Here is a 136597-nt window from a genome sequence, read left to right as displayed (position 1 = left end):
GGTTAACAGAAAGGACAGTAAGAAGTCTCACAACACCAGGTTAAAGTCCAACAGGTTTATTTGGTAGCAAATACCATAAGCTTTCGGAGCGCTGCCCCTTCGTCAGATGGAGTGAAAATCTGTTCTCCAACAGTGCATACAGACACAGAAATCAAGTTACAGAATACTAATTAGAATGCAAATCTCTACAGCCAGCCAGGTCTTAAAGGTACAGATTATGTGGGTGGAGGGAACATTAAACACAGGTTAAAGAGATGTGTATTGTCTCCAGACAGAACAGCTAGTAAGATCTTGCAGAACAGCTAGTAAGGTCTTGCAGAATCTTACTAGCTGTTCTGTCTGGAGACAATACACATCTCTTTAACCTGTGTTTAATGTTCCCTCCACCCACATAATCTGTACCTTTAAGACCTAGCTGGCTGTAGAGATTTGCATTCTAATTAGTATTCTGTAACTTGATTTCTGTGTCTCTATGCACTGTTGGAGAACAGATTTTCACTCCATCTGACGAAGGGGCAGCGCTCTGAAAGCTTATGGTATTTGCTACCAAATAAACCTGTTGGACTTTAACCTGGTGTTGTGAGACTTCTTACTGTGCTTACCCCAGTCCAACGCCGGCATCTCCACATCATAACAGAAAGGAAGCAGAGAGAATGGGGCATTTTCAAGTTGGCAAGCAGTGAACAGTGGAATGCTGCAAAGATCAGTGCCGAGGACTCCACTATTTACAATCTATATTAATGGTTCAGATGAAAAGACTGAGGGTAATGTATCCAAGTTTGCAGATGATATAAAGCTCAGTGGAAATGTAAACTTGAGGAGGACACAAAGAGACTGCATAGAGATTATAGATGGTTACATGACTGGGCAGCAAGTTGGCAGATGGAGTATAATGTGGCAATATGACAGCTTATCCACACTGGTAGTGAGAATTGAAAGGCAGAATATTTTTTAAAGGTGTGACATTTAAACACTGATATTCCAAGAGACTTGGAAGTACTCATACCAGGAACACAGCAAGTAATTAGGAAGGGAAATGGCATGTTGGCCTTCATTGCAGGGAAGTAAAGCACAAGAATAAATAAGTATTACTACAATTGTATCAGGCTTGGTGAGACCACGCCTGGAGTACTGTGTGCAGTTTTGGACTCCTTGGACTAAGAAAGAATATGCCTGCCTTGAAGGCTGTACAACAAAGGTTCACTCCATTGATTCCTGGAATGAGAGGTTTTCCTAAGGTGAGAAGCTGATTAAATTGGGGCTATATTCTCTGGAGTTTAGAAGAATGAGAGATGGTTCTATTGAAATATACAAAATTCTTAAGACTTTGATAGGGTAGAAGACACAGAGAGGTTGTTTCCCTGGGCTGAGAATCTGGAACACATGGAGGACGGTCTCAGGAGAAGGGGTCAAGCATTTAGGACTGACATGAAGAGAAATTTCTTACTTAAAGAAATGATAATCTCTGGAATTCTCCAGTTAAGAATGCTTCATCATTAAATATATTTAAGACAAGAGTTGTCTTCCTTCAGAAAATAATGGATCTGGGAAACATGCAGGGAAGTTGAATTGAGATGGTAGATCAGACATAATTATATTATATTCTTTTCTTATGTTCTTAACCCATCTGCTGCCTCCTATCCCACCTGCAGTTCGTCAAAATTGACAGGACTTGCGAGCAACCTGTACTTCTTGATTTTATGGCCCTAAACCTTTCCCTACTTAATAGACGGTTATGTGACTGGGCAGCAAGTTGGCAGATGGAGTATAATGTGGCAATATGACAGCTTATCCACACTAGTAGTGAGAATTGAAAGGCAGAATATTTTTTTAAAGGTGTGACATTTAAACACTGATATTCCAAGAGACTTGGAAGTACTCATACCAGGAACACAGCAAGTAATTCGGAAGAGAAATGGCATGTTGGCCTTCATTGCAGGGAAGTAGAGCACAAGAATAAATAAGTATTACTACAATTGTATCAGGCTTTGGTGAGACCACGCCTGGAGTACTGTGTGCAGTTTTGGACTCCTTGGACTAAAAATGTCATACTGCCATTAGTGGGACCATTGTCTCTCTCTCCTCATTAATCTTTGTTCTTGGTCCCTTTGACCTCCACCACAAGAATCTGCCCATGGCACCACTCCTCTCTCACACAAACGTTGTGCATCATTTTCTAGCCACCATAGTGGATTCTCCAAGGTCATTGCCAACAATACGCTGCAACTGACAGTTAGGAAATGTACAAGGCTGAAGACTTTGAGGTGTTATGCATGTGTGTGGGAGTAACCTCATCTGGTGAAGGACATCGCTACATCAGTTTGTACCAATGGCAATGATTGCCAACTTAAATGGTGGTGGACAATTGTTTCTGATGGAGAAACTTCCATAAAGATCACCACAGGGAGCCCAGCACGTCATCTAAAAGACAAGCCTGAAGCATTTGTAGCCATCATCAGCTAGAAGTGCCCAGTGGATGATCCATCTCAGCCAATTCACTTCACATGATATCAAGAAGATGCTGAAGGTACTGGATAAATCAAAGGCTGTGGACCATGACAAAATCCTGCCTGTGGGAAAACAAGTGCTCGAGAATTAGCTGCACCCCAGCCAAGCTGTTCCAGTAAAGCGAAAACATTGGCATGTATCCAGATATGTGTAAATTTGCCCAGGTATGTCCCATTCACAAAAAGCTGGACAAATCCAATTCAAAGCGATGGAAGGTGTCAACCTCAGTCCCTTCATGTGGCATATACTCAGTAATGACCTGCTCACTGATGCTCAGTTTGGGTTTTGACCAGGGCCAATCAATATCTGACCTCATTACAGTCTTAGCCCAAACATGGATCAAGGAGCTGAATGCCAGCGGTGAAGTGAGAGTGACTGCCACTTAACTAAGTGTGGCATCAAGATGCCCGAGTAAAATTGAAGCCAATGGGAATCAGGGGGAAAGAAATGTCCACGAACTGGAGTCGTATCTCGCACAAAGGCTGATGCTTGTGATTGTTGGAATCTCAATCTCAGCATTCACACTGCAGGAGTTCCTCAGGATAGTGTCCAAGGCCCAACCATCTTCAGCTGCTTCATCAATGACCTTCCCTTCATCATAAGGTCAAAAGTGGGGATGTTCACCGATGATTGCACAATGTTGAGTCCAATTCACAACTCCTCAGTCTGTGTCCATGTGCAGCAAGACCTGGACAACATTCAGGCTTGGGTTAATAAATGGTTAGTGACATTTGCACCACACAAATGCCAGGTAATAGACATCTCCAACAAGATAGAATTGGCCATCTCCCCTTAATGGACATCCAACGACATTACCATCACTGAATCCCCCACCATCAATGTCCTGAAGGTCACCATTGACCAAAAACTGAACTGGACTCGCCATATAAATACTGTGGTTACAAGATCAGGTCAGAGGCTGGGAATTCCAGGCATGTAACTCACCTCCTGACTCCCCAAAGTCTGTCCACCATCGACAAGGCACAAGTCAGGAGTGTGATGGAATGCTCACCACTTGCCTGGATGAGTGCAGCTCCAACAACACTCAGGAAGCTCAACACCATTGAGGACAAAGCAGCCCCGCTTAATTGGCAGCCCATCCACCATTTTAAACATTCATTCCACCCCTCAACTGATGCACAGGGGCAGCAGTGTTTACACTCTTTACACAAAAAATTACAGCAACTCACCAAGGCTCCCCCTGTTGCTACACCTTCCAAACCCATGACCTCTACTGCCTAGAAGAACAAGGGCAGCAGAAGCATGGGAACACCATCTTCTGTAAGTTCACCTTCAAGTCACTTAGGGTCTTGAGTTGGAAATATATCACCATTCCTTCACTGTCACTGGATCAATCCTGGAAATCCCTCAAAACAGCACTGTGGGTGTACCCATACCACAGGGATTGCAGCAATTCAAGAAGGCAGCTCACAACCACCTTTGTAAGGGCAACTAGGGATGGGCAATAAATGCTGGTGATACTCACATCCTGTGAACAAATATAAAAAGAAATATTATTTATTTTCAGTCAATCTATAAACCTAAAGCACCTCATCTAGAGGAAGAACTCTCAACATGGGAGCATAGGAATGTAGGAGCAACAGTAGGCCATTCAGCCCATCAAGTCTGCTCCGTCATTCAATATGATATTGGGTGATAATCCACTTCAATGCCTTTTTCCTACATTATCCCCATATTCCTTCCCGTCTTGGCATTTAGAAATCTGTCAATCTCTACTTTAAACATACTCAATGACTGAGCTTCCAAGCCCTTTGGGGTAGAGAATTCCAAAAATTCCCAACAATCTGAGGAATAAAGCTCCTTCTCATCTCGGTCCTAAGTGGCTTCCCCCTTATTTTGAAATAGTGCCCTCTGGTTCTAAACTCCTCTGTGTCTCTGTGCCCTGTTTGAGAGCAGATTTCCACTCCATCTGACGAAGGAGCAGCGCTCCGAAAGCTAATGGTATTTGCTACCAAATAAACCTGTTGGACTTTAACCTGGCGTTGTTAAAACTCTTACTGTGTTTGCCCCAGTCCAACGCTGGCATCTCCACATCTAAACTCCTCAACCAGGGGAACATCTTACCTGTCCATCCCTTTAGGTTTTTTGTAGTTTTTCAATAAGTTCACCTCATTCTTCGAAACTCCAGAGAATACAGCCCAATTCTCTTCATGAGACTGTCCCATCCCAAGAACAAGGCTGGTGAACCTTCTTTGTACTCTTTCTATGACAATAACTTCCTTCCGAAGGTAAGAGGACCAAAACTGAACACAGTGAAGTCGCCACAATCCCAGATGACTATAGGCTGTGATTAGTGGTGATTTAACCTGAGGATCACCACACCTCAGGCAAAGGGCAAGGTTGAGAAGGCGGGGCCTTTGTGAATAACCTCGGCTGGTATGGGAATTGAACCCACGCTGGTGGCATCGCTTTGCATCACTAACCAGCCGTCCAGCCAACTGAGCAATACCGACCCCCACAGTAACTCTAGGTACGTTCTAACCATGGCGGCATGGTGGCACAGTGGTTAGCACTGCGCCAGGGACCTGGATTCAATTCCTGGCTTGGGTCACTGTCTGTGCAGAGTCTGTACATTCTCCCCGTGTCTGCATGGGTTTCGTCCGGGTGCTCCGGTTCCCTCCCACAATACGAAAAACATACTGGCTAGGTGCATTAGCCGTACTAAATTCTCTCTCAGTGTACCCAAACAATCACCAGAGTGTGGCGATTCGGAGATTTCCACAGTAACTTCATTGCAGTGTTAACGTAAGCCTACTTGTGACACTACTAAATAAACTTTTAAACTTTAACTTCTATACAACTAACTCAGGACTTCACCCCTCCTGTATTTGAACCCTCTTGCAATAAAGACCAACATACCATTACCCTTCCTAATTGCCTGCTGCACCGGCAGGTTAACCTTCAGTGACTTATTGACAATGACACCCAGGTCCCTTTGCACATCTACACTTTCCTATCTGTTGCCATTTAAGAAATACTCCGTGCATCTGTTCCTCCCACCAAAATGGATAACCTCACATTATTCCACATTATATTCTATCTGCCATGTTCTTGCCTACTCACTGAGTCAGTCCATCTCCTCTTGAAGCCACTTTACATCTTCCTCACAACACACATTCCCACCTGGCTTTGTGCCATCTGCAAACCTGGAAGTATTACATTTGGTCCCTACATCCAAAGAGTTGATATCTCAGCCCTTTATTTCCTCATTAAAGTCATCCACCCTTACCTTGTTAGTTGACCACAAGTGTGTAATTTTAATTCGAAGCCTTGGTGTAATCCAAAAGGTTTTTTTTGCCTCCGTGGAGAAAGTGTCACGGTTGAGTAGTTGTGATGAAAACATGGTGGACCCTGTACGATGGCTGCAATTGTTCCATCAGTGCCCCAGCCCACAGGACAGGGGGCGGCACTGATCAGGGTGGCTGCTAAACTGCCCCAGCAGAAGCCAGTAGCAATTGATTTGATTTATGATTGGGACACAATGAAAAGTATTCTTTCTCGTGCGCGAGACAGACAAAGCATACCATTCATAAAGTGGACAGGGGAGAAGGAAAGGAGAGGGTGCAGAATATAGTGTTGCTGTTATAGGATGTAGAGAAAGATCAACTTAATATATGATAGGTCCATTCAGGTCTGATGGCAGCAGGGAAGAAGCAGTTCTTGAGTCGGTTGGTACGTGATCTCAGACTTTTGTATCTTTTTCCCAACGGTAGAAGGTGGAAGAGAAAATGTCTGGGGTCCTTAATTATGCTGGCTGCTTTTCTGAGGCAGTGGGAAGTGTAGATGGAGTCAGTGGATGAGAGGCTGGTTTGTGTGATGGACTGGGTTACGTTCTGAATACTTTGTAGTTTCTTGCGGTTTTGGTCAGAGCAGGAGCCATACCAAGCTGTGATAAATGTTAAATGTTTCTATCAGATGCATAGTGAATCTCTTTGTCAATTAATTTGTGCATGTAAGTATTGGCAATGTCCTGATATTGAAAATCTGGTGACTGCCATTCAAAACCTCTTGTTACAGCCGCTCTTTAGATGTATCATCACAATGTAACACCCCGTGTAATTCAAGTCCGTCAGTAACATGCGGAACCATTTTCATTGCATTAAGCAGACGGTTCAATAATGAATTTTTAATCGTGAAACTAATGATTCTATAATAGCAATTCCCTCTTGATAAGATGAGCTGTTGCAACAGGTTTTCACTACAGGCAAGTCTGTCTCAGAAATGTTAGTAGCTCTCTGTATTATTTGGTAATACGCTAGGAATTTCTTAGTCTGGTACATATTTGACATCTGCTGGTGACACATTGAAATGCAGCTCCTTACAAATAGGTCGACAAATCTTCCAGGAAGTTAAGCATGTGTGAATGAGGTTCCACATTACCCGACTGACTCAATGTCCCAAGGAACGTGTGGGATCAGTGCATGAGGAGTTAAAACAGCTTTCTGCTGATCATGGGATTATAAACTATGCACTGTGTAAAGGCACTTAGGGCAAGCTTATCTGCGCAGATAAGGGAGTGATGAAATATGTGAATGTTGGTTCAGTCGTATCGGTGATGGTCTGGAATGTATCAGCTTAGTCACTTGAGCTTATGGGGAATTGAACTGACTTAAAGAGAGCAACATAACCAGAGTTGTAAGTGGGGGTGGGGGCATAGTGGCACAGTGGTTAGCATTGCTGCCTCACAGCGCCAGGGACCCGGGTTTGATTCCCAGCTTGGGTCGCTGTCTGTGTGGAGTCTGCACCTTTTCCCCGTGTCCACGTGAGTTTCCTCCGGGTGCTCCGTTTCCTCCCACAATCTGAAAGACGTGCTGGTTAGGTGCATCGGCCATGCTAAATTCTCCCTCAGTGTACCTGAACAGGCGCCCGAGTGTGGCGACGAGGGGATTTTCACAGTAACTTCACTGCGGTGTTAATGTAAGCCTACTTGTGACACTAATGAATAAACTTAAATTTAAATTGATTGGGAGATTAAGAAGGGCTAAGTGCATTAGACTAGGATTATGATTTTATTTTGCTGTATATATTTTTATTTCAGGAGGGGTCAGTCAGCTCAGTTGGCTTGATGGTTATTAGCATGTGATACTGAGTGCTGCCACAGGTTTGATTCCTATTCCAGCTGAGGTAGATAGACCCTCATCTCACCTTTGAGAATGGAAAGTAATGACAAAGCATTGAATGAAACAATGAGGAAACAACTCAGGCAGAAGCCTCAGTCAATGATGAGCTAAGAATCTGCCTTCAGGCAGAGCCCACATAAATGAATGAATCCTTACCTCACTATCATTTATTAATGATATGCATGGAATATGATAGCCAGAGGTAAATAATGGTATATAAGTGAGTGAACCAAGATATAGTACTCATACTGAAATCATGAGAATGAGATCTCACTAAAGGCCTGATCCAGCATTGTTACAGCCAAGTGTGCACATGTAATCTGTTATTTAAGATTAACAAGATGCATCAAAGAACAAAGAAAAAAGAAGAGTACAGCACAGGACCAGGCCCTTCAGCCCTCCAAGCCTGCACCGATCACGTTGCCTTATCTAGACCAACTGCCTGTGTCCCTCTATTCCTCATCTGTTCATATGTCAATCCAGATAAGTCTTAAATGTCGCTAACGTGTCTGCCTCAACCACTTCACTTGGCAGTGCATTCCAGGCCCCCATCACCCTCTGTGTAAAAAACATCCTCCGCACATGTCCGCTGAACCCTTCCCCCCGACCTTGAACTTGTGCCCCCTTGTAATTGTCATTTCTGCCCTGGGAAAAAGCTTCCAACTGTTCACCCCATCTATACTGCTCATAATTTTATACAGTAAGAGTTTTAACAACACCAGGTTAAAGTCCAACAGGTTTATTTGGTAGCAAACACCATTAGCTTTCGGAGCCCTGCTCCTTCGTCAGATGGAGTGGAAATGTTTTCACTGAAAGGATTAATAGTCACAAAAGTTTAAGAATCACACAAGCTGCTTTGAAAAACAAAGGTCTTCTAATAAGAGCCCTCACAGACAGGCACCAAGGTCATGAGTCTGGGCATAGCTCGTTAAATCAGACATCTGTAACTGGAGGAAAGGGAGTGATCCACAAGCTAGACTATGATCATTTGTAGCAATGATGTATTAAGTTTTCACGCCGATTGGATATTATAATGGAGCAAGCGTAAAGTGATTGTGATTGGTATAGGCTTGTAATCGAATTTGAAAACTATAATAAAAGCGAATTACTGCGGATGCTGGAACCTGAAACCAAAAGGGAAAATGCTGGAAAATCTCAGCAGGTCTGGCAGCATCTGTAAGGAGTCAAAGACGAAGGGTCATCTGGACTCGAAACGTCAGCTCTTTTCTCTCCTTACAGATGCTGCCAGACCTGCTGAGATTTTCCAGCATTTTCTCCTTTGAAAGCTATAATTGCTAACGTATCTTAGGATACGCCACTCTGGCTAGCTACAGAGATGTGCGCTGTAATTTTCCAGCATCCTTGCTATAGCTTGCATTAAAACAGTTGTTTAAGAGAACTCCTTGACTTGGTCTGGTTACCTGAAGGGCACAGTTGTGACCAATTAAAAGGCTGACATCAAAGCCTGCAACAAGGAGTTAGATATAGCACTTGGGGCGAAGGGGATCAAAGGATATGTGGGGGAAGCGGGGGGGGGGGGTTCAGGCTATTGAGTTGGATGATCAGCCATGGTCATAATGAATGATGGAACAGGCTTGAAGGGCCGAATGGCCTTCTCCTGCTCCTTTTTCCTATGTTTCCCTGTTGCAATAGATCAAAGCTCACCCATTATTCTATCTCGCCGCATTTTGAATGGTTAAGTTCCTTCGATTCCAGGCAGCAGATTATTCCAACTGTTTAATATTTTACAAAGTCTCACACATTCATGCTTATTATAAATGATAAAATCTGTAGAAAATTGGGAATGCAATTTATAGCTGACTTCCTTTCGAACACATTAATTATTGTGAAATTATTTTACATTTTTTAACCACAAGGCTCATTATAACTTCGCCCAACTATGAGGTAGAAAGGAACCAAAGATTTGAAACATCTGCCCCAGATCATCAAAAAAACCGATTAGTTTGCAATCTGTTACGTGCTGAAACTTTGAAAAGGAATTACACGAAGGCAGATTCAATTATCTCCGGCAGTGTCCCTCAGGGCAAAGAGAGATGAAAAGCAGCGACACCTTCACTGGCTTCGTGGAATATTCATCGTAGAAAATATATCACCATTCTTTAAGGATAACAAGGGTCTTTCTAAGATGCAATATTCCAATGCTTCCTGCAAATATAACACTTCAGCAAAATAGAAAGATGCACCCCAAACTAACCCAGTAACTGGTGAAAACTTGGAGCTGGGTCACATTAACTGCCCACTTTGCTGCATCACTGGATGCCTGGGTCGTGCTGTGTGTGTAGAGTGGGTTTTGTTGAAGTTTGAATCATTCGTGTAAAGCTCAACAGTGGGATGAAGAGAAACCTCTTCACTCAGAGGATTGTGAATTTTTGGAACTCTCCACCACCCAGGGTTGTGGATGCTCCATCATTGAACACATGTTTAAAGTTTATTAATTAGTGTCACAAGTAAGCTTACTTGTGACACTAATAAATAAACTTTAAGTGAGGCAGCACGGTGGTACAGTGGTTAGCGCTGTTGCCTCACAGCGCCAGGGATCCAGGTTCGATTCCCAGCCTCGGGTCACTGTCTGTGTGGAGTTTGTATATTCTCCCCATGTCTGCGTGGGTTTCCTCCGGGTGCTCCGGTTTCCTCCCACAGCCCAAAGATGTGCGGATTAGGTGGATTGACCACGCTAAATTGAGCCTCAGTCTCAGGGGGATTAACAGGGTAAATATGGCGTTATGGGGATAGGGCCTGGGTGGGATTGTTGTCGGTGTAGGTTCGATGAGCCAAATGGTCTCCTTCTGCACTGTAAGGTTTCTATGATGAACATAAAATTGCTGTGAAAATCCCCTAGTCGCCACACTCCGGCACCTGTTCGAGTACACTGAGGGAGAATTTACCACGGCCAATGCATCTAACCAGCATGTCTTTTGGACAGTGGGAGGAAACCGGAGCACCCAGAGGAAATTCACGCAGACACAAGAGAATGTGCAAACTCCTCACCGACAATGACCCATGCCGGGAATCAAACCCGGGTCCTTGATGCTGTGAGGCAGCAATGCTAACCACTGTGCCACCATGCTGCCCACATATAAGGCTGAGGTAGGTGGTTTTTTGGCCTGTCAGGGAATCGAGGGATAAGCGGACCACACAGGAAAATGGGGTTTAGGCAGAATATCTACCATGATCTTACTGAATTATGGAGCAGACTTGAGGGCCCAGTTAGTCTATTCCTGCTCCTATTTCTGATACTTTATAATCTTTGAACACAAGATGGAGATTAATGAGGCGCCCAACCTATCTGGCTAGGTATGATTAAGATCACTGATTTCTGTTTTCTCATTTGAAAAAAGTGAACGGAATCACAAAACCTGCCGTTTAAAAATACCCGTGCAAATCACAGGACACTGTGCAATAAAAACAGAATTTGATTTTCTCCTTCACAGTAATCAGGTAATAAAAAACAATTCTCATACATTTTCATAAAACAGAATTCATAATACATTTCACACATTGTAATCACCGTAGTACTGAGCTGTAGCAGATCCAAAATGGGGGCTTTACCTCAGGGACTTTACAAAGGTCTGGCTGGACTACAACTAGAGTATTGGACCCAGTTCTGGTCACCACACTTTCGGGAGGACCAACATCTCTACTTTCTCAGAAGACTAAGGAAATTTGGCATGTCAGCTACGACTATCACCAACTTTTACAGATGCACCATAGAAAGCATTCTTTCTGGTTGTATCACAGCTTGGTATGACTCCTGCTCTGCCCAAGATCACAAGGAACTACAAAGGGTCGTGAATGTAGACCAATCCATCACGCAAACCAGCCTCCCACCCATTGACTCTGTCTACACTTCCCGCTGCCTCGGCAAAACAGCCAGCATAATTAAGGACCCCACGCATCCGGGACATTCGCTCTTCCACCTTCTTCCATCGGGAAAATGATACAAAAGTCTGAGGTCACGTACCAACCGACTCAAGAACAGTTTCTTCCCTGCTGCTGTCAGACTTTTGAATGGACTTACCTTGCATTAAGTTGATCTTTCTCTACACCCTAGCTATGACTGTAACACTACATTCTGTACTCTCGTTTCCTTCTCTATGTCTGCACAGCACGCAAGGAACAATAATTTTCACTGTATGTTAATACATGTGACAATAATAAATCAAATCAAATCAGGATGTAAAGGTGCTTGAAGATATTTACCAGAATGGTTCCAGAGAACAAGAGATTTCAGCTCCAATGTTAAGTTGGAGAATCCTTACAGCAAAGGAAATTGAGGGAAGCTTTGATAGAGCTTACAGAATTATAACAAAGAAAAGGTGTTTCCAAGATGCGATGCTACAGAGTCTAGGGGACAGAGATTTAAGGTTATGGACCAGGGATGCAAGGGGAATGTGTGGAATTTTATGACATGCAACTTGATGCCTAAGAGGTTGGTAGAAGCGGACACAATCAATGGTTTCAACAGGAAATTTGATAGGCATTTGCATGAAATAACTTTGGAGGTCTGCAATTTTAGAACAGTTGAGTGGGACTGACTGGGTTGTTCCAGAGGGAACCGGCAGGGACTCCACCTGCATCGTTATGGCTCTATCAGCTGAGTTCCACTCTGACCCAGCAGACAAAGCAGAATATTTCTTGGCTGTTTATTGCAAGATTCACTGGGGAGCATGTTTCGTCAGGCTGCATCAGCTGAAACTACTCGGTACATGAGGGACTCACAGAGTCTCAAGTGTTTAATCTCTCATAAAAATAAGCACATTTCTACTCATACCTCACATCAAAGACAGCTAATCATTTAATAGCCTCTGTCAAACTGTGAGCTCAGAACCTCCCATTGTCACTTTTGGAGAGATAATTGTAGCTTTTGGATATCAGGCAAGCATTCGGAAAATGACAGGAAACAATGACTAAAACTGTTAGAAACAAGTTTTTTAAAACTCTTAGTGATACCTGCAGCCTTTTTTTAAATTTCAATTTAAAGAGCTTAGGATTTAAATAACTTAGAATAGAATCCTATAATGCAGAAGGAGGCTATCTGGCCCATCAAGCCCGCACCAATCACAATCCAACCTGGGCCCGATCCCTGTAACCCCACATATTTACCCTGCTAATCCCCCTGACACTAAGCGTTAATTTAGCATGGCCAATCAACCTAACCTGCACATCTTTGATCTGTGGGAGGAGACCGGAGCACCCGGAGGAAACCCACGCAGACACGGGGAGAACGTGCAGACTCCATACAGACAGTGACCCAAGGCCGGAATCGAACCCAGGTCCCTGGCGCTGTGCGGGAGCAGTGCTAATCACTGTGCTGCCCCCTTCAAAACATGCCAGGTCAAACATACCTTATTGGCCTTTCAAGAGTCCTTGTGTCTGTCCATAAATTCGTCATTCCCACACTATGAGCGGGATTTTACGGCCTCACTCATCCTGAAACCATAAAATCCCACCTGAGGTCAACGGACCTTTCCACGATCCGCCCCCACCTGCTCCGATTCCCATGGTGGGCAGGACGGTAAAATTCCGGCCGATGGACTGATTCCCTTCCAGCTACCAAAATGCAGAATGTTTGAGCTCAGCACTGAGTTGCAATGACACTGCTGAGTTCCGGTGTCCCTCCCCTCCTTCCTCTATTGGTATAAATTGGATCTGTGGTCCGGAATTTTACATCCAGGTTGTGCCTGCCATTTTGGAAGCTCTGTGGGGTCTCCACCACTCCGTAAAAATCCAGGCCTTAATGTTTACTCTAACTAGAGACAAATTGCTCCCCAGTTAAACTAAACCAACCATAATAGAGTCATATTTACAGCACAGAATGAGACTCTTTGGCCCAAAGTGTCTGTGCCAGCCATCAAATAGCTAACAATTCCAGTCCCATTTTCCAGCACTTGGTCCGTAGCCTTGTCTGCTACGGTGTTTCAAGTGCTCATCTAAATGCTTCTTAAATGTTCTGCGGGTTCCTGCCTCTACCAGCCCTTCAGGCAGTGAGATTCCCCTTAACTAATATCTATGCTCTCTGGTTATTCGTCTGTCTACCAAGGGGAAAGGTTTCTTCCTATCCCTGGTCCCTCATAATTTTATGCGCATCAAACAGGACCCACCTCAGCCTTCTCTAAGAACAACCCCAGCCTCTCTCCATAGCTGAAACGCTCCAGCCCAGGCAGCATCCTGGTGAATCTCATCTGTACCCTTTCTAGTGCGGTCACATCCTTCCTATAGTGTGGCAACCAGGACTGCACACAGTATCTAAGCTGTGACTGAGGGTTTTCTATGAAATTCTGTAAATTCCTCACTAAACATGATCCATTATTTGGACACACACACCTTACACTTCTGGGAATTCTCTGGGACAACATTTCCATTTGAAAGGCACTTAGAAATGGAAGCTGCTATAGGATCATCAATAAAAAAAACTATTAGGACTCCTTGTGCTGCTAGGATATGGAAAATCTCCTGCTGAACGCACCTGACCTGGTTGAACAAAGTAAATTCTTTTCATCTGATTAAATGTGCAAAAAAGTTGTTTCTTCTTCGAGCTTTTCCTGCCCTTATTTCCCACCTTCAAGATTGCTGACTGCATCTGGTGAAGCAAGTTGGTTAAACAATCCACATGGGCTGTCCTTAGCAATTGCTTCTCCTTTTTCATCATTCCCAAGGTCACAAAACATTTTGGGTTTATTATACCATTCAGAACTTTCTTGGCAATCCAGCGTAAAGATCGTGAAGGTGAACGGAAATAAAATAATCGGTTTATAGAAACAGGTTTAAAAATCGAATCCTGAAATTAAGCTTGCAGTCAGCTCCCCTATTCCCACTTATTGATTAGGTTACAGTGTTTGGGAGGAAAATAAATGAAAAGCCCACATTTATATAGCGCTGTTCACAACCTTCGGATGTCCCAAAGCACTTTACAGCCATTGAAGCACTTTTTGCAATACAATCACTGTTAGGAAACATCATCCTCTTCGTGTACTTTTATCCTACATTTATACAACATATACTCCAAGTCCTTTAAAAGTACCCACATTATCATCATTTTCTAGTGGAAAAAAAATAAACAGCTGCTGTTATCTACTCTTGACATTACCAAACAGCTCCCAGATCTAAACAATATACACACACACTTGGGAAACATTCATCCGTGCTACTTCATCGCTCTATCAAGAACAAATAGGCAGTATTTATACAATTGCAATGGTTTTGTTTCACAATATATTGCTGCCTAAATATGGAATCAAGGTCCAAGCTGAGACGAGCATGAAGCGAGTCTCATTGAAGTGGTTCCCAAATGTCACTTTGCTTTTGGAGTCTCTGTTGTACAATTTTACCTCAAATAGTAATGTGGTAGTGCAGAACTTGAGTATTGCTGAAACTATTTGGTGAAGCCTTAATGCCTTGCACTCATCAGGACATTCGTAAGAATACAATGCAAGGGAAATCAACACATTTATACTGGGCGAGGAGAGAGTGCTGATTGGTTGACAAGTGGACTCTGAGTGGTAGAGGCGTCGCCATGGAGAATACACCAGGTGTTGGTGACTGACAAGCATTGTTTGAAATGCAAGCCAGGCAGCTTGACTCTGATTGGTCAAGCCGTTGCCCTGAGGAATGAACCAGCGAATGGCTGTAACCTAAGTGGTTCATTCCTCAGGGCAATGCCTTGACCAGAGTCAAGCTGTCTGGTTTAAATTTCAAAGAATGCTTGTCAGTTAACTGTCAGTCATCATCAACTGGTGCATTCTCCATAACACCTCTACCAATCAGTGCCCACTTGCTAACCAATCAATACTCTCTTCTCATATAGTATAAATTTGTTGATTTCCTTTGCATTGTACTCTTAAGAATGTCCTGATGAGTGCATGACAAAAAAAGTCTCTTTTCAGCAATACTCAAATTTTACCATCAGTGCAAAGACTAAAATGTTTCACCCAGACACTAAAGTTGTAGTATAAATTGGAAGATAGGACCAGAAGGTGGTCATTCAACCTTTTGAGCCTGTTCCACCATTCAATTGGATCATGCGCGATCTGTAGCCTAACTTCTTTCACCTGAATTGGTTCTGTAACTTTACTATCCTTACCTAGCAAAACACTCTCAACCTCAGTTTTGAAATTTTCATTGATCCTCATCTGCAACAACGTTTCGGGAAGAGAGTCCCACATATCCACTACCGTTTGTATGAAGAAGTGCTTCCTCAATTGCCAAGCTATATTTTTAAGGCTATTCCACCTTGTTTCGTACATTCCCACCAGAGGAAATAGAAGCTGTTTACCCTAACAATTCCTCATATCATCTTAACACAATTAGATCACACTTTAATCTGCTATGTTTATGGGAATACAACCTGAGTCTATGCAATCAGTCCCTATAAACTTAAGCCCTGCTGTTATTCCAGTGAATCTGTGCTGAACCCTCTCAAAGGCCAACATATAACTTTCCTGAGATACATCGAATCATAGAATCATAGAAACCCTACAGTACAGAAAGAGGCCATTCGGCCCATCGAGTCTGCACCTACCACAATCTCACCCATGCCCTACCCTCATATCCTGACATATTTACCCACTAATCCCTCTAACCTACACATCTCAGGACACTAAGGGCAATTTTTCGCATGGCCAATCAACCTAACCCGCACATCTTTGGACACATCGAGCAGCACTAAGCACAGTTCTTTGGGTGGGGTCTAACTAGGGCTGGATATAACTAACAGAGCCTCCTTCAATTCCTCTTTCAATTCCAGCAGCCTTGGGATAAAGGCCAACATTCAATTATCCTTTTGAATTTCTTTTGTACCCAATCACTCGTCATAGAACCATGGCTGTTACAGCTCAGAATGAGGACGTTCGGCCCAACATGTCTGCGCCAGCTCTTTGAATGGGCCTCATGCCATTCTTCACCTTTCCCCCGTCACCCTGCACGTTCTTCCATTTCAGATAATAATCCATTACCCTCCAGTGCCTCAACTGAGCCTGCCTCCACTTACTCTCAGGCAGTGCAGTCCAGATCTTAACCACTTGCTGCTGTGAAGTTTTTGCTCATTTCTTCATCACCTTTTCTGCCAATTACCTTAAATCTCTGTCTTCTCATTCTCAATCCTTCTATTAATGGGAAGTTTTGCCCTATCTACTCTGTCCACAGCCCTCATGATTTTGAATACCTTGGTCAATCCCCCTCACAGCCTTCCCTTCTCCAGAAAAAGCAGTTCCCATTTTTCCAATCTATCCGCATAATTGAAGTTCCTCATCCCTGGAATCAGTATCGAGAATCTTTACTGCATTCTGTCAAATGTCTTCACATCTTTCCTGAAGTATCATGCCCAGAACCAGAGGCAATACTCAGTTGAGGCCAAGCCAGTGTTTTATACAAGTTTAACATAATCTCTGCGCTCTCGCACTCTCCATGCTCTTGTTAACAAAGTCCAGGATACTGTGTGCTTTATTAATCACTCTCTCAACCTGTCTTGCCACCTTCAATGACTTATGCATATATACATCCAAGTCCCTCTGCTCCTGCACTCCCTTTAGAATTGAACCCTTAACTGTACATTGTATTCGCACTTCTCTGCATTGAATTTAGTCTTTAGTGATTTATGTAGGTGGACCCCTAAATCTCAGTTCCTTCACAGCACAAGGCTTTTTGCCATTTCGAAAGTATTCTGATCTATCTTGGGAGGACCTCGCACTTCCCTATGATGAACTCTATCTACCATAGTTTTGCCTACACTTATAATCTGTCAATGCACATTGAATCAACTTTCTTGCCGCATCTTTGGGAAATGCGTTGGCAGCTTTCCTGGATCTGATTTATTGCTTCCCTACTCACTTACCTAGCGTAACTTGAACATTCTTAGAATCATAGAATCCCTACAGTGCAGGAGGAGGCCATTCAGCCCATCGGGCCTGCACCGACAGCAATCTCACTCAGACCCTACCCCTGCAATCCCACATATTTACCCTGCTAATCCCCCTGATATCAAGGGACAATTTACCATGGCCAATCTACCTAATCCGCACATCTTTTCTGAAGTTATAACACAAGGACGAAAGGAAGAGAAAATCCCTCACACAGAGAATGTGTAACAATCTCTGCAATGGGCTCTGTCATGTTTCAGTTTTTGAAGTGAATTTAGCATTAGAGTAGAAAAATTGCCTTCCTCTGAAAGCAGTTCCCAGTAGAAGGTAGTCACAATTTTTAGAACATTAGATTTAGGTCAAAGTCGCTAATATGATAGTTCATTATAGAATTTTGACATAAATCCTGAAACCTAAATGGAGATAATAAATTGTGTGTAATGCTATTGACAGCAAATAAACATATCTTACAGAGTATAGCAAAGTGTACATCCAACTGTATGCCTCCATAGACAACTGCCAATAAAATCATTAGTCCACAAAAAAACTCTGCTGGTCTGGTTCCAATTAAACAACTTTCCTGTCCAACTCAAAAAGGTTACTTTTTCTAAAGGTGCAACTTTTACTTTGTAATCATTTAATTATTGCTTTTTAAGATCAATATTAGACTTCATATATTCAATTTCCCAGTCAGCTTTATCCTTTCCCTGCAAACGTCCAGTTTTCTCAAGTGATCTTTATTAAGCGTCAGCTTGGCTCAGCGGTGACTCTCTTGTCATTGGGTTAGAAGGGTGTGGGTTCCAACGCTTTTCCAGGACTTTGGTGCATTACCCAGGGGGCACTGCATTTTCTGCATGTTCAGTTGTATTTGAAAACAATGTTTCCCAAACTTTTCCCCCCAATGTGACCCCATTTTGATGCCACAAATTTGGTCGGAGGGAGGGGGGAGTTCGAGGATTGTTGAGCAGGGTGGGGCGGGTGGGACTTCAGTTGTTGAACGGGTGGTGGGTGTGTGGCGCCAAAATAAGACAATACAGGATAGTAATACTTAACTAGTTAGCTACTATAGTGTACTTTAAACAGACAATTTTTAAACAAATGGCAATCATTTTTTTAATGGGGAGACACAAGGAGTTAAGAGAGGGCAAGAGGTGTCTACATTATATGGATATTTTGCTGAAGAGAGAGGCTTCGCGTCAAAGCTTTTCACTTTGGACTCATCAGGACAAAAGGTTCTGTGCAGCCAACTGACAGCTTAGACACGGATATCTAAAAAAAAACAGCATTGGTACAAAACCTAATCAAAAGACAAATTAAATGTTGGAAGTCAACAGTGTGAAAGTGATGTTTCAGCTTGCACAGTCAGCTTTAGCTGGATACAACATACACTGATATACCAGAAGGTGATATTAGAACTGAAGATGGTACAAAGTTGGTCCACTGGAATTATACTAGGGCTTAAAGGCGTCAATTATAAACACAGATTTTCTAAACATGGTTAAAAACTGTGTGTTTAGAAAATGAGTAAAGTGCCTCTATGGGATAGATATACAGTAACAAGGCAACAGGGTGGCACAGTGGCTAGCATTGCTGCCTCAAAGCGCCAGGGACCCGGGTTCAACTCCAGCCTTGGGTGACTGAGTGGAGTTTGCACGTTCTCCCTGTGTCTGGGTGGGTTTCCTCCGGGTGCTCCTGTTTCCTCCCACAGTCCAAAGATGTGTAGGTTTTGGTGGAGTGGCCATGAGAAATTGCCTCTTAGTGCACCAAGATGTGTGGATAATGGGGATTAGTGGGGAAATACATGGGATCATGGGGATAGGGCCTGGGTAGGATGTTCTGTTGGAGAGTCAGTGCAGACTCGATGGGCCAAATAGCCTCTTTCTGCACTGCAGCGAATCTATGATTCTAAACCATTGTCACTGCTGGGAGAATTCAAAACAAGAGGGGTACCTTAAAATTTGAACCACACCATTAAAGACTGAGAAAGTACTTTTTCTACATTAAAGCTAACCTTCCGCCCAAAAGACCGTGGATGCATTTTCAAAGCCGAGATAAATTCTTGTCGGGTGCGTGGGAAAGGGGGGGGGGGGGCAATGTATATGGATTAAAGGCCGGGAGATGAGGTTGAGGTACAGATCAGCCCTGATCTCAATCAATGATCAAAAGGCTTTGAAGGACTGACGGATCTTTTATTCTGAATTCTACATTGTAGCAGCTAAACATAATTGTTCTCCAGACTCCAGAAAAAATATGGGCAAAATCTGATGCCAAAACTCAAGACATTCAATAAAATATTCTCAAATTAAAATGGATACCACTTTGGATAAAACATTTTTATTTCAGGACAGTAAAAAATATAAATGAAGGCAATATAAGCCTATAATTTTTCTCGCAATTAAGCTTCAGGTGCCATTGGTATAATTGCAATGAAAATCCAGTCCATGGTGCTTTTGTACGCAACCTGTCGGAGCGAGGAGCGACTTTTAAGGGGCGTCTGGATGAATAGGATGGGAATGGAGGGATATGGTCCCTGGAAGGGTAGGGGGCTTTAGTTCAGTCGGGCAGCACGGTCGGTGCAGGCTCAGAGGGCCGAAGGGCCTGTTCCTGTGCTGTAATTTTCTTTGCTCTTTGTCTCAAACTAAAGTTTGTGCAATGAAACAGTCAACAAGTACGTGATGCGTTTCAACTTTTAATAAGAACTTTTCCTTCAACAAGGAATTAGCTGATATAATATTTTCAAAACCTGTGTTTTTCTACATTGCACCCTGGTTACAAACATCTTGTCATAATCAAGATGAAAGCAACACTGCATTTTAAATTATCAAACAATATCAGTGTTTCTCTTCAACTACCTGCACCGTTTCAATTTACAAATACATTTCCAAGCACAAAAATAATCTTTCAGCCTTTCCCAGATGTTCCGCCTCTTGGGTGGTAGAGTTAAATAATATTGCTTTCCGCATCAGAAAATATACACAATATTACATAATGCAGCTATTATATAATCATCTGTCGCAGAGTAACTTTGGAATTCGATAGCAGGCAAACAGTTAACAGTTTTAAACCCAGTTCACAATCTCACCAGCAGTTATAAACATATCTTGACAATACACTTCATACAATACTTTTAACATAAAAAGAATTTACATAAAACTGTAATCAGTGCTCAATTTATTAGCAGCTTTCACCAACACACCAGGGGGTAATTTTTATCTAATCCACAGTTTGGGAAAATGGTGGAGGTCGACTGATTGTTTTGCCTCTTGTCCATCCACTGACTTCGATTAAATTAGAGTACAAAACCAAGATTTCACCCGGCCCTGTCCTGTACCCAACAGAGGATAGGTTAAACCACACCTACCCCAATCACCGCAATGCCCCACCGTAACTATGTATATACTGTTCAGCAAAGTCTTTTTTCCTCTGGTCAACTTGGTGCACCTATAAAAGTCCCGTTAGGCACATGAACACAAGAATGTGTAGCGTCAGAAAATAAGCAAAGACTAAGTAGCGTGACCTGGCCCTTGAACTCATTAGCTTTGAGCAGTACAAACTTCGGCCACGCAGCCACCGCTTGAAGGAAAGCGCTCCTCGCTTTACCTAGGAAGGAGGAATAAAGAGTTGGTGTTAATTTACATCCACCTCAACAAATCTAAATGAATTCAGAATTAAAGCAATCGGCAAAAAAGCCAGGGTGGAGAAGAGATTATATTTTTAAATAACAAATTGTTGTGATCGGGAATGCATTATCTGAAAGGAAGATGGAAGAGGATTACATAGTAACATTTAGGAGGGAATTGGGCATATTTCCAGAGCCAAACCAATGTGGTTCCCTCTCAACTGCCCTCTGAAATGGCCTTGCAAGCCACTCAGTTGTATCAATCGCTCAAGAAGGCTGCTCAACACCACCTTCTCAAGGGAAGTACGGATGGCAATAAATGCTGGCCAGCCAGCGACACCCAGGCCCCACAAATTAATAAAAAATATATAGTTAAACAACAAAACATTGCTGGGCCATGGGAGAAGAAAAGGGGGAGTGGGACTAATTGGATAGCTCTTCCAAAGAGCTGAGACAGGCACGACAAACTGAATAGCTTCCTTGCGCACTGATCGTTCTTTGACTACTAGCAGAGACTTTTACCTAAGGTTCCCATGTCACTGAGTGCATGACACCAATTTGCCACGTTATTGAGCAGAAGGGTATCCATTCCAAAAAAACTGAAAGTATTCCCCCGTCTTGGATGGGGTGTCACAGCACACACGGGATGTTTGTGGTCTCTTAATGACAGGTGCAGAAATACATAAACTAGCCTGGAGGACATATATGTCCATGTGGTAGAATACCATGGAGGCAAGGGTAAGGTAGTGAGGGGAAGCAATATTTTTCAGCAAACTAAATCCACACAAAAATAAACGAACGGCATTACATACCTTCCGAACCACAACATGCTCACTGGGGTCTATGATCAAGGCTTCACGTTCTTCATCTGATTCCAGTTGTATGGTGTACTCTCTGGGAGGATGTCTGGCAGCAGGCATATCAAGACTAGAAACGAAAGAGCAACATGAGCCAAAACAACTCCTATCCTCAGTACAATATCTTCAAAATATCCAAAAATACCAAAGGCGTAGGAGAAAGTAAAGCTTCCAGGGGATTCTCTCCTCTAATCTAAGATCAGTTGCCTGAGGAGTGGAACTTTTTGCAGACTAAGGAGTTTTCTGTGAGGGGTTTAGCTGGTGTAGAACAGGAGGAACTGTTTCCAATCAACAGTTCGTCAACCAGAAGGTACAGATATATGCTAATTGGTAAAAAAGGAAGAGAAAAGGAGAAATTTATTTTACTCAGCACATTATAACCCTGAATGCATTGGCCGAAAGGGTAGTGGAAGCAGATTCAGTAGTAACATTCAATGGGGAGTTGGATCACGACTTAAAAAGGAAAGGTTCACTGGGCTACGAGGAAACAGCAGGAGAGTGGAACTAATTGGATAGCTCTTTCAAAGCGCTGCCACAGGCATGAGGACACAATGGCCTCTTTTCTATGCAGTTTGATTATTCTATTTTTCTGCACACAAACTCATACATAGGAGGTCTTTTTCCACAGGGCAAAAACTCAAATACTGCGAGGTAACTCTGCTCAGTTGAAATGCAGAGTGTGTATTCCAATATATCACTCAGCATTTCCATGCAGTAATGACACCCTGCTGATTATACATACATGCACATCCATTTTCAAATGTATCAGAAGGACTACCTTAAACAATGTAAATTGAATCGGGACAGGAAGGGCAGCGATATCCTTACATGATGCTCCAGGACAATTCAAAATGAAAGGAGGTGAGTTTTAACACTAACCGCTTAAGCATTTCTTCAGCTGCCATCAACGCTTCCTCAGCAGCACTTCTTCTTAGCTCTTCATGTGCTAGCATTTCCGCCAACTGAGACAGCTCCTGGTGAGCAGAATCATTACGTTGATCCGATTCCGCAAGCCTAGGTCATGAGCAACAACAGAAAATCTGTGATTGACAAGCAACAGAAAAATACCTGTATTTGGACAGCAACGTTAACACTTTTATGGTGTCCCAAAGTACCTCACAGCCAACTGTGTATTTTTGCAGTCTAGGCATTGTTATTTTGTCAGCAAACTTGGCAGCCCATTTGCAAATAGTAAGGTTCCACAAACAGCCATAAGAGAAATGATCAATTAACATACACATTCTTCAGGCACCGTTGGTTAAATCTTGACTGGGTGATCCTTTTCTATGAAGAATGACATGGGATCTTTTATGTTGATGTGAACAGGCAGATGGTGCCTCAGTTTCATGCCTCATCCAAAGGCCAGCACCTCGAGCATTACAGTACTCCCTCCGTACAGAAATGTACGTCTACATTATGTGCTCAAGTCTTGGAACTGGGTTGGAATCAAAGTACTAATAACTGAGATACAATCAGAGCCAGACTGATACCGAAAACATTTCTTTGGTAATCTTGATTTAGATTAGTCAAGTCATAAGGAAGTCTTTGTTCAATGTAATTTGTTTTCAAGTGCTGAATATTAAATGGCATAAAATATATCAATCACTGAGAAATGAATCGCTGCATCTACATGACGCCATATCAGAGTTACTGAAGTACTTGGGAATTTCTGCATCCTCTAGATATGTGCAAATTTGAAGTTATTCAGTGGATTTCATTAGGAGCTACCAATTTCTAACTTTCAAACATTGTGGACGCTATCAGTTAAAAGGACCTGAAAAGTGATGCTTCACAACAGATTAACACTAAAGGTTTCTAAGCGACAAGTGATCAGTGAAACAGGAGTTGGCCATTCAGTCCAACAAGCTTGTCTGCCCTTTTGTGAGCTACGATTTCCACTATTTCCATTGTTTCTTCAGAGGACTGATTCCATGAATGGGCACCCTCAGTGTGAAGAATCATGGATTTATGGCCCAACCTTTCAACTATTAAAATTGCTAACTTCAGACGGAGCTGGTTCATAATTTCCCAAATAGACCTCTTTGGAAGTGGGAAATTGCAGTATCAGTCCTCACATCAATTATTTCTGGTTCAGGCCTCTCTTTTAAATAGCCCATATTGTTCCTGTACTTACAGCCTCCCTCACGGAAGACTTTACAACCACATAAACACTGACAGATAGGAAGAGACCCGTGATTCATCCAACCTATCCCATACAATTGTGATAGCCTCTGTATTAACATACATACTCTCCCTCTTCCCACCCTTGGAGGGGCAAAAAAAAAAACAGTTAGCAGCCTGGGTCAACGTGGGGAAGTAAACTGCGGAAAATTCCTCTCCGACTGCCTTAGATAGTCAAAACAAGGTCGAAGGATCATTCTGGCCCTGCTAATTTTATGTTGTACCTATCTTTTGTGTGAACGTATCCTCCCCAGTCAGAATCAGGTCAAGTTCCAGCTTCAAGAAATTCAGTGAATTGGCATCCACTGCACAAAGGTGGCACAGTGGTTGGCACTGCTGTCTTACAGCGACAGGACCTGGGTTCGATTCCTGATTTGGGTCACTGTCTGTGCGGAATCTACACGTTCTCCCCAAGTAGGTTTACATTAACACTGCAATGAAGTTACTGTGAAAATCCCCTAGTCGCCACACTCCGGCGCCTGTTCGGCTACACTGAGGGAGAATTTAGCACGGCCAATGCACCTAACCAGCATGTCTTTCAGACTGTGGGAGGAAACCAGAGCACCCGGAGGAAACCCACGCAGATACAGGGAGAATGTGCAAACTCCACACAGCCAAGTGACCCAAGCCGGGAATTAAACCTGGGTCACTGGCGCTGTGAGACAGCAGTGCTAACCACTGGGCCACCATGCCGCCCTAGCTTCGTCCTAGCACCGAGCTGCTTTCATTTAATAATTGATAGTCTTTCCCTTCTCTTTAACCACCAGAGATTTTTTCTTTTGATGTGATTAATTATTTGTCGTAAAGTAGATGAGTAATTGATATCTCCAGAAAACTCTCTTTGCTGAACTTCATAAAGTTCACCAAATCCAGACTCATTTAAAATATACACAAACATTTTTTGCACATTGATGAAATTCCTCCTTGGGTTCTGAGTAGGTGAAATAACTGTGCTGTAAAAATGCAGAACAAATAACATTCACCTCCTCCGTAGTTCAATCAGCTCCAAGTTGTCAATTTCCACTATCACGCTGGCACGCTCCTGAGGAGCTCCTGGAGGAACTTCTTCATTAGCTTCATTCTACAGCACAGCCGCAAAAAGATGAGAATCCGATTTTAATTAACACTTGGACTGCCTGTAAAGTTCAGGCTAAGAAAACCTGTGGTCAATTGGCAAAAGAAAAATCCTCCCTTGGCTGGAAACATGATTGCGATTGCCAAAGCTTAATCGCTGCAGTCCCGTGACCTGGCTGCAGAAGATCCACACACTTGAGGTCCTCTAAAACCATTAAAACATGCTTATTCACACTGAGTTGTGTTCATCCATCACCCCTGAAACACACTGGCTCCGAGCTCCAGCAACACCTCAATTTTAAAATTCTCATCCTTAATGTTAAACCCTCCATGGCCACCAATTAGGTAGGAATTGTATATGGTACACAACAAATCTAAGTTTACATTTAGGATTGAGAAGGAATTAAAGGTTAGTACAGTGGTTAAGGTTGTCATTCAACATCAACTTAATCCCACCGTATATAACTAATCAAATAACGTGCCATTCACCAGTTTCAGGTGCAACATTACTGAATGGTACAGTAAGAAGTCTCACAACACCAGCTTTAAGTCCAACAGCTTTATTTGGAATCATGAGCTTTTGTAACACTGCTCCTTCATCAGGTAAAGGAGGGAATGCGACATGAACCTAAGATCTCGGTTGAGGCTGTCCTCATGTGTGCGGAACTTGGCTTTGATAGCCAGGTTCCGCACACACAATTCACACCTCTTTAACCTATGATTATCCCTCTCTCCACTCGCATTGTTTATACCTGTAAAGACTTGATTACCTGTAAAGACTCACATTCCAACCATTATATTGCAATTGAATCTTTGTCTATATATGCCCTGTTTGTGAACCCAACTCTCCACTCACAAACAAGAACAAAGAACTTCATCACCTGATGAAGGAGCAGCGCTCCGAAAGCTCATGATTCCAAATAAACCTGTTGGACTTTAGCCTGGTGTTGTGATGCTGATGTAATGACTTATGATCATGACTTATTACTGTGCCCACCCCAGTCCAACACCGGCATCTCCACATCATTACTGAATGGTGCACAATTTAACATATTTAAGAATATAGATATATTAAAACACCATAACTACAAGAATTGTTTAAAATTTACATTGTTGCCCAACATTTTTCTCATCCCCTCTGTTCTTTCCCATTCTTTCTATCCTTAAGTTTTAATCTTTCTACTTTGTGCATTTACTTTACCCTTTCTCCCCTTCAGTTTTTTTGTATTTTAAATTGGGTTGCAAATGAGAACATTCTACAGGACAACCTGCTACTTTTCATAAAAGCAAAATACTGCAGATGCTGGAAATCTGAACTAAAAACAGAAACCCAGGTCTGGCTGCATCTGTGCAGAAAGAAAAGGAGTTAATAGTTCAAGTCCACATGACTCTTGTCCAGAGCTAAAGAGAAGGAGAAAGATGATGGATTTTATGCTGTTAGAAAGTGGATAGAGAAAAATAAAAATGTCGGTAATAGGTGAGTTAGGAGTGATTTTGTGAAGATGTTTTGGGCACAGGACAAACGAAGTGTTAAGGACTATAGAAGGTGCTGATAGTGACATTAAGGTAAGATAGCAGAATGTGAAAGCAGAATAAAGAACAAGTGACAGATGGTCCTGTAGGGGAGGAAGGTGGTAGCATTAGGACAAAAAATATTTTGGATTGTAAAACAAAAGGGTCAAGGTGGAAAGAAAGTTTACAGTCTAAAGCAGTTGAACTCAATGTTAAGTCCAGAAGGCTGTAACATGTCTAACCGGAAAGATGAGGTGTTGTTCGTCCAGTTTGTGTTGAGCTTCACTTGAACACCGCGACAGGCCAAGGATGGACATGTGGGCAGGAGAGCAAGATGCTGAGTTAAAATGGCAAGTGACAGGATAGTTGGGGTCATGCTTGCGGACTGAGCAAAGGTGTTCCGCAAAGTGGTCAGCCAGTCTGCGTTTAGTCTCCCAGCATAGATAGATACCCTCCAGTGCAGAAAGAGGCCATTTGGCCCATCGAGTCTGCACAGACCACAATCCCACCCAGACCCTACCCCCATATCCACCCACTAATCCACACATCTCAGGACACTAAGGGGCAATTTTAGCATGGCCAATCAACCTAACCCACACATCTTTGGACTGTGGGAGGAAACCGGAGCACCCGGAGGAAACCCACGCAGACACGAGGAGAATGTGCAAACTCCACACACAGACAGTGACCCAAGCCGGGAATCGAACCCAGGTCCCTGGAGCTGTGAAGCAGCAGTGCTAACCACTGTGCTACCGTGCTGCCCAAAGGGCAGCCCAAAGAGGAGACCGCAATGAAAATAGAAATACTGGAAAATCTCAGCAGATCTGACAGCATCTGTGGAGAGAGAATAGAGCCAACGTTTTGGGTCTGGCTAACCCTTCGTCAGAGCTGATTGCACCGGGAGCAGCAAATACAGTAGACCAAACTGAAGGAGGAGCATGTGGATTGCTGCTTCACCTGAAAGGAGTCAGTAGCACTGACCTTTGTTCTCATTGTAACACACATTGCTACTTTACTTTAGTGCCATTATCAACACCTTCTACAGTCCTAAACACTGCCATTAATACTTCCATTGTCTTCTGCACCAAACACCTTTGTTCAATCTCTCCCAGCTCATACCTATTTCACTCCCACCTGCCCTATCCCCTCTCCAACATTTTAAAATCCATACAATTCTCCCTCTTCAGCTCCGAAGAGTCATATGGATTTGAAACATTAACTCTTTATGTCTCTCCACAGATGCTGCCAGACCTGCTGAATCTATCCAGCTACTTTTTATACTCCACCTACTTGATCCTCATTCTGCAATGATGAGCGTATAGCTTGGTATTGTCTTTCCAATCTGTAGTAACGATCCTGGAGATCCCCATAACGTGTCTGGGTATCACGCAGAGTCTGAGAGACTGCTTTTAGTTGGCTAGATAATGTGGCTCTCTCTTCAATGCACTGCATAACCTGTGTTAGTGAGACAGTGAATGATTGTAAAGTTAAAAGTTTATTTATTAGTCACAAGTAAGGCTTAAATGGCTTCCACTCACACTGCAATGAAGTTACTGTGAAATTCCCCTAGTCGCCACAGTCCGGCACCTGTTTGGGTCAATGCACCTAACCAGCACATCTTTCAGAATGTGGGAGGAAACCGGAGCACCCGCAGGAAACCCACGCAGACATGGGGAGAACGTACAAACTCCACACAGACAGTGACCCAAGTCAGGAATGGAACCTGGGTCCCTGGCGCTGTGAAACAGCAGTGCTAACCACTGTGCCACCATGCTGCCCTCTAAGATCTGATCAAACCATAAACGCCACAAACAACTATTTATCATTAGATTTAAATTCATAGTGATCTGAAGCATTGTACATAAATGAACCTACATTACCTTGCTGTTCAGCTGTTGGAACCGTTGTTCTTTCTGGTGAATCTCCTGTAAGTAACCCTGAGTTTCACTCTGCAGTTGTTTCTTTTCTATTAACAGGGACTTCACTTGTTCAGCAACATTCTCACTGCCCAGCAAGGATACAATTTCTAATGGCTAAGATAAAAACATAAATCTTAAAACTATTTAAATTGAATGTGTTTGTAGTACATTGGATCCAATAAACAATGCATAAATATACAGGCATAAACTTACATGTTTTTCTGGACACAGGGGAGGTGCCAGAGAATTGGAGGACAGTTAATGTGGTTCCACTTTTCAAAAAGGGTGGTAGAGATAAACCAGGGAATTACAGACCAGTGAATCTCACGTCAGCGGTCGGGAAAACATCGGAGAAAATTCTGAAGGAGAGAACTAATCCCCACTTGGGCAGGCAAGGTTTGATCAGGGTTAGTCAGCATGGCTATGTCAGAGGGAAATTTGAATTTTTCGAGGTGGTGATCAGGTGTGTAGATGAGGGTCGTTAAGTTGATGTAGTTTATGGATTTCAGTAAAACCCCTGACAAGGTCCCACATGGGAGACTGATAAAGAAGGTAAAGCACATGGGATCCAGGATAACTTGGCAAGATGGATCCAAAACTGGTTTAGTGGTAGACAGAGGGTGGTGATAGAAGGCTCTTTGTGTGACTGGAGGTCAGTGTCCAGTGGCGTACCACAGGGATCAGTGCTAAGTCCCTTATTATTTGTGATATATATATATAAACGCGATAGATGAGAATGTGAGGGGGAATAATAAGGAAGTTTGCAGATGACACAAAGATTGGCAGGGTGGCTAATAGTGAGGAAGAAGGTGTTCGACTGCAGGAAGATATAGACAGGTTGGTCAGATGGGCAGATCCCTGTGGCAGATGAAGTTTAACCCTGAAAAGTAAGAGGTGATGCACTTTGGAAGGAGTAACAAGTTAAGGAAGTACTCAATGAATGGCAAGGTGCTAGGAAGCTGAGGAACAGAGGGATCTTGGGGTGCTTGTCCACACATCCCTGAAGGTGACACGACAGGTTAATATAGGGTAGTTAAGAAGGCATATGGGACACTGCCTTTATCAGTTGTGATGTGGAGATGCCAGCGTTGGACTGGGGTAAACACGGTAAGAAGTTTAACAACACCAGGTTAAAGTCCAACAGGTTTATTTGGTAGCAAAAGCCACACAAGCTTTCGGAGCCCCAAGCCCCTTCTTCAGGTGAGTGGGAATTCTGTTCACAAACAGGGCATATAAAGACACAGACTCAATTTACATGAATAATGGTTGGAATGCGAATACTTACAGCTAACCAAGTCTTTAAGATACAAACAACGTGAGTGGAGAGAGCATCAAGACAGGCTAAAAAGATGTGTATTGTCTCCAGACAGGACAGCCAGTGAGACTCTGCAGGTCCAGGCAGGCTGTGGGGATTACAAATAGTGTGACATGAACCCAATATCCCGGTTGAGGCCGTCCTCATGTGTGAGGAACTTGGCTATCAGTTTCTGCTCAGCGACTCTGCGCCGTCGTGTGTCGTGAAAGCCACCTTGGAGAACGCTTACCCGAATATCAGAGGCTGAATGCTCGTGATTCGGGCATTTGGCCTCTGATATTCGGGTAAGTGTTCTCCAAGGTGGCTTCATGACACACGACGGCGCAGAGTCGCTGAGCAGAAACTGATAGCCAAGTTCCGCACACATGAGGACGGCCTCAACCGGGATATTGGGTTCATGTCACACTATTTGTAATCCCCACAGCTTGCCTGGACCTGCAGAGTCTCACTGGCTGTCCTGTCTGGAGACAATACACATCTTTTTAGCCTGTCTCGATGCTCTCTCCACTCACGTTGTTTGTATCTTAAAGACTTGATTAGCTGTAAGTATTCGCATTCCAACCATTATTCATGTAAATTGAGTCTGTGTCTTTATATGCCCTGTTTGTGAACAGAATTCCCACTCACCTGAAGAAGGGGCTTGGAGCTCCGAAAGCTTGTGTGGCTTTTGCTACCAAATAAACCTGTTGGACTTTAACCTGGTGTTGTTAAACTTCTTACTGTGTTTACCAGTTGTAGTATAGATTATAAGAGTAGGGAGTTATGTTGGAGCTGTACAAAACTTTAGTTAGGCCACAGCTGGAGTAGTGTTGGAAGTTCTGGCTGCCTCACTATAGAAAGGATGTGATTGCACTGGAGGGGTATAGAGTAGATATGCCAGGATATTGCTGGGATGGAGCATTTGAGATACAAGAATAGACTGGATAGGTTTGGATTGTTTTCTTTAGAGCAGAGAAGGCTGAGGGAGGATCCTGACTGAGGCCTATAAGCTTATGAGCGGTATGGACAGGGTGGATAGGTAGCAGCTATTCCCCTCAGTTGAAGGATCAATAATGAGGGGCAGGAGAATTAGAGAGGATTTGAGCAACATTTTTTTTTTAATCCAGTGGATGGTAGGAGTCTGGAATGCAACATCTGGGAGAGTAGTAGAGGCAGGAAACCTAACAACCTTTAAAAAAAGTACGTGGATGAGCACTTGAAATGGTGTAACATTCAAAGCTATGGGCCAAGTACAGGAAAATGGAATCAGTGTAGATTTAGTGTTGTTTTGTCAGTGCAGACTTGATGGGCCAAAGGGCCTCTTCTATACTGTATGACTCTAAAACTGGCCTTTATTGCAAGGTGGGTAGATTACACAAGTAGGTGTACATTTCTGGTCTCCTTATTTAAGGAGGGATATACCTGCATTGGAGGCAACTCAGAGAAGGTTCACTAGGCTGAATCCTGAGATGAAGGGGTTTGTCTTATGAGGAAACTTTTGAGCAGGTTGGACCTATACTTACTAGAGTTTAGAACCATGAGACATGATCTTATTTAAACATAAAAGATTTCAAAAGGGCTCAACAGGATAGATGCTGAGAGGATGTGCCCTTTCCAGGGTGGGAGGGTGCAATCTAGAACTTGGGGGCACCGTTTAAAAGTAAGGGGTCTTCCATTTAAGAAGATGAGGAGGATTCCCTTCTTTCAGAGGGTTATTAATCTTTGGAATTCTCTTCCTGAGACAGCCGTGGAGGCTGGGTTATTGAATAGTTTCGAGGCTGAGTTAGCCAGATTTTTCATCTTCAAAGCACTTGAGGATTATCAGGGAAGGCAGGAAAGTGGAGTTCAGGCCACAATCAGATCAGCCATGATCTTAGCTAATTGGTGGGTAAGGCCCGAGGGGCAATAGTCCAACTCCTGCTCCAATTTCTTTTATCTTATGAAGTGCAACTGATGTCTCAAAAACACAAAACCAGTTTGCAACATTGTTTTTCCATAAGAGGACTGGTATTCCCATGAATTGCAAAGAAAAAATAATTTGCAAATGTTTCTACTGAGTAGAATAAGTAGGGCGGGAGAAATTGGGACCCGAGGGGGATGAACAAGGAGGGGTAGTGGGTAGCAGCCTGTGGTGGTTTCAACTGGCACCAGGAGAAGCACTGCTGCACCTCCCACTCCATGCTTAGAAGCAGATTTTTAAAAAACTTATCTTTTCAGTGATAGCACAGGGCCACTGTAACCCCAACTTTGCAAGACAGACAGGGCTGTCGTTTTTACATACACAAAGGACCTAACAACTGTTTCAGGCATGGGTCCTGATGCTTATACTGTGTGTTGCTTCCCACAGCATGTGTCTTCAGGTAATCGATGAAAGCAATAATAGCCTGTACCACATGACAAGAGGAGGAAAAACGAGCCAGTTCAGGATTGAAGCGAATATCTTGCCACAAACTCCGAGAACACTGGTGGAGATTGAGGGCGATGGTCCCTCATTAGCAATTTTCTCAATATTATGATACACAACAGTGGGACTCATGGGCAGGTCAATAGGAAAGGAAAGGAACATACACCATATATTGCTGAATTCCAGTGATGCCACCTTCAAGGTACATGGTTTTAAATGACTGTCCCAAAAGAAATCGGACATGGGACCTCCCAAACCCAGATTGTTACCCTCCTACCCAAAGATGATGGCTGGCATTTAAAGATGCATCAGTTTAAAATGTAGATAGATCTAATGTTTGATGTAAAGAAAACAAGGATTCCTTCAATGCTGATGATTCATATTTGGGGAGGAAAGTTAAGGTTACCTCAAAGGTGAGTCATCCATTGAAACAAATATGAATGTGTTTTTAAAATGCTTACCTTTATCTGGTGCGCACTATTTACATTTCTTAATTCACTACCCCACACCTCCTGGTTCACTTTCTTCAGTTCCTCAATTTGTCTGTCTCTATCTGCAACTGTTGAGAGGCATTGCTCTTTCATCGCACGAGACTCTGAAAGCAGGAAGTTTTTCTCTGATCTAAAAGAAGAAACGACAATGCACTAATTTTGTCTTTAATTCTGAAAATAAAATAGATGTTGCACATTAAGCAATTGATTTCTTGCAACTGATGGAGGGAAAAATAATATTAAACACGTACTATCACCAACAAAACAGAAGTTATACGAGATGCACTTGTAAAATGGAACACCTTGGGGAAGGTTGGTGCAGGATTTGCTTCCAAAAAATTGCCCAAACAGCTTATGCACCTATAATTGGTGGCATTGCAGGGTTTTTACTTATTACCTGGCATCTTACAGCACAGAAACAGGCCATTCAGCCCAACAGATCAATGCTGGTGTTTATGTTTGATGTGAGCCTCCTCCCAGCCTGTTACACTGAATCCTATCAGCATACCCTTCATTCCCTTTCTTTCTCATGTTCTTGTCATCATTCCTCATATATCATTAACCGTCCTATCTTTGGGATGAATATCCTTTAAAAAAAAAATGGAACATGAAAGACACAGAGCCAAAAGTGCAAGCTGTTTAAAAGCAGATTGGGTAAAAAAAACAATTCTCCTGAATTCTCGACTGGATCTATTGGTGACCGCCTTATATTTACGGCCCCTAATTGGTATCCATGATGTGGAGATGCCAGCATTGGACTGGGCTAAGCACAGTAAGAAGTCGCACAACACCAGGTTAAAGTCCATCTTGGAGCCGGGACTTTAAACCTGCTGTTGTGAGACTTCTTACTGTCCCTAATTGGTATGTCAGTGATGAGGGGTCACAATTCCGAGAGAGCTTGGAGTGAGATGAGGAGTAACTTCTTTGCTCAGAGAGTTGTTGGGATTTGGAATGCGCTACCTGGAAGAGTGGTGGAAGTGGATTCCATTGGAGGTGTCAGCAGAGAGCTTTGAAAGTGATTAATTTAGAGGGCTACAGAGATCGGTCTGGGGAATGGGATTGGCTGGGTAGCTTTTTCGGGAGCGCGTACAGAAACGATGGGCCAACTGGCCTTCTTCTGTGCTGTAAAATTCTATGATTCTAATTCTGGTTTACAGCTCACAGGGTGAAGAATCATCAGAGCGTCCACCGTTGCAGCTAATGTGCTGATCTATCAGCCATGAATTTCTATCAGGGACATTACTGCTTACAGAATTTGATTCGTATTTCAACTGCACTGTTTCAGGGTAGCAGCTCCGCAAGGGACAGTGCACTAAATCAATCAGCACCGACCTTGGAAAGCTGTGCCACATAAATACGGATCAGTAGGCCTGGTCTCAAAACTAGACTAAAATCCCCTCCCTATAAAATTGATTTATGGTAATCAATCGTCTTATAATCCAAGGATGTTCCTAAATTGACCAGTCCTGCACAGTGAATTCCTCCGGGATCACACAAAATTTATAACAGCAGATATTAAGTACTTGCTGGAAGCATGTTCATTTTGGAGTCAGAAATTGACTTACAGAAAGTTATATTCCAAGCCGGCATTCCTTTGCATGTAAAGGGAGAGCTACTTCATTGGAGGTCCTGTTGTCTGAATGAGACATTCAGACAAGAGTCTTTCTACTTGCTCAAGTGGATGGAAATGATCCAATGGCACTATTTAAAGAAGAGCAGGCGATCTTCCTCATGCCGTGGCCAACATTCCTCCCTCAATAAGCACCAAAAACAAAATCAGTTGATTCATTTGCTCCTTGTGGGCTAACTGACTGCCACATTTGCTTACATAAACTACACATCAAAGACAATTCATTGGAAGCAAGGCACTTTGGGTGTTCGGAGTAGGTCAAGAGGGTACCATGCAAATGCAAATTCCTTTTCAAACTGAAATTCTAACGTAAATTGTAACAAACCTCAGATCGGCCAACTCATTCCGGCAGGAAGAAAGATCCTGCTCAGTGCGCTCTTGCAATTTTGCTTGCTGAAGTAGCTTTTCTAGTTCTTCCACTTTCTTTCTCAGCCATGTTATCTCAGAGGGGTCATTCCATAAATTCCGATCTTTGAGGCAAACAGTCTCTTTTAACTGTAAGGGAAGTTAAAAAGTGTTCTTCAATTTTCTGCAAGCATGATTGCAAAATATGGTTACAGTGCATCTTCTTAGCCCTTTCTTTCCCTTTAAAAGGCAATTTAAACATAGAAATTTGGTAATTTTACATAACCTGAGATACAAATCCCGACACCAAATAAGTAATCTCATGACTGAATTAACATTTTATATTTAGCACCTTGCAATGGTTCTCTACTTAACCCAATTGTTGCTAGGCAGCCCCATTATTTTGTACATAATTGGATGGCTCCTATTAGAAATGCATTTCCGTTAACTAAAATACAGAAGATGGGGCTCGGAAGTAGCACAATACAATGAACCCTCATTGGCATTCGACCTTGAGTTCATCTGACTGATTGATTTGGGGTTGCTGGGTGCTCTGTAACAGTCTGTCTTTGTCACTCTGTAGAGCCACCACTGCCTTCTGAAAAGATTCTGTCTGAGAAGCAAGCTCCTTATTCTCATTTATGATATCCAAAAATCTTTGCTCACTCACCAAATCTTTTGGCAACCCAACCGGTTTTTCTTCAGTTCTTCCCTGAACCATTTCAACAGCTTTTTCCGAGATCTTAACCCTGGTCTCTGACTCCGCCAGACCCTCAACTTCAATAAGTTTGTGTTCAAGTTCCTCCAGGTCGCTTCTCTTCACATTGATTTCCTTCTTGAGCTCATCACATTCCAGAGTTTTAAATTCAAGTTTCTGTTGAAGCTCGAGAATTAATTTGGTCTCATTTGCTTCAGGTTTATCCTTTATTGTGTTTGAAGTAGCAGCCCTGAGTTCGGTAACTTGCTCCAAAATTCGCTTGTTCTCTGCTTGCAAGGATTTCACGCTTTCGTTGCTTTTTTCAAAAGAGCTCTGTGCTTCTTTCCATTGTTCCTCAAGGCCGCTTTTTTCATTCTCAAGATTCTTAATTTGCTGCAGTTGCTTTTGCAGCAGCTCCTTCAATTGGTTATCTTTCAAGGACAAGATCTGGTTAAGCTCCTCCCTGTGCTTAATCAATTGTGCTTTCAGCATTGCGTTTTCGGAATTAAGATCATCCATCTGGTTGAGCAGATTTCTGATCTCTTGCTTAAGCTCATTGTTCTCAGCTGCACTTTCCTGAATAATGGCATCTTTCTGACTTAGCATATCAAGATGGCGCTGCTCCAGTTGTGTATATTCTGACAAAATTCGATCTCGGTCGTCTTGGAGGGAGGCCATGGATTTTGTAAACACATCCATTTTGGCAACAACTTTGTCTTTCTCTTCTCTACTTTTGTCCATCTGCACCCGCAATTCTTTGGCTTCATTGGCTGCTTTTTGGCTATCGTGCTGAAGAATATTCAACTGCTTCTCATCATCCTCCATTTGCTTTCTGTATTGTTCCTGCAATTCTGCTACGTACTCCGAAATTTCACCATCTTTTGATGACACGAGTTTCGAGATCTCCATGTCTTTATTGCTGAGCATGAGCTTCAGCTGCTGGGAAATCGCATTCTGCTTCTGTAGGTCAGCATTTAATTTCTCATTTTCAGACTGAAGCTGATGGTTTTCCGATTGTTTTTCCGTCAGGTCCTTTTCCAGCATTTGCTCTGTTACCTTCAACTTGCTCTCAGAGTGGCTCAAGTCAGAAAGCTGTGCGCTTAAGTTAGTATTTTCCTGTGACAATTTGCTGAAGGCTGCCTCTTTTTCTTTCAACAATTCCTCCATCTCCTCTATTTTTTCATTGTGTTTGCAAATAGTCTCTTTCATGTTAGCCATTTCATTCTGATGTTTACTCTCCGCATCTTTACCGCTCACCGTAAGTCCATTTATCGTCTGCTCCATCTTTAAAGTTCTGTATTGGAGTGCCTGGAGGTCAAAAGACTTCAGCTTGATTTCCTCATGAAGTTTTTGCAACATTTCTTCCTTTGCTTGCACTTGGTTTTCCTTATTTTGGATAGTATCTTGGAACCGCGTTTCCCATTTCCTGCTCTCTTCAATGATCCTGTCCCTGTCATCTTGAAGGGAGGACATACATTTTGTGAACGCTGCCAAATTCGCCAAATTGTTATTCAACTCGCCCTGAAGCTTCTTAATCAGCAGATCCCGACCATTTAGTTCAGCCTGCACTTCTAAGAGTTCTGCGACCACTCTGTCCTTGTCGTGTTCCAACAAGTCGAGTTTGTCCTGATAATTGACGATTTCTCTTTGATGAATTGTTTTCTGTTGGTCCAAGATCATAAGGAGTTCCTTCTCTTTGTCAGTTATTTGGGCTTTTGTTTTCTCTTCTTTCTTTTGCAGTTCTTCCGTTAGCCCCAAACACCGCGCACGAACGCCATCAGCTTCATTTCTGGCATCGCGGAGCAAGACTTTATAAGAAACGACTTCTTCTTGAACAAGTCTGACCTGCTCTTCGGAACTGGAGGCTTTCTTAGTTGCAGACTCGAGTTTCTTTCGCATTTCTTCACAGGCAGATTCTGATGTCTTGTTTGCTCGCTCCAAGTCCAAAATGAGCTCCTGGCACTTGATGCAGTCCTTCTGTAATTGATTTATTTCCTGTTGCTTTTCTTTTAACAATTCTTGCAATTCTTTGGTTTCACCCTTGGATCTGGTTTTCCCTCTCTGAGCAGACCGTAGCTTCTCCTCAAACTCTTTGACTAGCTTTATTTCCTGCGTTTCCTTTTCTTTGACCAACTGACATTTCTCTTCTCTGAAGCCGTCTAATTCGTTGATGAGCGAATTATTTTGCACGTGGAGTGTCCTCAATGCTTCTGTGAGCTGATCGATCTTGTCAGCATTGTTAAGTAATTCTGCCTCCAGATACTCTTTCTCGTTTTTGACTTTCTCTGACATTTCTTGAACATTCTCAAGTTCTTCCTGGAGGAGGGATTTGTCATCCTCTAAAATCTTGACTTTTTCATTTAAGTTTACAGTCTCCTGCTGGTAAGCTTTTACTTCATGTTGAAGCTCTATAATTGTAGAATCTTTTTCATGGCACTCCACCTTGTGATGCAACTTCAACTGTTGAAGCTTCTTGGACAGCGATGTTGTTGCTTGCTCCACAATTTGAATCTCTCCAGCCCTGGCGTCCAGAGATTGCACGCCTGAAGACAATGAGTCATTGACTTGGAATTTGGTCTGCAGCTCTTCTAGGATGGATGCAGACATGTTAAGTTCCTTCAGCAAATGCTCTCTCTCACTCTGAGCTTTATCAAACTCTGACTTAAGCTCCTCATAGGATTGCTTTAGTGATCTGTTTTCCTCCAGGAGCTGAGTATACTGAACGGACCACTCACTCGTGTGGCTCTGATTTGCAGCAGAAATGTTTTGCAACTCGACGTTGACTCTTTCAATCTCCCCTTCAAGCTCCTGAACTCGCTGCTGCTTGGATTTTGCCAGCTTTCTCATTTTGTCCTTCATTTTTTCATTTTGATCACTGGCCTCCTCGAGCTGTTTCTCAATATTTTGCCGCTCAGCATCAACTTCACGGAGTCTGAAGGTCACCTCTTGCTTTTCCTTTCTGGTCATTTCAACTATCTGCCTCATCTTATCCATTTCATTCCCAATGTTCTCATAGGACTGCAGAAGAGACTCGTACTCATTCTTCAGCTCATCATGTTTGGCCTTCCACTCTGACAGTTCTGCTGCCTGGGAACTCTTGAATGAATCCAGCTTGTGAGAAAAGTCCTGCTTCTCTTGAGTTACCGTGTCTAATGTATGCTTTAGACTTGCGCATGCAACATTTAAGTCCTGCTTTTCTGCAAATATTTTATCTACTTCAGAAAGAAGCCTCCTCTTCTCTTCATGGTGTGCCGAAGCTGCTCGCTGTAAAAGCTCGAGCTGTTTCTTCATTTCGGCTGTGCTTCTTTCAAGGGTAGAAGTCTTGGAAGTAAGTTCTTCTTTCTCGGATGTTAAAGAATTAACATCCTGCTTCAGAGTTTTATTTTCTTTCAGGGCCTCTTTCCGGGATATTAGCGCTGCTTGCAGTTTTCTCTGAATCAGTTCTTTAGACTTGCTCTCCTCAGGATTATCTGCTGCCCTCTGTTGAACTTCGATGACGGGCAATTTTGTTCTTTCCTTTTCCATTTCGTAAGTTATTGCCCGCTTTTGCAATTGTAATTCCAGTTCCTCTGAGAGCTTCTCTTTCTCAGACAATGTACATTCCAAAGACTTTATGGTGTTATCTCGTTCCTGTAAACTCTCACGCACCTTCTCTAGCTCTGACTGTGCAGACGATACTTGTGTGCGCAGGTTATCTGCATCTGCATTTCCAGACTGGTGAGCCTGCTTCAATTTTGATCTGACTTCGGCATTCTCCTGCTGAAAGGCGGCCAGCTGTGATTGGATTTGATCTTTCTCCCTGTGTAAATCCAACAGTTGTGTTTTCAGAGTCCCCATTTCTTCGACTGAGTTTTCTAGCATGCGAGAATAATTTTCCTTATCCTCAAGTGCCCCTTCCAAAGCAATTTTGAGGTTTGCAGCTTCAGCTTGGACTGACTGCCACTGATTTTGGAGCCAACTGATCTCTGCAGCCTGCTTCTCCCTTTCCTCTTGGTGCTGACATTCCAGGCTGGACAGAGAATGCTTTAGCATTTGGGCCTCTTCCGATGTTTCAGCAATCCTAACTTGCGCACTTCCTAGCTCTGATATTAGTTTTGTTTTATCTTGCTGCAGTTGTTCGTTATCACCTTGAAGGCTTTTCATATCAGCATCCTTAACTGCTAACGTGGAAACCATGCTTGCTAATCTCTTCTCGAGGGTCTGAACTTCATCTTGCTGACCTAAGGCGGCAAACATTTTGCTCTCCTGCTCCTCGAGCTGAACTTTAAGCTGTTCCAACATCTTTTCTTTGTCACCGAGCAAAACATTGACAGAATGCAACTGCTTTTGCAAAGTCCCTATTAACTCTCTGTTGCACTCAAACTCCGTTAGCTTTGTTTGATATGTTTGGTGAAGGGCAGCTAGTTCTTCTTTCACATTTTCTAACTCTTTGGTTTGCACAAGGTACATTTCTGAAAGGTGGCTGTACTCCTCCCTCTGAAGGGACAGCTGCTCTTTGTGATGTTTATCCTTCTCTTGACCCTTTCTGATAGTTTCCTTCCGAGCTAAAAGAGCAGCTTGAAGTTTCTTCTGTAAATGTTCCTTTTCTAGTTTGAGCGCATTTAGCTGGTCGGTGACCTCAGTGATACCAACTCCACCACTTTCCGGAGCTGCAGGTGATTCCGTGTTTGGATGTTCTGTTTTTTTAGATAATGTAATTTTAATTTTCTCAAGATCTGAATTAAGTCGACAGCGTTCCTCTTCTTTTTCTTTTAAAGCAGACTGGAGTTGCGCAATTGAGGAATCTTTCCCTTGAACAGTTTGAAGCAACTCCACAGACAGGGCTTCAAGTTCCATTTCACATTTACTGACATTTTTCTGCCATTGTTCCACAACAGTTTCTTTGTGAGAAAGGGTCTCGCTCAGAGCATTTATATCGGTGTCCTTTTCTACCAGTTGTTGCTTCAGGACTTCCAGGTGTGTCTCAAGCTGTTTCATCTGATTCTGTCCAATTGTCACTTCAGAGCTCAGCTCTTGTGTCCGGCTTTCGAGCATTCTGCAACTGTGCTGCAGTTCTGCGACTTGCTGATCTTTTGCTGTGTCAGCGATGGCTCCTTTCTGCAGCTCTTCAACTTTCTTCATCAAATCCCTTCTAGTTAGTAAGGCAGCTTGAAACTTCTTTTTGAGCAAGTCCCTCTCCTTCGTAAGCGTTTGTGTTTGCGAACGCAACTGTTCGTTTTCGGTAGTCATGTCTTGGCACTGGATTTCTTTGGTACTCAGAAGAATTTCTTGCCGTTCCAGGTGTTTCTTGTGCTCCTCCAGTTCACGTGTAAGCCGGTCTACTTTTTCATCGGAAACACAGTACTGCGCCTTAAGCTTTTCTATTTGATCAGTCAAGTGTTTTTCCTCCTCTGCGGCTTTAACCATTTCCTTTGATATGGATTCCGTAAGCTGCATGGCAGAAGCGTCTTTTTCTCTCAGCTGCTGACTGAGAGAGAACACCAACTCTTGCTGTTGGTTTACTTGCAAGTTCAGTATGTGCGTCGCTTGCTCTTTCTCTTGCAGGGAATCAAAATGCTGAGCACTTTCCTTGACTGCATCCTCCAACTGCTGGGACTTCTTGTTCAGTTCCTCCTCCAGAGTACGGATCCGCTCCTGTGCTGAACTACTTTGTTGGAAACTTTCATCTACATCATGTCGCTTTTCTTTTAGTTCAGCTTGCGACTGCTGCAGCAACACCTGAAGATCAGCCACTTGTCTCTGTAAAGCTTCTAGTTCCAAATGATGGCTTAATTTAGTTTGTTTGAGCTCATGACAGAGTGAAAACTTCTCTTCTTCAGAAGACATTAATCTATCAGCCATGCTGTCTGTGATTTCTGATCTACCCTTTTCACTTGCTGAAAAGCTATTCTGCAAATTTTCAATCTCTTTTTCTTTCTCAGACAAAATTTGCTTCAACTCATCCACTGCGGATTCACTGCTTAAAACCAAAGCTAACATTTCATCCAGTCTGGATTGTTTTTCAACAACTTGCTGACTGAAGTTTGATGCCAGCACTTCTTGTTCTTTCAGGCAACTTGCACTGGTTTGTAATGCAGATGACTGTTCACAAAGTTTCTCTTGCAAATTATCCAGTGTCTTTTGCAAACTGTCTATCTTAACATCTTTCGACTCTGTTTGAGTCTCTAAATTGTTGAGTTTCTCTGTGAGCAGACTTTTTTTCTCAGTTTCCATACCAAACTCCACCAACCATTTCCTTTCTGATTCCATCAGGTTTTGTTCTAATTTTTGAACTTCTAATCTCAGTTTTGCCATTTCCTCGGATTTAAGACTGACCTGCTTTTGAAGACATTCGTTTTCATCCTTCATTTGCTGTGCAACATCAAGCTTCTCCCTAATGTCGCACATTGTTGCAAGCTTCTCTTCAAGCACCTGTGATTCATCAGATTTCTGTTGTAACTGCCTCTGGTATGAAGCGCTCACTTGTTCCTTTTCCACCATCAACATGTTAACCCGCTGGTCCAACTGCGAATTTCCATTTTTAAGTTGACCACATTGCTGATGAAGATTTTCAATCAGCGCAGCCTTTTCTTGATAGTCTTGAGCTGATTTTTCGCTCAAAGTCTTCAGCTCTAACTCAAGTTTTTCAATGTGCTGCGTCTGATCCAAATATTTCTTCTGAAGGATTAGTTCAGCTTGCTTTGAATCCTGATTAACCATCGCAAGTCGTTCTACCGCTTCCTTGTATTGGATTTTTTGTGCTTCTAGAGCTGCAATCTGGCTATCCACATTCCTCTGATTAATAGCAAACGTCTCGTCTTTTTGCTGCAAAGCGTTCCCATAGTCAGTTAATGATATCTGACTCTTCTGCAGTTCCTCTTTCAGTGACTTAACCTCGGCCATCAAAGCATTTGCATTACTCTCTGTAACTTGAACACGGGCATCCTTTTCACCAAGTACTTTCTGAAGTCCTGCTATTTCTTCCTCCTTTGCACGAAGCTCTGCATTAAGTTCTCTGAACTGTTCAGACTGCGCAGCGTACCTTTCCTGCAGGTGGCTAAAAGCGGTTTCTTTATCCTGCAGCGACTCCTCAAGTCGCTTCGAGTCTGAAAGCACGTCCTGCACTTTACTCTGGAGCTGAGAAATCTGCTCGGTGCTCTCACTGAATTGCGATTTCAGCAGCTCGCTCTCGCTCGCTTTGTCTTGCCATTTCCTGACAAGTTTCCTCTGCTCTATAATTGAAGCCTCCTTTTGAACAAGAACCTCTTTCAGTTGGCTTAACTCTGAATTCTGTTGGCTTATTTGACTATTAAGTTGTGAAAATACATGTTCAAGATTAATAAACTTTTCATTAAGTGTAGCATATTCAGCTTCCTTCGCCTGTATCTTTAGCATCAACTCTTCATTGCAAGTTGTGGTACTCTCCTTGATCTGCAACAGGGCCAGTTCCTTTTCTTGAATAACACCCTTCAGCTGATTAGCTTCAGAGATGGCAGCAGCCAGTTGCGCTCTAAGCTGTGAAACAGAATCCTCGGTTTCAGAAAATGCTGTCTTGACTTTGACACACTCTTCGACTTTACAGGCCAGCAGCATGTCTCTTTCCTCGATGGCGCGCTTTAGTTCATGAGTTTTAAAAGTCATGTCCTGGATTTGGTTTTCAAGTTTCAAAATGGTTCCCAAATGTTCTATACATTGCAATTCCAGTGCCCCGTGCTCTGCAGCCTTTTTCTGAAGCTCTCCGAGTTCACCGGTCTGCTGTTGAAGGGTGGTCTCTTTCTCCTGCAGCGTCTGCTTAAGCTGAGTGGCTTCGCACATCATAACTTGGACCTGAGCTTGCAACTGTGAGATTATCTGCACGTATTGACTCAACTGTCCTTCCCCTTGCAACAGTTTGGCCTGCTGCTGAGGCAGCAACATTGACTGCTGATTGGGTGAGAGTCGTTTCCCTTCAAGCTGCAGTGTAAAGGTCTCAGTAGCAACATTTAAGGTGCTGGCGCCTTCATTAGAGGAGGTTATCATCCCCACCTTTTGTGACAGCAAGCACTGAAGGGCTGTAATCTCATCTGTTTTACTGTGTAGCGCAGTGTTCAGTTCCTCAAGTTCCTCTTTGAATTTGCGATTTTCAGTGCTGAGAATTTGTGCTTGATCCTGTGCAAGGGCAGCCACAGACTCACAGTCACTGACCTTTTCCTGCAGCTGATGATGCTCAGCAGTCCACTTACTTACAGATAGTTGCAGCTCCTTATTTTCACTCTGAAGCCTTTCCTTGTCAATATGCAGTGCTTCCGTTTGCTTCTGCAATGACACGATCGTATCAGCTTTCTGATCAAGCTGTCCCTGCAGGTCACGGCTTTCACTGGACTGAGTGTTTATGAGAGATTCTTTATCATCCAACCATTGCCTGAGTTCTTTCTTCTCTTCTGTCAATGCTTGTACTTGACTCTCTAAGCTTTCAGCTGTAAGCTGGTGCTGACTTCGTACTTGCTGCAGGTCATCGCATTCAGCCAACCTTTCTTTCAAAGCCGCATCCTTGACCCCAAGTTCAATATTGAGTGCCTGAACCTGATCTTGTAGCAGCAACAATCTCTCTTGCCCCTCACAAAGCTGGTTTTGGAGTGAGCTGCATTCAGCACTTTTACTGCTCAAAGCTTCCTCCTTTTTAGTGTTTAAAAGCCTAAGTTCTTCAAGCTGCATTGTCAAAGACTGCAGTTGCCCTCGAATCTGCTCAGTCGTTCTTTGATGCTCCAGGATTTGGTCTTTCAGAAAGTTACACTCATTCATCTTTTCATGTAACTGCTCTCCCACTGTTACTTCCTTCTGCTCCAAAGCTTTTAGAAGGTCCAGCTTTGGGATGAATGCTTCTTTTTCTTTTTGAAGCTGTGAGATCGTGCTGGTGTACTGTAAAATCTGTTCTTCTTTGGAAACCATTTCATTTTCTAACTGTTGCACGACATCATCTTTCTTTGAAAGCTCATCTCCTTTATCCTTCAGGACCTTGTTGAGATTTTCATTTTCAATGGACATCTCTTTCACCTGGCGCTCCAAATTGGACTGGATCTCCATTGTATTAGCAATTTTTTCATTTGACTCAGACAGAAGCTTGGATTGCTCTGAAAGGCTCTGAACTTGATCTTTCACCATTGCCTGCAGTTGCGCATTTGCTTCATCAACCGTTTTCGTTTGCATTTGTAAGTCAGCAACTAGTCTGCTCCCCTCATCCACCTGCCTTTTTAAATCTTGCCTTTCAGTTTCTTTCGCCTGTACTTCTTGCACTAGTCGAGAATTAGTTTGTTCGATACTCTGAAGCCTTTGCTCCAAAGAGTCAACAGTGTCCAGCTTCTCCTGCAGTCCCCTGTCAGCTTCTTCTCGATGTTCGGCAAGTTGCTTGGTTAACTTCGACAGCTCCCCCTCTTTAACAACGGTCTCAGCTATCAGGTTGTTGCACTGATTTTTCAAGGTTTTCAACTCATTCTCCAAACATTGCTCTTTCTCCTCCTTCTCTCGGAGTGAGCTGTCAAGCCTTCCTTTTGCTGAGCTGATTTCAGTCAACTGAGCCTTGAGTTTTTCAATTTCTTGCCGGCTGGCAGCATTAGTTTCTTGAAGCTGTTGAGTGGTTACGGCAACCTTATTTTCAAGCGAGGATATCTGAGTTTGGCATTCCACAAGATGAACTCTGTTTGATGTATTCTCCTGCAATTCTGAACGTAGGCTTTGAATGATGTTGTTATTTTCTCCAATCTGCTTCATTAGAGCTGCAACTTCTTCCCCCTTAGCTTCACTTTCACCCCGAGCATGATTGAGCTCAGACTCCACCTTAGAAAGTTGATCAACAAGTGTAGAGATGCTGTTATTCATGGTCTGCTCATCAACAGATTGAGTCTTCTTTAGTAACGTGACCTCCATTTCAACCTTTGCTAAGGCTGCTTGCAGTTCTCCAGCCTCCTGCTCCTTGGATCTATTCTGCATTTTCAATGCTTCATTCTGCTCTGAATATTCCTCCACACTCTTAGAGAGGACAGTCAGCCTGTACTCCTTCTCCACAATTGTCTCCTTAAGCGTGTCAATCTCTCTTTCACAACTTTGCAAATCATCAATCAGTCGGGCTCGTTCTTCCAAGTGGCTCAAATTAAGCCGTTCGAGCTCATCATTTGTCTGCTCGAGTTCCTGGTGTAGAGCTTCCATTGCGATATCCTGTTTCTGCACCTGAATATCACAAAAGAAGATGTTTACGTGACAGTACAAACACAAGTCGGTTTGGTAGTGTGTACTTATTACAACAATCTGAATTGCAAAAACAGATTTGATTTTGCACAAATTACACAACTCAGTCACACATTCTCAAAGCACTTAAAAAGAAAGCCAAACTAAATCAGTGGAAGGTCTCCCTCTAATCAAAAATTAAAACTGGGAATATCAAAAATGAGGTAAACTAATTTGTCCTGTCAAACCTCATCGCTCTAAACCTCTATTCTCATGAGTGCAACATTCAATCTCTATTTGAACATCTCTAACTACTATCTCATCTAATAGTTTGTTCTAAACATTCATCACACTTGGTGTTCATTTTTTATTCTTTCACAGGATTTCTCCTGGTAAAGCCAATTTATTGCCCATCCCCAATTGCCCTCGAGGAAGGTGGTGGTGAGCTGCCTCCTTGAGTCGCCACAGTTCACGTGGTGTAGGTATACCCATGCTGCTGTTAGGAGGGGAGTACAGGATTTTGGCCCAGTGACAGTGAAGAAACAGCGATATATTTCCAAGTTAGGATGGTGTATAGCTTGGAGGGGAGCTTGCAGGTGGTGGTGTTCCCATGTATCTGCTGCCCTTATCTTTCTAGGTACCAAAGGTCACCGGCTTGCAAGGTACTGTTAAAGGAGTCTTGGCAAGTTGGTGCAGTGCATCTTGTAAATGGTGCACACCGCTGCCACTGCGCATCAGTGGTGGTGGATGGGGTGCCAATCAAGCAGGATGCTTTGCTTCGGATGGTGATGAGCTTCTTACTGCTCTCATCCAGGCAAGTGAAGGGTATCACACTCCTAACCTGAGTCTTATAGATGCTGGACAGGCTTTGTGGAGTTAGGAGACGAGTTATATGTCGCAGAATTCTCAGCCTCTGACCTGCTCTTGTATTTATATGGCTGATCCAGTTCAGTTTTTGGTCAGTGGTAACACCCAGGGTGTTGATAGAGGGAGATTGAGTGACAGTTAGGCCATTAAATATCAAGGGGAGATGCTTAGATTCTGTCTTGTTGGAGCTGGTCATTGCCTGGCATGAATATTACTTGCCACTTATCAGCCCAAGTCTGAATGTTGTCCAGGTTTTGTTGCATATGGGTTTGGACTGCTTCAGTATTCAGGGAAACACAAATGATGCAGAACATTGTGCTATCATCAATGAACATCTGAACTTCTGATGGAAGGAAGGTCATTGGTGAAACAGCTGAAGATAGTTGGGCCTGGGACACTACATTGAGGAACTCCTGCAGCAATGTCCCAGGACTGAGATGAGTGACTGCCAACAACCACAACCAGTAGAGAGCTTTCCCCCAATCAATTCCCATTGACTTCAGTTTTGCTAGGGATTCTTGATGCCACACAGTCAAATGCTGCCTTGATGTTAAGAGCATCACTTGAACCTCTTTTATCCCTGTTTGAACTAAGGTTGTAATGAGGTCAGGAACAGGATGGCCCTGGCGGAAGCTAAACTGAGCGTTAGTGTGCAAGTTATTGCTGATTAAATGCCACATGATAGCGCTGTCGACAACACCTTACATCATGTTGCTGATGATCAAGTAGACTAATAGTGTGGAATGGGCTGGGGTGGATTTATCTGGCTCTTTGTGGACAAGACACACCTGGGTAATTTTCTGCATTGTTGGGGAGATGTCAGTGTTGTAGTTGTACTGGAACAGCTTGGTTAGGATGTCGCCAGTTCTGGAGCACAAGTACTATTGTTGGAATGTTGTCATAGTCCATATCCTTTTTGGGATCTATGTCTTTAATTATTTCTTGATATCACATGGACTGAATCAAATTGGGTGAAGACTGGCATCTGTGATGGTGGGGACCAGGAGAAGGCGGAGATACATCAACCACTAGGCATCTATGGCTGAAGATGGTTGCAAATACTTCAATCTTGTCTTTTGCACTGATGTGCTGGGATCCCCCATCATTGAGGAAGGGGATATCTGTGGAGTTCCCTCCTTTAGTTACTTGTTTAATTGTCCGCCACCATTCAAAACTGGATGCGGCAGGACTGCAGAACTTAGATCTGATTTAATTGTTGTGGGATCACTTAATTCTGCTTATCCATGCTGCTTAGTTCTTTGGCATGCAAGTAATCAGGTTTCAGCGTCACGAGGTTGGCATCTCATTTTTTGGAGTGTTTGAACAATGGTTGATCGCCTGGTTTGGTGGTAATGGTAGATTGGGGGATATGCCAGGCTATGAGGTTTTAGATTGTGGTTGAATACAATTCTGTTGCTGCTGTTGGTCCACAGCGCTTCATAAACATCCAATTTTGAGTTACATAATCTATCCAAAATCTATCGCATTTAGCATGGTGGTGGTGTCACAAAACATGATAGAGGGTATGGTCAACTTGACGACTGGACTTCATCTCTCCAGGACTGGGCGGTGGTCACTCCCACCAATACTCTCATGGATAGATGCATCTGCAACGGGTAGATAGGTGAGGACACATAGGGGGCACAGAAACCCCTGGGATTTTGAAGACTATTAAAACAAAGTAGACTAATTTAAAATAGGAATCAGTGTGCCTTATATATTCCATAAGGAATCACAAAGTGTCTCAAATATCATGCGAAGGTATTGTCTGCATAGACATATATATTGGTAGAGAATTTTGAATAAATATTGTAGATTTAAAATATATTTTCAAATATCTTGTAAGCTTTGGCCAAGATGCAGCCTGCCTCAAAGTATAATGGGAAACCAGCAGAACCAGACAGGCCACATTCTTTGGAAACAATAAGGTATAGAATATATTCTCTATTATCAGTAGGAGACTCTGCAGCTGCAAGCTACCAAGGTTTTAAAATGAATAGAGGCATTTAGCTTGTGGTTGTAGCGAACAGAAGTATTCAGCTTCTACTGATAAAGGGTAGCTAACAGACAAAGGAAAATGACTCCCTCTCCGTTCCAATGGTTTGCAGGGTGATCCTTGAACCTACCGGATTTGCGCAAGTAAGGTTGCTAGGCAATGGGGAGGGGGGTGGGGGTCCCTTCCGGGTCCGTTTGACCAATGAATTCCCAATTCTGCTAGAAGGTAGAATGCTATTGGCCAAGGTAAATAATGTGTATTAATGTAATTGGGTCATCCAGTTTGGATGACAGGTTGGGCAGGAGAAACAAACCTTTGAAAAAATATATCTGTTTTACACGTGTACTGTAACGTCAGAGAGAAGTTGGAATCTTCCAGCTCTCTCTCTCTCAATTGGTCAATAAAGAACATCTTTAACTGTATACTGTCTTTCGCGAGTCTTTGTATTAGCTGAGTTCTGCTCAATACATGGCACCAGAGAGAAGTCCCCAGGAAAATCCCCTAACAGCCTTCTTGATAGTTCACTCACCACCTGCTGCAGACCCAATCTAGCAGTTATACCCTTTAGGACTCCACCACCTCAGGTGGGTCTGTCCTGTTGGTGGGAGATGGGACAGGAAATACCCATGGACGATGGTGGTGGTGTCTGGAACATTGTCTAAAGATATAATTCTGTGAGTATGACTTTTTCAGGTTGTTGCTCGTCTTATCTGTGGGACAGCTCTCCTGATTTTGACACAAGCCCTCAGATAGTACAGGGTTGGCAGAACTGAGCTTGCCATTGTCATGTAAAGGAAACATTTTTTTAGTGAGTTTTAATACAACATACCACATTCACGAGTCCTGATTTTCACCTAATCTTTCTTGAATATTCATTCATTAAAGATGGAGTCTCATCTTTCTTTAAAAGTTTAAGAAGAACTACAATTTCTACAAATATATTTTAAACTTGTCCAATTCTTTTGATTTTATTAAAACAAATTAAAGTGGCTTGTAATCATAACACTAGCAATGTGTTGTGCAGATTGGATCATGTTAAAGGAATTGATAGTCACCAATTGCTACCTAAATACGATGAAGAAAAACACTGCATAGTTAAATGGAAACTATATAGCCATCCACCATGATACACCAACACATACTGAATCTTACAAAACAGAAGGCGGTCATTTGGCCCAACTTAACTGTACTGACAATTTTGGAACAGTTATGTAATTAGTGTCACATTCCACCCCACCCCGCTGCACTTTTCCCACCTTTTAAATATTAGCAATTTGGATGGTTATATATTTTAGAAAAAGACATACCTTTTCCTTGTTTGAAGAAAGTTTCTCGGTGAGGTCCAGTACTGTATTTTTCAGGTCAGCACATTCTACTTCATAAGCAGTGCATTTCACGGTAGCTTTTCCGAGCTAGTAGAGAGAGAACAATGCATTCCTAAATATTTTCACCTTTAGCATAGTATGCAAGTAAAAACAATAAGCGCTATTAAAAAGAAATTTTGTTCGCCTTCAGGTACAAAAAAAAAGAATGATTTTGGGATTTCTCCTGCTGTAGACAAAGTAAAAGGAAGCCCCACAGTTTGTGAGAAAGAGCCTGCTACAGAAGGGACTAAAGGAAAATCAGACTTGAAAATAAAACAAACGGTACAAGGTATGGGGAGTGAAACCTATACTGGTCATTTACTTATCAATGAATTGAGCTGGGTATCAGATTCAGGAGTGAGGCAAATTTTGGTTACAATTAAAGTACTTAATGGAAAATGGATATGGAATTTGTTCAAATAAGCAAACCAATTAAATTATTTTTTGCACAGAGAGTCTTAACTGATTAAACATACAATTCTACCACGAGGCTATGAAAGTACAGAGGAATAAGGGCAATCAAAGGAATCACACTACAGAAGGTAATTCTGGGGTGTGACTTTCAATTATACAGCACATCTCCCATTCGAGAATGTTCCAGAGCATTTAAGTTTGTGAGAGAGGACACTGATCACAGAAAAGAAGAATGGATTGAAGGCACAATCCAAGCCCACTCCAGGATCAAACAGAAGATCTTATTATCTTTTTACAATGTAAGCAGTTCGCCAATTGAAAGACGAACACATATTTATGCTTCGAAAGGCTTCCATTCCTCAAACCAGGTTTTGCTTTGTAATCATACAGCAGAATATGGCCATGTTCGGATACTTACATTTTCCTCAGTATGCAAGAGCTTTTCTGTAAGATCTCGGTTGACTATTCCCTGGACCTTCAGGGATTCTTTTAATTTATCCATTTCTGGCAGTTTTTCTGAGGCTTCTGCCAACATTTGCTCCTTTTCCATGAGTGAATGTTCCAGGAAGTCTCTCTTGTCACTGATTCTATATTGTCAATATAAAATAATAAGAGACCATTCAGTCCATCGAGACTGCATTGACTCTCCAAAACAGCTTCTTACTCTCCCCCACCACCCTGCTCCATCATCATAACCCCATGCATTTAGCATGGCTAATCCACCTAACCTACGCATCTTTGGACTGTGGGAGAAAACCGGAGCACCTGGAGGAAATCCAAGCAGACACGGGGAGAACATGCGAACTCCACACAGACACCCAAGACAATGAAAAGCAGTGATTGTTCCCCTTCCAGCAGAGAAGGTGAAGGAGACATTGTTCAAAATTATGTGGGACTTTAGTTGAGGAAGAGAAACTCCTTCTACCGACAAGTAGGTTGGTAACTGGAGGACACGGTTTTAAGATAATTAGCAATAAAAAGGAAACAAAGAAAACAAATACTCACTGGTTCAGCATTTGCAACACCTTTGTATGAGCACACCCATTTTAAAAGGCCTTTGTTCCAAACTTGGCCAATCTGAGGCCTGACATGAGGACTGAATAACCTGTCATAGGGCAAAATAAAATGACCTTTCCCATGGTCTTTATTCAAGCAGGAGACCTACTTGCAGCAACTTGACACCAGAACCAACGACTGGAATTGACTCCTCACAGGGTGAGCTGGATGCCTATGGCTAACACGCACAACTGAGTCAAAACAATGTCAACCTCTGGAAATTTAACTCTTAACAACTCCTGCATTCCACATCAACCGAAAATACAGAGGTTGATGTTCTTACCCTTTCAATTGCTCATTCAGACTGGAAATCAGGTGCTGGTGTTGTTCAGAATCTCGGTTATGCTGGCTTCGCACAAGGGACAGTTGATTTTGTAAGCGTTCGCATTCATTCTGCAACAGGAAAGAAGTTTTTAGCGGACCTGCAGGCAACATTCTGCGTTTCTCATGCCTTCTTCGATGTACAGTAATAGTTTCAGAATTTAATTTTCCACTTTAGTTTTTGTTTCTCCAAAGTAAAATGTGAGATTACAAAACAGAATCAAATATTTTCAAAGGTTATTAATTTGTATGGCATCAGCTCATTTGAAATTACTCAGTCTCATTATTAAAGTTTAGTGTAATTTACTGCATCATTTTTCAACGCTGCAAAATATATAACTGCATATTTTAAAAGATAAAACACAGACACAATAACAACATATATAGACAGTCACATCCTCAATTTTTATAAAGTCCACTCCTCTGCATCTATGGCTTTCTCATATATGGTTTGTGTCATGGTGGATATTTAGAGGCACTCTTGTTCTTCTATGTCCCTTGACATTCCTCGAGTGTAACAGGTTTTCTGGAGGAAGGAGTAACAATCCTATTCTCTACTAAACAATGCATATCGAGGGGTGAACCCGTGATTCTAGCATTCATCAGCAGTGCACCTCAGGCACCCCGATTGTTCATTCATTGATTAATTTTCTAAAATGCACCGGGAGCAAGTATTGCTTCCTGTTGGAAGCTCCCAACTGCAAAACCACCCGTTCTGTTGCTGTGTTCGGACCACCACAAACAGATGCTTCCTCGACTGTCTGAGGAGTTCACATACAGGATTATGGGACACAGGTCATCTTCACCTTGAAAAAGGTGAAAGCATGAAAAGAGACTGGAATTTAATGGAAGCTTATTATATTTATTTAAGATGCATGAAATATTAGGACGGTACTGACAATGCCTGGCATTGCACAGAGATTCATCCACTGATCGGGAAGGTCAACGTAACTCCCTTCCCTGTAAGGATGAAGAATTCCAGCACCATTGCATGACTGAATGTTTGTTCTTGTGGAAGGATGAATGCCTTCTAAACAACACTGTCTGTACCAAGATGGTCATTTCACCAGACCAGAAATTTGTTACCACAAAAGAAGTTGGCTAGTTCACAGCCAGCTATTTCGCTTTTAGCTGCAAACAAAAATCAAAGTTTCACTGTTAGAATAGCAAGGCTGGACCACTACTTAGGTCAGCTGCTCAACCACTTTTTATCTCTTTCTTCCCAATTTCTTTGGCACTCACGAAGGTCATGAACGTAGTATCGTAACTATTCACTTTGCCATATCTCTTAGACCTAGGATCTATCTGATGGCCATTCAGGGATGGGTAATTTGCTTCCACGCACGGACAGTGGGAATATTTAGACTCTGCATCTGTAATTATTGGATTTTAGTGGAATGAGAGGTGATCTTATTGAGGCATAAAGGATCCTGAGGGGGCTTGACAGGGAGACGCTGAATATTTTCTCTCACCGGGAAAACAAGAATTAGAGGACACGGCTTCAAAGTAAGGGGTCTCCCATTTAAGACGGAGATGGAGAATTTCTTCTCTGACAAGGTCATTAATCTCTGGACTTCTCTACCTCAGGGAGCAATGGAGTCTGGATCACTGAATACATTCGAGGCTAATTCAGACTAATTTTTGATTTACAAGGCAATTAAAGGTTATGACGGCAATTAAGAAAATGGAGTCAAGGCCACAATCAGATCAGCTATGATCTTATTACATGGCAGAGTAGGCTTGAGGGGTCGAATGGCATACTCATGCTTCTATTTCTTATGCTGTTATTAAGTGGCTGAGTCACTAACTACAGAGGTTAATCACCTACTCAATCTATCCCACAAGATGTAACAGAAACCTTTAAATCAAATGGCCTGGCTATGAAACATTAGACAATTTCAGCCTCTTACTGCCTTATTATTCTGCTCTCCTTGCACAGTCTAGCTACTCCCCACACACATGCCGACAGTCTGCATAACATTCACCTGATCCCACAACAGGCACAGGATTGAACAGTAACACGGATCACTGGTTAGTGCTTCCCAAAGCTGCCTTTAAATTTAGTGGACTGTTAGTGCTTCCTTCTCTCCAAACAAAAGGCCTCCCACTTTCAGCTTTAATCCCAGTCAGCAGAAGGGAAATTATTCACCAAGTTGTATCAGAGGCCAAGCTTTGTGAATCCAGTAGTGAATCCAGTCTGGGGTAGGAAGCTGACAGCATGAACACCACCTCATTAAATGAAATACAAACGCAGCTTAATACAGCAAACAAAGGGTAAACATGCATGTCTGTGGGGAAGGAGCAGGGTGAGAGACTAATTGGATACCTCTCACAAAGAGCTGATACAGATATGTTAGGCAGAATGGCCTCCTTCTGTGCTGTATCATTAGACTACGACCTACAAATAACCGTGGCCTCAAACAATGTTAGCAACTGGGTGATTACTAGGTTTGTTTTACAAAACAATGTCTTTTTTTTCAAAACAACATCTACTCTCACTGTGCACCTTGATTCTTTCTGCAATTAACTGGAGCCTTTTCTTACTTTTTAAACAAATGGAAAATCATAATTTGATATCCCAGTGACGTGAAATCCTGGCATTGGAAATATCCGCTGCTTTACACATTTATCCTCTTTGCATTTGCGCCACCTGCTGTGCCCGATAGTTACTGCAGGTTCTTATATGGAACCCAATTCCTTGGCAACACGAGAAAGAAAATATATAGTCCTGTACTATAATGGTGCAAAATTGGAACAATACAACTATTTAACACAATATAGAGAAAATACTTATTTACCCAAAAATACAAAAAATAAATTTTAGTCAAAAAGACTTTGTAAAGACATGAATTGAAGTCTAAAAGGGCAGCACGGTAGCACAGTGGTTAGCACTGCTGCCTCACAGCATCAGGGACCCAGGTTCGATTCCCGACTTGGGTGACTGTCTGTGTGGAGTTTGCATGTTCTCCCTGTATCTGCATGGGTTTCCTCCGGGTGCTCCGGTTTCCTCCCACAGTCTGAAAGACATGCTGGTTAGATGCATTGACCCGAACAGGCGCCAGACTGTGGCGACTAGGGGAATTTCACAGTAACTTCATTGCAGTGTTAATGTAAGCCTTACTTGTGACTAATAAATAAACTTCAAACTTTACTTTCCATGGCTGGAATTTTCTGATCTCGCCCGCAGTCGGGATTCTCCGGTCCCGCTGCAGTGAATGGAATTTTGACTGAACACCAAATTCTCTGTTCTTGCTTGTAGAAGTGGCAGGGCGAGCGAGATCAGAGAATCCCAAACTATATTTCTTCTTCAAAAACAAAATTCGAACATAAATTGAAAATTCACTGATTGAGACTTCAAACTTTTGTATTATAGATAAAATACAGATGGTGTCTGTTTTATGCTTGACATTCTTTAGGGCAAAAAAATTCTAAAATACAACTTTACCACTTTTTTTCTTTATAAGGTTCTTTAAAGGGATCTTTGGATGAAAAATGTAATGTTTGACAAAATGTTTACTTCCACAAGACTGCTTTTAAAATTTAATTACATTTGTGTTTGCAACTGCCAAGGTAAAATCTAAGAATATGGGAACAGGAGTAAGCCATTCAACCTCATGAGCCTATTTCATCATTCAGTCAGATCAAGGTTGATCTACATAAAATACACTAGACCTTGGTGATTGTAGCTTATAAATAGGGAAGGAGCTGAAAAATATATACCAGTTGTCATATTTTCTATTTGTGAAACAACTGGAGCTGTTCACACAGTATACTTATCTATTCTGAACATTTTAAATAGGAGTTTTTTTATAAATGTATTTGAAGTTTTGGACACGAGATTGGAGGTATGGCCTGGCAGTGCTGACCGGGCACCCTGGCACTGCCCACAGGGTATATCTGTTACGGGGAAAGTGCCACGGGAGTGGTGTCTGAGCCTCTTCATTATTTAGGGTATTTCCCACCAGTAAGTCCTGTCATGTTTGACTTTGACATAGTCACATATAACTACAACACAGTGACACAAATTAAAAGCCAAACGTAGGCAAAATACCTACACATATATAGAAACCAGACCCGACAGGACATGACCAAGTGTACACTGCAACTGTTATTCATCACCTCAAAATTGAATCATGGGCTAACACACCTGGGGAACCCTCAGTAGCAGCCCCTCTTCACAGACACCAAAGGTCACCTGTATTAGAAGGTCTTGTTACTAGATCCTTGAATTTAAGTATTTTCACAGTTTCATGATCAAAGGTTTAACGAGATTCAAAAGGTCAACCTTGGGGATTAATCCAAAAGTTTTGAGTTGGACTTTACATCCTGATGAGACACTTATAAGACAATATGAAATGGCATCGGCATGCAGAAAAGTTACAACTCCATCTCTGTAGGTAAACAGGAGACAGGGATTATTCAACTGTCCTGCTGGTCACGGCTTCCAAATAGGTTAATTCTCCAAACAGAATTGAAAGAAAAATTCATTTACTCAGCCCGTTTAGGTCAACAATTTTGTAATTGAACGATGCAGTAATAAATTTCTTCAAAGAAAAAACACACCACACACATGACTTATTATAAAGATTGATATAAAATACTACCAATGTCACCAGACACATAACGAGCCATTATTAACAAACGTTGTAGAATATCATTTGCTAGTGAGCTCAAAACTTTTTTTTTTTTCTCGACAATATTTATCAAACAACTTTTATGTTGCATACTTGGCCGTTTCATTACAATGATTGTCTGACATCAAGCTACTCATGAAACTGGGAAGTGCACACCCTTCACATCCTTACCTGGTGGAACTCTACTCTGGTACGGAGCTGTGCTTTGTCTTCCAAGTCCTGACAACGCCCCTCCAACGCCAGGATTTGCTCCTGTAGTCTGTTCCGCTCCAGTTCTAGCTCCTCAACAACTGCCCTCAATCCTGTATAATTATAACTCTGTTATTTCAAAAAGTGTGGTAATAAAAATCAAACTGAATAGAACTTCTTAAAAATATGGATATATTCTCTCTCTCAAGCTATTTTTAATCAAAAACTTTGGGCCGGATTTTGCTGCAGAACTAACGGCAAGGCTATCGGCACTCACCATTGTTAAAGCATTAATTAGACCACAACTTCTGACAATTGTACATGTGCAATTAAATGTGAAAATCAGGAAGTTGCTGTCCAAATTGCCCTGATGCTCCAGGAGCTATGCTACACCTGTAACGCACCCAGACACAGCATTAATGCACAGGGAAGAGCATGAAATTGCAGTACTTAACATGATGGATACCCACTAAACAGGTCAGAAAAGCCTTGTCCATTCCAGTGCAAGTAAATGTTTTAGCAACATGATCAGTTTTAATTGCTGCCAAACAACTTCTCTGCCACTGAATCTCATCCCTTCAGATTTTAATTATTATTGGAGATTTAAAAATGTTTTTATTTTCTTTTTGTCTTCAATCTCTCTCTCTCTCTTGCTCCTCTCTCTCGATTTCGCTCTGTTCCTGATTTGACATTGAAGTAAATATTCTGAGACTTTGTGTTTCAAACTCTGCGCTGCTCATTAATGATTCTTTATTCTGACTGGTTGTTTGTTCCGCTCACGCAGGTCAAAATCTTAAAAATCATCATTAAAAATTCTCCAGTAAACCTGTGGGCAAGCCCAAGTGTAATGGACAGCTGGTGCTGTTGGTTTGCCAATGAGAGCAAAATCCGTCTATTTGTTTTTGAATATTCTGTATTATGCTCATGAGCTAAATGATTTTAAATTAGATATTCTACAACCTCAACTTTGCTTCACACATTCTATGAACACAGAAATATGCAAGCCAGATATAAGTGCAAATTTTGACATGATACTATCCATATCAATCCAATGTAACTGGGTTAAATGCCGTCTCATGCTGCACACGACATGCAAAAAACTCTCAAAATCCTGGATTTCAGAAACACCATCATCTCCTCTTAAAGAGGGAGAGGTGAGAGAGATGATGGAAGTGACTGATTAGACAGAAACAAAAAAGATCAAGAGAAAAAAGTGGTATAGGAGGGAAGAGAGAAATCAGATAGAGTCAAAAGCCGGGCAGGGGATAAGCAGAATTCAGAAATAAAGGAAAATGAATCAAGAGTAGTGGCTGGAGTAATGAGGGAAAAAAGGATACAGAGTCGGGGGACAACAACCCATATCAGACCGTAGGAGGAAGAGGAGGATGGAAGATGGAAGGACAAGATTCAGGTTTTTTTTTTGCGGAGAGGAATGATTTTGGCATTATTGATGATGGAGGAAGGGGAAGGACAGTCAGAAGATAGAGCCACTGCTGGCATTAGGCCAAGCAGGAATAGTTTCCTGATGAGGGGATGAGCTTGGAAAGAATCCCAGATGTCATAGAGTATTAGAGGTTTACAGCATGGAAACAGGCCCTTCAGCCCAACTTGTCCATGCTGCCCCTTGGTTTTTAACCACTAAGCTAGTCCCAATTGCCCACGTTTGGCCAATATCCCTCTATACCCATCTTACCCATGCAACTTTTAAAAGACAAAATTGTACCCACCTTTACTACTACCTCTGGCAGCTTGTTCCAGACACTCACCATCCTCTGTGTGAAAAAATTGCCCCTCTGGGCCCTTTTGTATCTCTCCCCTCTCACCTTAAACCTATATCCTCTAGTTTTAGACTCCCCTACCTTTGGGAAAAGATATTGACTATCTAGCTGATCTGTGTGATGAAGAAGAAGATATAAAGTGATAAAGGCCAAGGCAAGGATGAGGGTTGAGCCTGTAGAAGAAGGAAAAGAAGGAGGCGGAGGTAACTGAGCAAACATGTAACCTTCTCACATTTGGCTTCTGCATGAAAATGGGGGGGGGTACAGACGAATTTGAACTGTGCTTACCCTCAGGTTCTAATAGAATGACTTAGAAAAGGGAATGAACTAGCAACAGTACTTTGGATGACCAGGGCAGTTGAACAACTAGGCCAATCATGCACCAAGTGAGCAAACATGAATTTTAATGGGGTTGTGTGAGTATGGTAGATAGGGAGGGAATGGAAAGGAAAAAGATCAAAGAAATCCATCCCTTGCCACCTCCTTCCCTAGTACACCATTTTCACCACAAATATCAAAAACAGGAAAGAAAATATATTAAACTTTAATGGTTATAGGCCTAGTGTGTGTGTGTGAGTGTGTGAGAGAGAGAGAGAGGGGGGAGACAGAAAAGTCAAAAACACAAGCGTGAAACGGAGAAAACAGCAAGTTAGAGAGACCATTTATTGTCTTCAAGCAACGCTAGAGGGAAACAGATAACCACAATAATGGCTGAATTCCATTATACTTGAAAATTTGGTAAACACCCTGCCAATTCTATGTCAATAATTGCAATTTAAACAATCATCGATGTCCACTCCAGTCCATTTTACACCCTTGCCAAATGGGGATACTGTCACCTGACATTTACAGGTTTGTAATGACACCTGGGTCAGAATGTGCGCAGGCTTGCATTATCACACCTGGGTCAGAATGTGCGCAGGCTTGCATTATCACACCTGGGTCAGAATGTGCGCAGGCTTGCATTATCACACCTGGGTCAGAATGTGCGCAGGCTTGCATTATCACACCTGGGTCAGAATGTGCGCAGGCTTGCATTATCACACCTGGGTCAGAATGTGCGCAGGCTTGCATTATCACACCTGGGTCATATTGTGAGCAAAAAACAGAAAATGCTGGAAAATCTCAGCAGGTCTGACAGCATCTGTATGGAGAGAGAATAGAGCCAACATTTCGGGTCTGGATGACCCTTTGTCTAGAGTTGAAACATTGGCTCTATTCTCTCTCCGCAGATGCTGTCAGACCTGCTGAGATTTTCCAGCATTTTCGGTTTTTGTTTCAGATTCCAGTGTCCGCAGTATTTTGCTTTTATTATATCATGAGCAGGCTTGCATATCATCTGGGTTAGAATGTGCAGTACATTAAGCAAACTAGGGATTTTCACAGTAACTTCATTGCAGTGTTAATGTAAGCCTACTTGTGACACTAATAAATAAACTTTTTTAAAAACTTTAAACTATTTGCAGATTAGTAACTTATAGCTACAGTGATGATGCACCATGAGCAGCATGTTTGTAACATTAATTGTGCTGCAACTCAACTTGTTAGCTACAATCCTTAACCTTTACTTTAGCTGGTCTGGTTTGCAAAATAGCCACCTATACTATTAGTTTCACAATACATTTTAGACTACTAATTTTGCACCAGATCACAAAAGGAAGTCAGGAATAGTCAGCTTTTTGGATTAATTCTCAACTCCCTTGTCACGTAACTTTGCAGTTAAGAAACCAGTGGGGACCCTGAAGATTTAAATACTGGGTCAGATGATACCTTGGAAGGAAAACTAGCCAGTTCATCGAGCACGCTCATGCTTTTTATATTATGGATGTCAATTTATTTCAAATGGTATAATTTTACAGGGGGGGGGAGAAAACAAAAATCCAAACAATGCTGACTGAGGTTAGAATGTGCCAATAAACAAAATGGGTTATGTAAACAAAAGCTGTGAAGTTCAAAAGCACCACAAAATTGGTAGGTTGTGCATGCTTTCAATAACCTGTCCAGTGGGTATCACACCTGTATGATGGGAACTGTACTCTGGCCACAAACCTCCCAAGTTCTCCCCTTCGGTGTTATCAGTGCTATCCATACTAATGCTGGATTCTTCAAAATGCTGTTTCTCATCATATTCATAGTCACCCTGAAAATAGAACAACATCGCATTTACTTGTTTGCAGATGCAATTTACAAAAACAGTTGTCAATGTCACTTTATTCGGTCGTCAGACATTGGATTGTAAACATTTTAAACTTTCTAACTATAGTTCCTCAGTTAAAAATAAATCAACATAAAATAAAACAGATCTCCAGCTTCAGAACTATAATACATATTTATTTACCAACAGGTTTATTTGTTATCACGAGCTTTCGAATCACTGCTCCTTTATCAGGTGAATGGAGAGTTGGGTTCACAAACAGGGCATATGTAGACAGAGACACAATTGCAAGATAATGGTTGGAATGCGAATCTTTACAGGTAATCAAGTCTTTACAAGTACAGACAATGCAAGTGGACAGAGGGATTAACCTTTGATTATCCCTCTCTCCACTCGCATTGTCTGTACCTGTAAAGACTTGATTACCTGTAAAGATTCGCATTCCAACTATTATCTTGCAATTGTGTCTCTGTCCATATGTGCCCTGTTTGTGAACCCAACTCTCCACTCACCTGATGAAGGAACAGTGCTCCAAAAGCTCGTGATTCCAAATAACCTGTTGGACTTTAACCTGGTGTTGTGAGTCTTCTTACTGTGCCCACCCCAGTCCAACGCCGGCATCTCCACATCTTGATTTATTTAGATAATGCACTAATTGCCTGGTTTTAGATCAAGCTGGGGAACTATGATTGAAATCTGATAGCTTCATAGAATGATACGGCGGAGGTGGTGGCCATGAGGCCCATTGTGCCCGCACCTATCACTGGTTGAGCTATCTGAATATTTGCACAGATAGAAGCAAGGTTGACAGAATTACTGGCTGGAATTCTTCAACCTCGCCTGCAGCTGGGAATCTCCGGTCCCACTGCAGTGAGCGGAGATTTGGCTAAGCACCAATTTCACCGTTCTCGCTAGCAGTGGCCTCTATCACTGAATGCTATCTACAATGCAAATTCTGCAGTGCACTTCCAAAAGTATACTTAAGATATATTAAAAACGGAACTGAAAACTCCTTCCCTATTGTATCAGACAACACAGCTGATTCTTACTTAGAATAAAGCACTAAAAATTAATATAGTAAAAGTTACAGACATTTCACTATAGCAAATGTCAGTTAACATCTACCTTCTCAAAATGAATACAACCTGACTCAATATTTGCAAAGCTTAAAAGTAAAATGTAGCCATGTAGTGCAATGTTGTGGATAAAGCTTCACATAAAAGATAGAAATCAGCCTCATTACATACCCCGAGCTTTTGGCCGTCTGTGGCGTGTTTCTTCCTTTCTTGGCGCTGTCCTAGTCTTCCAAGTTGCACCAGTTCCTCCTCCAGCTCCTGCTGTCCTGAGACCAAAGCTGGATCAGAGCAGCCAGGAAAGAACCAGTCATCCTCAATCAGTTTTGTGCCACAGGAAGACAAGTCATTCAGACAGACAGCATGAACACAGACATCCATACACACGCCACACACTGATTAGATCCAAGTGACTTGATCACTACCTTGTGACTTCCCCAAAGTAAAATGATTGTTTCAGATTCAGTTGTGTTAGCATTCTGCATAGACTGCTGATATATTAATTCCTGAAGTTTTCAAGCAATAACAGGATTGAATTCACACTTTGTAAAATTAATTTTTGTTTTGAATTCACATCTGGGAACGAGTAATACTAAAACTGATTTATGCATTGCTTTAGGTTTCAAAACTATAGCAGTGCTATCCAATGTTCGTACTTATTTTAGTTGTACGGTTTGTATTTGATTCTGAATAAGTATACCTTAATTTGTATATCTGCATTTAATTTTGCTGCATCCTCAATAGCTTTAGCTTAAGTTTAAAATCTCAATAACTGCACTGTTGAATAATGTGGAACACATTGAACCATTCATGATCACCTCAAACCAAGCGAGTTTATCAAGTGGGAGGCAGAAGTGAAGCATTGCTGGGTGAGCCACACAATGATACTGAAAGAAGCTGGCAGCAAGTTACACACCACATCAATTTGTTTAGAGACTGATGTCTCACAGTGGCAGCACAGGTGGAGAAGGTGGTGAAGAACGCATATGGTATGCTTGCCTTTATACGACGGGGTATAGAGTATAAAGTCTGGAGTCTGATGTTGCAGCTGTAGAGAACGCTGGTTAGGCCACATTTGGAGTACTGCGTCCAGTTCTGGTCGCCGCACTACCAGAAGGACGTGGAGGCGTTAGAGAGAGTGCTGAGAAGGTTTACCAGGATGTTGCCTGGTATGGAGGGTCTTAGCTATGAGGAGAGATTGGGTAAACTGGGCTTGTTCTCCCTGGAAAGACGGAGAATGAGGGGAGACCTAATAGAGATGTACAAAATTATGAAGGGTATAGATAGGATGAACAGTGGGAAGCTTTTTCCCAGGTCGGAGGTGACGATCACGAGGGGTCACGGGCTCAAGGTGAGAGGGGCGAGGTATAACACAGATATCAGAGGGACGTTTTTTACACAGAGTGGTGGGGGCCTGGAATGCGCTGCCAAGTAGGGTGGTGGAGGCAGATACGCTGGCATCGTTTAAGACTTACCTGGATAGTCACATGAGCAGTCTGGGAATGGAGGGATACAAACGAATGGTCTAGTTGGACCAATGAGCGGCACAGGCTTGGAGGGCCGAAGGGCCTGTTTCCTGTGCTGTACTGTTCTTTGTTCTGGCATTGGGAAATCTTTTACTTTCAAGTAAAACGTAAACAAATTCCCTCAAAATAATATAGGGGAAATGTTTTTGGATGAATATCTTATCATTTCTCAGACTTCACAGTCTAAAAAGGGAACTTCCTAATCAAATTTGCCTTTAACTGTCAGTTCACATCTACCCCATTGCCTAAAATAGAAAATACAATTAAATTACTGAATAAAAACGTGTTGCTTTTCATTTATCAAGCATAAAATCACTGAGACGACTGACTCAGATGACTACATCGAATACACTTCCTCATACCCTGCTTCTGAAAGGGTTCTATCTCATTTTCATCTCTATTGCATCTGTCCTGACGCCACCATCAATACTCACGCTTTTGAAATGTCTTCCTTTCCATTCAATAGAGAATTCAATTCCTCCATGGTGAACAGTGCCCTTGACCAGGTCCATTCCATTTCCCACACTTCTGATCTCACACATGCTCCTCCCTCCCACAGTGAGGTCCTCATCTTCCACCCACCACATTCAACAGATCATCCTCTACCATTACTATCACCTCTAGCTTGACGCCATCACCAAACACAGCTTTCGCTCCAACCTCTTCCAACATTCTGAAGGAACGCCATGAACCTCAACCATCCTCCCCAACTGCTGTCTCTTTCCAACAACATCTTCCATTCAAATCCAGGAAATGCAACAGCTCTCCTTCCACATCTTCTCTTCATAATGTCCAGAGCCCCAAACATTATTTTCAGATGAAACAAGCAATATACTTGCAATTCATTTTGATTTAGTGGACTCTGATTGCTGCTCCCAGTGCAATCACTGGCGATATCAAGAGTGGATTGGGTGGCCACTTTGCAAAAACCCGTCCCCAAGCACCACCCAAGCTTCTGGTGGCCTGTCATTTTAATTCTCTGCCCCACTTAGCCTTCTACACCGTCCCAGTGAAGCATGAGCATGAGGAACAGCAGCTTATCTTGCAATTAGGCACTTTACAGTCTTCTGAATTCAACAATTTCACTGCTCCCATTTTCTTTCAGGAGGCAGCTGATTCTGCTATTACTAGTTCAACCTTGTTTGAAATTTTCCGTACATGCATTGCCTCAGTGCAACCCGTCCTTCTCTGTCCCCACACCAGACCATAAGCTTTCACAAAGGGTCATCGGGACTCGAAACTTCAACTCCTTTCTCTCTTTACAGATCATAGAATCCTACAGTGCAGAAAGAGGCCATTCAGCCCATCGAGTCTGCACCAACCACAATCCCACCCAGGCCCTATCTCCATATCCCTACATATTTACCCACTAATCCCTCTAACCTATGCATCCCGGGGCAATTTAGCATGGCCAATCAACCTAGCCCGCACATCTTTGGACTGTGGGAGGAAACCCACGCAGACACAGGGAGAATGTGCAAACTCCACACAGACAGTGACCCGAGCCGGGAATCGAACCCAGGTCCCTGGAGCTGTGAAGCAGCAGTGCTAACCACCGTGCCGCCCAAAGGAAACAATTAAGGAGCTCATCCAGGATTTGAACCCGGGACTTCTCGCATGCTCAGCGACTGAAACATCCTAAGCGATAATCATACCCCTAGACCAACAAGCCTGCACGTTGTCACTGATAATTGTCACTGATGCTGCCAGACCTGCTGAGATTTTCCAGCATTTTCTCTTTTGGTTTCAAATTCCAGCATCCGCAGTAATTTGCTTTTATCCAGACCATCCATCTTTTGTTCTTAAAGTTGCAACCTCTAACAGCTACAATTCAACATCTAATACATTCTCCCTCCCTCCAGTCCTGACGAAGAGCCAAAAGGACGCAAAATATGAACTGTGTTTCTCTCCTTACAGATGCTGCCAGACTTGCTGTGTTTTACCAGCATTCTCTGCTTTTGTTTCTTTACTTGTCCCACTACTATCTCCTTGCAACTGCCCCTTCATCCTTTGATTTCCATCTAATCTCTCCTGCCTTCCTTCCTATCAAAGATCTTCCCTTTTGTTTTTCCACATCTGTTCCTGCCTCTGAACATGTTAAAACCTGTTACACCTGTAACCATTTCCAGTTCTTATGAGAAGTTATCAATCTGAAACGTCAACTCTGATTTCTCTTTCCTCCACGGATGTTGCCTGCTCTGCAGTTTTTTCCAGCATTTTCTTTTTTTTATTTCAGAGTTCCAGCATCCACAGTACATAAATGAAGTTTTAGGTTCAATATTCCCTTCAGTTATTATCATATCACAACCTTTTGAAATTTGGTTAGAATTAACTACCTCCAATTCAAAGAAATATTAATTCTACCTTGGGGAAACCACTCAGGATAATTGTCACTGGCATATGGGCACAGACAGATCAGTCTAAAGAGTAATCATTGTCAGTAACAAAGGGATTTTTGACTTTCTGAAAGATAGGAACACTTCAGAGAGTAGTAATTAGCTGAATATCATAGTTATTGGGAGAGTGGGATATAAAATGGACACAGATGCACCTGTTATCTAATTCGCTTACAAATATTAATGCAAACCTTTTCTGGCAAAAGGAACAGTCCCATCTATTTTGCGATTTTTAGAATGAGCACTGTAAACATGTCCTACTTAAATGAAACAAACTTGTCTTCAGCATGCAAAGCAACAAAGGGAACAATTAAATACAGCAACAAAACTCAACACGATCTCATACAAATTTAGGCCAAACATTCATTTGTCATGAAATGGCAACGGCCTCCATATGAAGGTGGAAAGGATCAGTCGGAAACCATCTCTGATGGGAAGTGTTCATCAGCATTTCTGAGCAGCAAACGTTCAATTTTTTAAAAAAACAATTATGTCACAGCACAACAGCTTCTCGAGTGCACTGCTGATGATTTCCAGGTAAGAGTTCTGAAGGCTAGAAATGACCTGCAGTGCACTGCACGGGACATTGGTGACATGAACCTGCATGCACAAAACTGATGGGAAACTAAGCTCTTTATGGCTGGCCAAATCACAATTGCATGAGCAGTGGAGGGGGAAGTGGATGGAATCGCTGAGTGCTCATCAGGGAAACGGTAGAGAAAAAGAAATATCAACAAAGTCATGCTTAACTGAAAGGGAACTACTCAGCAATTTTCCTCAAATTAAAACACAGATCTTTTCATATCTATTTCAGAAACGCATCCACAGAAGTCAAGAGTTTTTACATCACATCACCATGGATATATTTGAAACAGAGGCAAAAAAAAAAATCCGAACTTAAAAAGCAAGCAAAGAAGCATGAGACAAGGTACTGTTATGGGCAGGTTTCTATCCAATAATGCCACTTTTCAGTCTAAAACAGTTGTGAGGAAATTTAAGCTAATCCTTTAATTGCACATCTCTTATTTGGTTTCCAAAACTTGTGAATACTCAAAGTCGGTGTGTGTTAACATATTCTCTATCCCATTAATTGTGGGCGGCACGGTAGCACAGTGGTTAGCACTGCTGCTTCACAGCGCCAGGGACCCGGGTTTGATTCCCGGCTTGGGTCACTGTCTGTGTGGAGTTTACACGTTCTCCCAGTGTCTGCGTGTGTTTCCCCGCCGGGTGCTCCGGTTTCCTCTCACAGTCTGAAAGATGTGCTGGTTAGGTGCATTGAACCAAACAGGCGCCGGATTGTGGCGACTAGGGGAATTTCTCAGTAACTTCACTGCAGTTTAAAGTTTGGCAGCCTTGTGCTGAAATCTGACTGTGGAACTTGCAAATGGAACTAAAGTTGTAAAATATATATTTTTTCCTAGTAAGCCTTACTTTGTGACTAATACATAAACTTTTACTTTTACTTTAATATTGCACCAACATCAACTGCTAACGTTCAGCAACCCTAATTGTGCATTTTCAATGGACAAAAATGGCATTCGCTGTATGAAAGGTGCTGAATCCTCAATGGCCCAATGTAAAAAAAAATCACTATTCCAAAGGTGCAAATGATTGGAAACCTCTCAACCAGAAAGCACAGTCAATACTAATATGATCAATAACTACGATCAGAGTTTATTTAAATATTCGTGCAAATTCATCATTTGTGTGTATTTTTATTTGTTAGAATTTTGTATTTAACACAATAGAATCTTACTTACCAGAATGGCAGCATGGACAAGTTGGGCCGAAGGGCCTGTTTCCATGCTGTCAACCTCTATGACTCTATGAGTCTATAATTCAACGTCATTAAGTTGGGAATGGCTTGCTGGGCATTAATGGCATTTGAAGAAATAGCAAAACTATCTCAGTTTGAAATGAGATTGTCAACAACTAACATTTGTGTGGTATTACATTCCTTCAGTTTAAAGTTTGGCAGCCTTGCGCTGAAATCTGACTGCGGAACTTGCAAATCGAACTAAAGTTGTAAAATATATATTTTTCCTAGTTAAGCTGTAATGAGTCCATCTAAACTACATAAATAAGGTTTAATTAGCACAGATTGTTCTTGAAGTGTATAAATGGAGGCCGCTGCACCCAGCAATGTGTGGCTGAAGCTGATGTAATTTTATACAAGCCACATAACTGGTAATAGCTGTGTTTCATGATAAAATATATCCATAAGTGACAAAATCTAAAACAGATTGGTGAAATTTATTCTCGGTAAAACTATATTTTACAGTAAGTTAATCCATGACAGCACTGGCTTCATATCACAATGTTGTGCATTAATGGAGCATTTGCAGTCACAATGGCAGCAATTTTCATGGAAACAGAATTGGTAGGCAAGATATAATAAAATCTATAAAGCAGCAAATAGTGGAAAAAAAACGTGGTCAGACCTGTGCATTCTTCAGGTTCAAATGACTATGATTCAAAGAATCCATGTAATTTGGGTAGTTCTACTTGTAGCATACTCCCAAGTGTTCTCACCACCCAATTCAACAGCACTTAAAGTATAACTTGCATCAACATTTAGAAGCTTTAATTAAAAGAGGAAACAGGGCCTGGCCTGGCACCAGAGCTGAACAAAGTCAGCCGCTCCCATGCAGGGAGTTTTATCCCTCTGTACTGTTGAGTTTGATTGGACCCAAGCAATAGTTACAGTCCAAATGCAGTCTCTTAATGACAGAGCACAAATCATGCCACTTTTTCAGCCATTAAGCTTTATTCCTTTATTCATACTATATAGGTATAAATATCCCTCAACCAAGGATTCTTAAAAGCAGATGTTTTTTTTTGTTTATTCAGCTCTCTCTCACTAAATGTAGGATATAATATTGGGACAGAAAAATAGATGGCCAATTGCAGACAGTGCAGCATCAAATGGAAGCAACGACGAGTGAACTCAATCACACATCAAACAAGTGGTAAAAGGTTATTTGTGAGGATAATAATGGGTCTTGTTCAGATCCTTTAAGGTCACCCTTATTGCATTCTAAACAGAAGTCTGATTGAAGAATTTTCTTACTAACTTTTAACATGTTTCTTTTTCGGCATCTTATAAGCAGTATTTGATTAGCTGGTACTGCAATGCACCTCTCAGATTTGTTTTATAGGCTGTATCTTATTAGCAGGTACCGCAATGCACCTCTAGAATAGAGCTACCAACCCTCCAACATTGTCCTGGCATCTCCTAGAATTAAAGATAAATCGCCAGGACATGGCTACAAGTAACATAGGAGAAAAGTCAAAGTAGCATTAAATAATGTGTTCTTTTTCCCTTGAACATTTGCATTTGAGAGTTATAAAAATGTTGTGGGGGTGGGGAAAAAACAGGCCATTTGACTCTCAGTCAAGAATCATCCAATCAGGTAGAGAACAGCCTATGGCTTCTCTAATTGTTGGGGAAAGGCGAATGCTGAGAGGGTTGATGTGTTGGAGGATAACTAATGGAGGAGGTTTAGGGTGGGGTAATTGGAGGCTGGATGTTATGCAATGAAACCTTCAGAAATATGTCCAAACACAGTCAGCAATCCTACGCTGAGATTGAAGAGATCTGAAAACTTTGCATGGGAACAGCTGATGTATTAAACGCTTTGTCCTGTAGTTGTCAAAATACAAGGTCGTATATATTCTGGTTCAAATAACCATAAACATTCTATACCTCAATCGGAATTAATAAAAGAAACTAGACCCTTAAATGCAACCGAATTGCAACACTCACTCAAATCTGTTAAACTGCTCACAAAAAAATATATATAAATTGTTCAACCACAGAACTGCGTAATTTACCTTCTCTTTCTTCCTCAATTTGTGTCATCCGTAATTCCATAACAGCTCTCTCCTCTTTGGCCTGGCCCGGTGCCGATTCAGAAACCATTTCTTGCCACTCAAGCAAACGACTCTGCAGCTCTTCGGCACTGCCAGATTCACTTGTCTACAGGGACATTACACAAATGTACAGTCAGCCAGAAGTCTAATTGGATAATTACACATTCTTCTTGTGAATGTCATTATATTGAGAACATGTGGCCGTTACATAAAACAGCGGTAATTGTGCCCATTTGCGTCTCAGTTATATTTGGTCAACGGTGCGTCAAATAGATCAAAGGCTCAAAGTGATGCAGCAAAACTGGCACTGCTTTGATGAAGCGGGTGGCCTCTTCCTCCAAGTGCTGTCATAACTTATAACCATAAAATTACTTTCCTTTCCAAAGTGAATTCATTCATAAAGTATCCGGTCCTCAATTATTTTCTGTTGAAAATTACGCAACAAGTGAGGAATGCCGGATAGACAGGATTTTCGGATGGCGGGATTTCTCACTCCACCACCCAAAGAGTCGGCAGGGAGCTTATCCCCACTGATCAGAGAGCAGCCCCATCACCAGTTCATCCTACAGAATATTTATTAGCTGGAGACGGTACTTCCACCCCTCACGCAAGCCCCACTCAGAGAGCTGCCAGTCAATCTGATAGGCAGGCAGCTCTGTAGTCCCAGCAGCCTCAGTGGCAGCAATGACCAAGACCGGGACTGCAAGCAGTCCCCAGATTCTATGCCGTAGGGTCCAGGACCATGTAAAAGTGGGAGTTTTAATAGTGGCGTTATGATCCCAGTTGGTGTTACTACTCCCAGAATGAAACCATGGTTCAAAAGACCGTAACTTACAATTTGCTTAGAAAAAGTGGATGAACAGAGTCACAGAACTGCCAATTAGCTTTCAACAACAAAAAAATTATTCTATATGAAAAGTTTGACTACAGTATGATACTCCTTCACTCCTACTTATTGCCACAAATGTGCATGGATTTTAAGGATAATATAGGTTACAAAATGTATCTTAAACTAGAAAATTTTCAGTAAATACAGTCACTGTAACCCAACAGGCTAACTATGGTCAGACAACAATCCACTCTGAAACCAAGTGGCGAATGCCACTCAATTGGTCTTCTGTGGATTTCTCCTCAAATCCTATCCCACTCCCCCCAGAGGACTATTAAACACTGTGAGCAAACTTATCTCACTGGACTCCAGCATCCACCCGAGTGTTTTCAAACTCCTCTCTCGAACAGACACATCTTAGAATCTTTTATCAAACAATGCTTTCCCTCAGCTGTTTTCAGCAAGGATTGGCCTTCAGGTTTTCCAACTCTCCTTTCAATATTCCTTTGTCTTGAATAGCCTGGAGAGAGAACCTTGGGAGTAAGGTCGTGCCAAGGACCTGTTGTGAAAACTGGGAACCTTGAGGGAGGTATCCCACCCTTCCCATACAAGGCCAAGCAGGGTGACCAGCCGGGCTTCACCCATGTTGCTGAACTCCTCGTGCCATTCTCAAAATTGCAGCTGGGAAGGAACCAGCCCTTAAGTCACCAATAATTGGTTATTTAATGGGCCAGAATTGGGGCATGGCCAGGCCAATTTGCAAAATTCCAGATCAGTGTTCACAGTATCCAAGCCAGCTGGTGAAGTCAAAACCCTGATGTCATCAACACTTCTTTAACATGATGATTAGAAATGTTAGGTCTTGTTAAGGGGATACAATGATGTCCTGTTTGTGCAAACTCTAAATCTACAGATTAACCAAAAACAAAATAGCCGTATCATTTTCCAAATCAAATTTCATTTGAACTTTTTTCATGGACAGCTTACTCACAGGGAGGGTATTTCACTGGATAGTACATCTATGCTGATAAAATGGTTTACCCTGGCTATTTTACATGGACTCACCACTCTCTTTAGTGACTTTAATACAAATCATCTGTAAATGTGAAGTAAATAAACTTTACTATAACCTTACTACGGTCTTAAGACAATCCAGACAACATTTTAACCAATCCACTCCACATACCTTGGACATGCACCCACTATCTAATACAACACAATAGAATGAGTCCGCAATGAGGGATTCAACAGAGAGATCTCGGTGTCCATGTGCATAGATCCCTGAAAGTTGGCACCCAGGTTGATAGGATTGTTAAGAAGGCGTACGGTGTGTTAGCTTTTATTGGTAAAGGGATTGAGTTTCGGAGCCATGAGGTCATGCTGCAACTGTACAAAACTCTGGTGCGGCCGCATTTGGAGTATTGCGTACAGTTCTGGTCGCCGCATTATAGGAAAGATGTGGAAGCGTTGGAAAGGGTGCTGAGGAGATTTACCAGGATGTTGCCTGGTATGGTGGGAAGATCGTATGAGGAAAGGCTGAGGGACTTGAGGTTGTTTTCGTTAGAGAGAAGAAGGTTAAGAGATGACTTAATAGAGGTATACAAGATGATCAGAGGATTAGATAGGGTGGATAGTGAGAGCCTTTTTCCTCGGATGGTGATGGCTAACACGAGGGGACATAGCTTTAAATTGAGGGGTGAGAGATATAGGACAGATGTTAGAGGTAGGTTCTTTACTCAAAGAGTAGTAAGGGCGTGGAATGCCCTGCCTGCAGCAGTAGTGGACTCGTCAAAATTAAGAACATTCAAATGGTTATTGGATAAACATATGGATGATATTGGAATAGTGTAGATTAGAGGGGCTTTAGATTGGTTTCACTGGTCGGCGCAACATCGAGGGCCGAAGGGCCTGTACTGCGCTGTAATGGTCCATGAATATATACTCAAAGTACTTAAATAAACAATGCCATTCACCTGTGAATACTAACAATATAATTAACAAATTGGGGCAGGCAGTAGGGCAGCAGTAAGACCAACTGTGGAATTGTATGAACCCCCCACACAGCCATCTGCACACCCACCAGCAAGGACCATAACATTCTGCCCGACAGGTCAAAGAGTCACTGCAGCACATTGGCCTGTTCTATTCTTTCTATTACTTCAACAAGTATATCCGTTTCCAGTCGTTACTGATGACCATATAGACAGATTTCTCAAAAACCTACTACGAATGGCATTGTGGTTCTGAAGAATGTCTTTGCGGCAACAATATAACGGGAATTTAAGTTCTCACCATCAAAGGTTGACATGACCCAAAACAGACAGGACTTGGATTCACAGATGATTGTATTTATCAGGATTTATCTCCAGATTTTGACTAATATTTTCCCCATTTGCAGCAAATTGTATTATTTAATATCAGCTGCACCATTTTCTCATTCTTGCCAACAGATCTTCATAGTTGATGTTACTACAACATTATCATTCAAACTGTAATTGTAGAACTCTCTGCAACACTAAAACTAATAAAAAATGTGGACATGCTCTGTTGTTTCCAATACTACTCAACCCAATACAAAGTAGACTCTTTCAGGTCAAGTGTGTTTGGTAATATACACCGAAGCAGTCTTTCATGGAAGCAGAATGCCCACCTTAACTGCAGATACCAAGTCAGGTAGGCACAAGGGACAAAAAAATGCAAAGGACAAACTTAGCCATCTGCCCCATTTAAAAAAATCTAAAATAAGCAATAAGAAAACAAAACTCATCAATTCAAAAAATCCATTGACAGTTTGAGGCTGTTCAGATTGTACAAAATCTGTATCATAAGACCGTAAAACTGCACATGGATAGATTATATATGACACAAAGAAGTCTGCCAACCTGTGAAGTTGCCCGTTTGGTCACCTGTTCCAGATCTGCTTGCATTTTCTGTTGTTGTTCTTCATACAGTTCTAATTTTGCCAGAAGCGCCTCTGAAAGAAAAATGCAGCATCTCTCAATAACAAGGACAGAAGGATAGAAAATAATCAAAACCAATTGCTGAACATACCATTTTGTGCCCTGAGCTTTTCAAGATCATTTGCTCTTTGTTCCAATTCCCCTTTCTCCTCCTCCAGTTCAGCAACTCGGCTTTTCAGGGCAATTTGCTCTTGGTGAGAAGTTCCACTCTAAATGAAAGAGAAAATTTAAATTAAAGCAAAGGGATGTATTATTATGAATAACATAAATGTCAATGCAAATTAAAATGGAATCAGAATGTTCTGCAGTTAATTGTGACACAAGTGCTTTCTACTTCACATTTTCATTTTGTAATTCACTTCCTGCTGTATGTTCATGTCAATTCCTCATCAATTCCTGGTTAGAAAAGATTAGTACTGCATCTGTCAGTACCTGCAATTCTGCAGTAAAACGGCGGATTTGACACAGTTAGGGGGATGGTAGATGAACACAAAGAGAGAGGAATAAAAGGATATGCCAATGGGGTCAGACGGAGATTAAGTGAGACTTTGCTCATGTGAATGGATGGCATCATTTAGTTGGCTTGAGTGGCTTGTTGGTATTGTGCACATTCTTCATTTGATGCAAAAACTGCACACTGAAATTCAGATCTGCTGTCCATCACTCAGTGCCCCTTCACATAGTCGATCTGAGACAGAAGACTCACTATGCACAGAAGTCACAGTGAAAAAGCTCTCAAGACACCCAATGCAAGAAAGGAGGTTTTAATCGTTCATGAAACAAAAAGGTACCATCACAACGATCCCATTTCCATTTTGAGGCTTCGGTCTTAGCATTTTAATTCCATTTCAATAAAAGAAAGACAGGCCTTTTTACAGCTAGTCACCAGATATCAGAAATCTATATTTACACATACCATTGCATTCCTTAGATCTTCTTCAGCCTGCCTGATTCTGGATTTGGACCAAGCTTTCATTTTCAGGAATTTAGCCTCTGATTTAGCAGCCTCTTCCGTTTTAAGTTTCAGTTGTCCTATAAAGAGAATGAAAATAAACATATTAATTACACATCTTAACAATCATTGGAACAATTCAATTTACCATTTAACTCAGCAGCAAAGAATTGTTATTGTATCTAATGTAAACATAAGCAGATTTTTACCATGCTATGTTGTAAATAATAGAAAGCTACTGGCATCTGATGTGTTTTTTATGTTTTTTCCGTCGAGACTTTAGTATAATTGTTGAAAATACAATACTGCGCCGTGCAAAAACAAATAGTGAGTAATGTGTTTATACAATGTGTTATTTTTCCCTTCTTGCCTCTTAGATGTTCAACACTATCATTCTGTCAATGCTAGAATGAGTTGTAACACAAGTTTAAATGGGTACAATCTTGTCAGGACAGTGGTGTGCCCTGTTATTAATTTAACCTCATATAACTCAGAATCCATAAAGGAATGAATTGGCTCTGGCTTTGTTACCTCATTTTCTTTATTTAATGTGGTTATCCTTAGAGTTTTTATCCATCTTTACTTTCATTCTCATTTGCAATGTTAACTTCACAAGGGTTAATGCATGAGTTATTAGCATCAGAGATGCTACTTGCATGAAAACATTCTGCTTTACTTTATTTGCCAGGGTGAATAAACCCAGATCTGATCATTCATAAAGTTACCAATCAATTGCAGGGCCCACAAGAGATTATGATATTTTAAAGGGCAATCAGGCTATAAAATGAATGATAAAAATGGCTGAAAAATACTGATCAAGTGACAATACAAAATAGACAAGCTATAAGTGAAAACTAAAAAGCAAACATTGACAGGTGTAATCAACAATCTTATGACTCTATCAACTTTACATTTATCATATTAAATGCATACATGGGAAAATGAAGTCACTATACTGCCACATCTCTAATTTCATGCCTGTATCCAAACAGAAATTGTGCTTCACAACTATAAGAGTTCACAGAACCGAAGGCAGGAATTTGACCCATCATAGCTGGCTCATAGCTAGAATAATTCAAAACTATGGCTAACATACTCTCTTCCCAGGTCAATATCTTCCCCTGCTTCAAATATTTACCCATTTTACCATAAAAGATGGAACTCTCTCTGCTTCAACTTCTCCAGTGGCAAAGCATTTCAAACTTCAATAACTTTCTGCATAAAATGTCTCTGAACATCTATCTTTATTTTTAACGAAAGATCCTTTGTTACTTAATCTCGAGAGAAAATGGTCATTCCCTATTTGTTCTATCAAAGCCTTTTATTATTTTAAATACCCCTATTAAATATCCTCTTAAGCCTTGTCTGTTACAGAGAACATAGTCTCAGTATTGTCCCACAATCTCCTTTTGTCATTACAGTTTCTCATCCCTTGTATTATTTTCCCCTTACTATTGTTCAAACCCAAGTAATATAAAATAAGACGTCTGCAGAATTATTGAAGTGTCTCAGTTGCGGCGTTAACACTTCCCGGTTAGTGGCAATTTAGAAAGAAACAACTGCATACCACTCTCCATGTTAGGACACCATGAATGGAAAGGGCCCCCTAAATTCCTTCATGATGTCAGTCAGGGAGTTTTACCAAAAAAAAAGCTCCTTGGCAATAGTCAATTGATAATTCACCAAGTTCAACAAGGAAATTAATCACCCAATCTCCCAGGTGACTACATTCACTATTGGGTCATTTCAATGATATCTACAGGTGAAAGCAATAATTGTAACAGGAACTAAATTCTACTGGGACTTTTCTTTCCATGGGTTCTCTAAACTTTACTGTCTACTGATCAAAGGATCTGACCAGGACACAAGAACATTAGAAATAGGAGCAAGAGTAGACTATACAGCCCCATCAGTCTGTTCAGCTATTGCTGAGCTTCAAGCTCAACTTCATTTTCCTGTCCAAAGTTCATAACCCTTGATTTTTAAAAATTATCAATCTTAGCCGTCAATGGCTGAGTATCCATAACCTTCTCGGCTTGAGAATTCCAAAAATTCATAGCCCTCTGAGTGGGGGAAAAAAATCATCCCAGTCCTGAATAGCTTTCTGATAGAAAGACTAGAATTTATATAGCTCTTCCAAGGAAGTATTTTTGTAGAGTACATGAAACAGTGATAAAATGCAGGAAATATGGCAGTCAATTTGCATCAAGTGGAGATTAGCTAGCTCAGTTGACTAGAGTGTGATCCAGAATGAAGCCAATGGCATGGGTACAACCCCTGAATCAACTGTGATAGTTCATGGAAGCCTGCTTCTTGCCCTTCCCCATCCTTGATGAACTGTGGTGCCTCACAAGCTATATAACCACTTGTTTCTTTCTCACAAGAGAGATCTCCCTTAATCCCTTGTGGACTGAGGCTAATTACCTTAAATATTTAATTTGTACAAAGGTCCAATAAACAGCAATGACTAGATAATCTGCCTTTTTGTTTGGTTATTAGGTAATAGAACTGGAATAAAATGAAGCTACGACTGATCATCTCAAACTACCATCTATTTGGGTGTCATGATGAAATCCTGTAGAGTGGACCAACATTTGCACATCAAAAAAGCAGTAAAGCTTGTGCAATTACCTTCCAATTCTTTAATCCTCTGTTCAGTAGAATTATCTACAGTAGCAGTTGTCTCTAGTGCTACAGAACCATCACGGGCTTGTAAATCTTGCAATTGTTTCTGAAGTTTTAATTGGCGCTGTTCCTTCTCAGTCAGTTCAGCTTCGTGTTTCTCTTCAATCGCCTGCAATTGAATGTTGTGTTTCTCTTTCATATTTTTCAAGTCCGCCTCATGTCTTTCCATCAGATCCCTTACCTGGGCTCTCATCACATGCTTTTCAGCATCAAGCTTAGCCTCAAGATTGTCTTTTTCTAACTGAAGAATCCTCAATTTTTCAATCATCTCCTGAAAATTTCAAAATCACATATTTTCCTTCAATGAAAAGTGCAAACCAAAATGACCTTTATAAACCTCAAGTATAAATGCAGAAAAACTGTCCTCCTTTGTAACAATATAAAGTGTACGGAATTAAACAAGAACTAAAAGAAGAAATAAGTACCTACAACAGTTGATAGGAAAGTGCAGAGCAACATCCGCTCCTAAAAGAACAAGAGCAACAGATACCTGGGAACATCGTAAAACTGGAGGTTCCTCTCCAAGTCACTCACCATCCCGACTTGGAAATATATCGCCATTCTTCACTGTCACTGGGTCAAAATTCTGGAACTCACTCCCGAACAGCACTGTGGGTGTACCTACACCTCAGGGACTGCAGCGGTACAAGAAGGCAGCTCACCTCCACCTTCTCAAGGGCAGCTAGGGATGTGCAATAAATGCTGTCTAGCCAGCCACGTCCACATCCCAGAAGTGATTTTTTAAAAAAAATATTAAGGATAGGAATCTGTTACATCCTAAGTATATTTTTGGTCTGTACTAGTAAATGCTATGTGGAGTTGTTGATGAGGTGTTACAAAAGCATGGTCGTACAGAACATTGATCTACAGTGCCTATAAGTGACGATAATCTGGAATTACAGTGCCACCAGGATCCGTTTACATTGGAAATTCTCATTATAACTGATTACATTGGCATTTCAATGTTAAGAGGTAACAAACAAAGTGAAAACAGGGAATAAAGTGTGTTAACAGGGAGTGTTGCGCAAACAAGACTTTATAATATATTACATCAGAATGATCCACAGATGTTGTCTGTCACTTTAAATTGTATTACCACAGGCTGAAAGAAAATCCCTCAGCTAGTCAATCGCAGAGATCTTTCCTTTACCATCAATTTACAGAGCAGCAAGCAACTCTTTCCCCACCTGTATCTGTTGATCTCTTCCATCAAGCTCTTTCTGCAGCACATCCACAACTTGTGTCCTTCCCAATAGTACCTCCTCCTTCTCATGAAGCTTTTGTTTGAGGGCTTTCAACAACTGCAGGAATCAACAGAGTGAACAATAACAATTCCTAACAACAAAAAACTTTCAACAGAAATACCAACATTTGTAGTGAGAACATTCCAATCAGTAGGTTCCCATCTGGCTTTATTTTTATGATGTTAGAAATTGCTGTTAATTATACTAGGGGATGAAAGCTCTGCACACCCTTAAGACATTCCTTTGTCTACATTAACACATTTATTTTAAATCATCTAATACCTCTGTCAGATTGCATCAATAGGAATGTCAAATTAACGGACCAAGTATGTATTTACGAGCATCACCAACTGTAATTTGTAGCCTAAAGATACTTAATGGTTTACTAGTCAAAATGTGTTAATTGCCCCAGGCAAGTTTCAAAATCTGCTCCTCAAAACGCACTGAAGGATAGCATTATTGGAAATAAAGAAATCTCTGGAGCGTTCTGTAAGAGAGGGCTGGCAGCCAAACATGTATGATGGCTCCAGAACAGAGAAAATGATAACAAATTGGAAAGCAGAAGAAGCTGTAACAGTGCCAAACAGGTTTGATAACACTGGCATGGGGTGATAGGGAGTGGGTAGATGGAAGGGGAAGAAGAAAAAGTGATAAAGAAGCATACTATGTATGCTGGCGTAAATATAGCAATATATCAAACACCTGTACCCACATTAGACATGGGCATGCCACCTTGAAACAGCACAGTACAGCATCTAAAAATATTTCCCCAATCATCTAGATACATCCTCTTCGATAGTAGTACATGGTTTCACAATCCAGCAACAGTTTGATAAATAATGCATGAAATATTATTTACGATAAATCTCAGCAATATAATAATGCATTGGTACATGCAGTATTTTTGCAAATAGCCATTTGGGGATTTTGCCCATTGCATGCAAGAAAAAAAATGAATCCATCACACATGATTTCCTGCCTGTCGAGATATACCAACTGCTTTTGTTATCCTTAACTCAAGAAAAATTAACAAAAACAACACTGCATTTGTTGAAGTTGACATACAAATTTAGAGCCTCTGTGGATGGATTCAATCATTTAGTACAATCTGGGTGAATAAGCAAGTTTAAGTTTACTTGTGCCAAGTATATTCAAAATCTTTATGAGCAGAAATAAGCTGATCAGCAAACAAAATTCAGGGTTTTTTTGGTAGAAAAGGAGGGCAAGGTTACATGCATGCCGGCTTCTGCCTAATGAGAGGGCTTTGTTATCTAATAGGAGACACTTCAACAAGGGCAGATACCCAATGAAATTGGCCCTAGTAATAGCTGGAACCACAAAATTACTTGGAAAAATTGTAATAGACCAACTAATTCATAAGCCAGAGCAAAAACTAATTCATAAGCCAGAGAAAAAAACTAATTCATAAGCCAGAGCAAATACTAAGTCATAAACCACAGGAAAAACTAAGTGCAGAACAAACATAAAAGGGAGCGTGGTTGACATTATTCCACATTACGGAAGAATAATAAAATGAGCTAGGATGTAAGAGCAGCATGGTGGTTGAACTACAATTCTGCAATTTCTGCTCTTGTCAACAAAGAAGTATGGGGATTTCCTTCCCTACTGTGTTATTAGCATAAATCAGGTTTGTGTCTGTAACATCGGAATTAAGGTCGTTCTGTGTTAATTCAATGGAAATTCATTAGTGACCTTAGAATCAGAAATAAGGAGAAGCAAAGGCAAGTTAGTAGACAGTAGATTAGGTGATTTATTATTTCAGACTGCATAATACAGATCAAAATTAACAGGCAATTGTGCAATAGTCACAGAACCGTAGAATCCCGACAGTGCAGAAAGAGGTTATCCAGCCCATCGAGTCTGCATCGATTCTCCGAAAGAGCATCCCACCCAGGCCCTCACCTTCGTCCTCTCCCCATAATCCCACACATTTACCATGGCTAATCCACCTAGCCTACACACCTATAAACATTAAAGGGCAATTTAGCATGACCAATCAACCAATCAATCTTTGGACTGTAGGATGAAACCAAAGCATCCGAAGGAAACCCAAGGCCACAATCAAACCTGGATGCCTGTGAGGCAGCAGTGCTAACCACTGTGCCACTCTTAACGCTGTCAAGTTTTTTTTCCCCCCAGCAAATACAGATTTTAAAAACGTGCCAGCAGCAAGAACTTGTCCTTTCAATTATCACTACAACAGAACTCCAAACAAAAAAAAATAAAGAAAAGTCAGCAAGATAGATATGAACGGAAGGAGGGAGAGGGTGTCAGTGAGGCAGGCTGGAAGGGAGGGTGGGGAGGTTTTCAGTGAAAGAGGGGATCTCTGAGGAAAGCATATAAGGGGATCTCAGTGAGGCAGAGAGGAACTGACGTAGCAATGGGGCCCCAGGGAGGCTTGCCGGGAGGAAGGGTATCCCAGTGAATGAAACAGCCATAAGAAAAATCCGAGTATGGAAAAAGAAGAAAAAGAAAAAAAAGCAGTGATTTTACACACAGCCATTGAGCTGCTTTAGTTTTCAGCTCACTAAAGTGTAAAATTCCTCACCCCTAATTTGTGGCACACTGAATTTGCTAAACTTTGTTTCTTCATGAGAAATTTTTCTAAATAATGCATTTCTGCCGTCAGCCAAATGGAGAGATTTTCCTCCTCGTGTCTGATCTTTTTTTTAAAACAATTAAGATTATAAATTAAAGGAAGCTTAATTTTGCTTCCTGACAGTGACAATTCCCTGCCTGATTTCAATAGAAGCGCCAATCTCAAAATTGCAAAATCATCAAGAACATCTATAAAATGTGGTGTTTGGAAGCCACTTTTGGTTATTACTTCTTTTGGTGCAATTTCATTCTGGACAAAATCTACTATTAGATTTTTCAATGGGTAATCTGTATTTTAATTTTATCCACTACCCAGAATTTTTATGATTAAAATATTTCAAGATTCAAATTATATATTGTTTCTGTAACTTTCTTCAAATGATGCACTTGGGAAACAGATAGCTGTTTGGCCAGCCAATAAGCACCACAAAATCACTTGCATAAGTTACTGCGTTGGGCAGACGTTTGAATGACCTACAAATTCTTTACTCATGTCTATTCAGACAGGACCGATCAGCCACTTCAAGAACTGCAGATGTGACTTTCAGATCTTTCAACTCGACTGGAATTTCTGCACAAGCAGAAATCTTGTACTCATTTGTCTGTCGTCGCCACCATAATTCAGAACGGACAGATCATACGTGGTTATGAATTTGTGGGTTAACTGGCAGGTTGGACTTTTACAGTCAGCACAACGAGCACTCGATATGCCTGGAAGGACTCCCTCAAAGGACAGCTAGCAGTCCACAATAAAGGCAGCAGTGGCTCAAACATCTGTGCTTTTGGTGATGTATCTACTATCTAATGTAATCTCTGCTAATGGTGGCAGCATGGTGGCACAGTGGTTAGCACTGCTGCCTCACAGCACCGGGGACCTGGGTTCAATTCGAGCCTTGGGTGACTGTCTGTGCGGAGTCTACATGTTCTCTCCGTGTCTGCATGGGTTTCCTCCGACACTCCAAAGATGTGCGGGTTAGGTTGATTGGTCAGGCTGAATTCCCCTTAAGTGTCAGGGGGATTAGGATAAATACGTGGAGTTACGGGGATAGCGCCTGAGCGGGATTGTTGTCGGTGCAGGCTCGATGAGCCGAAAGGCCACCTTCTGCACAGTAGGAATTCTATGATTCGACTGGCAGCACTCAAAACAACAAACATCAGGTAAAAAGATAAACGGTAATTATGATCTTTCCCTTTAATTGACTACACTATACCCTTTAAGCTTCAGTTATATTTTCACTCTAAACACCAATAGATAGCAATGAATAAATTGAAACAGCAAGGGATTAATAAAAGATGAAATAAGATTGCATCGCAGATTTTGGAGGAGATATTTGCTCATGTAGCACACTTCTAGCACAGCTTGCCTGCCCCCAGGGGATCGAGGCAAGTCTACGTGGACTAGGTGAACAAATTTTCCCTTGTGCAGTCACTTAACACCAATAGTAAAATCTTGCTCCATCTGCCTTGAGTCATCATAATTGTGAACAAATAAAATACTCTTGCTTACATTAAATACAAGTTATACTGTGCATTGCAAGGGCAACACCTACGCAATATTAAACATACCATTATATCTTGCACAATGCAGTTTTTTTTGTGTTAAAATATTAATGATAACTCAAGGAGCTTGAATTATGGATCACTTATTATAACTGGTTGACTTCAGGAACCTATTCTAAAGATTTCTCTCCCATATAATAAATCTGCTAAAAAATGGGAAAACCCATTAAACTTAGAATTGGACAGGTTTTCCTAGTGTAGTCCTCAGTGATTGGTTGTGACTTGGAATTCCATGGTTAGTGATTAACTTCAGAAAATAAATCATTGCTGTCTAAATGTTGAAATAGAGATTGTGCTGAATATCAACAAGTTTCAGCTGCTGCGGATGTACAATGATTTATAAACACATCACAGAAACGCCAACTCCAGCTGCAATGGCATACTGTGAAGTGAATAAATACATCACCCATCATGTATGAATCTCATTTTTCAAACCTTCCTTCAGAGATGTAAATCAATTTGTCTTTTAAGCTTTGAGGAAATATTTTATGGGTCAACTATAATGTAAGAGGTCTTATAGTCCACAAGCGATAAAAACACAGACAAATAATCCTGCAAGATATGTTATTTTATAATGACTGGTCCGAACCAACCTGAAACAATTTACTTCAATGGACTTTCAATAGCATTCATGGAATCTTTCGCACAGAATCTGCTTTGTATCTTTAAATGTGGACCTCAATTTATCCAATTCCTTTAGTCGTGTGTTTAATACAGTAATGTTTTTTTTTAAATTAAGAGAAAAAGTTAACCTGTTCAAAGTCGGCACTGGCATCTGATTTTGAGGCCACAATAAATAGCTCCTGCTCGTGCTTCTGCGCTTGCTCAGCAAGTTTGCTTTCCTTTGCTTGAATCATTTCCTGAAACACGCGAATCTGAAACAAAGATTCCACCATGACAAGCTGACAATAGTTAATGAAATTATTGACGTCACAGTAAAAGTGAGGTACATGGCACTTGCCACTATTAACAGGTACCAGTTCATCTGAGTTGCTTTTTGATTTTCTCTTTATCTCCTTTGATTCCCATGCTAATGGTCAACATTTATCGTTTCTTCCCACTAAAAATATGAATCCTGCTGTAGTTAACTAACCATTGTGAAGGTTAGTATGTGAGGCATCACTAAAATGTCTAATTTTATCCCTTCTGGGTCCCCCTGGTCTGGAAATCTGAGCATACATTCTTCTAAACCTATTGTCTTCAATGTCTTATTTGTTTTTAAGACTTGCCCAACAATGGAATATTTCAGCATGGTGCTCAGTTCTCGAAGCACAGCATGCACCCAGGTTATAACCAGTTTAATTACCCAATTATGCCTCTTATTTGACCTGTTCCTTCCTTGGTTGAAGAATCTTCCATTTGAGAATCTGGCCTGACTTATGAGGATTCTATGAACATTCCCAAGTTAAGACTTCCGAGTTGGGGTTCTTCCCAGTTTAGTCTGCCTAATCTTCAACTCGATATACTTAAAAGCTCCAGAGGCCCAACTTCCAATTTTGAATTCCTTTATAATTTTATCTATCACAAATTTCTCAAAGGTTGCAGATTCCCCGATCCCCCGGAAATCATCTACATTCATTAAGAAAGTGCCTGCTAATTTTCCTTCATTGTACCAATAAAAGACTGCTAGATCTGTTTTTAGCTGTAGACAACCAGCTTTTAGTAAGACGGACCTAACTGAAAACTATCATACCCTAATGCATCTTTTAGCCCGTAAACACACTTCTTCAGATTCCATCATTTCCCCTTTATATCGCCAGCTTCTTTTGGAGGCTTTAAGAATACTTTGCTTTGAAATTGTTCGCCTTGCAAAAATGCTTCTTTGTTGCCATATTCCCATGAGTTTGTCGCTAGGAAAATCCTAAAATTTACTTTTCCTGCTGTTGGAGAGTCTATTCTAAATTCCTGGTTGTCGAGTTGTTCCTCAAATCACTGACCTACAAGTCTGACTCTAGCTTTATATATCCCATGAACTTTCTCCGTGCATATCCATCTATAGGACAATGTTGGCTGTCCTTCGTCTGGCACCTCTGTGTAAATGCCAAACTCTCTCCAACTGACAAGTTCTTTGTGCTTTGTCAACTTTACCAATTTACCATCTAACTTGTTAATAGTCACGAGAGCTTCTCTATCGTGAGGGCTTTTACTTCTTGTGTCACTCCTCGCCTATTCTTTGGTCCTTGCTCTTGTTAAACTATGTCCCTACTAGATCTCCTGTCCCTATCTGGTCTACTATTACTCAACACGTCTCTCCTGCAACTAGACTCCCTTTCACAAATTCTTGATTTTCTCCTTGGGCTGTGATCACCATTAGGCCCACTGTCTGAACTTGCACTACGTTTGCTGGCTTTCCACATGTCCACCTTTTTACCGTAAACTACTGGGTATTTAACATCCATCAACAGAACCTATTAGATACTAACAGTAACTTCAAACAAGTGGCAGATCGGCAGTTAATAACAACTCTCCCAAAAGATTGCTGCCTGAGTTGCAGAGTTTTGTGGCTAGCTATCCAAAACAACATCTTACTGTTTGTCTCTCCGCTGACATGAAGAGAGTATCGTGAAGTTGCTGTATTTGGATGGTTCCAAAACAAGCTAAATCTGCTACAGATATTTGGGGCTATTAATTACAAGTGTAAGTACTCTTTCTCAGTTACTGCAAACGTGGTGCCACATTCATTCAGATTGTGAATTGTTTTTTTAGGAGATATTAAACACGTCAAATTTAAAATTTCACATTTTTTTCTTACTTTTCATCTCTGCCTCGTTTCCCTCTCTCTTAAGCCAATCCTTCTTTCACTCTCTTTATTTCTTTCTGGACCCCATTTGAATGAATTCATTTCCTTTAATTGCTTCTCCTTCTCTGTCCTCCCACTGATTATTTCAGAATGTTTAAATCTCATTAGTTGTGGGTATATCCTGTTTGGTGTCCCTAATTAGTAATGTCCCACTGCCTTTAATCGAAAGGTACCTAACTGCTGGGCGGCTTTCCTTGAAACACCAAATGTTAACAGTTTTAAAAATCTTGATTGCTTCCGGCACTCAAATTATACTGAAAATTTACTCTACCAATAACGTGCCTTTATCCTCATTTAAAAATAGTTAAACCATCCACCAATCAGATCTTGCAATATTCACTTCATTGTGATACATAAAATTGTTATATATAATGTTAGATAGAAAGAACATTGTTATTTTTAGTTAAAAATAAATAGTTCCCAAAGAAAACCCATCTATGGCCTTTGTGTTTTCATGAAGGTATACATGCAGTATCATGCAGTATACCATCCCAATTCCATTGTATCTGTACTCACATTTTTCATGTACATTGCCTCCTTCTCTTGATACTGTGTTTTCTCCTTGTTAAGCTGGTCCTTTAGATTTTCCGCTTGTTCCTGAAGAAGACTGAACCTTTCTTCACTCTCCTCAATCTTTCTGGTCAGACTGTGAACCATTGACTGCAAATCACTGACGGACATTTCCTTTTCTGCAACCTGATCCTGCTCTGTCTAATTAAGAGAATTAAGGCAGGTAATGAGAGGTTTTTTTTAAAAACAGTGGTATGTATTCACATCGATTAGATCTGGTTGCACCGACAATATCTATAACATTTACCCAAAAAAATACTGCAAATGTTAAGCATAGCAGGTTCAATCTGTAAACAAAAATATCTTCACACTAGGAAGGAAGCAAAAGTAAGTTTGAAAGTAAGGATTTTGTGTAAATAGACTGAAGTTATGAATGATTACATACATTGAAGTAGGCATACAAATAAGGTAATCCTGTGAAAATTTTGTTTTATCTTATAAGATAGCAAATTATATACTTCAATTAGTACAGGATGATTAGGTATTAAACAAAGTTTTTTGCAAATACTACCTTTCTTTTCCTTTAACTTGCCCTCTCTTTCCCCTTTTTCCTTCCTTCGCCAGTTTTCTCCACAACTCACATTCTTCACTGCACTCAAGCCTAAAAGGTTGTGCCCAACAAATAAAAGTCCACAGTATTGCTTTTGTACTGTTCCCATAGATACAATTCAGATACAGTCCAGACACTTGGTATGACCATTCAAAGATACACTTTCCCAGTCCTAACAAATGAAGAGCTACTCAGTAGAGCACATAGCTCCACCAGACTGTACTAACTCAAATGTTTTTACAATTACGCACCTCTTCCTTAAGGCCTTACCATGTCTCTTAGAACTCTTAGAAACCCTACAGCACAGAAAGAGGCCATTCGGCCCATCAAGTCTGCACCGACCACAATCCCACCCAGGCCCTACCCCCATATCCCTACATATTTACCCATTAATCCCTCTAACCTACACATCCCAGGACACTAAGGGCAATTTTAGCATAGCCAATCAACCTAACCCGCACATCTTTGGACTGTGGGAGGAAACCGGAGCACCCGGAGGAAACCCATGCAGACACGAGGAGAATGTGCAAACTCCACACAGACAGTGACCCAAGCCGGGAATCGAACCCTGGTCCCTGGAGCTGTGAAGCAGCAGTGCTAACTACTGTGCTACCGTGCCGCCCGTCTGGTTGATGCTCAGTAAAGACAAGACTGAAAACAAGGAACCTTGTAATTAAGAGCTTCCACCCGACTGAGGAAGCTTCAGGCCAATGCTCTGAAAATTGCAGCAGTGACAAATTCGACCATAGCAACTGAGACAATTGCAACCAAAACAATCAGCATTCTAAATAAAACCCACAGTATTCTTTTACAAAAGTTAAATGTGTCCTATCTCCCAATGTTAACGGATCCTTAAAAATATTCCAGGATCTTGATCTGCATCTTCACCAATCAGTTCTTCCTCGGGCCTATCTGCGTACCTTGTTTTACTGAAATCCATCCATTAGTTTTGGAGATTTATTTTTAAACAGACAAACAGGCTAACAAATGGGGCAAAATTATTATTTATGTTTGCCTTCAATGGCAGAGGCAAATGAACCAAAGCATGACCATATGTAAGAAGAAATGTGGGACCGCAAGTCAGTCAAGTGTTGCCAAACACTGGAGCCGACATGGGCTACCACCATAAGCCCAAGATGAAATCAATGGACTAACAATACGAGGGACAATACAACAGCTTCAAATGAAAGCGCATTCTTTAACTCACTCCTCAAAAATTACGGAAATCCTGAATTCATACAACTTGGGATACACATCCAATGAAATAAAAATTGTAAGAAGTCTCACAACACCAGGTTAAAGTCCAACATGTTTATTTGGTAGCATGAGCTTTCGGAGTGCCGCTCCTTTATCAGGTGATAAAGGGGCAATGCTCCGAAAGCTCGTGCTACCAAATAAACCTGTTGGGCTTTAACTGGTGTTGTGAGACTTCTTACTGTGCCGACCCTAGTCCAACCGGTACCGGCATCTCCACATCATGGAATAAACCTTGTGAAAGATAAAATTCCAATGGAACATATGGTGGAACATCCCACCATATATCAATGAAGCAAAGTGTGAAGAAACTCAGACATCACACTGTATATTTCTATAAAATATATATAGATATCCTCATGGCTATTTCTAAAATTTTAAAAATTGAACAAAGGCCTTTAAAAATGTTGAATCTATGTCTGTCTGTGATTTCCAAACAAAAGAAGCTACCTGGTAGTGTCAGGGAAACTCGTACACCATTAACTCTGGGGAGCCACTAACAATCCCCTGTGGACCCCCACAGACCAAATTCAAAGCCATCTGCATTTCATAACCCAAGTTGCCAAACTGAAGTCTGCTCATCTGCTAAGACAAAGGGCCCCGGAACCTTTCTTTCAATTCTTAATGGTTGAAACATTTAACAATCTTGGGGACCCATGCGAGGAAGACACACCCCTTATCAAAGTCAGTGCGGAGAGGTGGGAGTCATGTGACATGGGCCTCTGGCTTGTGGAACCAGTAATATTGCCTTGCTGAACTGAAAAGCTCAGTCTGCTGTTTACCATCTAGCTGGCAGTCCCACAGAAAAGATGCTGTGCCCAGACTAAATACCTGGTCCCATTTACACTGCTTCTGCTGGAATTTCTGTATCATTACCTGCAAGACTGATTCATTTCTACATGTTTATCTCATTGTGTGAAGCCAACACCACCGGAAAAGTGAATTATACAGAATCAGTTTTCAGCCCACTGACCTCCAGGAATGAATACCACATACTGGACTCTGGAACCCACGTGATTTCCTCCACAAATCCTCTTTTTCTATATTCCTTCCATTTATTGTCTGAGTGTGGAGGCAATGTTGCAGCCCTTCTTTTGTGTTTTAAGTATGTGCAAATAAACTACACCTTTGAGTTCACCGTATCTCGAGTTTGCAGTGGGTTTATTAATAGAAAATTGAATCGCCCCAAAAACAAGGGGCTGGGAAATACAGCACCACTTAAAGAAAGAGGGAAACAAATTAAAGAACTTGTATGAACAGGTGGTGAAAGAAAAAATTTCTGCTGTTTAAATTAATCCCCCTCCTGTCTGTAAACTGGGAAATGGCTCAAATATTAATTTCTATCCGGCAAATTCTGAGCATGATGCGGTCTATCAGGCACAATCACTAAATGCCTGCTATTCCAAACTTACACTCCTTAGTGAGTCAGTAACCTCAATTAGCTCTGCCTCCCTGCCACTCTGTAATCAATATTAACCATGTAACACCTTGGTAAATTTTATATCTAAAGCTCAAGAAGAGCATCTGATGATTCGCCGGTCTCTGATAATGTCAGCAGAACTATCAGCGTTAACTATCATTACTGTACTGAAACTACAAGCAACTCCGGGAGTCTGTGAACACACAGTATAACAGGATAACTCACAAGTTGCTGACAGTGATTCTACTCTTCTCTAGGATGCAACTGGTTTCAACAGGAAACCTATGAATTGGTGAGAACGTCCAATCTTGTGCTATTAATCTTGCTGTAAACACCCTTGAAGAAGTCACAACTTGTTGAACGAGACGGAATTGGTGTTTTACACTGTACCAACTTCAGCATTACTGTGTAACACCCTCACTGACCCAGAAAAGCTCATTTTCGGGGGAGTGAAATTTCACTCGAGCCAAATAATTCCACATACCTTTGAAATAATTTCAAGTTTATCTTTCATCTTAATCCAATCATTGTTACTTTATTTAAAATTTCAGGAAGTAAAATAGAAGTAAAGGGTTTCAGTGCTTTAATCTTCATGGTTTGCTGTCTGTGAGAAAAAGTCAATCTGATTAAACTGTTTGCAAACTTCACTGCTATTGCACGCCTGGAGATCCATGTGACTTGGTGCCAAATTTAAACTGCTATCAGGAAAAGGGAAAGCCATGCCATAGAGATCACTAGGTCTTTGTGGGCAACTTTCTCTGATGTCAGCACCATTACTGCAAGACATTAACAGGTCACAATCAGCAATAAAAGCAGAAATTTCACTGCAGTGTTCATGTAAGCCTATTTGCGACACTAATAAATAAACTTTAAACTTTAGAATTCTTCCTTTGCAACAGGACACTGACAGCCTTTAAACCTTTAATAATTTCAATGCCTTCATCAAAGGACACAATCCATTTAGTTTCTTTAGCAAACGAGTATATCAAACTTCAACAATTCTTCTCGACAAAGCTCAATTCTTATAATCTATAGAAGTTAAATACACTTCTTAAAACCTCTTAGCCTGTCCTAATATCTCCTCATGTGGCTCAGTGTCAAATTTCTGATAAAATCTCCTGTGAAGGGCCCTGGAACATTCTACCTCAAGTGAAAGTTGTCACTGTCAACTAAACACATGAAATAATTTAAACAGGAGGATAGGAGTCTGATAATGAAGGTTAATGTGAAGCACAGCGTTATCTGCTTTCAAGTGGTGGAAATTTCAACTTTTGCACAAATCTGTACATTAAAAGAAAAGCAAAATCCTAAGTACGGCACAGCCCATTTTGCCCACGTTAACAGCATAATAGCTGCAGACACTGGATATATCAAAGTAGTATTATGAATGGAGAAATAAAATTTCCTCTGAAGAGACCTAATGAGCAAGTGTGTAAATGCAAATGCCGCAATGAATTTTCCTTCAGGCTCACCTTAATTTCCTCACGAGGTAGAATTACTTGTTGAGGTGCATGATCTGAAGCAGCAATTAGCTGGAGCTCAACAATATAGGCCTCTTTTTCAGCCAATTTCTTATCCTTCTCAGCAAGCATCATGTCCATATTGGAGCCACGCTGTAGCTGGACTTCCAGCTCTGTAAGCTACACATCATTTAAAATTAAGTGACATCATATCTTGCTATACACATATCCCAATACAAGCAAACAAAGCAGATATATTTTTCCAAGTCTTACCGTCTTCTTCAATTCTGCATCTTTTTTGGCAACTTGCGATTCCAGTTCTTCAACCTTTTTCCTCAACATTAAGATTTTACCTCGATTTGCAGCTGCATGTTCCTGATCACCATCACTCGACTGCTATATTTAAATCATTAATGCAAGTTCAGTCCATTTGCTCTCATTAAATATCCACATTTTACTCTCAATTTACTGTCGAGTTTTATTAAATACTACTTAAATATGCAATACCCATTTCACTTTTTCCACACATCAAAAATGACAACATTGAATTATAGAACACAGAAGGAGATCGTTCATCTGATTGTGACTGGCGCTGGTTGTTTGAAATAGCTATCCAATTACTCTCACTCCCCTCCTATTACTCCAGAGCCCTACAATGTTTTCTTTTTCATTTACATGTCTAACTTCCTTCTGAAAGTTACAATTAAATATACTTCCACTGACTATTCAGGCATTCCACATCATAAGAACTCGTCACGTAAAATAAATTTCTCATATCTCCTCCAATTCTTTTGACGATCACCTTCAATCTATGTCCTCTGGTTAATGATCTTTCAGCTGCTGGAAACAGTTTCGCTATCACAGTATTATTTACACAGACAAATTAAAATGTGGGGACATTGCTTTCAAAACCACAACAATAGTGTAGGTGTACATTTCAGAGAAATCAGGCAACCTTTCATAGAACATAGAACAGTACAGCACAGAACAGGCCCTTCGGCCCACGATGTTGTGCCGACCTTCATCTGAAACCAAGATCAAGCTATCCCACTCCCTACCATCCTGGTGTGCTCCATGTGCCTATCCAATAACCGCTTAAATGTTCCTAAAGTGTCTGACTCCACTATCACTGCAGGCAGTCCATTCCTTTCAGCACAGAAAGTGGCAATTCGGCTTATTGCGCCTGTGCCAGCTCTTTGAAAGAATCCGACTCCCCTGCTCTATCCCCATTTTGTTCCATTTAAAGTATATATCCAATTTCCTTCTAAAAGTTAGTAACAGCCTTTCAAGCAGTGCATTTCAGAGTCTAACAACATACAGTAGAAAGGAATTCCCCACATTTCACCTTTGCTATGCCAAATATTTCAGCCACGTGGACAAAATATGAATGTACCACTTTCACAAATGTGAACTGTAATTCAGTCAAGACTTTGGCAAAGTAAAATATATATTCCCCCATTTTAAAACAATGAAATTCAACACAGAATTCTGCTTTGCGTGGTACCTACAATGTATTCATTAATAGGTTGCCATTTTAGTATAACTCACCAGGTATAGATAACGTCAATAACATAACATGCCATACCTTGTGCTTCCCAGTTGTCTGCTCCTTAGCACCAGAAGCACCAAGCTGTTTCTTCATATCTTCCAGCTGAGCAGAAAGTGATGTGACCCTTGCCTTTGTCTGCAGTTTCATTTTGGAAATCTTTGCTTCAAAGGCTTCTTTGTCTTCCTGCAATAAAATAAATCAAGTATAAAACTGCGAATACATTCTACTTTGTTTCAAAGTGATTGTTATAGGACAATATTTTACCAAGACTCTGATGGACATTTACAAGAAAAAGTATTAAAGGTTACAGAAACAAGGCTGGTAAAGTGCATGGAGTTGAGATGCAGATCAGCCATGATCTAACAAATGGCTCAAAGTGTTAAATCGCCCACTCCTTTTCATATGTTCTTTTGACTTGTTGCTATTACATTAGGAAGGCACAGTGGTTAGCACTGCTGCCTCACAGCTCCAGGGACCTGGTTTCCATTCCCGGCTCGGGTCACTGCCTGTGCGGAGTCTGCACATTCTCCCTGTGTCTGCATGGGTTTCCTCCGGGTGCACCGGTTTCCTCCCATAGTCCAAACCACGTGCTGTTTCGGTGCATTGGCCATGCTAAAATTCCCCCTCAGTGCACCCGAACAGGCACCAGAGTATGGCGACCAGGAGATTTTCACAGTAACTTCATTACAGTGTTAATGTAAGCCTACTTGTGATACTATTAAATAAACTTTAAAACTTTAGCCAGGTTTACAAGGAAAATGCAACCTTGCTAATAAGGATGCGTGACAGTACAAGTACAGCACAGCATGCAGCCCATATCTGGAGTTAAGGCCTAAAATGACATGGTAACAAAGCAGCCTCTCTTGTTGCGGGAGTTTCAGTTCAGAGTAAGTGCTTAACTCCGGGTGTAAAGAAAAAAGACCTACATTTATTCAGTGCCTTTAATAACCTCAAGGCATTCCAAAGAATTTTACAGCCAATAAAATACTTATTGAAGTGTAGTCACTGTTGCAATATCAGAAATGCAGCAACAACCAAATTGCGTATAGCCAAAGACATAATGACTGGATAATCTATATTAGCAACATTGATTGAGGTATAAATATTGACCCAGAACCCCAGAGATAACTCCCCTGATCTTCTTTGAAATAATGAAATAATGCCATGAGATCTTTTATGTCCACCTGAGAGAGCAGACAGAGCCTCAGTTTAAAGTCTCATTCTAAAGAAAGCACTTCTACAGGTGTAGCGTTGTCTCAGTACCGCACTGGAGTGTCGACCTAGATTTTTTGCTCGAGTCCCTGGAATGAGGCTTGAACCAATGACCTTCTGGCTCAGAGACGGGTCTGACAGCTCCAATTAACCATGGGCATGTTTATCAGATTAACAACTGAATAAGAAGCATTGTTGATTATTTTTACCCATGAACAGGTTCCTAGCGAAATTAATAAACATCTAGGGCAGCTGCCTTGTGCCGTTTATTTTTGCCTCTGGACTTGGAGAGGTTTCGGTTAAAATTCAGCTGATACAAGTGTATAAATAAGGTATAGTGCTTTCAACAACTCACTTAATAAAAAGAGGCACAAAACACATGCAGTTGGATTTTCTAAATTATATTACCTTTAGCAGCTGATCTTTCACATGAAGCTGGTTATCTTTCTCCCGAATTAGTTCCTTCAGCTGCAATACCAGTTGTTCGTTCTGGGCCAGCTGCTCCGTTAAGTCTGTTACAGAGTGTTCGCCAACACTCTTCTGGGAGCCTGCTGCCTGCAGAATAATTTGTATGGATTGGATACCATTAATAACTACACAGTGAGAAAACAGCATACAAATTCTGCTCTGGGGACCAGAATCTTTTCAATATAACCGAGTTTAAATAGTGTTCAATTTAGCAAGATACTGTCCCAACAATTTAATTCAAGAGAGTTGAAAGTGACCAGGGAATGGAGACAAATGGAAGATGCATGTCAAATTAAATGCATCAAAAAGCACTCTCATATGTATACTTTCAAAAGTGCAATCAAAAGCACGTGCAAAAAGCAGCCCACAAATCATTTTTATAGCAAATAAAAGGTCAAAATATATCTTTATGTCAAGCTACATACAGCTGCAGGAAATGTCATGATTGTTTAGGATATATTTACCCCCGATGTTGCTGGGGGCGGCTCGTCTGCAGAGTACCACTTCCACATGGCTCCTTCTTAGATGTGGCTATAAATCAACCAAAGCAATAATTAGGTCATTCCAAAGCACAGCATATTTAAATACAACATTCATGGTTCAACTGGTGACTATCCTTGAAGGGAACAGTGGCTGGAGTTTCTGTTGTTGAAGTGGCTCTGAGATGGAGGTGAAAGTTTTGAATAAAGGACAGGAAGCTATGTACAAAGTTGTCACTGGAATATGTAACAAATCTTTCTACTTAAATGAATCTATTCACCTGGGATCGGAAAAGTTGCTTGTTTAAAACTGTATTTAATTAACATGCAACTTAACTTTGGACAGGGAACTTTGAAGATTAAAATACAGTGTAGCTCACCCTAACAACACTGCTTGTAATGAATCCCCAGGTTTGACACTCCGATGGCAAGATACCATTTATTTTCCAATAGAAAAAAAGCTCTACTTCAGCGAAAACTTAAAATAGGATCCACTCAAATCGACCCTGGTACAACAATGGAATTAAAGCTGAGGTTAACTGAATGGTAATCTATAGTAGCATAAATCCTGCATAGATTTGCGCATTCACTTCCTGATAAGGTAGCCTATCCATCTGCACTCAAATGGCAACAAGATGTGAGGTGGAAAGTGCAACAAGGAAACTGACATAAGCCATCTGCAATGTGGAAATGTGCATGAAAGACAAGGAGGAGACTGCATTCGTCTCTGAAAACAAATCTTCAAATCAATGAATTGGAAAATCCCAAGCCAGCACCTGAAAAGTGCTTTGTTTAGCAAAGAGCACTGTTGGGTCAGAGAGAAGATGAGGAAACTGGATGTGCAAAGCACAGAACCAGTTCTCCCTTCACTGGATGAGTTCAGAAAAACAATGGCTACTGTTTGAAACCTGTGACTGTTACTACCTAGAATCAATGATCATTTTGGATCGGTTATTAAAAACAGCACGAAATGAGGAAAACAGAAGTAATAAAGAACAATTTGAATGCATAGATTTTTTTAAAACATAATAAAATGATGCTTACTCAAATTGGTTATTTCTTCATTTTCCCGGTGCAACTACAAGTCTTGCCATGTCATTTTAAAGACCTTTATAGAGTGAGCTTTTCTATTGGTCCTGAGTTTTGGGGTGGCACAGCGACACAGTGGTTAGCACAACGCCACGCACCTGGGTTCAATTCCCGGCCAGATTTTTTTTACACAGAGAAGAGTGGGTGCCTGGAACTCGTTGCCGGGGGAGGTCGTGGAAGCGGATACGGTAGTGACTTTTAAGGGGGCATCTTGACAAGTACATGAATAGGATGGGAATAGAGGGATATGGTCCCCAGAAAGGGTAGGGGGTTTTAGTTAAGTCGGGCAGCATGGTCAGTGCAGGCTTGGAGGGCCGAAGGGCATGTTCCTGTGCTGTAATTTTCTTTGTTCTTTGTTCCTGGGTCACTGTCTGTGCATTTTCCCGCATGGGTTTCCTCCGGGTGCTCCGGTTTCCTCCCACAGTATGAAAGAGGTGCTGATTAGGTGCTTTGGCCGTGCTAAATTCTCCCTCAGTGTAACTGAACAGGTGCCGGAGTGTGGCGACTGGGGGATTTTCACAGTAACTTCATTGCAGTTAGCATAAGCCTACTTGTGACACTAATAAATAAACTTGAACTTAAGATTTATTATCATAAAACTTGACTGTCTGCTAGTTCATTTAAGACTGAAGATTAGAAATGCCGGTGAGGAACAGTTTCAGATTGTTTTGGATCTGTAGTAAATGTTTAAAAAATTACATAATAGCATATTACCTTCAATGCTACTCATACAAGTCAGAGGATGATCCACTTATATAATGAGAAAGTGTAGGTGTTTGCCCCTTTAAGGCTGTGAAGCTTTACTGGTGTCAAATCATAGATTCATGTAAGGGTTAGCTAAATAAGTACATGAGGGAGAAAGGAATAGGATATGTTGAAAGGATTAGAGGAGGGGTAGGAGGAGACTTGTGTGGAGCCTAAACACTAGTCCAAATGCCTTGTTTCCGTGTTGTAAATAGTTTCCAATTCTGATTGCCGTCAACAGTGAATTCACACAGAAACCCAATTAAAAGTTCGCCACAAAGCAACAAACTGGGACAACTTATACAATGTTCTCCACACTTTGTTACAAATGCCAATCAATACTCAGAAATGGTGCATTCTGACCTGCAGCCACAAATTACAAGCATCTGCATACCTGACTTCACAAGCACCTTCAGTTACCTGCATTTGCCAGTTTAGACTACCTCCCCTCAATGGAGATCTTGAGCTGGGGTTTGGAAGAAATGGTCCTAGTTAAAAGCATAGCCCTCTTGTAGCAGTTGAACATTGCAACCACACTCCAGAGCAAAGATTTCCATGAAGAATCCCACAACTGATCTGCTAGTTTAAAATAAAACCATTGTTAAGCCTGGCTGCAGCTCAATCGGTGTGAATAAAGCTCACCAGGCTGCAGTAGGCAGAATTGGATAACGCACTAATGTGGAGCTGCATGACAGTTTTACTGTAGACACTAACAACTGTTACTTAATTCAATGAATGACATTTAGTCTTCTTGTTATTTATAGATTTCCTATGCTTATAAATAGATTATTTGTGTTCCAGTGAATTGAAAGATGGCACCAATAGAAAGAACTTGCACTCTTTACTGCCTTTCAGACCTCAGGACATCCCAAAGCACTTCAAGGCCCTTGAAATATTTTTGAAGTTTAGTCAGAGTTGGAATGTAGGGAAAGGTGACAGCCAAATTGTGGGCAGCAAGGTTCCATAATGAAATACAATCAATAACTGGAAAACCTATTTACATTTAAATGCTGGCCGGGAAATTTCTGATCCTCTTTTGCATAATACCACAGGATAGGACCTCAGTTTAACATCTCATTCCAATTATGGCAACTTAGTGTAGCAATTCCTCAGTACTGCATTGACTTGTCAGCCAAGAGTGGTTCGTGAACCCATGAGTGCTAGGCAACAGTTCTACCCTGAACCAAGACTGACACTGAAAAGGACTATAAAATGAATCCCTAGCACCACACTGGCAATTTAAAACTACTTCTAATTAAAAGCCAAGGAAATTGATTTTGTTTCGATATTGGCATGGAAGCTACTTTGAAAACATATTCCATATAGTGCAAATTTTTTGCCACCACGGAACATTTGTTGCAGCTTTTCACTCATGGTAGTTTCAAGCATATACAAGGGTCTGCTTCTAAGTTATTGCTGATGTAGACGTCACGCAACAATTGTAGTTTTACTGCAAAATGGGCATTAGACTTAAAATATTAACTGTGTCTCTCCACAGATGCTGCCAGAGCTGCTTGAGTTTATCCAGCATTTTCTGGTTTTATTTCAGATTTCTAGCATCCTCGGTATTTTGCGTTTACATTAAAGGCTGTTATACCAGACAAATACTTCAGGAATAGCAGAGGGTATCACAGTGATGCCTCCTTCGCATTTGTGAATCGAGTCGTTGCATGCTCCTTTGTCCGTTCTGAGTGAGCACAGTCGCACACTTGAGAACTTTTAATTTTCAAGCACTTGCTTCTACCATGATTTTTATAGATGAGGTTTAGAGTTGCCCATGGGTTTCTGGGAAGATTGAAGCCAGTGGAACTTCCATATCAATACTTATTTGAGGCGTTTGTGGCATCTTGTAACCGCCATTCAATTTTCCAAGCTTCATTAAGGTTGAAGTCACTTGGTGGAAGGTTAAGCACTTGGATTCAAATGAAATCGAGGGGCATTGTTGAGGTCCTGGTGACCATAGGATGGAGGAGCAGAAACAGGCCATTCGGCCCATCGAGTCTGCTCTGCCATTCAATGACATCATGGCTGATCTGATAAGATGGGAAAGTGAAGCTGAGGATTTTATCGCCACAACCCTTGATTCCCTTATCACTTAAAAATCTATCTGTCTCAGCCTTGAACATGCTTTACGACCCAGCCTCCATAGCTCTCTGCGGTAAAAAAATTCCACAGATTCACTACCCTCTGAGAGAAGAGTCTTTTAATATCCTTGATTTGCTGGATCAACAAGTTGAGTAATGCTACTTTTGCTCCATATTGCCACACAGAATCAGTAAGAGTGCAGTGATGTCTGAAGCATTGCTACTGATGTTCCCAAGTCAGTTTCTGAACCAAGCTTTATAAGTGTGAACATAATTTACAAAAGACATCATAGTAGTCTTGAAAAAAACACATTTTGTCGAAGCTTTTCATCTTACACACATTAGGACAAACACAAGGGAAGCAGCAACTTTATACTTGTTTTCTCTAACGTTGGTATTCTTGAGATTGTTCTGATGAGTGCAAGACAAAAAGATTCAACAAAATGTTCTTTTACCTGTGATACTCAAGTTCGGTACTACCAAGTAATTATTTGACATCACAGCAAATTTAGCTATAAAATTAATTCATTGGCTAGGAAAGAAGTGTTCTTATATTTATTTTAGGATAATGCTCTGCCGAAACTTTGCATCAGCAATTTTCCCAGGACTACAGTTTTCATCCCAAAAACCACAATAAGAATGTCAACATTAGATGGTCTCGCACAACACTAAATCTAAACATTATGAGTTACACAGAAAGGTTCAACTCAACAACACTGATCCTCACTTGGCTGCCAAATTGTTCTTTTAAAAAGCAATTTAAACACACACACAGAAATATCCAACTGGTTCCAACAACTTCTACCTTTATCCGAGACCACGTAAGCAACTAAATCCACAATGCCAACAAACAGCCAGGAGCTTACACAAAAGTAGGATGCTTCACCAGTGAAATGAAATGGCAACCCTGTTGTCTTCTGGACAAAATTCAACAAAGACACTGTCCCCTCAGTCATAACCATTTTGCCAAAGCTGATTGCATGGTTGCTGTGTAGTTGAAGCTCTACTCGGTTGTCAGGGGAGCTCGCAAGACCAAGTGGCATCCAGAGAAGCACGTTCTTGGCTATTTTATGGCCCCACTTAGCCCCTTGAGCCTGTTTCACCAGTCAATGAGATCATGGCTAAGGTAAGACAAAATACTGTGGATGCTAGAAGCTGAAAAACCAAAAAATGCTGGAGAAACTCAGCGGGTCTGACTGCATCTGTGGAGAGAGAATCACAAGGGGGCATAATTTTAGGGTGAGGGGCAAGAGATTTAGAGGGGATTTAATAAGAAACATTTTTTACTCAGATGATAGAGAGAATCTGGAATGCATTGCCTGGCAAGGTAGTGGAGTCCAGAAATCTTACAACCTTTAAAAAGGTATTTGGATGAGCACTTGAAATATCATAACATTTAAGGATATGGGACAAGTGCTGGAAAATGGGATTTGTGCGACTTTGGTAGGAGTAATTGCTGGTGGAGACATGACGGGCCAAAGGGCCTTTTCTACTCTTTATGACTGTGTGACTCTATGGCTGCTCTGTGAGCTACACACATCTTTGTCCTTAAGAACTTTGATTACCAAAAGATCAACCTCAAAATGATTGATCAACTGCTCTTTGTGGAAAAGAATTTGAAATTTCATTCAGCCTTTGATGTCTTCCAATTTCACTCCTTGAAGGTTTTTTTTAGATTCTGCTGCTTAGCCCTAACCAGTCTTCAATCAATTCCCCTTAATATCTTGAAAATTAAATCAAATTACCCTTCAACCCTGGCTCCTGATCTAACCAAGACCGCAAGGAACTACGAAAGGTTGTGAACTAGCCCAATCCATCACGCAAACCAGCCTCCCATCCACCGATTCCATCTACACTTGCCACTGTCTCTGAAAAGCAGCGAGAATAATCAAGGATGGTATGAACGGTATGTTTTGTCTATACAGCATGCAAGAGACAATATTTTTCACTGTATCCCAATACATGTGATAATAAATCAAATTCCAGGGACTACAGTCTTAGTTTGTGTCGTCTCTTTGCATAATTAATCCTTGGAGTCCAGGTATGGTGGCAGGAGAGACCCTGGTGGCAGTAGGGAGGCACGGTGACACAGTGGTTAGCACTGCTGCCTCACAGCGCCAATTCCAGCCATGGGTGACTGTCTGTGTGGAGTTTGCACATTCTCCGCATGTCTGTGTGGGTTTCCTCCAGGTGCTCCATTTTCCTCCCACAGTCCAAAGATGTGTGGGTTAGGTTGATTGGCTATGCTAAATTGCCCCTTAGTGTCAGGGGGATTAGCATGGTAAATACATGGGGTTACGGAGATAGGGCCAAAAAAGGATTGCTGTCAGTGTAGGTTCGATGGGCCGAATGACCTCCTTCTGCACAGTAGGAAATTCTGTGATTCTAGACCAGGTCTACCTGAAATCAACAGGTCAGGAAAACCCAAAAAGTTACGCAGGGATGCCATGCACATTCGTGCTGCCAGAACTATTAAATGAAAACAATATTTGCACTTGAGCATTCAAGATACGATCAAAAGGTGACAGCTTACTAGGAGTGCATTAATAAAGCGTGGTCAGCACGAACAGAAACACATTAGCCCCAGGATACTGTTCCCCCTCCACAGGTTGTCCCATTGCCACTCAGTGGTGGATGACTGCGCCTGCGCACATCAGCCCTTACCTGTGTGCGGCCCGACAGCTGCAGGCGGACGTGCGAAGCCCGATCCTCACAACCAGCAGCTTCAAAGGGAGCAGGAGGATGAGTTATAGCGCCATGATGGTATTATATAAGTTGTTATAAGCTTAGACGGAGGTGGATCACCATTGTGGGGGGGTGGGTTCAGCCAGACCTTCCGCTGCTCCTTCGCCGCCACAACACCGAGACAGCAGCAACCCCCCGATCCCAGCCCAGCTCCGTCGTCTCCGCGTGACGTCAGCACGCACGACGCTGCCTCCCAGGCGTGGGCACGCACGGGGACGTGGTGTCTGCCAGGTCCAGTGTCACAAAGTGGGCAGCCTGGTTAGCAATGAGCTCATGGCTGGTGGCTCTGACCTGAGACTGACACACAGACCAAATCCATTCAACATATAAAGCTGATTTATTTTTAAACAGTAAGATTTTGATTTGATTTCTCATCTCACAACACCAGGTTAAAGTCATAGAATCCTAGAGTGCAGAAAGAGGCCATTCGGCCCATCGAGTCTGCACCAACCACAACCCCGCCCAGGCCCCATCTCTACATATTTACCCACTAATCCCTCTAACCTATGAATCCTGGGACACCAAGGGGCAATTTAGAATGGCCAATCAACCTAACCCGCACATCTTTGGACTGTGGGAGGAAACCGGAGCACCCGGAGGAAACGCACGCAGACGCAGGGAGAATGTGCAAACTCCACACAGACAGTGACCCAAGCCGGGATTCGAACCCTGGAGCTGGTTTATTTTGAATCACGAGCTTTCGGAGCGCTGCTCCTTCCAGTTGTGAGTCTTACTGTCCCAGTCCAATGCCGGCATCTCCACATCTTGAGTTGTTTTGACTTATTATTCTCACATGTTTTGCAATACAGTGAAAAGTATTGTTTCTTGTGCACTATATAGCCAAGGCATGGGAAAAGACATGTCTGTATAGCGTGCAAGAAACAATACTTTTTACTTTATCCTATTACATGTGAAAATAAATCAAATCAAATTAGATGGTACATTTTTACAGATTACAGTTAATGCAGTCTCTCATTTATATTTTTTCCCCTGTGGCACTGTCAAGAACCCCACCGAGAATATACCTTCCCCAAAATAACATCCCAAAGGCCTTAACACTATAAGCCAAATCCAACTGTACTTACTTCACACAACGTGTATCTTTCTTTTAGGAAACATTTTCTTCAAGTTCAATGTAGATTTAGATGTAGTTTAGAATAGTAGTCTTCAGGACAAAAACGTGTTCCTATGAGAGCTCTGCTTCGAGCTGGGTGTGACTGTAATCTTCATCACCCAGGAGCAGTTCTCCTCCAGTTCAGGACTAATCCTGCCACTGATATGTGGTTTATTCTTTTTGATCTTTTCTTAGCTGAACAACTAGTCTTAGAAGTCATGCTTTCAGCATGTAAGTGCAACATTCATTCTTATTTCTCCATTTGAACTTCTACTGTCTGTATTTTTAACTCATGCAATTCTATGTCCTATTGTTCTCCACTTTTTTAAAGTAAATACATGTTCACCCTGCTACCAGACTAATCCGCATATTAAAACCCTCAGTACAGCTGGATCCCTATCAGTTTCCTTTCATCCAATTCTTTAATCTTCATTTTATCCCAACTTCCTGATAGCAAGCCTATGGTTTCTTGAATGGCACAGCATGCTCCAGGGGCCAAATGGCCTCCAGGTCCTATTTCTATTCTTATGTTCTTATTGCCCAGAATTTCTGTGGCATGATTGTTAACCAACACTTATCAATCCTAGCTTGTAGGTTGCCCAGGTCTTGCTGAATGAAGGCAAAGACCACTTCTGTGCCTGAAGAGTAACAATTGCAACTGAACTGTGCAATCATCAACAAACATCTCCAGTTTTCATTGTTATACTCTTCAGGTTATTCTTAGTTTGTCTAAATATTTGTTTGCCAAGTTAAGTTCCTGATGATGAGGAATCCAGCCCTGCCTTGAGCTGTTTAGCTTCTATCCTCACCATTTCCAGCCTAAAGCTCTTTGCCCTTCCCCTGCTTTAAGACTCTGATTAAACCACTAAGCTTCTTTAACCACTTTCTTTGGCTTAGCATCCAATTCTGTCCACCTATGCCTTTGTGAAGCGCCACAAAATGTTTTTCCTACATTGTAGGTGCTCTGCATATTGTTGTCTATTTTGTTAGTTTAGTGGCAGAGTGCCCAGATGTAATAACGATCCTTTGGTAACCAGCCAGGTCCTCAAGACCTCAACTGTATTCATGTTGTTGATGGGGGAACAAGAAATGTCCTCAAATATGCACAATGGGAGGGGGGGGGGGGGGGGGGGGAGAGAAGTGAGAGAGTGATTCACATTAACTCCTCGGCTGCGATGTCCTGAGGATGTGAGATGCAGTATTGTCTTTGTATTCCCTGCTGGCAGCTTTACATCTAATTTACGGCACAAAAAAAGACCAGTCAGAAGTAAGTAAAACCTTCTGTAATTCATGCTTTAATAGGATTGAATTAAATAATTAAACTGTTGCCTAAAGAAATTCTAGCTTTGCTAAAGACCACATGATTCAAAATAAAATGGCTACCACCACTAACATTTCTCACTTAAAAAGCAAATTTTTACTGACGTTTGGGCTCTCAAAGGATTAACAATGTAATAGTCGATTTAGAAACGATAAGGCCAACACATTTTCCTTAAAGGTCCTGCATCTCAAAATTTCCGATTACACCGCTACTTTCGGCACAACATCGTGGGCCGAAGGGCCTGTTCTGTGCTGTACTGTTCTATGTTCTATTTCCTGAGAACGTCAGCTTAGAAACTTAGATAGTAATACAGAAAACAAATGGTTCAGTGATGTTAAAGTAGCAGAGAGATGAATGATATACAAAAGCACGAATCATTGATATAATGGCTGGAATTCTCTCAAAAAAATCAAAGTGTTGAATTTGCGTGAAAACTGGAGTAATTCATGTTGATTTTTCCCAGTGAGAGTTCAGAGAAGAATCTCCCACATTCTGTGCATTGCAGAGGTCACTAGCGTGTATATCATTAAAAACCAGAGAGCGGGCCCTATCCACACCGGAGAGGCTGAACTCGGCACGCTGAGCAGGCCACTGCACCGATCTATCAGTGTCGAGATTGGTGCATGCACAGTGATCCTGCACTGCCGGCCCTCCCGATTGCTGGCCCCCTGATCATTCCCGGGCCAGCCTCAAACCCCCCTGCCTGGCCCACCCCGATCTCCAGCCTCCCCGATTCCCCTTCCCCCGCAGTCCTTGACCCCCCACAAGCGGGCTGAACACCCCCACCCCACACCAGCCCACCCCGATCGCTGGCTACCCTCCTTCCTCCACCGATCCCGACTGCAGAGTGGCAGCAGGACCCCCACCCCCTCAGGCCCCACCCCCATAGGCCCTGCCCCCTTGGCACTGCCCTATGCCCGATGGGCAATGCCAAGGTGCCCCTCAGTCATTGGCACTGTGCCCCTTGGGCAGTGCTGGGGGCACCGGCTGTCACTGCCAAGGTGCCAATGCCCAGGGGGCACCTTCCCACCATCACCCGACCCTCTGGGGGGCCCCCGATTGCCCCATTCACTCCAGCGGGGTCGAACCGCTAGTTCCCTGTTATTGGGGAGCTAATGTAAACCCCACTGGAGTGAACCGCTCCTGGCGGGGAGGGGGAGAGGCTAGCGCGCCCAAAGATTTCTGTCCCAGGCCCACTAATTACATTTAAAATAGATAGAAATAATGATGTTCATGAATTTGGCGTCTCCCCGCCGATTTCTGGCGCAGAGCAGATGCTGCCAGAAATCCGGCACTGGGAGATGCTATCAGGGCGGGAACGCATGCGTGAATCCCATGTCCCGGCCACTGCGAGATTCTCCCAGCCCACTACGCTAAAAAATTAGCACAGCTGGAAGGGAGAATCACCCCCCAATATCTTGAACACTAATTTCTAGGCTACCATCACAAAGATAGATAAAGTCAGTAGGTATGTCCAGTTTGTCCCTCCATTGATGCCAATAATCCTCGAATGCCACCCCTTCCATCTGGGGGGCCTAATAGCTGTGTAGCCTATGAGGCATCTTTTGGTGAGAATTAACCTGTGTTCTGCTAAAAAAAAGATTACCAATGTTATTGCTTCAAAATTGCCAAGTTGCTTCTTGGCAAAAATAAATAAAATTTTAAAAGTTTTTCTTGGCCTTTTGGCGAAGATCAAACATAGAATCAAGCCCGAGATCAGGTGTGATGGCTGCTCTTAACAACTTGGATCTGGTGGGTGGGAGCTCACCCTGAAACCGGAAAATCCCGCCTGAAGTCAACAGACCTTTCCGTGGTCCGCCCCGCGCCCGCTATGATTCCCGTGGCTAGTAGATTGGGAAAATTCATCCAGTATGTCTGTTTTGTGGAGACCATGAATTGGATTCAATCTGAATTTGAACTGGTTTTTGGAGCAAGCAAGGAGATGGACGAAGGGCTAGCCCGGTCCACTCTGCACAACGGCTTTGTAACTCTGAGAAATAAATAAAATTTGAAGAATATCTCGCTCCCTCAGAATGACTCGAAACTTGATCATTCTTTATCTGAATGCTCTTGATCTCAGAATAATTAATTATTTAACATAATAAAATGGATATTTATGTACATATTTTGTCACACCATGGTTACATTACAGAGATAAAAGAAATCCAATAAATATTCTATGCAACATATCTTGTGGAAAATAAGGCAATTTCTTTTACATCCTAGTAATGTTGTGTCTGAATTCAGATTAGCCCAGCTGCCTGAAACAAAATGCATGAACATCGATCTGATCTCACCATTTGAAACCTTACAAGTTACAATAGACAAGCTATTAATTTGGGGATAGGTTCCAATGTTCAGTAGCCTTGACTATCCCACACATTGTTAAACCATATTAAATAGTAATGATGAATATTACTTTACATGTGCAGCACATTTCAGGAAAGTAGTTCACTTGACTACTCACTCAACAAAATGTATTCTGGTGGATATAATATACCATCAGACCAATCTTCTTTGTAAGACACATGGGTCACAAACAAAGTATTTTGAACCATTTATTACAGGTAACACATTTGTGTTCTTGAGTGAGCTGGACACCAAACCTTTTCGGAATTTATCCCTTGTGCAATTGTTTCTTTTCTTGAGTTTGCTGTTGGGATCCCCTGTTCTGAGGCTGCCAACTGACTCCAGGCCAGAGATCCAGGTAAGGTCCTCCGAGAGCCTCTCATTATTTCCTGACAGAATGGTTTTTTTATCCAGAATGGAAAGCTGTCTCATACTACCAAGAGCTCGAGAGGGTTTGCCAATCGGTGGAAAGCTGCCAAGATTCTGAAGAAAAGGCTATGAACACAACAATTATTTTCCTAACACATAAATGACCATCAGTAATTGTTAAACTTCCTACAAATCAGATTATTCAATACAGACATAATTCTGTTATACTTTACATGTTGCAAAACCAGAAAATGCTGGAAATAGTTTTATTTATTATTGTCACAGGTAGGCCTACATTAACACCGCGATGGAGTTACTATGACAATCCCCTGGTCGCCACATTCCGGCGTCTGTTCGGGTACACTGAGTGAGAATTTAGCAATGCACCTAACCAGCACGTCTTTCAGACTGTGGGAGGAAACCGGAGCACTCGGAGGAAACCCACGCAGACAACGTGCATACTCCGCACAGACCGCGTCCCCTGCCAGGAATCGAACCCGCATCCCAGGCGCTGTGAGGCAGCAGCGCTAACCACTGGGCCACCAGCAGGTCAGACTAACTCTGTTTCTCACCACAGAGGTTGGGTGGAAATTTCCTGTTCCGCCTGGGAATCGTAGCAGACAGGACACGGACCGTGCAAAGGCCCATTGGCCTCGGGTGGGATTTTCTGGCCTTGGGGCGAGCACGGCCGGAAAATCTTGCCCATTACGTTTCAGGTTGATGATCTTTCATCAGAACCTGATGCTGTCTGAGCTGCTGCGTATTTCCAGCATTTTCTGATTTTATTCAGATTTCCAGCATTTTATTTTCATACACCGTTTATGTTATTTCAGAAACGCCATAAACAGAAAGTGCTATACAAAGTTATGCATTTGCGTGAACTCACAATAACTCAATTCATAGCTTCAAACCTGTGCTCAAGGCTACCAGTTCTCTGAATATGTCAAAGCCTATTGCACGGGCCAACAGAATTTTTATTAGTGATCCCACTCTGCTATCCCGTCCACTTATAATGTTGGATTATGGTGTTGCAGTGACAGAATAACTAAAATAACGGCTGGAATTTTCCAGCTGTTCCCGTCGGCGGGATGTTCCGATCCCTTTGACAGCGAACCCACGCTGTGGTTTTCCCGGTGGAGCAGGGTAGATAAAACAGAACATCCCGCTGTCAGCGGTGGGACCAGAAGATCCCACCACCGGCCGATGGCGGGCTCCCTTGGCTATCATGGGAGGCGTGCCCAATGTTTTTATTGCAGAATCTTGTGGATCAGAGTCTGTATTCTGACCATTTCCCTCAGGCTCCACAAGTAATTAATTAATTAGCAGAAGACTTCAATACTTGTTAATACTTGTTACTTTTCCCACATGTTGCCTGTCCCGAGATGCCCTTGAGAAGGTGGTGGTGAGCTGCCTTGTTGAACCATTGAAGGCCATGTAGTGTAGGTACACTCAGTAAGAAGTCTCAAAACACCAGGTTAAAGTCCAACAGGTTTATTTGGTAGCAAAAGCCACTAGCTTTCGGAACGCTGCCCCTTCGTCAGGTGAGTGGGAGTTCTGTTCACAAACAGGGCATATAAAGACACAAACTCAATTTACAGAATAATGGTTGGAATGTGAGCCTTTACAGGTAATTAAGTCTTAAAGGTACAGACAATGTGAGTGGAGAGAGTGTTAGGCACAGGTTAAAGAGATGTGTATTGTCTCCAGACAGGACAGTTAGTGAGATTTTGTCAGCCCAGGCAAGTTGTGGGGATTACAAATAGTGTGACATGAACCCAAGATCCGGCTTGAAGCCATCCTCATGTGTGCGGAACTTGGCTATCAGTCTCTGCTCAGCGACTCTGCGTTGTTGTGTGTCGTGAAGGCCGCCTTGGAGAACGCTTACTCGAAGATCAGAGGCCAAATGCTCGTGACCGCTGAAGTGTTCCCCAACAGGAAGAGAACACTCTTGCCTGGTGATTGTCGAGCAGTATTCATTCATCCATTGTTGTAGCGTCTGCATGGTTTCCCCAATGTACCATGCCTCGGGACATCCTTTCCTGCAGCGTATCAGGTAGACAACGTTGGCTGAGTTGCAAGGGTATGTACCGTGTACCTGGTGGATGGTGTTCTCATGTGAGATGATGGCATCCATGTCGATGATCCGGCACGTCTTGCAGAGGTTGCTGTGGCAGGGTTGTGTGGTGTCGTGGTCACTGTTCTCCTGAAGGCTGGGTAGTTTGCTGCGGTCAATGGTCTGTTTGAGGTTGTGCGGTTGTTTGAAGGCAAGAAGTGGGGGTGTGGGGATGGCCTTGGCGAGATGTTCGTCTTCATCAATGACATGTTGAAGCTCCGGGGAAGTACTGGACGATGAAGGGTAGTCTGTCCACTGTGTCCCGTGTTTGTCTTCTGAGGAGGTCGGTGCGGTTTTTCGCTGTGGTGCATTGGAACTGTCTATCGATGAGTCGAGCGTCATACCCTGTTCTTATGAGGGCATCTTCCAGCGTCTGGAGGTGTCTATTGCGATCCTCCTCATCTGAGCAGATCCTGTGTATACGGAGGGCTTGTCCGTAGGGGATGGCTTCTTTAACGTGTTTAGGGTGGAAGCTGGAGAAGTGGAGCATCGTGAGGTTATCCGTGGGCTTGCGGTACAGTGAGGTGCTGAGGTGACCGTCCTTAATGGAGATGCGTGTGTCCAAGAATGCAACCGATTCTGGAGAGTAGTCCATGGTGAGTCTGATTATGTAGGTACACTCACAGTGCTGTTATGAATGATAGTTGGTTCATTTACACCAATGAAAATTAAGGTATTGATCTGGTTAGAAGAAAATTATCCTGAATCCATGCTGGGCTGGAGTTCCCTCCTCTTTACAAGGGATTTTTCACTGCAAGAAACAGTGGAAGTGGACAATACCAAATCTCTGAAACTGCCCCAGACAGTTGAAGAAAAATATGCCGCATTGAAATCTGTATGATGACAACCTGTTTAGTTTCAGGTAATAACAAAGACCTTTCATTAATTAAACATAAACACAGTGACTAGAAGAGCAGATCAGAGACTCGGAATACTGTGGCGAGTAACTCACTTCCTGACTCTCCAAAGCCTATCCACCATCTACAAGGCACAAGTCAGGAGTGTGATGGAATACTCCCCACTTGCCTGGATGGGTGCAGCTCCAACAACATTCAAGATGCTTGACATCATCCTGGACAAAGCAACCCACTTTATTGGCACCACATCTACAAACATCCACTCCCTCCACCACCGATGCTTAGTAGCAGCAGTGTGTACAATCTACAAGATGCACTGCAGCAATTCACCAAAGATCCTGAGACAGCACCTTCCAAACCCACAACCACTTCCATCTAGAAGGACAAGGGCAGCAGATACATGGGAACACAACCACCTGCAAGTTCCCCTCCAAGCCACTCATCATCCTGACTTGGAAATATATCGTAAGAAGTCTCACAACACCAGGTTAAAGTCCAACAGGTTTATTTGGTAGCAAATACCATAAGCTTTCGGAGCACTGCTCCTTTGTCAGATGGAGTGGAAATGTGCTCTCAGACAGTGCAAACAGACACAAAATCAAGTTGCAGAATACTGATTAGAATGCGAATCCCTACAACCAGCCAGGTCTCAAAGGTACAGACAAGAATTGCAGAATCTCACTAGCTGTTCTGTCTGGAGACAATACACATCTCTTTAACCTGTGTTTAATGCTCCCTCCACCCACATTGTCTGTACCTTTGAGACCTGGCTGGCTGTAGGGATTCGCATTCTAATCAGTATTCTGTAACTTGATTTTGTGTCTGTTTGCACTGTTTGAGAGCACATTTCCACTCCATCTGACGAAGGAGCAGTGCTCCGAAAGCTTATGGTATTTGCTACCAAATAAACCTGTTGGACTTTAACCTGGTGTTGTGAGACTTCTTACTGTGTTTACCCCAGTCCAACGCCAGCATCTCCACATCTTGGAAATATATCACCATTGCTTTGCAGTCGCTGGGTCAAAATCTTGGAATTCCTTCCCTGACGGCATTGTGGGTCAACCCACAGCATTTGGACTGCTGCGATGCAAGAAGGCAGCTCACCACCACCTTCTCAAGGCAAACTAGCGATGGGCAAAAATGCTGGCCAGCCGCCCATGTCCTGCTCATTAATGTACATTAACCAGGAAACTCATGCCACTGCTATCAAAATTACACCAGTTCCAGCCTCAACTGGTTCTGAATCATGCAACAGGATGTTTATTCGTACCTATGGATATTCTTTGTAGTCATAGATCATGGCTCCAGTTTAACATCAGCAGATAGATGGGAAGATTTTCACAGTAATTTCATTGCAATGTTAATGTAAGCCTACTTGTGATACCATTAAATCAACTTTAAAAAAAACTTGAAACTTCAAACTTTAAAAGAAGGGATTCAAAGAGACCCATTGGACCACAGGACCATGAGTGTTAAATTGGGGTTTATCTGCCTGGATGAACAGATTTGAGACCTGTAGTCCAACTGAGTAAACTTCTATTCATTCTTGGCTTAGGACACCTTGTGAATGTAATTATGAACCTTTGCTTCTTTGCTAAAAAGAATAAGGAATTACAGTTAGAACATTGTAACGTAAGCCACACACATACATATCTTTGAGAAGGTTCATTCCCTGTGCACCACTGCTTGGTCCATCCTGCGAGGAGGCTTTCATCAACTGCATATGTTCGCTTGGAAGACATCTTATACAGTGTTTCAATGGCATTTTCTGTTGGTACTTTAACAATTCGTAAAGGCTCACAATAAACATTTCCTCGATAGCCCGGCCGTACCTTCAAGACAATATGAAAAACAGCGCAGTAATTTGTCAGATTTCAATGTGCTGGCTTTACCGATTTTTGGACATTTACTCAGCTCAACCTTTGAGTACCTGGAGGAGCTAGTGGAAGCAGATACGATAGTGACTTTTAAGGGGCGTCTTGACAAATACATGAATGGGATGGGAATAGAGGGATATGGTCCCCGGAAGGGTAGGGGGTTTTAGTTCAGTCGGGCAGCATGGTCAGTGCAGGCTTGGAGGGCGGAAGGGCCTGTTCCTGTGCTGTAATTTTCTTTGTTCTTTTCTTTGCACTTTAGTTATATTCAATATTTTATTCCAATATTGTTAACCTGGCAAAGTCCAATGCCAATTCGGACAAGTGGATCAATGCCCTGATTTTTAAATTTCCATCAGATTCTTTTTTATTTTGAATGTTTTCTTTCACAAATCTTTACCCTCATGCTTAGCTTGCAGTCTAATTCCAGAGTCACAGGAATATAGGAACAGATGTAAACTAATCAGCACCTCAAGCTGATTCCGCTTCATGTTGGCACTCAGTCTGATTCTAGGATGAATGGTGTGAGGGTCCTTCAAGGTGCTAGTCCTACACCATTTCCTACTGTCCCAGAATGCACTGTGAATCCAATGTTGTGTCAAAACTGGTTTGCAAAATGTTCTGCATGTCGGTTGAATCATAGAATCCCTACAGTACAGAAGGAGGCCTTTCGGCCCATCAAGCCTGCACCGACAACAATCCTACCCAGGCCCTATCCTTGTAACCCCATGTATTTACCCTGCTAGTCCCCCTGACAGTAAGGGCAATATAGCATGACCAATCAACCTAAATCACCCATCTTTGGAGTGTGGAAGGAAACCGGGGCACCCAGAGGAAACCCATGCAGACATGGGGAGAACGTGCAAACTCCACACAGGTAGTCACCCGAGGCCAGAATTGAACCCAGGACCCTGGCGCTGTGAGGCAACAGTGCTAACCACTGTGCCACCGTGCTGCCCCATTGGAAGTCTACTTGAAGTTATTCACAGAAAGCAAGGATTCTCCACCATAAACATCTAAAAGTGATCTATTGGTTACGTGCCTGCACAGACCAGTCTTTTAAACAAGACGCTTGAAGTTGCAGCCAGGGTATAAACAGGGTACTGCCTGGATGAAGCCCAATGGCAATTTGAAGTCAGATTTTAGGTGCCTAGATAAAGCTGGTGGAGAGACTACTTTTAAATCAGGTTAATGGGGCAGTAAGGTCACCGTGGTTCCTGATGTCTATCTCTCACACATTTAAGAAAGAACTTATATTTACATGTCACCTTTCTTAATATCAGGACATCACAAAGCGCATTACAGCCAATGAAACATTTTCAGTAGAGTCACTGTTGTAGAAAAAGCAGCAGCCAAGTTGCACACAGCAAGATTCCACCAACAGTAATGTCATAAAACCAGATTAACTCAGTTTATGGTGTTCATTCAGAACACCTGGGACACCATAGTTAAGGAAGCCCACCAACACCTCTACTTTCTCAGAAGACTAAGGAAATTTGGCATATCAGCTACAACTCTCACCAACTTTTACAGATGCACCATAGAAAGCATCCATTCTGGTTGTATTACAGCTTGGTATGGCTCCTGCTCTGCCCAAGACCGCCAGAAACTACAAAAGGTTGTGAATGTAGCCCAATCCATCACGCAAACCGGCCTCCCATCCATTGGCTCTGTCTACACTTACCGCTGCCTTGGAAAAGCAGCCAGCATAATTAAGGAATCCACGCACTCCGACATTCTCTCTTTTAAATTTCCATTAGGATTCTTTTTTAATTTGAATGTTTTCTTTCACAAATCTTTAATGCTTAACTTGCAGTGTAATTCCAGAGTCACAGGAGTATAGGAACAGGTGTAAACTAATCAGCACCTCAAGCTTATTCCCCTTCGCATTGGCACTCAGTCTGATTCCAGGATGAACAGTGGAAGGGTCCTTCAAGGTGCCAGTTCTTCCGTTGGGAAAAAGATACAAAAGTCAGAGGTCATGTACCAATTGACTCAAGAGCAGCTTCTTCCCTGCTGCCATCAGACTTTTGAATGGACCTACTTCGCACTAAGTTGATTTTCTCTACACCCTAGCTATGACTAACACTACATTCTGCACTCTCTCCTTTCCTTCTCTATGAACGGTATGCTTTGTCTGTATAGCATGCAATAAACAATACTTTTCACTGCATACTAATACATGTGACAATAATAAATCAAATCAAATCAACTGTTTTGCTGTTCTTTCAAAGAATCTTTTGCATCCATTAGACAGGGATTGATGTCACATCCAAAAGACAACACTTCCAACAGGGCAATGCTCCCTTTGTCCTGGTGTATTAGCCAGAATTTTATGCGCAAGTCTCTGGCACGGGACCCACAACCTTCTGAAATACATCTGAGAAAGCTCCCAACTGAGCCACAACTGACATCAAAGTACCACACTAAATTTGGTGGATTTACTCTCAGGTCTGCCCATAGTCCTAGAGGAATTGGCAGGTTAGCACTGAGTTGCACAAGTCCTCTGCATTAAGAGTTGGCACCACCATTCACTGAAATCAGTATTAGAGAATCTTTGGCTGTGTTTATAATGTCACTTCTATTTCAATGGAAAGCGGTGTAAATTGGGCATCAAACTTGGTGGTAAACCCCAGAGGGGTGAGATTGCCATCCAGAAGGATGTGTCAGACTGGTTGGGAACTTTCCAAATCCATTAAGCATGTCAAATAAAATTACCTCTTGTGCGTTGTTTAAAAGCTCACAACAAAGTAAACGGAGTAGAAATAGATTTGCATTTTAGATTAATAATAGATTTGCATTTTAGATTAATAATAGATTTGCATTTTAGATTAATCAGCAGCTATTTGTTCCAAATGGGACATTTACTCGAATTTTAAAGATTTTAAAAATGTTATTTCCTTTTATTCAGTGTTGCAATGTTTCATCTTCAGAATTAGTCAGGCTAAAACAAGCCAAGCAAAGTTGAACTGATGATTGATTTAATTACTCTGAAGTATCTATCCCACTTTAGAGCTCCAGTATTATCTCTTAAGTTCCCAGTTAAGAGGATTATCCTTGCAAACCCTCAAAGAGATGAAACAGATGATTAATTAAGTTGAGTACGAGGTTGAAGAGCTCTTGCAGGTAAAAGCACAGCATTTACTTGTGAGACATGGTTAGATAGCATAATTGGTGAAAGCTACTTGAATCTTAAATTCCTCAAACCAATGGTGGATGACAAGAATTCATAATGTAAAAAGCAAAATATTTCTCTGGGCTTCATACTTACTTTTAATGGACGCAATGAATTTGTGGTATCCTGGGAGGTGGGATACCATGTAGCTCGGTAGGAATGTGGCTCCAAAGTTCTGAACAGCAAAGACAAACACTTCATATATTCTTGTGCTCAATAAGCCGCATTCAAGTTATTTAGCCATTCTTCTCTGAAGATGCATAATTATAACAATGTAAATTAAGATGTATAATATATATTATTTTTGGTGGGTTTACCATCTAGCATTAGTTTTCCCTTGCTTTGTCTGTGACTATACAAGTCTCTTCACTAAAGTTGGGAAACATCGTTTTTGAACTTTAGTTCATTGTGTAATTAAGCAGAACCATTAACAGTTTTATCTTGCTGACATTTAAAAAAAGTCTTACTCACAACTTGTTATGACAAGATCCTTTGTTGCTCCTCAGCATCATGGCAAGTATCCAATATGAAGATCTGTAATAGAATTCAACAGCTCTCTTAGACAGTTTCCTGGTTGAGTTCGCAATCTGAGAAAAACTGAAATTAGAGTCACAACAGCAGAGGTGGCTATTCAGCCCATCGACTCCATGCCTGTTCTCTGTGGAGCAATCCTGTCAATCCTATTCGCCCACTCTATCCCTGTGGTCCTGCAAGTTTAGTTCTCTCAAGTGCACCCAATTTCCTTTTGGAATCATTCATCCCATCTCTGCTTCCACCACCCTCATTGGCAGTAAGTTCCAGAACATTACCATTCACTCATGTAAAAGAAGTTCTCCCCCACATCTCTCATGTATCTCCTGCCCTAAACCTTAAATTTGTATCCCTTGGTGCTTGTACCATCAACTAATGGGAACAGCTACTATTTGTCGAGCTTATCTAAATCTTGTCAGTCTGGCACACCTCTATGGAATATCCTCAATCTCCTTTATTCCAAGGAGAGCAACCTCAGTTGCTTTAATCTAACTTTGCAGCTAAAATCTCTCATTCCTGGAACCATTCTGATAAATCCCCTCTGCATTCTCTCAAGGACCCTCACATCTAACTTAAAGTGTGATGAGCAGAACTGGCACATTACTCTAGTCGTGGCCTAAGCAGAAATGTATAATGGTTTAGCATAACTTCCCTGCTATTCAATAAATTCCTGGATATGATGTAGTTTAATTACAACATGGAAAGTTGCACCAACCATATTGTGAGTAAAGTTATGCTTTCTCTGCTGATATTAACTACGACTACTAACTAATGAGGGGTTTGCCTTATGAAGAGAGATTGAGCAGTTTTGGCCCAAACTCCCTGGAGTTTCGAAGAATGAGAGGAGATCTAATTGAGGTGCCCAAGATGATAAGGGGGATGGACAAAGTAGCCGTGGAGAGGATGTTTCCTCTTGTAGAACAATCTAGAACAAGAGTTCATAGTTCTAGGATAAGGGCTGGCAGATTTAAAACAGAGATGAGAAGAAATTACTTCTCGCAAAGGGTTGTGAATCTTTGGAATACACTACCCCAGAGCACAGTGGGTGCCGGGACATTGAGAAAACGTAAGGAAGGGGTGGACAGATTTTTAATCAGAAAATTGTTTGAAGGGCTATGGAGAATGGGCAGGAAAATGGAGTTGAGGCAAGATGAGGTCAGCTATGATCATGTTAAATAGCGGAGCCGGCTTGAGAGGCTAAATTGCCTATTCCTGTTGCTGGTTCTTATGTACTTCTTACCATACCTCCACTGTAGAAGGTTAGGGTTGGGATTATTTCAATTTTGCATTGAGTTTAAATGAAACTCGGAGATAAGATACCGCCCATCTTTAAAATGGAAAGCAATTCCCACAAGACAACAGAGGTGGCACAGTGGTTAGCACTGTTGCCTCACAGCACCAGGGACCAAGGTTTAATTCCCGGTTTGGATTACTGTCTGTGTGGAGTCGCCCCGTGTCTGCGTAGGTTTCCTCCCACAATCCAAAAGACGTGCTGGTTAGGTTCATTTGTCATGCTAAGTTCTCCCTCAGTGTACCCAAACAGGTGCCAGAGTGTGGTGACTCAGGGATTTTCATAGTAACTTCATTGCAATGTTAATGTAAGCCTACTTGTGACACTAATAAATAAATTTTAACTAAACTAACAGTCTCACACAGTTTTACAATGCACAAGAGCATCATTTGGTTCACTGCACGTGTACCGGTGCTCTGGAGAAACTATTCACGCGGTCTAGTTTCACTCCCCATTATATATAAAAAGGTCTTGTGGTGCAGTGAGTAACATCCCTGTCTAAGCTGAATCTCAAGTCCCACTCCTGATGGCCAAGTAAGGTCTTCTCTTCACAGGTTCAGTATCAACATTCAAGGTTATGGGTCGGCATGGTAGCACAGTGGTTAGCACTGCTGCTTCACAGCGCCAGGGACCTGGGTTCGATTCCTGGCTTGGGTCACTGTCTGTGTGGACTTTGCACATTCTCCCCCTGTCTGCATGGGTTTCCTCCGGGTGTTCCGGTTTCCTCCCACAGTCTGAAAAATGTGCTGGTTAGGGTGCATTGACCCGAACAGGCACCGGACTGTGGCGACTAGGGGAATTTCACAGTAACTTCATTGCAGTGTTAATGTAAGCCTTACTTGTGACTGATAAATAAACTACTTTATTTTACAAGTGCTGGCAAGTGGCATTAGGTGGGCAGGTCAGGGCCTTTCATGCATCGGTGCGCATGATGGGCCAAAGGGCTTCTTCTGCACTGTAGTATTTTGTGATTTTGATTCTGTGATTCAGTGAACTTGTAAATCCTTCCAATGTATGCCAATGGCAGGTGGCAGGGTGGCAGAGATTCCTCGTCAGCCATATGATAGGAAGAAAACTGGAACCATTCCCATCACTATTCATAGCTCCAGCCTATAACTTCCATAACACTTGCAAAAATGTAACTGGAGTGGTTTACTCCCAGGAATGAATAATAACCCTGGAACCGTAATTAGTTTCACTGATCAATTGTTTTCTGTATTAAACGTCCTGCGCCAGATGCATTCTTTTAGATGAACGGTGGACTGAGGAAAAACGGCACTAATATTAAAGTACCAGTTTAAAGTTTTCCAATTTCAGACAATTGAGTGGTCCAGAACTAATCAATGATGTGTGGGAGTTTAAAACAAAAAGGCTGAAAGTTAAATGACCGACCGACAGCTACACCTGGATAAAAGCAAATCACTGCGGATGCTGGAATCGGAAACAAAAACAGAACATGCTGGAAAATGGCAGCAGGTCTGGCAGCATCTGTGGAGAGAGTTGGACCATCCAGACTCGAAACAGACCTGTTGAGATTTTCCAGCATTTTCTGTTTTTGCTGTATAGACTAACACATGCATCTTTACCTCAAAGTTTGTAGTAATCGCCTCTACCATAAAGGCGGCAACGGCACTCAGAACGATGAACCGAAACACACTCATTAGTGCCTAACTTTTAACTGGTCATCCTGAGCAGAGAATTTAGCATGGCCAGTGTTCCTGTGTCTGCCCCCGCCTCGGTCTGATTGTCTGGCGTATCGTCCACCTTCACCGCGTTTGGAATGAATGTGAGAAAGGGACCGTTCATTCCCCACCCGTCTCAACAATCAAAAAGATAGCGAGGGTTGACTAACAGGTAAAATGGGAAACTTTTTACCGTCTTTCCTGAAGAACGGTCTCCGTAAGAAGGCCAGGGGAGAGTTCACATTCTGGGCTGCCAAAAAAATTGCGTTGGCAAATTCAGTAATCCTCTTCCTTAGCAACAATGCTGTTTCTGCAAAGCTGCACCAACACACTGCACTATTCTCCTATCAGTGTGTGTGTATTTACATGAAGAAGCCCTGTGGTATGCATTCTCCGACAGAATAGACCCTCTGAGAGCACTGTAATGAGCATTTGACTGAAATCCAGATATTAACATTGTTATACAATGGTTACACCGGATGCTAATAGACCTGTCCTTGTCTTAAGGGCTCATTGCAAGAGTAACTCGGCTAATTTCACTTCCCTTGCCCTTATCCCCCGTGGTCCTGCAACTTTCTTTGCTCTTCAGCTGCTTATCCAATTACCTTTTCAGAACCATTATCAAATCCACTGTCACCACACTCTCAGTAAGAAGTCTCACAACACCAGATTAAAGCCCGACAGGTTTATTTGGAATCAGGAGCTTTCGGAGCGCAGCTCCAAACCTGTTGGACTTTAACCTGGTGTGGTGAGACTTCTTACTGTGCCCACCCCAGTCCAATGCCAGCATCTCCACCTCATGGCTACCACTCTCTATTCCACAGTCTATTCCAGATCCTAACCACTTCAGACATATAAATAAAAGCAAATTACTGAGTGCTGGAATCTGAAACAAAAACAAAAAATGCTGGAAATCGAGGGGTCAAAGTTTTATTAGGACTGAGGTGAGAGAAATTTCTTCACCTAGAGAGTGGTGAATCTATGGAATTCACGACCACAGAAAGTCGTTGTGGCAAAACATTGTCTGATTTCGGGAAATTAGATATCGCTTGGGGTTAAAGGGATCAAGGGATATGGGGGGAAGGTGGAATCAGCATGTTGAATTTGATGATCAGCCATGATCAAAATGAATGGTGGAGCAGGCTCAAAGGGCTGAATGGCCTCCTCCTGCTTCTAGTTTCTATCTAAAATTTCAGCAGGTCTGACAGCACCTGTGGAGAGAGAAGAGAACTAACGTTTTGAGTCTGGATGACCCTTTGTCAGAGCTGAAGACAATAGAAAATAGGATGATATTGATACCGGGGGGGGAATTGAGAAAGATGTTATAGACAAAATGACAAAGGGAATGTAAACGGTGGTGATCATGCCTAAGAACAGTGCTGATAGCGGTTCATTAAGAGATCAGAATATGCAAATGGCAGAGCAAAGGTAAGCAGAGTGTCAAAGGACAACCTGAGACATGTAACAGATGGCTCTAGTGGAGTGGGGGAAGGAAAGACCGTAGTGGGGGGAAGAAATGGAAAGTGAGGTTTTAAAAAGGTGGAAAAATGAAACAATGAAGAAATGAAAATTCTAATATAAATAATTTGATTAGGTTGATTGACAAGAAAATCATGTGTGTGGGTGGAGCTAGGTTTCTCGAGAGAGAAAAAACAGGCAGTTGCAGTTTGAATTTAAAACGAGCTCTTTCATTTTCCCTCTCTCTTACTCTCTTTTTCTGAACATTGAAGTCTGTTGTAATTTAATATTTCAGAAGAATCTTGATTTTTTTTTAAAAACTTATTTAAAAAACTAGTTACTGCTTCAAAATATAAATAACATGTTGTGGGGGAAATGCAATTGAGGTGGCTTTGTATGCTAAATTTTGTGTGCTGATCTGTACATCCTACGCACAATGTAGTTCTCCAAGTTGAGATAATGCAAAACATTATTAAAGTTTATGAGCCCTCTAAAGGGACCCTAATAGTTGGCCTTGTATCAAACTGTGAATTTATGTAAAATATTTTACATCAGATTACAGCCATTCAGCTTTCATTCTGGACAATAATGGTCTTTAACAAATAAAAGCTCAGTTAATTCTTTTAACTATCATCATCACTGCTGGTTCTTCCATCACTGATGCATTGACATTTTTGGATCATCATTGATCAGAAGCTTAATTACACCATCCACACCAACATCAGAGCTGTATGTGAATATTGTTCACCTCCTGGCTCCTCAAAACCTCTCGATCATCTACAAAGCTCATAACATCCACGACTCACCTGGATGTTTGTACCAAGAAGCTTAAGAAAAAGCAGTTTGTTTGATCAGTATGTCTGCCACTGAATTCAAAATGCACTTCCTCCACTATCAGTGTATTGTGGCAGAAAGGTACAGATGTAGATTTGCAGATGCACTGCTGAAACCCATGTAGCTTTCCTTAATAGAATTTGGTCCAACTAAGGGCAGGATCAGCAAAGTCACTGGAACCTCTGAGTTTTTTCCAAGTCACAAACCAAAATGGTCAACTTAGAAATCCATTCCTTCATCAGCACTTGATCAAAATTGGAGAATTCATTCACCTACATCAGTCTGGGGGCATCTTCAATAGGATTGCAACTTTGCAAGTGTTCAAGAATTAGGCTCACCACCAGCTTCTCCAGTTACCTGGAGGTGGGGCATTAATAGACCCTTGCTGGCATCCTTCACATCACAAGAATAAATTATGATAGTTTCATTTTAAGACACGTCAACAGGAATATCCCAAACCAGAATTCATACCTCTGATTTAATCATAGGCAGTATTTTTTAAATGGGTCACTTGACCCTCAGATCAGCCCTGTATGACAGAAGGTTCATCTCCATTCATTTAGTAATTATATTGTAAGTGACTCCCAATGATATAGAAAGGAAAGTAAAAATAGACATGTATGTCCTCTCAGCCTTAATTGTGCAAATTGCATTCAGTTTTTTTCTCAATTCATTCCACAAACTGATGGTTTATAACGTTAATACATCCAGTATAGTTATCCCTAATCAAATTCTCTAAAGCATGTTCATTATTCTTTCCTATGTGTTTTTAATGTTTCAGTATTTATGTGAATTACACTCAGAATACACTCAGAATATGCTGAGTATTGTTCCTACATTGTTGCTGGTTTTCCCAAAACCATTAGGTATAATTATGGACATAATTCAGGAGAAATTGATCTTTGTTGCATGTTTCCAAGTGGAAAACAAGGACAAGTAAGGCTATGGGGGCGATCTTACCAAAAATATTCTAAGTGCTGAACCAGTGTGAAAATGGAAGAGATTTGCACCCATTTTTTCAGCGAGTTTTCAGACATGGTCTTTTGGCACTTAGTGCAAAAAAAGAGGCAAAGTGTGATTCACGCCAGTAGAGGGAGTGGATGGAGTCTATACTCACCAGAAAGCCAGCTGCTCACAGCTAGAGGGTGCTATTGCACTTGCGCAGCGATCACTCAGTGTTTTGTGCAACAGAACAGAGAGATCTCACAGTTTCCCCACCACCCTGAATATTGCCCTGATACACCGCTCCCCACCCCACCCCGGATATTACCCCGACATCCCCCCCCCCCCCCCCCCCCCCCCCCGCCGGCCGATCACCCTTCCCAGGTGTGAGGCTGATCACGCTGGTAATCCAGGGCCGGTAAGATCGCGAGAGGCAAGAAACCAGGCACAAATCCGGTTTTTTGCCTCTCTCGTGATTTTGCCGGCTCACCACGCAGATCGATCATCATGATGAGCCAGCAAGATAGCCCCTACGTCTCGAGCCACAAAGATACCTGAATATATCTGAGGTCATATTGGATGATATAGGGGCACATGAAACAGGCACTAGACCTGATGTAGAGGCTACTGACGGTCCTACCATCTGTTTGAAGACTCCTTCCAGTAACTGGGCATCAGTGCACTGGGTTTCAGAAACAGATCGAATTACATTTAATCGGTGCAGTGTTCCGGCTTCGCACATTTGCTGCAGCCACCAAAAAACAGGCAAGTTTCTTTTAAATTGGGTCTTGATGTGGAGCCAGAAGGAGCAGGAGTGCATCCCTTGGTTCAACAGCACTCCCAATGGCTGCTGCCAGTTTGCACCAGCCATCTTCCCATTCTCTACCTTCCCCTAAAAGTAGATGGAAACAATTCTATGATAACATTCACAAAGCAGTTAGGTAAGTGCTTGAAGAGGCAAAACAGTCACAGGACTCCAGGAAAAGGGCAGGGCAATGGGACAAATTGGATAGTTCTTTCAAAGTGCCAGTGGAAGCATGCTGGGCCAAAAAGTGGCCTTCTTATGTTGTATCATTCTATGATTCTAGGATTATTATCTAGCCCAGGTGATTTACTGGACCAGTATTACTGCTGCTTCCACCATTGAGGCTATCATTAGATATAATTATGAACTAGACATATGGTGCAAATGTCAGAAATGTATAATTGGTCTTTCCTGTATCAAAATGCTCACTTGGGGAGCTGGTGCAGGGATGATGGGTCGAATGGCCTCCTTGTGATTCCATGATCTAACAAGTAAAATGTTTCAATTGAACAAATTCTTTAAAATATAAATGTCTTTCAGCTTTCATAGACTACAATGGAAGTGTGTTTGGTTCAAATATATATTGCTGAAATGAACCAAAATCTATCAACCCATTTGGAAGATTCTTGTTCTGCTATGCAATGTATGTCCAGGTGTGGACATATCCAAATATTCCTTTGCGTTTATATTATAGCTGCATAATGTATTATGCACTAAATTGTGAGCAACTGAAACACTGAAGAGGACAGAGAAGTTTGGAAAATAGTGAAGGATTGTATTTGACAATCAACACATTGGAAGAGAGAGAGATGGTGGAGATGGGTTACATAGAATTTAACTTCAGCTTTGACAAAGGGTAATCTGGACTCGAAACTTCATCTCTTTTCTCTCCTTGCAGATGCTGCCAGACCTGCTGAGATTTTCCAGCATTTTCTGTTTTGGTTTCAGATTCCAGCATCCACAGTAATTTGCTTTTACTAGGGAGTCTCACCTGTATATTTACATATTGAGGAGTTTCAGGGCCACTGATACTGCGGATTCTGACTTTGTAACTGAAGCACTCTTAGGAGTGGAATTAAGTTTGTAAACAAAGGGAATCTGGTAAAGTGACACCGGCCTCTGAGGAGTTATTTCAAAAAGTTTTAATATACAAGTAAATAGCAATCAAGCTAATAGCAGCACTACATTTTCTTATTGCTGGAATAAAAACTAATTGACTGCGCAATCTCATTAAAACTAATTTGTGGAAATGAATGGTTTATCTTCACAAGATTATGGAAGTAGTATTGATGCAATGAGGGCTGATTAGCCCAGCTGGCTACATGGTTATGTATGGTTCAAAGTAATGTTAACAGTGTGAGCTTGATTCCAATTTTGGCTAAGGTAGACCTGCCTCCTTGCCCTGTCCCTGAGAGTAAAGCACATTGGCAAACCACTGCTAAAAAATAGCCTGGGATGAAGTATCAAGAGACATGAGGCAATGACCTGCCTCTGGGCAGAGTGCACATAAATGAATGAATGAATTGATGCAGTAATGGTAAATTAATGCAACAGAGCTGGATGTAGAAACTAGGTTAGTAGAATATTGCGATAACACACCGTATTTAAAAGTAAATTAGAAGCAACTCAATCAAATCTACAAATCTGGATTATTCTTTGGGATGAAGTTTATGGAAGGCAATATTATCTTCAGTTGCAGGATGAGAGTTGCTTTTTGTGGAATTATCAATGATGAATATCATTATTTTTTGGGGAGACGGTGGTGTAGATTAGCACTCTGGATTAGTACTCCAGAGTCCCAGGTTAATACACTGGGCCATGGGTTCAAATCCAGCTGGTGGAATTTAAATGAATTAAAATCTATAATTAAAAGCTATTAATAGTGACCATGAAAACATTATCGATTGGGTTAAAAACCTCTTTGGTTCACTAATGTCCTTTACAAAAGAATTCTGCCATCTTTCCTTGGTCTGGCCTACATGTGACTTTAAAAAGAAATTATTTTCGGGATGTGAGCATCACAAGCTAGGTCAGCATTTATTGCCCATCTCTAATTGTCCTTGAGAGAGTGGTGCTGAACTGCCTTCTCAAACCACTGCAGATCCACAGAAATGTGGTTAACTGCCCTCTGAAATGGCCAAGCAAACCATTCAATCAACACAATTAGGAATGAGCAACAAATGCTGTCTTTGCCAACAACACATGAAAGAATTTTTTAAAAGTATAATGTTTACTTAAATTCCACTGCAGTAACCGGCACCTCCTCTGTCTGTTAAGATTAGCAAACTCAAGAAAAAATGAGCGTGATTTTCCCCCAAAAATTCTAAGTGCCCAATGTGTTGGAAAACAGGAGGATTTCCCTACTGTTTGTTTTGGGCGAGCTTAGTGAAATGAATTTACGGCACTCTGCAACGTTTTTGGCCTCCCGCTTAAATTTCCCGCCCTGCTACACTACTCAACAAGTATAGCGACGCAGGAAAATCACGCCCCAATGACTTTGAGAACAAAAAAGTCTTCAACAGAGCTCATGAACAGTGTTTATTATCTCAGTACATTCTTTAGTATCTTTTAGATGCCATTCATTTTATGCTGTTTCCTGATTATGCCAATCACCGGATGGTGACAACAACTGGATTAGGATCTTGTAAAGGGAAAGGCAAATATAAGAGAAGAAAAAGTAATAAATTTGATTAAAGCAAGTTTTATTAAGTTTATTTTTATTAATGTTTGCACTGTGGACATTGCTAATAATGTCAACCTTTGTCTCCCATCCCTAATTGTCCTTGAGAAGGTAGTAGTGAGCCACTTTCCTGAACTGCTGCATTATGTGTGGTGTAGGTGCACCCAGAGTGTCGTTAGGGAGGGAATTCCAGCACTTTGACCCAGCAACAGTGAAGGAGCAGTAATATATTTCCAATTAGGATTGTGTCTGACTTAGAAAGGAACGTGCAGGCAGTGTTCCCATCTTCCTGTTGCCCTTGTTCTTCTAGGTTATAGAGGCTGTGGAGTTTAGGAGATATTATTGAAAGAATCTTAGGAGTTGTTGCAATGCACCTGGCAAAGCATACGCACCATTGCCAATACACGAGAGTGCTGGAGGAGTGATTATTTAATGTGGTAGATGGAATGCCAATCAAGGGGATTGTGTTGTCTTGTATGGTGTTGAGCTATGTGAGAGTTGTTGGAGCTTCATTCATCCAAGCAAGTGGAGAGTATTCCATCTCGCTACTCAATTGTATTTTGGAGATGTTAGTAGGCAGTAGGGTACCGGGGACACCCTCAATGTTTCTCTGGTTGTCAATGAGTTAGATATCACAAGGCAGACAGCTTTTCTATCCAAACAGCCAACAACTAATTTACTTTGGGGTTCAGGTGAACATTACTTTGAATGTTGAGTAATCTTAAATTGATATTAGCTGAGGCATTATATTTTTAAAGTTTTATTGGATTCTATATTCCATGCTAAGATTACATATTTTAATTTTTATGGTCATTAATGTTTGCAATGTACTTATCCACATTAAAGTGTATTACATGTTAAATATTTATGTAATAAACTTGTAAATAAGTTGGTAAAGTATAATGTCTCTTGCGATCTACTGCATGTGGTATAAGAATTCAACTTTCTTGCATTTTCAGGAAGTGGGAAGATATAATATTTGGAGACACCCGGACCCTTATAATATCCAGGTAGTTATAAATTGACCAACAAATTACTTATTTGGAAATTACTGACTTACTTGGGCGGCACGGTGGCAAAGTGGGTAGCACTGCTGTCTCACAGTGCCAGGGACCCGGGTTTGATTCCCAGCTTGGGTCACTGCTTGTGCGGAGTCTGCACGTTCTCCCCGTATCTGCGTGGGTTTCCTCCAGGTGTTCCGGTTTCCTCCCACAGTCTGAAAGATGTGCTGGTTAGCTGCATTGGCCATGCTCAATTCTCCCTCAGTGTACCCGAACAGGTGCCGGAGTGTGGCGACGAGGGGATTTTCACAGTAACTTCATTGCAGTGTAAATGTACGCCTACTTGTGACACTAATAAATAAACTTTAACCTTAATTTTTAACAAGCTATCTGGTCGAAGGTAATATCTCTTAATAGTCGCTTTCCTTGGAGGAGACGTGGTTCACTTTCTCAGACCCCAAAATAGATGTCTGTGTGAAGTGACTGTCTTGAACTCAGGTGAGGGTGATTGTTGAAGGAGGCTCCCGATCTGGAGTAGCCTATATTTGAGACTTCAGCACCATCACAGGTGAGAAAGTACAATTATACTGTGAGTTTACAGTGTCTGATTCCATCACAAATGTAGACAAAGGAATTTATAATAGAAAATTAGGCAACAGGGAATCTGAAGACAAAAACGAGTCACTGTGTATCTAAGAAGAAACTGAAGTTATTTGATGTTTCTGTCTTAAAGCACTTCCCAATTCCAGAGGAACCTGAAATGTTGATGTCTGAATTCACTTTCTACAGATCCTGACTGACTGACCAGCTGATTGTTTCCATCCATTTCTTTTAATAACTTTTGACTAAATAACTGGGTAAAGACTTGGGTTTTAAGTAGGACTTTAAAAAGGCAGAGAAGTAGAAGGGGTTAGAGAGGGAACGCCCGCACATAGCACCAGGGCAGCTGGAAATATTAGAATCACCTAGAATTCACAGCCATTCAGCCCAACTACTCTGTGCTGTATTCCAATGGTGGGGTGAAATAAGGGTGGGGGGCGGGGAATGCACAGAAGGCCACAATTGGACCAACAAAAAGCTCATTTGTAAGATTGTTAGGGCTGAGTGAGTTTATAGATATCGGGAAGGGAGGGAGCGAAAGAGACTAAGCTCTAACCACATTGAATACAAGAGTCAGGATGTCATGTTGCAGCTTTATAAAACTTTGGTTTGGTCACACTTAAGAGTATTGCGTTCAATTCTGGTCGCCACATTACAGGAAGGATGTGGAGAGGGTGCAGAAGAGGTTTACCAGGATGCTGCCTGGATTAGAGAGTATGAGCTATAAGGAGAGGCTGGACAAACTAGGATTTTTTTCTCTGGAGCGGCGGAGGCTGAGGGGAGACCAGATAGAAGTTTATAAAATTATGAGAGGCATAGATAGGGTTGACAGTCAGAATCTTTTTCCCAGAGTTGAAATGTCTCATACTAGGGGCATGCACTTAAGATGAGAAGAGGCAAGTTCAAAGGAGATATGAGGGGCAAGTTTTTTACAGAGAATTGTGTCTGGAATGAACTGCCAGGGGTGGTGCTGCAGGCAGATATGATAGGGCCATTTAAGGGGCTTTTAGACAAGCACATGAATATACAAGGAATGGAGGGATATGGACCAAGGTCAGGCAGAAGGGATTAGTTTTAATTTGGCGTCTTGTTCAGCACAACATTGTGGGCTGAAGGGCCTGTTCCTCTGCTGTACTGTTCTATGTTCTACTTCACAACATCGCTAAAGAACAGGTACCCATATCCAACTGGATAAAGGGTCTTCAGCCCAAGCTTAGTCAAAGCTTTGACAAAGGGTCATCTGGACTCGAAACGTCAGCTCTTTTCACTCCTTACAGATGCTGCCAGACCTGCTGAGATTTTCCAGCATTTTCTCTTTTGGTTTCAGATTCCAGCATCCGCAGTAATTTGCTTTTATCCAACTGGTTCACCTTTCATAGAACCTTGCTTTGCATCTTTACTTTTAAAATGGAGTGGGTTAAAATTAACTATGTAGGCACGTGGCTACATTGGGATTAGATTAAGCACTCATTTATGGTTTTGCAGAATAAGGTGAAATTTGATCTCCAAAACAATGACACACATCAAGACTATCATGGAATAAAAATGGAATTTTGCATTTAATCATCCTGACTTTTTATGCTGCAAATCATAAAAGCACATCTAAATAACCCATCACAGAAGATACCCAAACATTGTTAAGATGGATTTTTTAAAAAGTATTTTGGGAATATGGTAGCATTCTGTAAAGAAGTGTGTGTGTGTGTATACATTTTTTAAATTCAGCCGGGGGAAGGTTGTTGGAGAGGGTTGAAAGATAAAAAGGATAAAGGTCTTCGACGCATTCATTTGCGATGAGAAACTGTGGTGAAGGTGGATTTACAAGTATACTGGGTTTTTCAAATTGCATTTGAGATACATAGGAACTTGGCTTTCAGCTTTTACATTTCAATGGGGAGTTTAAGGACTTTTACAACTTACAAAGGTTCACAAGTTAACAAGGGAAAGTTATTACATTTTATATGACCCAAAATTGGAGGCAATAGGAAAAAATGAAATGTTTTATAGTTTGGAAAAGTTCAGTTCAAAGAGGTGCTGAGGACAATAGAATCTGGGATAAAAGGGGGAAAGAATAATTAAGGAATGATATTGAGCTGAGTTCATAGAATCATAGAATCCCTATGGTGCAGAAAGGGGCCATTCAGCCCATTGAGTCTGCAATGACCACAATCCCACCCAGGACCTATCCCCATAACCCCATGCATTTACCCTAGCAAGTCCCCCTGACACTAAGGAGCAATTTAGTATGGCCAATCCATCTAAGCTGCACGGTGGAAGTACACCGGAGCGCCCAGAGAAAACCCATGCAGACACGGGGAGAATGTGCAGACTCCACACAGACAGTGACTCAAGCCGGGAATCGAACCTGGTTCCCTGGCGCTGTGAGGCAGCAGTGCTAACTATTGCACCACCGTGCCGTCCATTGAGGTGGTTGTGTAGGGGAGATGTCCTGAGACCAGCTCTGTGCTGAGAGAAGATGTGAAATCTGAAACAACCATCAAATGAGACCAGAAAAGTCTTTATTTCAGAAAGCAGTGTGTTTTGGAACTTTCTTGGATCTCCACAGCAGAGTGGAAGTGTTTGAGAAGTTGTGTGGTATACTTTTACTAAAGTAATAGTTGTTTTCCTTGGGATTATATTGCTGTTTTTTCATAACTAAAAATCGATAAGGGAGATGCTGCCAAGAAGTGTTTACTTGTATGTTCTAACCAAGTGGACTTTTTTGGGAAATGTTTTGTTAGACTGTTTTAACTGTGTAACTTCAATCTTGTGTAACTTTAATCTTGTGTAACTTTAATCTTGTGTGCTTAAGTTTATTTTCTTGTTAAAAAATCTTTTGATTATTGTTTAAATCCTGAAATTGTGACTGGAATTCTCTGCTTCTGGGGTCACTAGTTTTTTTTCCAGTTTTCAAAATACAAAAAAATGGTTATGAAGAGTAAAACAAGTTTCTCTCTGGGATTTGCCTTCCTCGACAAATAACATCCGCTGTGGCCATAACAACATACATAAATAAAAACCTTTATCATCAAGAACAATAACTTGTATTAATACAGTCTTCAATATAATAAAATGCCCCAAGGCATTTCACAGTTATTACAATGTTAAATTTGTCACCCAGCTGCATTTGAAAATACAGTGGCAGATGATCAAAGACTTGATCAAAGAGAAAGGTTTTAAGGACCATCTTACAGGATGAGATGGATACGTTTAGGAAGGGAATTTCATAGTTTAGGGACTTTACAATTCAAGGCCATCAGTTTTAACAGTCAGTTAAAATTGGCGATATTCAAGAGGCTGGAATTCGAGGAACGTAGATAGCTCAGAGGATGTGAGGCCGGAAGAGATTACAGAGTTATGGAGGGGCAAGACAAGGGAGGGATATGATAGCAAGGATGAGTATTTTAAAAATGAGATGATGCCAATATAGATCAAGCACTTGTGTGATGGATAAATGGGATGGCGTGAGTCAGAAAACAGGAAACAGTTTTCAGTAACCTCAAGTTTATGAAGGGTGGATGGCTATCTTATTTATCCACAACCGAACTAGCAGCAAACTGGTTCAAAACGTGGAATGTGTAAGAAAAGCAGTTATTAAAATATTCAATGAGAAAAACATACCAATGGTATATGAAAATAGCCAGTGTGCAGCTGACAACAGCTAGCTATAAAAAGACAATGAGGGAAGTCTCTCCAAATACTTCTGAAGATTCTTTTAGATGCTATCTTGATTTCATAGTGATGAGGGATTAACACTGGAAATATGATTCGTAGCATACTAATTAAACGAGGAACAAACTTGATATATACAAGAGCTTTTCCCACCTTAGCATGGATAAAGACAATTCCTAATCAATAAATACAGTTTTGAAGTGTTGTAACTGTGGTAAAGATGGGCAAAGCTGACAACTAAGTTGTGCACAGGAAAGCCCCAAGAACAGCATTGAGGGTGTTGTGGGGGAATTAAAGAAATGGTTACCTGACACACAAAACGGTTGCCTGGCACACAAAATGGTTACTTCGGAAGGGACATTAAACAGGCACTGGTTTTTCGCACAGACAGTTACTTAAAGTTAAAACATGCAGGAACCGAAATGCTGCAGGAAGCTAGTCAGAGCTTGAGGCACTTTAAGATAAGGGCAGACCCAAAACAATAAGTCTGATAATAAGGTCAGCCACAGATGGGAACATAAATACATAAATGCAACAACATTAGCCACTGAATGTATAGATCGAAACCAGTCATTGCTGGAGGAAATGTATCCATTCCATGAACAATGCTATGTTAACTGCCCGTGTCTGTACCTGTCTGCTTGTAACGATGTGTTAACTACCGATGTCCGTAATCTGCCGACTCAACTTGTAATGATGTGTTAAACGGCTAATGTCCGTACTACCTATTGTCTAAAAGGTATAAAAATGATCAACTGCCATTGTATGATTGAGAAGGTAGCTGCCAAGTACTGCGGAGTACCAGTGCTTTCTCCTGAAGCTTCATGTCCGAAATAAAACTGTATTGTTGAAACCTCCAAGTCTGACTCCGGTGGTAAATTTCCCACAACAGAGGGAATGGCCAGTTGCTTCGAGGATGGATGTTAACCAAAATGTCCTCTTTTTAAAAAAAAGGTGCCATGGGATCTTTTTATATTGATTTAAAAAGACAGGCAGGGTAAAATTCTCTCATGTGGGACTATGTCTCGTGGTGGAACCGGGAACATGAAGTGTTTCCCGCTGTCGAGATCGGCAGGAAACCACACCATATCCTCTGGCCCAGCCTCATTAACTAAGCAACTGGGTGTTGTGTGCTATATTTCAAGGTGGGGCAGGCCTGATGGTGCACAGTCCACTGTTATATCTGGGCACCATATTGAAAAGGCACTTAATATCACTGACCCAATATTAAAGAAAGAAGATGGACCTCATGAGAAAGAGATGGAGCGCCAAGAACATTCTGATTCTGGAAGATGGACTTCCTCAATGACCCCGAATCTGGAAGATCCATTTGCAGATACTCCCCCTGCCCCACCACCCACTACTATCATGTTCCTGGGTCCAGAGTTACTGGCGGCCCCTGTTCCAAACTCCGGAGGCAGCCCTAGGCACTGTTCAGGTGAGTCCTGACATCTGCATGCCACGCTGTTCCAGACGTGTTTTGCACGGGTGAGTTTTCTTACTGGAACCGCAGGGAATCGGGTGTGGGTGGAAAATTCGTCTGCATACCATGAGCAGGATGCAAATCAATTTGATGCTGGCCTTTAGTGGATTTTCTGATCTGTCATGGTGGGCACTAGTGGAAGATTCCATGAGAAACTCAAGCTAACATGAAAACAAATTTTGCATTCTCCCCCCTTGCTCACCTTTGAACCCACCAGTGGGGCCATGGGAGAATTCTGCCTGCAGTACATAAAAGACAGCACCTCCAGCAGAGCAGCGCATTGTTAGCGTCAACTCAGATCGAGTTTCTGCAGTTAGCTTGAACCCATGATTTTCTGCCTCAGGCAAAAGTGCAATGAAGTGAGCCAAGGCTGACACAGAATGACATAATAAAGACATAAAAATTACATGCAAATTGCTGTAGCAGTAAGGAAATGCATCTGATGCTTCGATGGCTATTAATATGTGCCTGCTCTTAAAAGGTGTTACTGACACTACATGATTCAGGGTTAGTGGTTGGTTAATGGTTACGATTAGTGGTTAGAGTCTTATGATTAATAATTAGGATGTTATGGTTAGGTTCAGGGAGTTGGGGTTAGAAACAGTTATTCAAATTACTATGGACTCATTGTAAAACAGTTTGAACTTCTGACTGTGATTCAATCTTGTATGGTTAGCATCACATTGCCGTTTGTCAAAATGTTAGTTCTGCTGTACCTCATTGACCAGACAGGTAACAGAGAAGACAATGGTTCACATTGGGCACTGGGTTAGTGACAAGTCAGAGCCACCACTGCTAATCTAATGATTGAGATCTTGCTGTACATTCTCTCACAATGTAGGAGGTTGAAGGCAAAGCTTTCCAGATAGGATCGCGGAGGGGGCCCCAGGGGTAAAGCAATAGTGTGGAGGAGTTCAAGAATTTGGGATCTTGGATTAGGGAATGTGATTGGATAATGGTGAAGGAGGAGAATACTGATTGGGAGAAGCGAGCAGACTGCATACTGATTGGGTGAGGTATAAGGTGATGACTGCTGCGGATTGGAGATAGAGGAGAGGCTGAGGGATGGTTGGGTGGGAGAGGACTGAGTGCTGAATGGGTGAATCATAGAATCATAGAAACCCTACAGTGCAGAAGGAGGCCATTCGGCCCATCGAGTCTGCACCGACCACAATCCCACCCAGACCCTACCCCCGCATATTTACCCGCTAATCCCTCTAACCTACGCATCCCAGGACTCTAAGGGGCAATTTTTAACCTGGCCAATCAACCTAACCTGCACATCTTTGGACTGTGGGAGGAAACCGGAGCACCCGGAGGAAACCCACGCAAACACGAGGAGAATGTGCAAACTCCACACAGACAGCGACCCGAGCCGGGAATCGAACCCGGGTCCCTGGAGCTGTGAAGCAGCAGTGCTAACCACTGTGCCACCGTGCCGCCCAAACCTCTCGCCCAATCAGCATTTAGGCCCTTGCCACCAATAAGCATTTAGCCTGTCCCCATCTGTGCCACCACTGTGGCGGGGGCGGGGGGGCGTGGCTGTGGCGGGGGGCGGGGCTGTGGCGGGGGGGTGGGGCTGTGGCGGGGGCGGGGGGATGGGGTTGTGGCGGGGAGGAGGTGGGGAGGAGGTGAATACTAATTGGATGAGGGAGGGTTGAATGTTGATTGGATGGGGACAGGCTAAATGCTTATTGGTGGCAAGGGCCTAAATGCTGATTGGGCGAGAGGGGTTGGCTACTAAATGGGTGAGGGAAAGTTTGAATGCTGATTGGATGGGCGTTGGGGAGCGGGTGAGAGAGCTGAATGTTGATTGGGTGGAGGAGCTGAATGTTGATTGGGTGGAGGAGCTGAATGTTGATTGGGTGGAGGAGCTGAATGTTGATTGGGTGGAGGAGCTGAATGTTGATTGGGTGGCAGGAGTTAAATGCTGATTGATTGGGAGAGGCTGAGTACAGATTGGGTGGGGAGGGGTTTGAATGCTGATTGGATGGGGAGGAAAGTGAATGCTGATTGGGTGAGGAGGGGCTGAATGCTGATTGGTTGGGGAAAGGGTTGTTTGCTAATTGTGTGAGGGGCAGAATGCTGATTGGGTGACAGGGAGCTGAATATTCATTGAGTGGGAGGGTGAATGCTGATTGGTTGTGGAGGGGGCGAATGTTGATTGGGTGGTGGGAGCCGGAGGGCGGGGCTGTAGGGGGAGCTGGGGGGGCGGGGCTGCGGTGGGAGCCGGGGGGGAGGGGCTGTGGCGGGGGGCGGGGCTGTGGCGGGGGGCGGGGCTGTAGTGGGAGCTGGGGGGGAGGGGGGCGTTGGCGGGAGGGGGGCGGGGCTGTGGCGGGCAGCAGCGGCGGGGGGGCGTGGCTGTGGCGGGGGCGGGGGGCGTGGCTATGGCGGGGGGGTGGGGCTGTGGCGGGGGCGGGGGGATGGGGTTGTGGCGGGAGCTGGGGGAGCGGGGCTATGGCGGGGGGCAGGGGGCGGGTGACGGGGATCGGGGCTGTGGCGGGGGGCTGCGGCGGGTGGCGGGGGGCGGGGCTGTGGCGCGGGGACGGGGCGGGGCTCTGGCGCGGGGGGCGGGGCCGGGCTCTGGCGCGGGGGGCGGGGCTATGACGCGGGGGGCGGGGCTGCAGCGGGGGGGGACGGGGCTCTGGCGCGGGGGGGCTATGACGCGGGGGCGGGGCTATGACGCGGGGGGCGGGGCTATGACGCGGGGGGCGGGGCTATGCTGCCCCTGCCGTCAGATCCTGTCGGTGCAGCTCGGGCTCTGATGTGGGCGTCTGTCGCTGCGACCGAGTGACGGAGTTGGCCTCAGGTAGAGGCCGGGAGGGAGGCGGCCTGCCCGGGACCACCATGAAGGTGAGAGGAAGCAGTGGCTCTCCCCGGCCTCTCCATCCTCATTCCCCTCGCTCACACCCACCCTGACCCCGCGATCCCCTCACTCCCAGGCCGGCCGGGCGGAGGCTGTGTGTGTGTGAGTAGGCCCGGGACCCCCTTCCCTTCCCCACTGAGCCCGGGCCGGGCAGCACTGTCTCCAACTGCCGGGCTCGCTGTGAGGATAAATGAGAAGGTTCTGTGCTGCATTTGCTGGAACATTCCATCATTTATTCCTTGTCTGTAACGTTACATTGAAAATTGTATAAAACACCCTCCTTTAACCTGGACACAGGAGCTTTCCCGCTTTGTAAACCCTCAGTTTGACTGTCAGAAAGAGCCCAGGAAAGTTATTGAGACAGTCTGCCTTTCAGTAATATTTAGGTGAGTAAATGTGGCCATATTGCAGCTGAAGATGTTGAAGTTCATTCATTAGCGTCACAAGTAGGTTTACATTAACACAGCAATGAAGTTACTGTGAAAATCCCCGAGTCATCACACTCCGGTGCCTGTTCAGGTACACTGAGGGAGAATTTAGCCTGGCCAATGCACCTAACCAGCATGTCTTTCAGACTGTGGGAGGAAACTGGAGCACCCGGAGGAAACCCATGCAGACATGGGGAGATCGTGCAGACTCCACACAGACAGTGACCCAAGACTGGGAATCGAACCAGGTCCCAACAGTGCTAACCACTGTGCCGCCCTACCCTCAGAGGGGCTTTTTCCCTTTGCAAACCCTCAGTTTGAGTGTCAGAGCACAGTAAAGTTGTTTTAAGAAGTCCTTTCAGTCAGATTTAAGTTTGTAAACGTGGTCCAAATGCAGGTGAAGAGTTTATTGAAGTAAAGCAGCATTTTGCTTTGTGAAAAGTGGAGCTGGAGCCAAATGTTCAAATATAAATGAAGCCTAATATCTTTGGAGCAATGTGTAGTGTTCATTGCTTGCTATTGTGAAATGTACTTTTTAACTGAAAAGTAATGTCAGATTTTAGATGAACATTTGATTGTATGTATTTATCTGTCACCTTGTGTCTCCATACTTCACCTACTTTTAAAATACAATACTTTGCTCATGGTATCCTTGTGCTTTTAAAGAGCAGCTTTAACCTAAGCATGAAAAACTATATACTGAACCATCAGCAAATTCATTAAAGTTTCTTTGGAACAATGGCTAGAACAAGGAATGTCTGAGTTGAACCCCCTAAGCAGTTGCTGGTCTTTTCCTGGGGACATCACGTCCCAATGTACAAAAGTTCATGTCTTTGAAAGGATAACAATGTTCTTTTTGCAATATATTTCAATTGCATGCACATTTTCAGCGAGAGGAATAATGCACAAAAACAATTGAATAAAAATAGAGTTGGTGTGGATGACCATTTCTTGCAGACAAATCTGATGGCCTTAAGGATCTTCTAGAATACTTGATTGTATCTTAACTCTCACGAAGCCTGTTCTACAATCACTCTGTAATCACTAACCTATGTTGGCTCTGCTCCACCAATGCCTCAAATTTAAAATTCTCATCCTTGTGTTCACATCAGTTCCTGGTCTTGCCACTCCCATCTTTGCAAGCTTACTCTGAGAACTCTGCATTTGGGCATCCCAGGTTTCCTACATCCCCATCATTGACTGCGTGCGGCATCTCCAGCTGCCTTGGCCTTTGCGATTCCTTGTGATCTCTCTTTCCTTTACCTCCTTTTAAGATGTTCCTTAAAATGTACCTCCTTGACCAAGCTTTTAGTCACCCTCCTTAATGTTGTCCTGTTTGACCCTTGTCAATATTTTTCTGATTATCCTCCTTTAATGGCATGCTTTACTACTTCACAGGTACATTATTAATGCAGGTTGTTGCATTTGCTCATGGACCCCAGGATGAAAGGTTTTATTTTAAACTATTCTTGTTTGTAGGCAGTGGAAGTACTTCAAATGTTGCCTCACCATTTATAAGATTTTTGCTAAGTGTGCTTTCTAATACTATCATGCGATTGCTATAATGAAAAACTCCAGTTAGCTTTTTTAAAAATGCATACTGAATCTTTTGTCACTGTGCTTCCCTTCTGGAACACTGCTTTAAACATATCGAGCTGAGACTCTGGCTTTATGGAAGGTCCTTGCTGTCCTCAGTGGTTCTCATCCACATTCCCTGGGGTCCCCTTGCCTATATGTGTCATTAGCAAACTTCAGTCATTCTGGAGTTTGCCCCATGAATAAATGGATGTTGTTCTTGCATTCTTTGTCCACTGTCCTGGATCACACAGTGAAATAGTGTTTTGAAACAAGACTAGATCTTGAGCTTTAAGAAAGCTAAACCACAGAAGAAAATTACAACTGAGTATGTGAGACCTCTGGAACTGTGTTTCTGCAAAGCATGTAATGTGGTGGGAAAGTTGTGGCTGACTGCTTTGAATGCAAACTTGGATGAGAGATTTTCTCTGATTGTTGACACTGGAGGGAAACTCAACAGTTGCCCCATTCTACAGGGGAAAGCCTTCTAGCTCCACAGAGCACTGAATGGAAGTTCAGAATTCAGATAAAGGTGTTATACTTCAACTTTTCAACTGCAGAGAAAGCAATCAACTGATTGCTTTGAGCCTAACGAAAGCAAATGAGCATTTGCCCCAAAATTACATTGCAGTGGGAACCCTGCCTGAAAAGACATTTGCTGCATCTGGAGAGGCAGTTAGACCAGGTACAAAGATGTCGAGGAATATCTAACAGACAAAATAATCACCAGTGTTACAGAACAAAATCAATGGTGGTCATGCGATATTTGTGCTGCGCTTTTAATGTTAACCTCAACTTCCATTGCTATTAACTCTAAAGCCCAGCTGAATAACAGAACGTTCATAAGGTTTGTATCTCGTGAATGGTTGCTTGCTGTAACAGCGACTACACATGAAATCCTTCCTCATCCAGGGCACTGTTTTTGTGCACATTGCA

At 42.1% G+C, this 136597-nt stretch overlaps 2 protein-coding genes across 9 annotated transcripts in view; one reads left to right on the top strand and one right to left on the bottom strand.

Annotated features, from left to right (window-relative positions):
- Positions 1-20200: 20200 nt before the first annotated feature.
- On the bottom strand, positions 20201-100814 carry LOC144498965 (uncharacterized). Of its 7 annotated transcripts, none has more exons than XM_078220961.1 (30): positions 100561-100814; positions 93965-94031; positions 93441-93587; positions 91857-92003; positions 90545-90667; positions 90284-90451; positions 85534-85728; positions 82970-83092; positions 77982-78095; positions 76741-77065; positions 74074-74189; positions 73249-73366; positions 73080-73171; positions 69330-69474; positions 61748-61854; positions 60362-60485; positions 56550-56680; positions 55892-55939; positions 51707-51816; positions 50786-50954; positions 49897-50001; positions 35521-45729; positions 34831-35000; positions 32846-33005; positions 28648-28800; positions 28058-28222; positions 25165-25262; positions 22880-23014; positions 21956-22070; positions 20201-21124 (listed from the first exon to the last, which is right to left on the bottom strand). In XM_078220961.1, exons 2-30 carry the CDS (start codon positions 94010-94012, stop codon positions 20966-20968), a joined length of 14019 nt encoding a protein of 4672 aa, XP_078077087.1. In that variant the 5' UTR covers positions 94013-94031; positions 100561-100814; the 3' UTR covers positions 20201-20965. The 7 variants fall into 7 exon arrangements, with proteins under 7 accessions (XP_078077087.1, XP_078077089.1, XP_078077088.1 ...); XM_078220963.1 differs by having other exon boundaries at positions 60395-60485; XM_078220962.1 differs by lacking the exon at positions 100561-100814 and adding an exon at positions 96233-96251.
- A 32687-nt stretch (positions 100815-133501) lies between these two features.
- Positions 133502-136597, top strand: part of LOC144498964 (transmembrane protein 263) — a 195749-nt gene continuing 192653 nt past the window's right edge. The window contains exon 1 of one of the 2 annotated variants that reach the window (XM_078220960.1): positions 133502-133645. In XM_078220960.1, coding sequence (XP_078077086.1) covers positions 133640-133645 — 6 coding nt within the window. In that variant the 5' untranslated portion in view covers positions 133502-133639. The remainder of the gene's footprint in view (positions 133646-136597) is intronic. The other variant, XR_013498779.1, reaches the window with a different exon arrangement.

The sequence above is a fragment of the Mustelus asterias genome, chromosome 9 (genome assembly GCF_964213995.1).
Source record: "Mustelus asterias chromosome 9, sMusAst1.hap1.1, whole genome shotgun sequence".
In the NCBI taxonomy this organism is placed as follows: Eukaryota; Metazoa; Chordata; class Chondrichthyes; order Carcharhiniformes; family Triakidae; genus Mustelus; species Mustelus asterias.
The sequence above is the reverse complement of the archived record's forward strand: the minus strand, read 5'-3'. Positions and strand labels throughout refer to the sequence as shown.

What these genes read in the sequence shown, in the direction of transcription:
- LOC144498965 (XM_078220961.1), bottom strand. Translation starts at nt 94,012, where the DNA reads ATGTGGAAGTGGTACTCTGCAGACGAGCCGCCCCCAGCAACATCGGGG. An exon ending in CCAAACGGGCAACTTCACAG is followed by an intron (nt 69,475 to 73,079) that starts GTTGGCAGACTT and finishes ATGTCCCTGTAG; the next exon opens with ACAAGTGAATCTGGCAGTGC. An exon ending in TCCAACAGCTGAACAGCAAG is followed by an intron (nt 28,223 to 28,647) that starts GTAATGTAGGTT and finishes TCACTAACACAG; the next exon opens with GTTATGCAGTGCATTGAAGA.